Source organism: Sceloporus occidentalis, unplaced genomic scaffold (genome assembly GCF_023333645.1).
Source record: "Sceloporus occidentalis isolate IW3139 unplaced genomic scaffold, rSceOcc1.0.p SCAF_2, whole genome shotgun sequence".
In the NCBI taxonomy this organism is placed as follows: domain Eukaryota; kingdom Metazoa; phylum Chordata; class Lepidosauria; order Squamata; family Phrynosomatidae; genus Sceloporus; species Sceloporus occidentalis.
In genome coordinates this window covers 250606721-250723321 of record NW_028316982.1, presented here as the reverse complement: position 1 = coordinate 250723321, position 116601 = coordinate 250606721, and the positions used below count along the sequence as shown (strand labels likewise).

The 116601-nt window shown below is 41.4% G+C and overlaps 1 protein-coding gene across 3 annotated transcripts; it reads right to left on the bottom strand.

The window, feature by feature from the left end:
- Window positions 1-25154: 25154 nt before the first annotated feature.
- ALKBH8 (alkB homolog 8, tRNA methyltransferase) lies at window positions 25155-115965 on the bottom strand. Of its 3 annotated transcripts, XM_089508236.1 has the most exons (12): window positions 115874-115965; window positions 110780-110959; window positions 108917-109157; window positions 104170-104301; window positions 101271-101366; window positions 99518-99622; window positions 98315-98385; window positions 66230-66336; window positions 59977-60128; window positions 57387-57643; window positions 27930-28079; window positions 25155-25790 (listed from the first exon to the last, which is right to left on the bottom strand). In XM_089508236.1, the coding sequence occupies exons 2-12, from the start codon at window positions 110912-110914 to the stop codon at window positions 25236-25238; spliced, it is 2001 nt and encodes a 666-aa protein (XP_089364362.1). In that variant the 5' UTR covers window positions 110915-110959; window positions 115874-115965; the 3' UTR covers window positions 25155-25235. The 3 variants fall into 3 exon arrangements, with proteins under 3 accessions (XP_089364362.1, XP_089364363.1, XP_089364364.1); XM_089508237.1 differs by lacking the exon at window positions 99518-99622; XM_089508238.1 differs by lacking the exon at window positions 110780-110959.
- Between the last annotated feature and the right edge of the window lie 636 nt (window positions 115966-116601).

The following is a 116601-nucleotide window of genomic DNA, read 5'->3' as shown; positions in this document are numbered from 1 at the left end:
TTCCATCCTATGGAATCCTGGGATCTGTAGTTTTTTACAAGGCCTTTGGCCTTCTCTGGCCAAGAGGGCTGGTTCCTCACCAAAATACAAATCTCTAGAATTTAAAATGGTATCAAACTGCATTATTTCTACAGTGTAGATGCACCTTTAAGCTGAATGTAGTTCCCTATTCAAGGAACAGGGCTTGGCAAAAACGACTCTTCAGCTCCTCCACTTCTTAGGATGGGGTTTTCTGGTAGATGCAGTTCAAGAAAATAAGGCTCCCAAGCTCTTACTGAGATCTTGTAGCACCTTTTGAGGCTAACTGAAAGAAAGAAATTTTGGAAATTTCTGTGGAAATCAAAGAAATGTGATTTGAATCTTTGATTATGGATTGCCACATTATAGGGGTTTCACTGCAAAAGACATTCAAATGGGGTTTAGTATGCCTCTTCCTGAGTAGTCCTAACAAGTGTTAGATATAATAATAATATAATAATAATATGTTTTATTTATAGATTCCACTACCACTGTCTTCCACCAGTGTAACCCCAACCGCCCGCCTTCAGCCTCACATCATAATAAAAATGTTAAAATAATTTTTAAAAATCTAGTTAAAATAGTGTAAAATTAATACAAAAGTTTAAAAAAACATAACTAAAACAGACACACCCCATATCATAAAAAAAACCCACCCTGTCCTGGTTATATGTTTAAAAGCCTGCTTAAATAAAAATGTTTTTGCTTTCCGGAGAAATGCAAGGAGGCAAAATGCTGCCAGGATCATCTTTTCAGCTCACCATCATGATCATATCTATCTAGGGTTGCCATCCCTGGGGACCTCCAAACCGGGAAAAATGTAGGACAAGGTTTAAAAATGTAGGGCCTTTTTTTTTTTAAATTTCCTGGCCAGGAAATTAAAAAAAAAAAAAAGGTCCTACATTTTTAAACCTTGTCCAGGGCCTGGCATGGGAGGACTCCGCAATCGCGGAGCCCATCCAGGGCCTCGCTGGGGGGGGGAATCCCGGTGGAATCCCCCGCCTCCCCTCATGCCTGCACCACCTTCCCCCACCTCCTCTCCCCCTCCCCGTGCGGAGGAGGTGCTGCCTCTGTCCACCTTCGCCTCCTCTGCGCAGCCTGGGGGAGAGGGGGCGGAGGAGGAGGGTGGCGCGGGCGCGCGGGGAGGCGCCGCCTCCAGCTTTGCCTCCTGCGCCCCAGGCAGGCCTCGCTGCCCTCCTCTTCCTCCCCGCCTCCCCAAGGAAGAGGAGGAGGGCAGCGAGGCCTGCCTGGGGCGCAGAAACCCAGGCTGCAACCGGGGGGCTCCCGGTTTTGGGGCTGCACCCGTGCCGGGAGGGGCTCAGGGCCCCCAAAATCGGGAAATTCCCGGTTGCAGCCGGGTTATGGCAAGCCTATATCTATCACCCCTTTGCTGACATCTCTTCATTGGCTCCCTATTCCTTTCAGGTTTCGTTATAAGTTTCTCTTTCTAACTTTCAAAGCCCTACAAGGTTTGACAACACCCCCCCCCCCCTTATTTGTCAGCTCTTGTTTCATTTTATCATTATGTCTATGATTTGTGCTCAGCCTCCAGGGGCTCAGGGCACTTGACCCAGCCAAGGGTCTCTTCTTCCCCGGCTTGGATTCATCCTTTATCCCATGCCACTCCTCATTCCTGGAATCTCCTCCCCAAACATTTGCGGACAATTACTTCCTTAGTCAATTTTAAGTCCGAATTAAAGGCATTTTTGTTTATGGAAACGTTTCAGATTACAGTCTGATATCTCGAACAATTCAGATTAACTCTGTATTGCTTTTCCACGGTTTATAGTTTTAGAGCTACTGTAATGGATAAAGAGGTTATTTTAAAATTTTGTGCTTTGTGATTTTAGATTGTATGCCGTAGGCAGATTTTATCTTGCTTTTGATGATTCTGTAAATCGCTGTGCAAAATTTACAGTGCTATATAAATAAACTTGAATAGTAATAATAATAATAATAAGGGAGGGGGCCAACCTAGCCTCCATCCCAGGCTTTTTCCCTGGAGAAGAAACCTGGGAGGGAGGAGGAGGAGAAGCGTGCACGCGTACCCTTCCCGGCTGCTCCGTCTCAGGTTTCTTCTCCAAGGAAAAAGCCCAGGGCAGTGGAGAAGAAGAAATACACACACACAGTTGTAGACTGATCCATTCTGGGCCTTTTCCCCTGGAGAGGAAGCCCGGAACAGAGCCGCCTGCAATGGCCTGTGAGCGCTCCCCCTCCTCTCCCTCTATATCAGGCATCCTGGAGCAGGCAGGAATGGAAAGGAGGGTCCGACTGGGTGTCACCCCTCTTCTTGGTATTGCCTGGTGTGGTCTGAACCCCTGCACACCCTAGTGATGCCACTGCCCACCATAACTACTTCTGTTGCCCAGTTACTGTTTGGCCCATTTAGTCTGGCTCCTCAGCAAAAGCCTGTCTGACATGGGAGTCCCTACCAGCAACACTACTGTCACCACCATACTTCTTGCCTCACAGGAGCACACAATCCCACCACTGCGGAAAGGGTATTGATAGCTAACCCTGATCTACTTCACACAGTTGTCATACAGCTCCATTAGCAAAAGAAAAAGTAACTTCCCTTGAGCTCCAGTTAGCTTTACACGGGTCAGGTAGAAACTGGCTCTCAAGAGAGATTACTTTTCTGTTGCTAACAGATCCTTCTCCTTTGGATCCATTATGCTTTGTCCCGGATCCCTACATGGCCAAGAAGGAGAGTGACCTTTGCCTGTATTGATATCCCCCAGAAGAACTGGACTACAACAGGAACATCATCTGATACAAAATGTAGTCCTGTGACTCTCCTGAGAGGGACATAAATATGGCTGAACTTATGTTTTTTCTTGCTCTCTGCTTCTATACATGGCTTTGCAAAAGAATCAGTGATTACAGTAGACTCATAGAATGAGCTACAGAGTAAAAGTGCATGGGCTATGATGGCCCCTACCTTTTTTACTGTGTGTGACCAAAGTACACACTCACCCCCTCACCCCTCCTTTCTCTAGAGAGCTCTGAATACAATGTTCTGGCTCTGCTGTGGCCTTGAAGGGAACAGGATCATCCTAGCTAGTATCTCTTTGCATTCCAGACTCCTAGCAAATGTAATAGCAAATGTAGAGCCAATAGGAAAATACGTGACCATTGCGTGGACAGTAAATGCAACCAATTATTTGTTGTTTAGACAATAGCCAATTAACTACCTGTTGTATAATCATGTGTGTACTAAATAGCCAATTAAGCTAATGCTATGTAAACAATGAACTGTGTTTTACTATAAAAACTTTTGGAAATGGCTATTGGGGGCGGCAGCAATTTTATCACCATCTGCTGGTGTGCTGTCGCCTTGGCCAAATAAAGTGCGTATTGCCTATGGACATTTCGGGTTCTCGTGTCGTCACTCAAGGACACTCCTTTCAAATGAACATGTTTGGAATGTTTCCCTAACACTACCATCATCACTTTTCTTTCCTGTAGGCTTTCTTAAACATCTTTTGCTTGATGAAGAAGCCAGTGAAGTTCCAAAAGCTTGCATGATGCATTTTGTGCATTTTAGTATCACCCTTTTTGTGGATTTTTTTTTTTTTTTTTGTATTTTGCTGCACAGCCAACACAGCTACCCCTAAATTTCTACCTGTACTTCTCTTTCTCATTACATCTAGTTGACCATTATATTTACATTGTGACCAACTAAATACTTTGCAGAAGTCCCACAAGTAGAACATAAGGGCAATAGAATGACCCCCATGCTTTTATTCATACAAGTGAGTTTCTTTGCTTTCAACAAACATTAGAAGACAAATGGATTTTCTCCTGTTCCCTTTGGATTCCAGAGGCCAAAAGAGATATCTTGTTCTAATCTCTCACATAAAGGAATGTTCTGGAAGCAGTGGGTTATCATCTCTGAGAATGGCTTTTCCCCTTAATAGATTTTCATTCTGCCCTGCCCATCTGTCATCATAAACACAGGCTGAGATTCTCACTGTTTCTGACTCGGTGGCAACCCAAGGGAACATTAATCCCACTGAAGTATAAGCAAATATTACAGTGGGAGGTTAGTGGCAGTAAACATTGTGAAAACATTCTCTATGTAAAAAAAAAATACATTTGCATTGACATATTCAGCTTTTCCTTTCTCTTTTTGTTGCTCCACTATGCAATCCATCTTTAAAAGATTGCCCATGCAAAAACAAATTCATTATTTTCTCTTGCAGAATGTGCATATATAAAATCTATCTTCCTTGGCATCTCAATTTACCCAGCTGGAAGATGAGATTTGGGAAATTTGCCTTCTCTTATTTAGTACCGATTATTTGCTTTGTGAACAGGTAGTACTTTATATTCTGTATCCTCTTAAAGGCTGGCTTTCAAAAACATTTAAGCAAGATTTCCTTCTTGACATTTTCCTATGGTACCTGTTGTCTCTTCAAATGCCCTCATATGCATAGCATTACAAATTCAAAATGTTGCTTCAGCTAGATACTTTTAAGAGGTAGCCAGGATGAAAACTGGAGAGAGCCCCTGTACCATTAATGGTTGTGTAGATGATGGAATTTCAGAAGGTATTGCTTGTTACTGGTTGATGCGTTTTCCATTAGATCCTTTGTTATATGCCCCTATGTTTTACCCTCAACATATCCACAGGTCATATCAAAATCCATAATTTGGGCCCCAAAACCTGCCCTCGACTTATACGTAAGATTGATTTATAGTCGAGTGTGACTATATATCAAGCAACACCTCACCTACTGAAATCCCCTCTTCTACACAGCCATTAAAAGTACAGGAGCCCTCTCCAGTTTTCCATCTGGCAACTGTCCTTGTACTGGGAGGAAGGCAGGATATAAATAAATAGAAGAATAATAATAACTGTACTTTATAAAAGTGATTTCCCCATAGACACAATAATCTATACAATCGACTATATAACTGAATAGCAAGTGGTGTACCTAGTATATTTGAAACCTGGTGCTGATTTTTTTAAAAAAAAAATATCACCCCCTCCTTTCTTCATCAGTTTTTTCTGGGTCTGGCGGAGCTCTTGGGTGACTGGCAAAGGGAGCCGACTCACTTTCCCACCCAGCCAGCAGAACCAGGAGAGATGGAAGGCCGCTCAGTTCAACCAGTGGCCACTCTGGTGGCCTTGTCCAGCCACCCCACAGCCTGCTGGTGGAGTGGCAAAAGGAGGTGACTCTTACCATAACTGTAAGAGCCAGAGCCAGAAGCTTCCCAGTCCCACCAGCAGCTGGTGGGCTGCTCTTGCCATCTTGCAGCCTTTTCTGGGCCTGGTGGAGCTGCTCAGCAAGCAGGAGGGAAAGGAGGCTCTCATTTCTACCCAGCCTGCAAAGCCACCAGACTTTGAAGGGAACCTCATCCTATCATTGGCTGCTGGTGGGAGTGTGCTGCTCCTGCCACCCCACAGCCTTTTTGGATCTGGAGTAGTGACAAAAAGAAGCAACTCTTTACCACCCAGCCAGCAGAGCTGCCATACCCAGAAGGCTGCCTGGTCCTGCCAGAAGCTGCTGGCGAGGGTGGGCTGCACCTACTGCCCAGCAGCCTTTTCCGTGTCTGATGGAGCTGCTCAGCAAGCGGGAGAGGGTGAAGACTCTGTTTATCTATCACCTGGCCAGCAAAGCCACCAGGCCTGGAAGGCGGCACCTTCCCATCAACACACCAGATACCCAGTGTGGTCTGCACCCCCATGCACCTCCTTAGCGATGCTCCTGGTTAGTTTATATCACTTCATCCACCCATACTCTAAGAGGTCTCCAAGAGCCATGGTTCCAAGTTGGGGTGATAAGAATTGTTGTGGGATCAGGACTTTGGAGAAGAGGGCTTAAAGGAACCAGAAGTGTACTGTTACTAGGTGAAAATCAGGGCAGGGCCCTTGTACATTTAATGATTGTGCATAACAAGCAATACCTGCTGAATTTATTTCAGTTCAGGCAACATCAGTGCTATAACTGCAAAAAAAAAATGTATACTCCACAATTCTCCTCTTGCAAAAGGGACACCGCCTATACAGCAAATTCAGTTATCTAAACGTGGGTTCTTATGTGCCTGAACCAGCACCACTCAATTGCTGAAGCGGAAGGAAACAGCCGACATTCAAAATGTCAAGGTTTGCTTCAGAATAGAGTTACCATACAAGCTCCTTTTCCAGATCATGTCCTCTTTTTCAGAGCTAAAGTTCCTATCCTGCAATTTCCCAGACATCTCTTCCTTTTCAGAGCTCAAATTTCTGTCAGGGCAGATTTTTGTTCAGGTTTTCCTGTAAAGTCCAGAATGGAGGAAGCAGGTGATTAGGTATAGAGCTCAGAGGAAGAGGAGAAGCAAAAGAGAAGAGACTTGCCAGGATAAAGCAGGGTGAGGAAAGATCCCCCAGAGCAACCAGCCTCAGCTTCATGAGGGTTACTTCCAGCTTGGTCAGGGCTACCACCATCAGTATCGGCACCAAAGCCCTATGGGGAGGAAGATGGTGAAAAAGAGAAAGACATCCTGCTACCATTGCCATGATGGTGCCCAGCCACACAGAAGGCCTGTTTTGTCTGTTGGAATGACTCAACTGACAAGCAATGGCTCCTCTTAAAACTGGCTGGAGTTTTTGGATATTTAATGTGACAATGTAGGAACTGGTGGTTTCTTTTTTTGTTCCTAATCCCTGGAACCATCTCTTTACTTTCCTTTTGCTGGCCAGGCAAATACCTTTTTGTTTAATCGGGCTTTCAGTGTATAACCAGGGGACCTTTTTAAAAGTTGTATATCTTTTAAATAGTTTTATATTGTTTTATGTGATGATTTTAATTTGTGTATACAGTGCAGCCGTGCCTTAAGTGGGGATCTGTTCTGGACCACCACCACCACCACTTGCATAAGGCAAATACCATGTAAGCTCGGGCACCAGAGGCATGCACACCATTTTCTGTTCCATCGTGTGGCTTTCAGCATAAGCTGAAAGCTGTGTATAGCACACATGCATCCCATCATTGGCTGCACTGTGTGTGTGTGTGTGTGTGTGTGTGTGTGTGTGTGTGTGTGTGTGTGTATTTTTTTTAAAGTGGCTTTTGCTGGGAGCTGCCTTGAGTCCCACTTTGGGAGAAAGGTGGCATGCAGATGAAATGAAATGAAATATTTTTTTAAAAAAAGATGGTAAACCTACTTCAGAAGTAAAATCCTCCTCTCCCCCCAAAAAGCACAAAAGAGGAAAAACTGAGGACAAACAGCCCAATGAAGACTGAGCATGCTTAGAGACCACAAAATGTTGGCTAACATGCAAAACCAATGTAAAGTCGAAGGCTTTCATGGCCGGCATCCATAGTTTTTTGTGGTTTTTTCAGGCTATGTGGCCATGTTCTAGCAGAGTTTCTTTCTGACGTTTCGCCAGCATCTGTGGCTGGCATCTTCAGATGCTGGCGAAACATCAGAAAGAAACTCTGCTAGAACATGGCCACATAGCCCGAAAAAACCACAAAAAAACTATGCAAAACCAAGTTGGGGGTGAATGAGATGGGATGGAATGGCATATTCTGGAAGAGGTCATGAGAGGCTGTGACTTTGAACAGGAGCCCTCCTCACATCCTCACATTTCACAGCAACAGGGCCAGCTTGCACCTCTAAATAATATCCAATTCTAGTTTAAGAGAAACTGATGAAGGTTTTAGAGAGGCTGAGCCAGACTAATAATAGTGCAAATATTTCTCAAAAACATATTGCATTGATGGCATTCCAAAAGGCCATTGATAGGGGTGAGAAAGTGAATCCTATTTATTTCATTTTAGATGAAAAATGTCCTACGAAGCCTCCCAGAGGTTCTCTCATAACCTTAGACTCAGAGAATGCAAGTTAGAAACAAAAGATGAAGGAAAAGTCAGGGCATACTGTTCCAATTATCTGTTTTTAAAAAATCTTGTCTAAGTTTAGTTTCATGTTTACAAGCTTGTGACGTTTTGCTCACCTTTGTTCCATAATCCTTCCTGCTGGGGGAAAATGGCCATGTTAATAAAAGACAATGGTCTCTGATGAAATTGCTCCCCATAACTGAACTCCAACAGGGAGGCATTAACCTTTGCAGCATGAGTCACTTTTTTCCATTTAGGGGAGACTTTTTTAAAATCATGCTTTCTAATAGGAACATCAGCAGGAACCACTGGCGATTTCCAACATTAACAATTGCACAGGGCTCCCCACTGCCTCCTTCAATGTCAGCAACGAAAAAAATTCACAGTAGACTATCATGCAGGGGAGGCAGAAGCCAGTAAAGGGTAAGAGGAGATATTACTCATAGTTGAGAGGCTGCTAATGTGAGTGTTGGGTGGTGCCTCATCAAAACTAAAATAAAATAAACTAGAGAAAAGCTACTGTTGTTGCAGTTTTGCTTTGGGAGCATAGGACTCGTTTGCCTTCCACAAGCCAGGCCCTTCCAGATGCGTTGTACTAAAACTCCCACCATCCCCAGCCCCAAGACTGGTTTAAGAAAATGGAAGGGCAGGAGTATAGCTACTTGAGAAGCAAATGGGGGTATTGCCCACCCAATAAGAGTTTTCTCTCTCCTGTGAATTTTCCTTCAGTCTTCAAATTTCTAGCATTACGGGAACTTATAGCGTAAGCTGAGTTTTCTGAAATACAGTACAGGCATCTAAAGAATAAGGGCAGATAATGTTTCCAAGGTATAACCCATTGGGATAATAAATATAAGAGTTCTAGGTGAGAAGTATTTTCAATGTTTCACTGCTAGACATTTGGAGAGTGAAGAAAAAAATCATTTGGATGGGTGGAATTCTTCTTTGGCAGGGAAATACTCTCATCCCAAAGTTATATCCCTGTGACAGGGACATCTGGGATCTAATGGCTAAATCTTGATGTATTCAGCCTCAGTCTGAATCTTAGCAGTGTATCCTTTAGAGAATATTCCAAAAACATCATTGTCAAAACTCGTAAGGGAGAAAAAGTGGTGTCTTGGGATGGGGAGACAAACAATAGGAAGTGGCAATCCTGACAGCCCAAATACTTTCAAATCCAGCTCTTATTTATTTCAGTTATGTGTTTTTGTTCATTTTGTTTTGTCTTGTTTTATTAAGAACAAGCCATTTGTCAGCTTGTTATTTTTCTTCCTAGAAATTATTGCTGAAATGTTGATGGAAATATTTCAGAATTTGACTTAAAGAAACAGAGTCAGGCCCATGAGGAAGCTGTGATGCGAACAAACAAAAAGAATAAAGGGTGGCAGGCATTTCTGTGTATCTATGTAAAAGTGCACAGGATCAGTCTATATCAGAGCTAAATAGGCCCAGAAAAAACTACAAAATTTTAGGGAAAACTCCAGAATCCATCACTAGAAGCCAAAAGTCCATTGTGAATGCAGCTGCTGTGAAATTTATAGTCGCCTGATCTTGAGATGCCAGATGGTTAATTGCTCAACATTTACACTTGAGTCGCTGCAAAAGGCAGCAATGCTCCTTTTCCTGCTGACATTCTGCAAACAATGGAAATCTCCCTGGTGCCAATCAAATCAAAGTTCCTCATCTCTCTGCCACTACTGCTTGTATCTGCCACTTCTGTTCAGATTCAGGGAGAGAACTATATTCTGGAGTCAGACATATGTCTCTCCCTGACTTCTATGTGTCAGATTCTTCAAATTCCACAGGGAGAGGAAACAGCAGCTACTTTTCCCAGACAAAAGCTTCTGCTGTTTCCACAAGTATGCAAGTATGCCATGGCCAATTGGGGCTGGGAAAGAACTGCACCTGGGAGATTTTGACTGCCCTTTTGCAACTCAAACAAAGGTGTCATGCAATGAGGTGCTGCCTACTTCCTTGCACAATGCCTAGAAATATATTTATACTGGCAAGGCCAGGATTTATGCCACAGTAAGGCATCAGTGGGATTTTAGCCATTGTTAAAATTAGCCTTTTCATAAGAATCCACGTTAACTTTCAGGACTTACCTTGACACTCTGTAGACATCTAAGCTGAGAAGCCTTCCCTAACTTGACACCCTCTAGTTGTGTTGAACTACAACTCCCAACATATCTAGGCAGCACAGTCAATGACTTGTGTACTCCAAGAATGATAAAATGTTGAGTCCAACACATCTGGAGAATGCCAGGTTGAAGAAGACTCATCTATTGTGTCCAAGGCTGGGGGGAAAGGACATTTGGGTCCTTCTGTTTTCAAAACTTTCAGCACCAGAAATAATCATGAATGCTGATTGGGGAGGGAGGTTATAGATACAAATGGATGTCATGCTTAAAAACCTCAACACATCAGCAACACATCACTTTCTGAGTCATCGATGGTGGGAAGTATATGTGTTTCAGGCAAATCTACACAAGAGTGCGAGATCAAAATCATCACAATCCAGAGGGTAAGACTTCATACGTAAATGCTTTCACCGTAACATTTCAAAAGATGGATTAAAAATTTCACACTCCAGATGGTCTTAGACACAGCCAGCCATTAATAGGGAATAATGGTAACAGCTCTTTGTAAGGGCAGTCGAAGTCTCTACACTAAGATAGACATATTATGGAAAAGAGTCTCCAAAATTAACATCTAATAGCAACAAGACCAAAAATGCTTACGTATGAAAGAAAATTCCCATTTCTTGGCATGATTCTTATTATCTTGTGATCCAAGAGGAATAAATTTTTATGGTTAAAACTTGATACAGCCTTGTCTGGAATTAAGATGCATAGAATTCAATGGAGCTTACTTCTGAACAGATATACATACATAAGATTTCAAAATAATTAACAAAGTTCAGTAGTACTGATTTCATTTCTTATACAGCAATAGCAAGTACATTTCTATGCCACTTATCAGTGCACTTAAGCACTCCCTAAGCGGTTTACAAAGCATAAGCTAATTACCCCCCAAAATCTGGGTACTCATTTTAGTGACCTTGGAAGGATGCAAGCCTGAGTCGAGCTTCAGCCCTTTTGCTAGTATTGAACTCTCAACCTTACGGTTTGTGAGTGAGTGGCTGCAGTACAAGCATTGAACCACTGCGCCACCAGGGCTGTTATAGTCTGGCCCATGAGAATATGGAAAAGTTATGGGAAAGTATACGGTATACTTTTTGATGTGCTTCCAACGAATCAAAATTTACACTGCTAAGGTTTATTTGATGAGCTAGGGTTCTAAAACAGCAATAGGCATATTAAGGAGACTTATCTGTGTAGGACTACCAGACTAAGTTGCTTTCTAAGTGAGTGTTGCTTTCTAATTTATACTGCTGCAACATTAGTGCACCAACACAGCATGCAACCTCACATGATATTTCTGTACACACAGGAATTATCTGGAATTTTAGTTCATGGAGTGTTTAAGACATGCATGTCTCCTGTAAAAACAATGAAGGATGTGCTAAGGTAGTCAGCTGAAGGCCAGGACCATGGAGAGTTCTCTGTGGAAGAATCTCTAGGTCAGATGTGGTTGACAACTGGAACTAGGAGTGTTGTTTCAGCACTTGTCTGGATGTAGCAAGCTGTGTGTGTCTGTGTCTGTGTGTGTGTGTGTGTTTGTGTGCCTTTAATTCACCTGACAGGAAGAGAGAGGACTTGCCCAGATACTTTCATGCAGAAATTGGAGTGGTTATATACCATCTGTCACTTCAACTCTGTGCACATGCCTTCAGGTCAGCTGCCAACTTATGGCAACCCCATGAATTTCATAGTTTTCTTAGGCAAGGAATAGTGAGAGGTAATTTTGCCAGTTAGTCCTCTGAAATATAGTCTACAGCAGCTAAGATTCATTGGCAGTCTCCTATCCAAGTACTAACCATGGCCAACCCAAGAACAGACAGGACCTAGGGTATTTTGGGTCTTTAGGCATAATTATAAGGGGACATATTGTATCTCATGTTGCAGGGAACATATTCCTATCATAACTGGTAGTCTCTGATGGCCCCATCCCTTGTGCATTGAATCACTCTCCATTTAAAGCCACCTAACATGGCAGTCATCACAGTATCTTGCTCTCCAAAAAGAAGCCCTTCTGTTTATCTGCCCTAAACAGGCAGGGGTGACTGGACCTTGAGCCATAACAATATGAGTCTTCACCTGCCACGCATGGCATATGGTGCTCCACACATGCAAGAAACATTTTTTTTTTCTCCTTGTGAAAAGCAGAAGAGCTTTGTTGGCATATGCCCATGATGCAATACATTTAAAAGTTTGTTTATACAGCAAATATGCAGCTGTATTTATGAATATAGGTCCAGAAGCTGCATATTAATAACCTGGCTGATTTGATCATACTTGTAATAAACAGTAATTATTGCTCTTGCTAATAAAGTAGGATTCTTCTTAATGGGAAAATTCTAGACAATTGAATCTGTATGCTAATTAAATTATTGCAATGGTAGACAATATATTCTTCTCAGGGAATGTTATGAAACGGCTGTAAATTCAGGATGTCTCTGCACTGCAGAAATAATCTAAGTTGACATCACTTTAATTGCCATGGGTCAATGCTATGGAATGCTGGGATTTCTAGTTTTGTGAGATATTAAACATTTGCTGTTAGAGAGCTCTGGGGCCACAACAGGTCCAGGATTCCATAGCACTGAGCCATATCAGTTAAAGCAGTATCAAATGCCATTATTTCAATGCCACGATGTGGCCATAGTGGTTAGGAAGTGTTGGGTTTTTTTAAATTTTGTTCAGAAAAGTTTCAGGAAAAGTGTGATCAAATCTAAGGATCATGCCCCTTCCAAAAGCATCCAGATCAAACCACACCTTGTATTGTACCATCTTGAATGCAACCAGCTTCTTCTGACTTCAGAAGTAAGCATGGTCACACCACAGGTCTTTTGAATGTACAAAATCATTGATAAAAATATTCTTCTGAATTGTACAGGATGTTGGTGCAGTGACGAGTGATTAAAGATTTTTAACAAAGATGTTAATTAGATTTTGATTCTTTCTCTCCCATAGCATTAGAAGTCTCCTCTCCCTTTGCTTCTCCATTTTCTGCAGGCAAACTATTCTTTATTTCCTCTTCATTAATATCTTCCGTTTGGTTCCTTCTTGGTCCCCTTTCCCTTTTAGTTTGGGCTTTCTTTTCCTCAGACTTATCCTTTGAAGCTTTTTTGACTTTGCTTCTACTTTGGCAACAGCAGGTTTAACTGACAGGTGTGTTGATCCATCTCTTTGGCTCTTCTTCCTACAAATGCGTTCAGACAAGACGGCTATATCAATGTGGCTACATCAGAACTGCAGAAATAATTCAGTTTGACACCACTTTAACTGCCATGGTTCAATGCTCTGGGATCCTGGGATTTGTAGTTTGTTTTGGCACCAGAGGTATATGACAAAGAAAGCTAAATATCTCACAAAACTACAAACCGTTGAACCATGACAATTAAAGCAGTTAAACTGGTGTCAAACTGCATTATTTCTGCAATGCAGATTTGAGTCTGAAATTTCACTTTAACTACTAACAAAGCATACTATGGAATCTTTGGGTATGTTGTTTAGGTCCAAAACACACTGCAGAAATAATCCACTTCGAGGCCACTTTAACTGCCCTGGCTCAGTGTCTGGGAATCCTGGGAACTGTAGCTTATTGTGGTCCCAGAGCTCTCTGACAAAGAAGACTAAATGTCTCACTAAACTACAGTTCCCAGAATTCTCTAGTAATGAGCCAGGGCAGTTAAAGTGATCTCAAACTGGATTATTTCTGTGGTGTGTTTTGGACCTTAGTGAGGCACTAAAGTCCTTTGGCTGAGAATTCTAAGTGTATGTGTGTGCCTTCAAGTTGCCTCGAACCACAACTTGGCACCTGGTATTCATTGGTGGCTTCCCATCCAAGCCCTAATCAGGCCTGACCTGCTTAGCTTCCAAGATCAGATGGGATATGATGCATTTAGGTTATTTAGGCAATTACATCTGTATGCCAGTGGTTTATTATAATTATGGGCTCGAATTCTGGTTCTAGGCATTTAGCCCATGAACTGATATCAGAATTGTCCAGCTGAAAACAATGGTAAATAAATTAATGTAACCCAACAAGGAGAAGAGAATGGACCATGTCAGAAGCCCTGGAGAAGAATCCAGTGAAAGAGTAAAAAAAAAAAGTCAACCAGAGCACTTAGTCATGTATGAAAACAGACAGACAAAATGTAAGAGTCAGCGATCCCGATTATTTCACCTTTTAAGTCACACAATGATTACTGGCTGAGATAATAGAAACAAAGCAGCATGAGCTCTATAAAAAAGAGAAAGAAGACAACAGAATGGGGCTGGTCTCCTGCTGGACCATGCCAGAAGACATCAGAGGCCCTTTCACGATGCCAGAGTGATTCTGTTGTAATTGCAGTGGCTCCATTCCCTGGAATTTTAGGAGAAGTATTTAGAATTCTCAGCCTTAAAGCTCTACAGCCTCACCAAACTACAGACCTCAAGATTTTATAGGATGCAGTTAAAGTGGAATCATGGTGGCATAATTCTATAGTGTCAAAGGACTCGAGATTGCATGGCTATATGCACTCCCCATAATGGGTGAGATAACTGTCTTTATTATGCCGTGATAAAAATGCTGGGATGACAGATAGAATTCAACTCTCTGTAACAATGGTTATGAGAGCCAGCCTGGTATAGTTGTCTGATCATTGGACTATGGCTGTGGAAAGCAGGTTTCAAATGCCTGTTCAACCATAGAAACCCACTGGGTGACCTTGTGCAAGTCACACTCTTTCAGCCACCCCTCTGAAGAAACATGGCAAGAAAAACCTACAATAGTTTAGTCTGAGGATCACCGTAAGTCGGAAATGAATACACAAAACATCAACAACAAACATAAGTAGGAAATGACTTGAAGGCACACAACAACAAAGATGCTTCTCCCTTACCAGTACAGCGTGCTATGGTTTGACAGATGTTCCTTGCAAAAGATAATATGCATACTTTCCCCAAGACCAACTAAATTCTATCAAACCAAGATTTCTAGAGTTTCAGTCTACAATTGGACACATAGGTTTAAACTGGTAATTTGTATGGGATATGATTGACTGCTACTAATGTCCACTGACTGCCAGTTTCTTTCCGGGCACATGGACTTGTTTCCACTATAATTTGCAGCGAATCATAGATCAGGGTATATGACCCTCATTCCCACTTGAAATCAATGCCGATCCTTATTCGATCGATTTCAGTTGGGATAAAGTTGGGATTTGCTCCGACAAATGCAAAACCCATGGGTTTTCGTAATAGTAGTTTTAAAGTGGTTCTTTTCAGAAGAATCGATTATGAAGCACGTCCAATAAGTGGGCATGCCAGATCAGAATCATAATCCTGAGGGGAGGGACAAACGGCAGAGGGATGTGGGCCATCCTTCCCTAGAGATGTCACACACATATCCAGTGCTGCCTTTTTGGGTTCTTTTTTTAAAAAATAAATAAATAAAATTAATTGAAAAACTGATAGAATGGTTTAGCAACTAACTGCAAAGGCAGGTAGTTGCTAAACCATTCTATTGATTTTTTGATTAAGTTTAGTCTTTTTTAGAAAAAAAAAGGGTTTCCCGTCCTTCATTCTGTCCACCCTGGCCTTGTCTCCATCCTCCCCAGCCTTCACTCTGTCCTCCCTGGCCTTGCTCTCTGAGCCTCACATTCTCTCAGCCTCAGGTCACACTCTCTCACCCTCCAATTCCTCACCCGCCCAAATTTCCAAGCCAAGCTGTCGCTTACATCACAGATGATTGATGGGGGATTTTGAAGCACCACTACCAGTGGGGACGACAAAAGTTCCCCCAAAAAAGCTATTACACTGGGGTAAGGAAAAGACCCCCTTTCATAGTGGGAACAAGGGACCTTTTAGAATCGATTTCTAAAATGGAGCAAAGGTGAATCAGGAAGCAATTCAAACTGCCAGTGGGAATGACCCTATATGACTCAGCTCCAGGCTATTTGGCAGACTGCATCTCCCTGTATGAATCAGCCCAGGGCCTGAGATCATCCAGAGGGGCTCTTCTCTTAGTCTTACTACCATCATAAGTTTGGTCGGTGAGGACATGAAAGAGGGCATTCTCTGTGGCTGCCCCTAGACTCTGGAACCCCCTTCCCAGGGAGGCCAGAACAGCGTTTTATTTTTCTGATTGCATTTTATTCTTTTAATTTGAGGGTAAGATGTTTTAATGCTGTAAACAGTTTAATTCTGCTTTAGTGTTCACTTTTGTACATTTTTAATTGCATTGTTCATTTAAATTGTGAGGTGTTTAGAGTCCCAATTTGGGGAGGGAAGTAGGATACAAATAAATATAACAAGAACAACAATAATGGAAGCATTAAAGCTAGACTAATCACAGTCTATACAATATGAATTATCTTCCCAAGCAATGTAGAAATTTATTTAATTGAATTAATTTATTTTGTATCCCATCTTTCTCTGGATCCTAAGCAGCTTACAAACATATAAAAAACTGAAGACAGTAAAACAGTAGAAACTATCTTTCACCTGTCCTCTGTAGTGTCAAGCAGGCATAAAGCACTCTTCATGAAGAGAACTGAGAAAAGGAAACAATGGCCCCATACAGATAGGCCAAAATAAAGCTGCTTAGGGCCACTTTGGAGGTATGCTGTTTAAATGATGCGTGCATCCTAGGAGTCCGGAAGCTGCACCAAAGCTGTGCTCCAGTCCTTAAGACTGGATCATGGCTTTGCCGTGGCTTCCAGACTCTTACGACACATGCATCATTTAAATAGCATACCTCCTCATCCCATTTTGATTTTCCCATTTTCACCCCAGGAAATAAAAGTCCTTGGCAATATATTTTTTCTTCTGAAATTTTCCAGTTTTCCCCCCAAGCCTTCACATCTCTAACCTTGTAACACATTGTTCTGTTCACTGTTCCTATCAGTTAACGCCACCCTCCTCCATGATGCTCTATTTCATCCCTTTTTTAGCATTCTTTTCACTGCATCAGATTGAGCATGCTCACTCAGTCTTCATTCAGCTGTTTGGGGACTGTGCCTTAGGGTTATTTATATTTCTTCAAACTTTGAAGTTAACTCAACATACCAGTTTTTCCTCCTTGTGAATAGATGGAACTGTTTGGGCTTCACCCATGCCCAAACACAGGAAATAGAAGAAATCAAAATATTCAACTCTATGCCATAAAATTTGTACCTGCTGATTTCTAAAAATCAAGCTGCTGTTTAAAACAAAACTGTTATTATTTTTTTAGTGTCAGATTTTTAACACTGGAAAATGCTGGTCAGTGTCATCTAATGCAGCCCTTCACCCAGAGATACAATTTAATTGCTATTGCTAACTATTGGCTTATTTGACATCATCCACAAGAATGGCCATAGTCAACCCCCCGTTTTTAGATCGATACCAGGTTGTGCATCAAGGTGTGGAAATATTTTCAGAATCAATGCTCAGTGCTACTTCATGGCCTTTGGGTGTGGGTTTTATAGACTTTGCAACTGTGTGCTTCCAACCCACTTGAACAATCGCTTGTTTGCCTCCTGTCATGCAGAGTGATGGCTCTGCTTCTGTGCTATATTTAATATCTACCACGGTTATTTATTTTAATTGCTCCCATTTCGGTTCCCATTCCACTAGGCTGACTCCATTTAATTGGCTGCCATTTGTCTCAGCTTCCCATTGTCATGCTCATTTATCTGGCGCCATTAAACCATTGCTATTACCCATTAACCCATTTCTCTTGTCTTGTGCCCTGGCCAGGCCTTCAAGCTCTTCTGCTGGTTAGTGTGTCACCTCATTACATGTAGGTCCGTTTTTGACTTTAGACCATGCATATCCACTTCAACTTCTTTGCCAACTTTTCTGTTCATAAATCTGCACGCATAGATACAAACATATACACTTATAAGGAACTAGCCCTTGGTTCTAGCTACTAAAATGGCATCGCTCTCCTACCAAAAGAGAAAACCTATTTAAAGGAGGATTTCTATTTACTTACTCAGTTATCATGTTATACTTCATTCCAGTAGTTCAGAACACACAGGGAACCATATATTAATGATTTTATTCTGCCCCTCACCACCAAAAGGCTGTTCTACTTCTATTGCTACCCACACCGATGACTCATTAGTTAGCAGTACTGACCTCACACCTTCAGAGCTGAACCAAGAAGTTAGGAAACCAAAGGTTTTGGGGTTTGACAAAGGACTCATATCAGCAAGATATCCAAGTAAATAATGCTTAGGATCTGAGGGACACATTAATCAAGTGAAAGAAATTGAGGAGATTCAAGAACATCCAGTTCCTGAGCCTGATTTTTTAAAGTATTTCAGAAAAACTGAAAATAATGAAGAGAACAATTCTGATCATCCATGTTAACCCATTTGAGTTATGTCAGAACACAGTGCAAAATAGAATAATGTAAAAATAATGCTTTCAAGTTGCCTTATGGTCACCCCATGAATTCTGTAACCAAACCTGACCCTGCCTAACTTCCACGATCAAACAGGTCCTGGTACCTTCAGGATATTTAGAGCAGATTTTAAACACTTTCTACACATTAGTATGCTTAGTAGGATTTGCAAGATTCTGGTACAGCCTGTTTCATGAAAAGCACTATTTCAGACTCCTACAGAAAATAATTCTAACAAAAACAAAACAAAACACTACAGCACCAGGCATAACAAACAACATTCATCTCAAAGACCTTAAATTAGAAGAGGCATAAAACTGACTTTACCAAATACAACAAGACTGTAATAATACTAAAAAAGAAGAAGAAAAAATCCAGTATTATGTAAAATTGCTCCCTCCAAAGCAACAGCGCCAATTTCACTCTTGGAGACATTTTTTCTAAAATTTTTGAAAGTTGATATTCAAATTGCTTTGTATTTATAAAGTTTTATCTATTTTAATATAATGTCTCTTAACAAATGTAGTTTATATAGCATTTGATACAAAGCATACCCATATATTATTCTGTAATTCTTTGGTCTGTGCCTGGCATATAATTATTATCACATATATACTGCCCACCCCTTCACACTTGAGCCTGCCTGACTTCAGAGATCAAACAGAACCCAGTGGCTGTATTGTACTGTTCAGGCCAAAACACCTTGGGTTTATGTTAGAAATATATACATATATTTACACACCCTGACACTTTGGAGAGTATCACATGGGCAAAAGTTACAGAAAAGTGACATGAGAGAAGCAGGATGCAATAAAGGCATTAAGAGGCAATAAACAGCAACAAATCATTTTCAGAATTTCCCCGCGAATGATTTGTTGCTGCTTATTGCCTCTTTAATAGCAACATCATGTGAAAATCTTAGATGTGATGTCGCATTTTGCACGGGATAATTGGCTGTTTAAACCTCGAATTAGCCCTATTTCCCCCATGTGATAAAGTCCTAAGAGATGACTTTGGTCCCATTGGAATTTCCTGATGATGCCAAACTCTAATGCCAGTCTTGTAACTGCTTATATTTCTGAAAGGTATGAGATGTCTCAGGCAAGACAAGATCCTCATTATGTCCTTTTCAGCTCCAGGCAATGATGATGATGATGATGATGATGATGATGATGATGATGATGATGATGATGGCTGAGAACCTATATGTTCAAGTGCAGGGTAAGAATTTCACATGTGAAACTCTGCTATAGCTCCCCTGTCTCCCTGCACCCCATCTCACCCTAGCACTGTGATAGTGTTCCTGAATGGCCATCCTGTTACTGGCTATGTCTCCATAGCCAGAAGCAAGCCAAGGATATCTTCAGTCTGTCTCTGGTAATGGGACAGAGCCAGATGCTTCTTCAATCCCCTCTGCTCTTCACTACCACACAGCTTTTAATGCTCAAACCAAATTATCACAAATGAGACTTTTCACAACCCAAAAATCCTAATCAATGTGGATCGTTCTGGCTGCAGAGACTGGGATGATGGTATAAACAGGATTAACTGGAGGGAATAAAAAAGACATTTCAGCTTCATCAACAGACAGTTGAGAAACCTATGTCTCCAACTAGAATTCCTATAATACTTTTTTACAATTTTCTATTCATTCTACTTCAATGTGTGGCCTCTCTTAGGAAACAAGAATAAATTAGAACTTCATTGCTAGTAATACATTGCTTGAATTTTAAATATAGTTCCTGAGAAACCTCATCAACCCTATCCTAGTGCCTCAGTAACAGAAAGAACAATCGCATCAAAATGACAGGCAGACATATTTCATACTCTACCAAGCAGAAATTCTAAGAGGACCTATGATAATATGGATTTAGGTCTACTGGGCCCAGTTATAGCAGATTGTCAGATAATGAAAAAGAAATAAGGACATTTGTGTAAAAGAAGCTGTTGTTATATGTACTGTCAAGCAGACACAAGACCTATGGTGGCTTATGGCAATCCTGACAGTCAGTGTGGTATAGTGGTTTGAGTGATGGATTAGGACACTGGAAGTCCAGGTTTCAATTCGCTGCTCAATCATGGAAACCCACTGGGGTTTCCCAGTCTCAGAGGAAGGCAGAGGCAACTCCCCACTGAAGAAATTCTGCCAAGAAGACTCCATGATAGTTTCTTCTTAGGGTTGCCATAAGTCAGAAGTGACTTGAAGGCATGCAACAACAAATGGCAACCCTACCATAAGGTTCTCTTGGCAAGATTTATTCAGAGAAGGTTTGCCATTGCCCTCCTCTGAGGCTGAGAGAGTGTGACTTGCCCATTGTCACCCAATGGGTTTCCATGGCTGAATGGGAACTGGAACCCTGGTCACCTAGAGTCTTAGTCCAACACTCAAACCATACACTGTGCTGAATCATAAAAGAATTATAGCATTTTACTCATTACAGCGATGGGAAATGGAGGCAGGTTATAAACAATAAGAGCCTAGGAAAGCTTACATGAATACCTCAGTGCCTGTTCCACTGACTTCCATGCTACAACAAGAAATTGCTGCATCAGTTGTTTCTGGGCAGGCAGCATCCATTCTTCCACTAAGAGAAAACAAAAAACAAGCTAGCCTGCCATGAATTTCATGCACTTCCTCTCCCAAGTTCTCAAAAAAGTAAAAAATTGCCAGCATAGAAAACACAGGCCAAACAAGATAAACCCCTTCAGCAGAAGCAGTGAAGAAAAGTCCATCTCTCAGAACAAAATATAAATATTCTTTTCTAGGTAAGCCAGTGTGGTGTAGTGGATTGTGTGTTGGAGACCATGGTTCGATTCCCAGCTCAGCCATGAAAAAGCACTGGACAAGTCACATGCTCTCAGCCTCAGGAGAAGGCAATGGCAAACCTCCTCAACAAATCTTGCCAAGAAAACCTCACAATAGGTTCACCGTAAGTCGGAAATGACTTGAAGCACACAACAATTCTTTTCTAGAATGAGGCAATGGGGTGAGATGTTCACAGCAGCCAATACCTGTTTATACGTTATACAAAGTAGGCCAGTCTCCATCTAAATTAAATGTAGAAAGGAAATTCTTTCATAGTTGCAGCCAGTCTAAGATCATGTGAACCATTCGATTTAGCCGCTCACCAGTCTTCTGATACTGAACTCTAATACAGAGCCAAACTTTTATTCTCTGTTGCTCTCCTTGGGGGGAATTTTTCTCCTCCTCCTATACATTGTCAAACGGGGCAACATAATTATCCAACCTTATGAAACTTTCTGTTAACATAAACTTTTTGTTCCGCTTGCTGAAAATAAAACATTCAGGAAGGCACAATAATTCTGTCACCATAATGCCTTAGAAGGGAGGGCAATGTATGCTCTGAACAATTCATTTTCTCCATTCTGAAATTGGGTCTTTATATTGGTCAAGAAAAACTATTATTTTGGTGTGTATGCTCAAAATGTGAAGATTCTGTGTAACTATGAAACTTCAACATTTCACAGATGGAAACTAAAAAAACATGTGGCCAAGTAACACTGGAGTATGGGCAAGATTGACAAAAGCTTTTGGTAAAGAAGAACTAGGAGTTCCTAGGAGTGGTTGCCGCAATCTGCTTTTGCCTGAGCTTACTGGAAAAAGCAAGCATCCTGCTTCTCTTTTCCTCTCCTCCTACTTCCTACTTTTGCATTCTGAACTCAGTTTGCATCAGTGGAGGTAAACTCAGGACTAGTAAGGAAAGTAGAAGAGAAAGAAAGCAGGTGAAAAAATGGGATGATAGGGGATTAATCGGGACTGTTCCTGCCAAATTGAGACAGTTGAAGTGTTTGACAAAGAAATCTTATATTTGAGTTACACTAGTGGAGGAGTAATGAGATTTGCTAAAAGACCCACTAAGCTGATACAATACAAAATATGCTACCATTATGATAGAGGCACCAGTGGATTGTTACAAATATGTTGGCTGAATGCTGTATACTGGGTCTGGGAAACATTTCGGCCCAAATGTTTCAGCCTACCGCTCCCATAAATCCCATTTACCTTGCTTTAAGAGATTGTGGGAGTTTTAATCCCAAATGTCTGACCAAAATTTTCCCACCTCTGCTGTATCCTATTTCCCAGAACATGAATGCACTACTACTGAAAGCACACTTGTACACTGGTCATAGATTTTTGAATTGATGCCCCTACCTCTCCTGGATCAAATGAGTATAGGCTATCCTGGTCATTTTGTTAATGCATTTTATCCTGCCACTACCCACTAGAATATAGGATCAGCCTCCCTGTGTGTTTTATTTTATTGCCTTTGTTAAGTTCTGTATTGTGTCATTCTGACAATGCAGCCTTACTGTGAATTCATTTGCAATAATGAAAGTGAATACAAAGAAAAGGTAATTGGTTATTGATTTATCCTTAGGACTCAGCAGATGGAGCTACAAATATGCAGCCTTAAAAGCTAAAGAATTCATTCCCCTTGGAGTAGAAAATGAGAAGTACCTTTCTCCATCTCCCTGCCTTCCCAAGATATAAGAAAGACAATGAATGGATAATTAGGAATGCATGAGGTACTTTCAGGCACCATACAAACCTAAATCATGTTTGCTAGCATTGGGCATGGCCTATCTATAATACTTACAATGTTCCCTTCACACATAGCTGTCTACTACTTTCTTCCATATTTTTCTTCCCGTGTGCTCAATTACCATCTAGGACATTACTTCAGATCCCCTCATGAAGCTAGAAGGACAACTACCAAGATACAGAGCCTTTTTGGTGGTTGCACTGACGTTGTTTAACACTCATCCAAAACTTATGAGTATGTAGAAACAAATAAAGCAGAGGAGCAAATCCTTTCCCAGCCTATATGCCCTACATCAAGGTGTACTAGGGTTTCCAGGTGTCCCATTTTATATGGGATATCCTATAATTTTATATGGGATATCATAGGGGGAGAGAGGCCTGGCCTGAAGACAAAGAGCCCTCCTTCTGACCACCATCTTGTGGGGGAGAGAGGCCTGGCCTGAAGACTAAGAGTCCTCCTTCTGACCACTATCTCGAGGGGGAGAGAGGCCTGGCCTGAAGACTAAGAGCCCTCCTTCTGACCACCATCTTGAGGGGGAGAGAGGCCTGCCCTGAAGACTAAGAGCCCTCCTTCTGACCACCATCTTGAGGGGGAGAGCGGCCTGTTATGTTTTATTTTGACTTTGGATATTGTATTGTACTTCCTGTTGTACACCGCTTTGATCTAATTTGGAAAAGCGGTATATAAATAAACATTATTATTATTATTATTATTATTAGAGATTTAAAATCTTTTCAGGGTGATGAGGGATGTCCCATGTCCCATATCCCATGTTCAAGAGCAGGATCAGCCACACTGCCACCAGACTGTATTTGAACATTTACTATGTATGTAGCAATCAGACCTTACATAGCAAGTGCTGGGATCCATTTGCTGGGGTCACATCTGGCATTGCACCTCTCCAACCAGCTGGGCGGACATGAGCAGCCAGCAAGCCTGCCATTGTGAGATTTGTTCAGGTTTTTGGGTTCCCATGAATTCTCATGGAACCCAAGAGGCTCTCCGCTCACAAGATCTGAGGTGCCCTTAAATGGGCCTGTATTGATTTCTAGAAAACCTAGCAACTGTAGGGTACAATGTGTGTAAAGCCTTGTTATTTTTGCAAATGAAGCAGCAAATCCTGAAAGCACCTCTCTACATACGTGGCAGTGAAAACAGAATAACTAAGGAAATAGCAAATACTTGCTGGTCTTCCATAACAACCAGGCACAACCATTACGTGACCTCACTCTGCTTCATTGTAAAATATCTCTTGGCTGAAGGTCAGGCACTAAACCAGATGGACAAAAAGCAAAGGGCCCAAAAGCAAGTACAAAGTCAGAGGAAAGCAAAAGGCTGAGTTCCAAGGCAAGAAGAAAAGGCTGAATGGGGTGAAACTAGAGGCAAGTCTGGAGAGAGGCAGTGAGAGATCAACATACAAGGCAACAATCGTGAAAAGGAAGGAGAGTTGTTACACTCAAGCCAAGACTGATGAGATGGCCTCACTGCAAGGACTTAGTAGTACTGGGTGCATCACAACCAAATTGAAAAGTCAGCTCACATTAACTGCAGTGCTAGCTCATTTTCATTATATTAAAAAGGCAGTTGAGACAGCACCCTTTTCTATTAGCCTTTTGGAGCCTGCTGGGGATTTGGGGGTCCAAGGGCCACACGTGACTTTTCTCCAAGGGCCACATGTAGTTCATAGACCACATGATTCCCAGCTGTGCCCTTCAACCTAGTTTGCCTGATCGGGCCTTTCTTGGCTCTATCTGGAGATGCTGTGGATTGAACTTGGGACTTTCTTCAATGCAAAGCATGTACTATGCTACTGAGCTACAGACTTTGCTCCTCCATCCCTCATACATTACGCACTGAACATCCACAGGGCTTTTCTTTCATTTGGTTCAGTTATTACAGGATGTGATTTTTATCTAGAGTATTTTGTCATTTCTATGGGTTGTAAAACTGCATTGAAGACTGCAGTGTGACAAGGCAGCAGACCAGCTAAAATGAAATGCAGTATACCTTCTGTACCATGACACCTGAAACCTATTTTTAAAATGTCATTTTTTTTATTTAACTAGTATCTTGGCATCAAACCTGTAAATTATTGTGGGTGATGAGGCAATGTGCCATTTTCCCATATAATTTTGTAATTCAAGAAAGGAAGTGAGTACCATCTAATCTCAACAACATTGTTAAAATAGTATTTATTTGATAAATGTAAGGGAAGGACTAAAAGTCTAGTGCCATCAAAATACCCTTTTCAGAAACACCACTACAAATAAATGTTTGTGTGGAAAATGTTCTCTATTTCATTTCTATGGCAATTAAGGATTTATTCCTTTTCAAGAACTACACACCAGTTTCCTTGGTCATAGTAACTTTCTTGTACCTTTACATAATCCAGCCTTTTGCACAGCAGTTCCAGTTCTCCTTCACAGAAGACATGGTAAAAACGGTGAAAAACAGGACTACATGTCTGAGAATTATCTAAGCTAGACAGAGGCTGATGTAATTTGGTGTGCCCCGTTTTCTTCTTTGTGCCATCTTTCAGATGCCAAGGGACCAATAAGTCTTGGGAGTCAAAAGAAGTTCTGTTGGTATGAACAGGAAGCTGGGCAGGAATGGTTTGACTCACACTGCAGCATTTGTCCTGCAGTGGACTAAGACCTTCATTGTGATGTGCAGAATCTTGGCATTCACTGCCTACCGTCTCCTTCAGAGCATTGCTAATTGTTTCTTCCACCTTACCATTTCCAGCTCTTTTTCCTTTCAGATATTTAGACTTCTGTTTGTTGTATTCCTGCTCCAGAGCCCAGACATACACAAGGGCTCTTCCACCAGGTCTCAAGAGCCGGACTAACTCACTGAGAGTAGCCAGCCTTCTCTCCTAGTTAAAGAGAAAGCAAATCATGTTAGTCTGAAGGCAACAGCAGGCAATGCCAAACTTCCTCTGAGCAAATGTTGCCAAGAAAATCCTATGATAGGGTTGCCTTAGGGTTGCCATAAGTCAGAAACAACTTGAACACAACAACAACAGCAGCAGCAGCAACAACAAGTGAAAGCTACACCTAGGAATGTTTTTTTTTAAATCCCAAAAAACAGATGTGCCCTGGTGATTCATATAATCAGAAGCAGCAGTATTGCTCCTTTACCTATTCATTCATTGATGTATTTATATTCTGCCATTTGACTCCACAATAAAGGCCCCAAGGCATCTAAAAGACTTAATTAAAACAATAAAAAAACCAGCCAGAAATCATAAAAATGGAAAGCATTATAAAAAGAAAAGGGAAAAAAACAATAAGCAGTAATCATAACAATAAACATAAGCATATTAATGAAAAATGTGCTCAAAGAAGAGAAAGAATTAATTGAGAGAGAGAGAGGAGGGCTCTCTGGATTTTCATAAGAAAGCAATCCAGACTCTTGTATTTGAGCAGTCCTTCCTCCTTGTGCTTACAAATGTACATCCACTGGTGACAGGATATGCCGCTAGACCTCTAAGAACAGAAGGCTAGGATGGCTTCCTCCTTGTTGCATGTTTCTTTTCCAATAGGCTTTTAGGAATCAACTAAAATGGGCTTTTAATGGTGTGCTGTCTTGATGATTTTTACCTTCTAATGAATGTTTCAATGGTCTTAATTGTATAATGGTTTAACTGTACTTTAAAACAACTTTTTAAATAATTATGCTGCTGTGGTGGTGCATCTTCAAGTCATTTCCAATTCTGGGGAACCCTAAGGGTAACCAATCACAAGGCTTTCCTTACATGGTTCGTTTAGAGGAGGTTTTGTCATTGCCTTCATTTGAGGATGAGAGTGTGTGACATGCCCAGGTTCACCCAGCTGGTTTCCACAGCCAAATGGGGATTTGAGACCTTGTCTCTTAGTGTCCTAGTCTACTAGTCAAACCACTACTCCATGCTGGTTGAGTATATTTTTACTGATGTTTTAACATGTATTTTAGTATTTGTAAGCTATCTTTAGTCCCAATATTGAGGAAAAGGCAGGAAATAAATGAATAAAATAAATTAAGAACAACAACTGGAGTGTACAGGCAGGTCTTTAATGGCAGAAGTGACCCTCAGGGTATGCAATTCCACACATTTGGCATCTTGTCTATACACTGAGATAGGCGCGTTACAGACCGCCCCAAATGGGAGGTCTGCTGCCGCCGCCATTTGCAGTGCGGAGGAGCCCCAGCGTACAAATTGCACGGCTCCTCCGCACTGCAAAAAGAAGCCCCAAAATGGCACTTCTCTTTGCGGTGCGGTTATGATGACACAAGGCACCAATGGCGCACTTGCGGCATCATTTGTGCTGCATGACGTGCAGATGCAATGCGTCCGCTACATCAAGATGGCGACCCCCGTGTGGATGGGTGCTGCCATTTTGTATGGACTCGGTCCGTACTAGGGTTGAGGGGCGTCTCAACCCTAATGCGCCCCTTCCTAACCCTAATACGCCCCTTCGGCACATCTGTAATGCACCATAGTTGCCTTGGCCAACTAATGTCTGAGCAATAAAGAATGGGAGTTCTATGTTCTAAACCCATCCAGCATAAGGAAACTGAATTCATCTGCAAGTATTATTAGAGTAAAATCCTGGCCATTAAAAGCCAGATTAGAGAGATAGGTCTGTGTTACCAAATTTTCAAAAGATACCCATTGTACAATAAGCCAGTTCATTTCTAATGTGCCACAATGTTATCTTCTTGATGTATTTTTTTCATTGTGTTTTAATGATGTGGGGAATGAAAGGTATCTCAGTGATAAAGACCATGCTTTATTGGTGAATGTTCTAAAGGTCAGTCACAGCATCTGCCAAGAAAAGGATCAGGGAACAAGTAATGGGAAAGACTTATGCTTCAGACTGCTACAAGTCAGAGTAGTCATTATTGGCATAGATTGACCAAGGGTCTGGCATTTTCCTATTTAAAAATAAGAGCCTGGAAAAATAATTTTGGACCACAACTCCCAGAATCCCCCAGCCTTCCTACAATAAATTGCAGGCAAGAGTCAGCTTACCACTGTTGAAAAATGATGGATGACCGCAATGGAGATACAGGCATCACATGAGTTACTTCGTATTGGGACAGAGAGTGCATCACACATAAAAGCCTGAAATCCTTTCTCCCCACAGATGTCCAGAAGAGTCTTGCTACGATCACAGCCAAACTGCAAGAGAAGACACTGGTGACCATTCGTGAAAAAGGTACAAGCACAATATCACTGTGGATTTTGCAGTAGTAACCTGCAGGCAGGTACTAATTTTCTTGCTAATACATTGTTCAAGTTTTTGAATTTCAATGTATTTCCTGTGTGTGTGTGTGTGTGTGTGTGTGTGTGTGTGAGAGAGAGAGAGAGAGAGAGAGAGAGAGAGAGAGAGAGAGAGAGAGAGAGAGAGTTGCTCCAGTCAGCCAGGACTAGGTTGGCGAGTGTCAGCCAGAGGACTTATTCTTCAGCTGCCCCTACACTGTGGAATAACCTGTCAAAAGAGACTCAACAGCTGGATACACTGTCTGAATTTTAAAAAAGCATTAAAGACTAGTCTCTTCTGGCAAGCTTATCCAGATAATTTTTAAATTGTGAATTTTAAATGACAAATGTTAGATGTGGATTATTTTAATATGAGCACAACTTATTTGTCCTATTAAACTGATGTGCGTTCTAACCAGTGTGTTTTAATTGATGTTGTTGTCTGTTAATTGTTGTTGTCCCAACCTCAATCTATGGGGAGAAGCGGGTAAGAAATAAATATATTATTGTTAAATATATACTCAATGCCTGTAAGTAGTAATCCCTTGGGATTTCTCTAATTTGCATGGTAGCAATTCAGCCTCTTTGACAGTTGCCTTGTCCTCTAAACCACAATGATTCAGTCCTGTGCTTTCTTATTATTTGCATTTTACTGAAGATGAACCAAAGTCAAGAACCTGTAAGAAATGAGTCCCTGCTCCCACACTATCTCTCTCTCTTTTGAGAGAAAGAGGACCAATGGCATATATGCATGTAGGTATAATTAGATATATAATAAAAGCCATTGGTCCTCTTCCTCCCAAAATGTAAAAGTAAAAGCTGGAAGGGAGATATCGGGCCTGTTTGCACATGATAAACCATAATTGCTGCAAAGTCATCCTTATTGTTTACCAACAGCGTGCTGGTAAGAACCCCTTCCTAGGGGACTTCTAGTGCAATACTACTCAGGCTATCTGATGTGGAGGGACCAGCAGTCCCTCCCCATGTTAGTGTGAAAAGGACCTGCACCATATTTGTGACCACAGTTTGTTTCTTTCCTGGAAACCCACCAAGGGCTAGCAGCCAATGGCTCAAGCACTGACACTGACGCAGGGATGGCCACTTTCTAGCATGTACTCCCCTGAACAACGACACTAGAACTCTGTAGCAGAAAGAATTCTAGGCCCTTCCTCAAACAACAAATCCCAGGATTCTGAATAATGGAGCCATGGCTGTTAAGATCATCTCAAACTGTTATAACTGTATAATGTTGATACACCTCTGCTTGTCATTAGTGAACAAAACAGGCTGCAATGAATTTAGGGTTGCCCTGTTCCCCATCATCAGCTTCTGCTGCCATTGAGAGTGTCAAAGCATCATCAACAAATAAAAACCTAGCACAGTATAAAAGCCAAGATAGCTGACTCTCCTAAGAAGCCAAAATCTGAAGCCAGGTTTTGCTGTTAGCTTACGATTCCTGATTTGTTTGGAAGCGGGAAGCCAAGAAGCCTGGTTTGGATATAATGCTAAACTTTTGTTTGCTGATGTCTTCTCACTGGCTCCCATTCCACTGGTAGAGGAAATATTGGCAGGAGAAGCCATGAACATGCTGCACCTGCTGTTGTTGGGTAAACCAGAATTAATAGCAATTCTGACTTATGGTTACTGTATATGTAAACTGGGCTACTGGAAGTTTCAGGCCATGGCAATCTTCCTAAAGCTCACACATTGCTGACTACATATACAATGGATACACACTACATTTTAGGTAATGAGAGACCAATCTCCCAGAGACCTAGAGATACCTCCTTACTCATTCCACCTTGTGGCCTCATGCCATGTCTGCTCTAACCTGCCAAGGAAAGGGGCAGGGAGAAGAAAGGGGAAAGAACACATTTTGGTATGCAAGCTACTCTATTTTGTTCCCTTCTGACCACCAGGAGCATATCCACATTTATACAGTTATAGCAGTTTGACAACACTTTAACTATCATGGCTCCATTCTATGGAATCCTGGGCTTTGTAGCTTGATAAAGGATCTACAATTCTTTCTAAGAGAAAGTTCAGGGTAGTATATTCTCTAGAGCTTCCTACGAGAGAGTCCTTATCTACCCCTCATTGCACTACAAACCCCAAGATTGCACAGGATGGAATCATAATAGTTATAATTGTGCACTGTCTATACCCCATAATTTAAACTCAACCAGAGTGCTGGTAGCAGTCATAGATACCATTCACCTTATTTATTTAAAACACACACACACACACACACACACACACACACTAATGTCTTGAAAGATACCCCAAATGACACAATAAAATAAAAATAGTAACAAAGTGCAGGAATGGGCTTCTTGATCAAGTAAAATGAACAGAAATGCTCACACAGAGAAAGACACAGAACTCCTTGTACATATCAGATCTGGGTCTGTACAGATTTGCAGAACAGAGATCAATGTATCAGTCTTCAGGTATACATTTATGAGCTCCTGAAAGTCCCAATCAAAGCGTCAACTGCTTCACTCACTCAATGAACACATAGAAAGATGGTAGCATGTTTGCTTCTTGCAAAACACTGAATAGATGTTTTCTATCATAACTAAAGTTCCAATCATTGTCCAGGTAATAAGTTGTGACTGGATGAGAATCTAGTGAGCAGGCAGGTGTGGACCATGGTAATAAGCCAAGTAAACCAGGTGACTGTATTAACTAATTAGAAAAGTATAATTGCCTTGTGGATCTACTGGGTCTTGGGAGCATTCATTGAATCCTGCTCTCATGGTAATGTATGCATGCTGCTATATCAGGATTTTGTACTGTGCTATTCATATTGTTTTGCCTCAGTTTTTGAGACTTCTGTTAAGTAAAGTTTTGTTAAATTTCCTCAAACCTCTGCTGTTGTTTTTTCTTTAATACTCACACCCCAGCAATCATAATTGAAGCTTTAGAGAAGGATTAGAATTTTTTCTTTTTTTTTCATAAAAGAAAGGAAAACAAAAAGAAAGTTTGCAATCTGGGCCACCCTCTAGTATGAATGGCCACCGGAGGGTATGTCTAAAATGTGGGTAAAATCCAGGCAATATAGAAACACTACACTTACAGTGAAACCTAATAGCTGATGAGTCCTACGTGACCTAAGATCAAATCATACTCTCTTACTCCATTTCTCAGCTTTTTGTAACATCTTTGCCTGAAGGACAGACTTGGAGGTCTTGAAAGTTTACATCGATGTTAACACCTTTTGGGATGGGTTAATAGAAATATTCCAAAAATGTAACTTGTTCAGACTATGAGGACTCAACAGCAGACCACATTGTAAACCTGTCATCCAGAACAGTGGCGTCACAGATTGGTGTCATCCAGTGCGGTAACTCATGGTGTCACACACACACACACACACACACCTGCATTGACCTCCTCCCATTTCACACTTCACAGAATCCTTAGTAATGCTTTTTTGCATTAACGTTACTCATAAATTGTAACTCCCATATGCCACTGAATGTAATGCTAATAGTTGTGACATAAACAACAAGCAAAATTCAAATTATACCTTCAAATTACAATATCATATGCACCTAAATGTATTTACATATATATAATGAAGATTTGGTTAAATTGTGATGTTTTTAGAGAAAATTTAAAAAGAATTTGAAATTTTAAAAAATTGAAATTTGAAATTTTAATTTTAAAAAATTCTGGGGCCTCTCCTTTCTCTCCTCCTGAGCTTCACCCCACTTCCACCATCTCTTAAAGCTTTTTAAAAGGAAGCAGGTGCATGCCATAGCTCGTTTCTGCCAAAAAGTAGGTGTTTGAGGAGCAGTGGTGTCCCACACACACCCTTAGGGTGTCACCTGGTGTGATCTGCACCCCCCCCCCCCCAAGTGACATCACTAATCCAGAAAGACCCTCTTTTCTTTTGCTACATTGGTGTCCTTGCCTTCAGTAAACTGCATGCAGACTGGCCATGCCCATTCTCTGTAAGCCAAAAACTACTGCTGACCACCTCTCTCCCTCCTTCATAAAAAATAAGACACTATCAAGAATCAAGACCCTTCATAATAGGAGTCCCTTAGCTACTTTGTCTTTGTTCCATCAGTATTCTGACTCCACTTTTCCCAAATTCATTATATTTACATTTGATTATAAAATAATCAGCTCACATCTCAAGTTCAGACACCTGGAAATTTATTACTGGCATCTTGTTTGTGTTTACTGGAGACACAAAGAGCATTAAACCATCACAATAAGTGCAGGGAGAATACCAAACAATTTAATCAGCACTAGGAAAAGACAAGACATTGTGACTGAACTGGAAAAGACTGGCTGTCTTTGCATTCTGTACAAATTAATCAGAGTGCCAACCCTCCCAATAGGATAAAAAGGAATAACTGTCCCACTGACTGAGGGTTCCTTCCAGGAAGGAAGACATACAAATGTTATACTGACTTTCCCCAATGAGGTACCCTGTACAGGTGCTGGACTACAACCCCTATTACCCCAGCCAACATGACAGTCAATGGGCCAAGCTGGCTGCACTGATGGCGGTTGTAGTCCAACACTTCTGCAGGGGAGCAGTTTGGGGAAGACTGTATTTGCAAAGTTGGAAACAATCATTTCTTGGGCTGGAACTCACAAAACCCTCCAGCTACACAGTCACTGGCCTTGCTGGCTGCAGAAGTTGGGAAGATGTCACAGTTACCTCTTGTGTGATAAATATTGGTACTTGTGATATTTATGTGTCTAGAAGAAACAAAAGGGGAAGAAACAGCATGCATAATCTACCATTGGCTTCACAGGCTTTGAAAAGAATGAAAATTACTACTGCTAGAATAGCCACTAAGACAAATTGGTTCAAAGAGCTGAACAGTCTTCCCTCCTGCCAAATCTGGTCTTATCTTACCAAGTAGAAGAAATAAGTGTGTGTGTGTGTGTGCGCGCGTGCACACCTTCAGGTCACCTGTTGACTTGTAGCAATCCCATAACTTTCATAGTGTTTTCTTAGGCAAGGAATATTCAAAAGTGGCTTTTCCAGTCCCTTCCTCTGAAACATAGCCTAGAGCACCTGATATTTGTTGATTGTCTCTCATCCAAGTACTAATCAGGGCTGACTCTGTTTAGCTTCCAGGATCAGGCAAGATCTGGTGTCTACTGGAAAGCAATAGCCACAAGACAGAGGCCTGACCTATGAGAAATATTGGTGTCACTGGAAAGAATACAATGAGATGTTTTCCTTTGTGTGAAAACTAGAAGTTTACACAGATATACAAGACACAGTGGCTTGAAAAAGATAAATCCTATTTTTTGTTGTTAGATACATTACAAACAGTTTAGCACAACCTCACTTTCTTTCTTTTTTTAGTGGTGGTTTAGTGGGCGTAGGTAGTTGACCATTCAACTAGGACTCTGGAAATTTAGATTGCCCACTTGGGCATGGAAACCTACTAGGTGACCTTGGGTAACTCGCACCCTCTCAGCGCAAGAAAATCCTGAGAGAGTGTCACCATAGGGTTGAAGACACCAAACAACAACAACAAAGAGGATTTTAGTGGCAGTCTCAATGGGCATCCAATGGTCATGCCGCATGGGTCATTCTGAGCACTGCAGTCCCCCAAAGTAAGTTTCCTCAATTTACTAACAAAGGTGGAGCCCTCATATACATAACTCTTGTTCACCCCCATTGGTCTTAAAAGAGCCTTAATTCTCTCGCCCTGTATTGTGCTGAGGAGAAATTAATAATCAACTTCTCTAAGACCAAGATTCTCATCTTTGCTCAACATCCCAAACTGCGACAATGGAGTATGGAAAGGCAACACATTGAACAGGTCAAGATCTTTAAATACCTGGGTATTGTTTTCCATGCCTCCGGGAGAAAGAACTGCTCATTTAGAGTTTGTCATCTGTAACACTCAAAGAACTGTAACTGCCATCCTTAATTTCTTCTTTGCTAAAGGTGCCCAATTTATTCCGGCTGCAATCAAGCTATTTACTGCCAAAGTTCGCCCGCAACTCCTATACGGAGCTCAATTAGGGCCATATAGCAATATAAATGCAATTGAACGTGTACAAACTAAGTTCCTGAGGAAAATATTCCAAGTTGCTCACTGTGCCCCAAATGCTGACCTTAGGAGAGAAGCTGGGATTAATAAAATAGAATCTAGTCTATGGATTACTATATTCAATTACTGGTTGAAATTGCAGAAAACATCTGGAGAATTGACACACCTAATCTTATTAGACTCCTATAAATCTTCTTGGGAAACAGCTATAACTAAGAAACTGAATGAGCTAGGCTTTAACAAAGATGCAATCTTAAAACTCGATGTAGATAAAGCCAAATTTACTATTAAACAAAAAGTCCTAGACATAGAAGGTCAAATGGAAACTGCTTCCTTCCCTAAACATATAGTGGTTAGTGATCAGGTCTTGGTTTCCTCTCCAGCTCCATATTTGTTTCATGTCGCCCTACCTAAGTTCAGAAGGGCTTTAACTCTGGCACGTTTTAATATGTTACCCACAGCCATATTAGAAGGAAGATCCAAGAAAACCCCATACGAGCTCCGACTATACCATTGTGACTTAGGCGCCATTGAAACTATCGAGCATGTTCTTCTTTATTGCCAGTTTTATAGGGATGTCCGTAACCAACTGATCTATCCGATCATAAACAAATTCCCAGGTAATACCGATCTATTTTACTTACGCCTCCTTCTGGACAGTCGTGACCCTAGTATGATCCATAAGGTGGCCAAATTCTGCTACATTGTGTGTAAAGTCCGCCCTCAATTGGTAGATGAAAATTTTACTGCTGCATAGATGATTTGACCCGGCATTATTGTTATTGTAACTGTTATTGCTTAAGTACTATTCTTGCCCAGGTATGTACAATCTATATTTTAAATTATACTGATGCTGTTTTTCTTTTCTTTTTATTTCTTATACTGGTCAAAGACCGAATAAACTATATTACATTATTACATTAACTCTTGTTTGTATTTCTCAGAAGCCTTGTTCTGATAAGCATTGGTACTCACAGCAAAAGATCACATATCAAACTGCCAAACCAGAGAGAAGAAAAAAACGCTTCCAAAAGGCTATCACTTGAGATCATATCATGCACAACCAAATGTGCATCTGCATCTATGTCCACCTCTGTCGTCATGCACAAGGACATCTACATGTGCAGTGGCACTGCATACACAACTCTGTTCTGTAGAGATTCCACATGAGACAAAAATGCCAAACTGCTTCTGTAGAAGAATTTACACATGTGTAGGACACCATCATCATAAGGTGGAGGCGTCTTCCACTAACTGCACCCTTCATTTGCAGCTCCATACAGCATTTCCCAAACCTTTCCCAAATACTCCCACAGCACTTAGAAACAAACCATTGGCAGGGGGAGGAGGTAAAGTCCCATGAAGTTAGGGTCCAAATTACACTGGCCCGTTACAAATGGGCGTAATAGTACGGACTGGGTCCGTACTAGGCTTGACGCCCCTAACCATAGTACGGACTCAGTCCGTACAAAATGGTGGCGCCCGTTCCACACGGGGGCCGCCATTACGTCACCACCATGCTGTCTCCAAACAAGGCGGCGCAGTTGTGACGTCGTCGCACCACGCGAGGGCACCTAGAGCGCCCTTTCCGTGGCATGAGAAGGAGCTCCGAAATGGAGCTCCTTCTGCGGTTTGCGTCGCTGGTGCAGCCTTTAGAAAGCTGCGCCAGAGACGCATGGGAGAAAGGGGCCAAGTTGCCCCTTTCTCCTCCTCCCCACCGCCGTCGGGTGTCCTTGGGGCATGAAGCCCCAAGGACACCCTTTTCCAAGCCATGGGAAAGCGGCCTTTTGTCGCTTCTCCGCAGCCTGGAAAGCGGAGGATCGGGGCCTCAGAGGCTGCCGTTGTGGCAGCTGAGGCCCCGATACAGCGGGGAAAGGGCTGGTTACAGGCCACCCCAAACGGGCAGTCTGTAACCCGCCATAGAATAGTAAATAAAGCTATATCTATTCATAACCATCACAGATTCCAGAAATCTATCCAGTGTCTTACACCCAAAACATTTTGTACAAAATGAGAAAATAAACTTTAAATAAGTAATTTATTCAAGTCTGTGTTTAAAGCATTGAAAGGAATGCAAACTTTTACCAGCAACTGCTAGTGATGAATACAATATTGACAAAAGAAACAAATTAATCCATGGATTAGCATCTGAATGACAATAAAAACATGATGCATAACCTCTAAATAGAGGTTGCTTGATGGAGTCATGTACAGCAAACAGAAAGGATGGAAAGTTGGATCTAGAGATAGGAGGCAAAGAGGCCAATAAATGGCTTTCTTCAGGGTTTTTCCAAAAAACTGTGCTGCCTGAGACAGACTAGATACCCCCACTGAACCCAAATTCCATGTACAGAAGCTGACTGCACTAGACTGATAATCCCTTCCTACTTCAGATGACAAAATGGAACAACATTTCCACCACACCAGAAGACATCGGGCTAGGTTAAGTGTCACAGGATAGACTCTGTAGCACGTGCCTCTGGCCAACCACACTACAATACCACTTCTTAGCTTCTGCAGCCTGACATGGTCACTTCACTCTGCCCAAAGTTAGAGCTGGCCCTGGCTACTTTATACAACAGGTATAATTCACTCAAATTGCATCCACACTGTAGAAATAACCCAGTTTAACAGCACTTTAACTGCTGTGGTTCAATGCTATGGAATCCTTAGAAATGTTGCTCTGTGAGACATTTAGCCTTCTCTGTCAGAGAGCTCTGGTTGCACAACACTTCCCAGAATTCCACAGCATTGAGCCATGGAAGTTAGAGTGGTGTCAAACTGGATTGTTTCTACAATGCAGATGCAGTCTCAATCTTTGTTAACACATGTGGAAAATTTTGATCACGGGTATGCATGTGTAATGTACTGGCAAACTCCACTTCAAAACACAAACTGAGCATGTGCCTAACCAATTAAGCATGGCAAGAACATGTCTGAGCCATGATCCTGACAGCACATATACATGTAAAAAGACATATAAGGAAATCCTGTAGCACCTTTGAGAAAAGGAAATTTCTACCTTCATCAGATTACCTCTGATGAAGTGGACTGTAATCCACAAAATCTTATGCTAGAAATTTCTCTATCTCAACCTCAAAGGTGCTACAAGATTCCCTTATATATTAGTATGCTGAAAGAGACTAATAGTTATATCTTTGAATGCTCTGTGTGCGTGTGTGTGCGCGCGTGTGCATGTGAGAGAGTGAGTGCATGTACATCTACAGCAGATACAGATTTATCAGACAGAATAACCAACAGAACTATTTAAATGTTTTTGCAATACATTTAAACTTTTGCCTTCTTTAACTGCTTGAAATAAAAGTGAGCTCTATCCAAGGCGGCAGGTAAAAAGGTAAAAGATGGTGTGGATTATGCTGTTGTGTATTATTCCCCAAGCAGACTCTATGCGGTCTTAAGATATTCGGTCTGCAAATCAGAAATTTCTCTTTTTCTCCAAAGTGTTTGCAATGAACAGCACTTCACTTCCAAACATCAGCATTGTAGATGGCAAGATAAATGTATGTGAAGAGGGGGAGAAGCGTAAGTAGAAAAATATAAGAAGGTATTTGGAAGCGAAAGGAAAGATGCAAAAGGAAAAATGTGAGGGAAGAAGGAAAGAAAGAACGGAGTTAAGAAGGACATTTAGAAGGCTATGGAGAGAAGCAATATGAATGGGAGAATATGGGTATTGTAGACTGAGAAGGTTGAATGCTAATACCGGTATAAAGAATCACTCTAACTGGACATTCGGATAATTATTACTATATATATATATATACACACACACATAATATGTATATACAACACAGATGTAAAAATACAATGAGAAAACATCAGCTAATTGATTTGGGTAAGCTGGTCAGTTTTATTATTGTATATATTATTTGCTCAACTTCATTAATACTACTATATTTATATATTTTTTCTTTTTTGTCTTGTTGTTTATGTACATTTTTATTATGTATGTTGAATAAAATTCAATTAAAATAAAAACTAATGACAAACTGGACATGCCTACAAATTAAAATAACTATCCACTGGTTCTTCCAGCTCCTGGTGAGGATTCTAGACTTGTGAGTCCTGAAATGTCTATGCAGGTCCATCATTGTTCTCCCTACATACTGCAGGTGGCCTCCTGTCTGTTTGCACTGAATTACGCAAATGTGTTTGCAGGACTGGCAGATGATAGTATGTTCGCATAGTAAGTCCTGATAGTCACTCTGCTCTTAAAAGTGACAGTCACTCTGCCTTCTTGAGACATGTTCAGGTAACACAGCACTTGGAATTACAAGGATATGATCTCAGATTGGTGACGATAGTCTATGTTGAAAGCTGGCGGAACAGACCATTTCCTGAGCAGTTTGACAATCTCTCTGCCTTTGCAAGTTGGAGAATAGCAAGAGAAAGCGGCAGCCAGCTCCAAATAGTCTATTCCATAAATGCCTGGCTGGGGATGGGAGGTAAAAGTTTCCTAAAAGCCAAAGCTCTATAGGAAAACATCTATTTTATGTCGCAAGTGTGCCATAACTGCAAAAATTTGTTGCAAAAATCACAGCAACATATTTATGGGGCTGAAGCACAAAGAAGTGACTTTTATGGGAGACCACGAATGGGAGACTAACCAGGTGCTGTAGGCTATATTTCAGAGGAAGGAACTGGCATAACCACCTCTGAGTATTCTTTGCCTAAGAAAACCTGAGGAAATCACCATAGGACTTGAAGACATATGCACACACTTGGCCAGCCCCTGTCTGCAAAACAGAATGCTTCCCAAACACAGGAATTGGCTCTCTCTGACGTATTGCCAAATCTGATGCTTTAAAGAGGGAGTCAATTTATTTATTGAGAGTATGTATTATTCCAATATATTCTAGTCATGTAAGCCATCTTGATTGCTGCAGCAGAAAGGTGGGTTATAAGAATAAAGTTAATTTATTTATTTATTTATTATTACTATTATTAAACAAATTTAGTAGTCCTGCATGTGCACCCTGAGGGTTGCTGGGCAGAACTGGTTTCCAGAGCCAACAAAATTGCCCATCTCTCCTCTAAACAGACAAATTCTCACCAACTGGAGTCAATGTCTCAAGTATGTACAGTATAAATGGACTGGGAAGCAGAAATTGAATCAAAGAGACACTGTCGAAATGACCTTGAAAGGAACAACTTCGTAGACTGATGAAATGTAATGAGCTGCAACTAAGCTAACCAAGAGGAATAATGCATACGATAGCCAGAATATGAAGGCCTAATTTGCATCTAAATTATATCAATTGTGAAGTCAGGCTTACTTGTAATGTCCAACTTATTAAAGTGAATCCACTGCCCAAAACAGAAAGATTAGATCTTGCAATACTAATAGGAATAAAAGAGGACTTTGGAGCACCAGTTAGCTCCACTGAGATACAGAAGAGAAAATGCAAAGGCCACGCTGGTTTCAGATTAAATTAGCCTTTGGCATAAATCTAATGATGGACATTGGATGCATGGGCATAATAACAAGACAGAGATAATTATTGAAGCTACATTTTAATGGTTGCTAAGCAGGTGTAGTGATCTTACTATGCATTTCTGAGGATAGCTTCAAATTGTTTTTATTTATTTATTTTTGTCCCCCCCCCCCCCACTCCCTTTCTCTTTCTTACCTGCCTTTATGTGAATCAAGGTTTAATTTGAGCCACTTTATACTCCACCATGCTCTTTTGGAATATTAACCTTGGAACAGGTGAAAGAAAAATACAGTACCACCACATTCATGAAGACTGCCTTTTCTGTACAACGAGCTTTCTATATTCTGCATGCATGAATTCAGCCATCCATAGCTTGAGAATATATAAACACTTAAATCCAAAAAGCCAACTTTTATTTTTCCATTTTATATATGGCAGTTTTATGTACAGGTAGAGTCTCCCTTATGCAAAATGCTTGAGACCACAAGTGTTTTGGTTTGCGGAGGTTTTTGGACCTTGGAATATTTGCAAATGCATAATGAGATATCTTGGAGATGGGACCCAAGTCTAAACATGAAGTTAACGTATGTTTCATAAACACTTTATTCACACAGCCTGAAGGTAATTTTATAAATATTATTTTAACTAATTTTGTGCATGAAACAAAGTTTGTGTATACTGAACCATGAGAAAGCAAAGGTGTCACCATCTCAGCCATCCATATGGACCCTTTTGGATTTCAGAATATTTCAGATTTCAGAATTCCAGATAAGTTGAACCCATCATACCATTTTTGGCAGGTTTTTTCAGAGGGAGTTTGCCATTGCCATCCTCTGAGGCTGAGAGAGTATAAATTGTCCAATGTCACCCACTGGTATATAATGGAACTTGAGTATCCATAGATTTTGGTATCCACAGGGGGGCCTGGAATCAAATCTCAGCAGATACCATGGGCCCAATGTACAGTGGGACTGTTGCCGGGCCCCGGGTCCCTTCCGGAGGAGGAGGAGGTGGTCCCATGGGTTCCATAATTCAATGGCACAAACAAAAGTATGCTGCAAGTAACTTTAATAACAGAGCAACAAATGAACAGCAAACCGTTGGCTGGTTCTCTCCACCGAGCCTTGCAAACTTGAAACTGAAAGTCCTCCAAACAAACTCAGAGTCCGGGGTAAGCTCACGTGGCTTAAATCTCCTCGGATTCGATGTCCTCGCAACCGGCTCGGGGTTCTTGTCGAGGGCTAGAAGGGGCTCTCCTCCCTACGGGCCAGCACCTCCCTCGAATATCCCACAACAACCGGGGACCAGGGTGTAACACTGGTCGGGCTTGATAGGGCTCGGGGTCATTCCCAGTAGGATGTGTAGGCCACCACCTTTCAGGCGGGAGACGTCCCTCGGACCGCCTTCCTGGGCCAAATCTTGGGCCTCTAAAGTGTAGCCGGTTAATCTCAGCGGCTAAAGCCTCACTCACCCTCACCTCTATTTCTCCCTCGTACCCTGTATCCTCCGGCCGCCACACAAGTCCCGACGCTCCTCTCTCCTCCTCCCCCTTCTCCTCTGCTACCTCCCCTTTTCTATCCTGGGCCTCCGCCCCTCCCTCTGCTCCTGCCCTGGGCGCAGCTGCTTCATCGCCGACCGGTGCTTCTTCCTGGTTCAAGGCTCCCTCTGGGTCCTCCAGAGCGTCTTCGTTCATGGCGGGACCCCAACCCGACTGTTCCCCCTCCTCCACCCTCTGACAGGGACCTTGTTATTCATTGGGGTTTGTTTACAGGATCCCCTGTGGATAACAAAATCTGTGGATGCTTAAATCCCATTAAAAATAATGGCGGAGCAAAATGGTGTCCCTTATATAAAATGGAAAATCAAGGCTTGCTAGTTGAAATTTATACTTTTAAAATATATATATATTCAAGCTATGGATGTTTGAATCCTTGGATAAGCAGGGCCAACTGTACTACTAAATACTCACAGCCATTGATGCTAACAAGCCTTTCTGCTCTTATTATGCTATTTGTATTCAGATCTGCCAGATAGGGAAGGGGAAAGCAGTACAGCTCATGGCCATATGAAAGACCATCTAAGCTGAGGAACAGTAACAAGAAAAGGACAAATCAAGAGAATGATAGGAGGAAAATACTGTGACATGAGCTAGTGCCCTGTACTGGTTACAGGAAGGGTAAGTGTTCTGTCATTTTCATTATGGTAACCCTATGGCGACCCTATCATGCAGTTTTCTTGACAAGATATGGTCAGAGGAGGTTTACTACTGCCTTCCCCTGAGACTGAGAGCATGTGACTTTGCCCAAGGTCAACTGGTGGGTTTCATGACCGAGCAGGGAATCGAACCCTAGTCTCCAGAGGCGTAGGTGAACACTTAAACCACTATACCACACTGGCTCCTGTAGCATTAAATACAGTAATTAACTAGTGCATTTTTGGCCCCAAAATCTAAATTTAAATCTTTTGCAGAAGGTGCCAGATCGCACTCAGGGATCTAGCAAAATGATGATTGTGGTCGTGGTGGTGATGATGTCTTCCACAAATATGAAACATGAAGTTTGCCTCTTTCTGATCCATAACATTAATATGGCAAAGTAGAGTCAAGAGAGGTGATCATGAGTAAAGACAGTTAGTACAGAGGGAAGAATGTGAAATCTGTATAGACTTTGCAGTTGTTGGGATTTTGATTTACAAAATGAGAAAAGTCTGAAGGGATGTATGTAGTGGCTTAGTGGTTAAGATGCCAGTTCTGACGATCAGAAGGTCGGAAGGTTGGCAGTTCAAGGCCCGAGTGCTGCATGATGGGGTGAGCTCCTGGCACTAGTCCCAGCATCTGCCAACCTAGCAGTTCGAAAGCATGCAAATGCAAGCAGATAAATAGGTACCACTTCGGTGGGAAGGTCATGCTGGCCACATGACCACTAGAGACATTCTCGGATAACATTGGCTCTTCTGTTTAGTAACGATGATGAGCACCACCCCCTACAGTTATAACTAGACATTCATGTCAAGGGACTACTTTTACCTTTACCTTTAAACTTTCTGAGTGCAGAAAAAAATAATTAAAGCACTAATACTCATGGACATGCTTGTTGGAGCTGTAGTTCAACATACTGCCCAGGGTTTGTAAAATAGTCAAAAAAAGTAACTTTTTAAGATCTGGTGCTTTCAAATATTATTTTTCCTGTGTGTGACACTGATCTTATTCTTATTCTCATGTCATGGGTAAACTTGAAGCTCAATTATGTACTTTCTATTTTTTTTTTATGCATTGGAATGCACTGGAACCTGTCCAGTGAGTGTGTGGTGGTAAAAGGTGGTTTAAACATTAGATAGATAGATAGATAGATAGATAGATAGATAGATAGATAGATAGATAGATAGATAAGATATTAAAGATTGACTGTTTTCTGCTCTCCTCATGGGATGAAACTGGTTTTTACCGAATCCTGGCAAAAGTTAATTTTCAATTGTTTCCCAGCTACTGAACCTCATTACAAACGGGAGAATTCAATACAGCTACACTACATGAAAGTCATTCTGCTGTAACTTTTTCTTGGTAAACTTAATCATCCAAATGGAAACTAAAAAAACTTCTGATGCAATTCCACAGAAGACAGGTTTGGAAAAGGGAGGCAAGAGATCCAGCCTCTGTTCTTTCTTTGTGTACATACCAGTCTGCATTTTTTTCACATTATAGAGGAGAGAGAAAAGCAAAAAGACCATGATTTTACCCCAGCATGTCGTATTTCTGCAGTAGCCCATTATATGTATATTACCAAGTTATCAATAGAGACAGAAAGATGCAAAAGAAAATAATTATTAGGGAACCCACAATTTATGAGAGAGACTAATGATGGAAGCTTCAGGACCAAGAGATTACTGCGGTCACTTAGCTATACCTCACAATAACTAACTCCACCTGGTGGAATTAGATCATTTAAGTCCATTGAAATCTGATTGATGCAACTTTTCAGAAAGCTGATGGAGAGAGTAATTCTCAAGCCCAGTCACCAAATGAAATTATGTGGCTCCCTAGAGAAACATCTCAGCTATAACTAATAGCATGAGAGTCTTGAAGAAGCAAATTAAATTCTGGCAAATGCATGCAAACACAGCAAGGAAGATGACAGCATGAAGCCAGAGAGCAAGCACACGGCAGAAATTCCCCTGCTTCACTTGTTCTGAGTCAGAACTTTAACATTTCTTTCACGTAGTGTTTTGCTTTCCCTCACAGAGAGTCACACCACCTTGGGGAGAAGGAGGGAGGCGCTGTGTCTAAAACAAGAAGCCCATCTTTTATTGGGAAAAAAGAAGAATACCCAGCAGGCTCCATATTCTCCTATCTTTTGTTGCCTGCTGTTTTGAGCCCTTTATCTCCAAGGTATTTTACTTTTTCAGTTGCTAATAAAACAACATTTTGATTGAGAGACAATTAGAGAGGCTCCTAAGAGCAAGTCCCATCTTTTCTATGGTTGGTGCAAGAACATCCGTCACTAGCATCCATTGCAAGGAACTATAATGTTTTGGTTGATTTCCCATGATCTGCTTTTTAAAAATGTGTGGCTAGACTCAAACCACCCCCAGGCTGTGAAGTTAGGTGTCAAATGTTGCCACAAAACTAGTGTCACGTTGGGATTGTTGGGCCAAGACCCATGATTCAGGAGGGGTCCTGTGGTGTAATGGTTTGATTGTTGGAGTATGACTCTGGAGACCAGGGTTTGAATCCCAGTTCAACTATGTAAACCCCCAAGTGATCTTAGGCAAGTCACACACTCCCAGCTTCAGAAGATGGCAGTGGCAAATCCTCTTCTCTGAAGGAACGTGCAAAGAAAGACCCATGATAGATTCACCTTAGGGTGGCCATAAATCCGAAATGACTTGAAGGCACATGACAACAATAACAACAACCCATTGCTAAGCCATGATAACTCCTAGCCCTGCGGCTTCTTTTCCTCTTTGCTGTTGGTACCCATTCAGCCACCTTTTCTTCAAGTGAATGAACAGTGAGAAGAGATGTTAAGGAACAATAAAGTTTTCACATGTTGTCTCTTTCCCAATTTGTGTAGAACATTATATATCAGAGGTGGACAAGTGCATACAGGGCAGGGGCCATTTTTCTTTCCTGTGCCTATCTGACAACCCACATCAGCATATTTCGGCACATCCAAAGTCATACAATGCCACTTCAAGATGGGATTTTGACAAATTTATGGCTGTTTTTTCTTTGTTTGGTGTGTTTTGGGGAGGTTTTGGGGGGCTTTGGGGAATTAGGGCAAATAACTGCATTTTTAGAGGGTTTAGGGAGATTTGGGTTGATGCAGGGGTAACATTTTTCTCTGAAATTGGTCCCATTTTTATTTTAATGGTCAGATCTGGAGGCTTTGAGAGGCTTCTGGGGGAAGGTCTCAAGAGTCATATGCATCCTATAAGCCACAATTTGCACACCCCACTATGGGTCATAACCAGTATTTTGAAGTAAAATAACAGGTGGCCAGAAGAGCTATCAAAATAAATAGGTTGCATGCTCCTATAACCAATGCCAATCAACATTCTGGCAGCAGTAATTTGGACCACTCTGAAAACCCAGTTCAAAGACAGGAACAAAACCACATGGGATATAACTATAGTATATCTCACTATGGACAGGAAAAAGGTGCAGTTGATGCACACGTGTTAACCATGCAAATACATTCCAAACACCACTCAAAATTTTGGTTTTTGTTTGCCTTCAAGTCCTTTCCAATTTATGATGACACTAAGGTGAGTCTATCATGGGATTTTCTTAGCAGATTTCTCCAGAGAGGGTTTGCCACTGCCATCCTCTGAGGCTGAGAGAGTGTGATTTGCCCAAATCCACCCAGTGGGTTTGCATGGCTGAGCTGTGATTTAAACCCTGGTATCCAAAATCATAGTTCAACACTCAAACCATGGCACTGGCTCTCAAAAACCTAGGCATCCAGATTCACGAATGAATCCAGGAGTACACGCAAATAGATTTTTCAGAAGCAGAGTAACCCCATTTGATACAGGTTCAACTATTCCCTGATCTCCTTTTTGGTCAACTAGGAGCACATCTATCTTTTCTGGAATAAGTTTCATTTGATCTCATCCAGTCTATTACTGACATGAGACAGTGGTTCAGAACTCAAATAACTTCCTTGGAGTTAGATGGAAAGAAGAAAGCATTTCTTCTGCCAAACCTTTGTCTGCCAAAATTCCTTCAGGTACTGCCCCACTAATGTCATTATTTTCAGATCCCTACAAAACCAAGGAATCAGTTTGGCTGTACTCCACAGGTGGGGATGCTGAACAACAATTGTAACCACTGTCCTGGCTGGGTTTCCCTATTTCAGAGGTCTATGAGGATTTACCATTAGCATGAACTCCCATTAATCAGTCTAATCTCTTCTGAAAGCCATCTAGGCCTGTGGACCTCACCATGCTGTGTGTGACAAGAAAGTCTCTAAGATAACTGTATGTTATAGACAGCATTTGATTTTAGCCGAACAGCCAAGAAACAATCTGCCTACAATCTTTGCAGCTGGAACCACATGGCAAATATTATCACACCAGTTACAATTTGATCTACTGTATTTTCGGGTGTATAAGACTACTTTTTAACCCAGGAAAATCTTCTCAAAAGTCAGGGGTCGTCTTATACGCTGGGTGTCATCTTATAGGGCAGGTGCTGAAACCTCTAAGTTGAACTGGAGAATCTGCAGTCACCACATATGGTGGGGGAGAGCTCAAAAACTGCCACGGCCACATCCCCACCATATGTGGCGACCATATGAAAGCAGCAAGGGTGGCGCTGTACAAGTACAGTAGAAGAAAATCCACTCATCAGGATTTGTGGAAAGAAGTGACTTAACGCGATCCCGATGACGAGGTGAGGGGGCGCCTCACCGGGAAGGTGTAAGTGAAGGGCGGAGCAAGCTGCAGGCGTCTGGGACACCCGGGATATGAAAAAAAGAGCCGTGTTTGTGCTACCGCTCTGATAATCTTGGAGACAGGGAGGGCTGGGCAGGCAGGGAGAGCTGACCAATCCAAGCAGGCTTTGTATACAAGAAGTTTTCCTGCTAAGTACCTGCATGTCATAAGCATTTGAATTAAAATTACCATATTGAAATCAAATCTGATGGGTTTTTTTAATTTTTATTTGGTGTACGTTGGAAGAGGGGTAGTCTTATATAGCAAGTATATCCCAAACTCTATTTTTTAACTGGAAAAGTTGGGGGTTGTCTTATACACCCAGTCGTCTTATATGCCGAAAAATATGGTATATGCCCATGCTAAACTGACCCTATGGGGAAATCTCAAATTAAAGATGGGGAAAGGAAAAATTTCTATGGTAGATGTGGGCAGATAATGAGATTTCTACTTTAAGCCAATTATTAGGTGTTGATAATGCATTTCTGTCCTTCTCAAGTTTGCAAGATCAATTTAATTTACCTTCAGCAGCTCAATGACAATACTTATAATTACAATACTTATTACAATCTAGATTTTGCCCTGCAGCTCTCTGTGCATTAGAAACTTCTTTAATTTTAGACATACTTATTGAGTCTGACTGAATACTTAAGCCGACAATCTATATATAAAAAATGTTTATTACCCACAAAAAGATATACAAGATTTACAGTAGGAATTGAATATGGAATTAGTCTGCCCTATTTTGGCCAATCAATGATCAGCAGATTTAACATCTATATCAAGTATGATAGATTTCTCAATATGTCTTGTACTACAGAAACTGCCATTCCAAGCATATTGGTCACAGCATCTTTTAAATAAAGGCTTATCTGAATTAGCTCACTGCTGGAGGTGTAATACTGTTAATGCTTATTTAATCCATAGGTTTTGAAAATGCCTCGTATTTACCTTATTCTGGGGGGAAGTAGTTACACAAATAAATTTGGTACTGGAAATGTCTCTGATATTCTATGACACATATTTCTTTAAACTATTTACCTATGTACTGAAACTTAACACATGGTCAGCAGAAATGGATCTTTTGTCCCCTCTTGACTGCTAAAAGACTGATACACCAATATTGGAAAGATGGCATATCCCCACCTGTGATCAAATGGATAGAAGATTTAACAACACCTGGAGCATCTGAAAGAGCGATGTATCAATGTAATTTAAAAATAGACTTATATTTGGTTTGCTTTTATTGAAATTTATAAGCAATTATTTTTATTCTTTCATCACCTTATTCCTATAATGTTAGAACATCACAATATGTAACTGACAGCCTTGTAATAGAATTTTACTTTGCATAATAAAAATGTTAAAAATAAAAAAAATGCAAAGAAAGACTTTTTTCTGGTCTGCCACAAATCTGCTGTACATCTGTCTAACTGGTTGGCAGTGAGTTCAAGTACTATGTGAGAGAAGAAAATTATGCTCCGTTACTACTTAATAACCTCTTATCATGTTCCCTCTCTGTCATTATTTTCTGCACATGAAAACACCATAATAGTTCCTTGTACAAAAGGTGCTCCAACCACAATAATTTGAGTGTTCTTTGCTTTGTATGGTTTCCTTCTGACACCGAATGTACACAGTACAGTGACTAGATTAAGCTCCACTGGTTTCAGTCAGTTCAGTGAGTATACTCTAAATATGATCAAATCTGGAATCAACCAATTACTTTAATATGCAATGTTTTAAACAGGCTCTAGGATTTTTAGACTGAAACTAGTATAAAGATGTCTTAAATTTATTGTGATTTGTTCTTGGTTTCTATTATATCCATTATAGAAAACTAGAGGATATATGTGGATCCTTTCCATGTATCTAGATTTTTCCACCACAGTACTACCACAAAGTGCAGGTTCTGTAATTTTTATAGTTCAGGACATGGATGTATTCTGTGGTTTCATTATAGTTTTGGAAAGAGTCCTTGCAACATTGTTTTTAGTGGGTCCAGTTATGTTGTTAGCTTTGGAGAGAAGTCAACACTCCTTCAGAAAGCATCCAAACTTTAGTATAGATTATATGGTAGAGAGCAATCCCATATAATCCTGGGATTCCACAGGAATCCTAGTTAAAGCAGTAAATTGTCAGGTCCTTTTGAGTTTCAGTAATGTTTCTGCTTGCTTTTCCAGCACCAGGACATTGCCTGCTTGCACAAAGGAAGAAACATTACTGCAAGACTGCTACTGATTCAATCAGAGCTTGGAAATAATTTGTTGAATATGAATTTCAAGTACAGGTCAACCACCAGCATCTGAGTAACTATTCTTGGTTACTTTAATTCATTACTGACCTGCACTACATGATATTCTTATTTTTGTTTTTTTAATGTTTAGTCCCAACAACACTACAGAACTGCAGTTTTTATCTTCTTAAAATTTCCCATAAATGATAAAATATGATAACAGAATACCTATAAACATATAAATGTCCTTCTCAGACAAGGTGGGACTCACTGATAGGATGTCAGTTTTGTGAGTGACAGACAGGGCATCAGATATTAAAAACTGAGTACCGCTGTATTAGAACATGAGGATGCACGCAGGGACTCTATTTTTTTAAAATCTCTGTAGCTCTTTTGGAGATCATAGGTGCATTTCTTGTTATTGTTATCTGCCTTTGAGTCAATTTTGACTCATGGCAACTCTATGAATGAGACACCTCCAAGAACCCTATCCTCCATTTCTCTGCTTAGTTCCTGCATGCTCATGCCCATATTCTCCTCAATTGACTCAATCCATCTCGCATGTGGTCTTCCTCGCCTTCTTCTACCTTCTACCTTTCCAAGCATTGTTGTCTTTTCCAGTGAGCCATACTTTCTCATTATATGGCCGAAGTACATCAACCTCAATTTGATCGTCTTTGTTTCTAATGAGATCTCTGGCTTGATCTGTTCCAAGACCCATCTAATTGTCTTTTTGGCTGTCCATGGTATCTTCAGCATCACATCTCAAATGAGTTGATTTTTCTTCTGTCTGCTTCCTTCACTGTTCAGCTCTTGGATCCATACATGGTAATGAGAAAAACAATGGCTTGGATAATTCTTATTTTTGTGCTCAGATGTATATCTTTACTCTTCAGTAGGTTTTCAAAGGTGCAGAAATAAAAGCGTGGCTAGTTAGAGGCAGAAGCCATTGGTGAACATCTACTTGCAATATAATGGGATCCAGCAGGAGTGGTCACATTTTGCCCACTGCAGCCATATATGTGCCTCTCAAAACTGGGCTCTGGGGGGCTAAGATTGTGGAGCAGTGGAGGGAGGACTTCAGGAGAAGGAGAAAGTTCTGAAAGCTTGCAAGTGAAGTATTAGATTAACTGCAATATTAATGTGGAGCATGAACCATGTAACCTCCTGCTTGCAATCTGAAAGGGTACAAAAGTGAGTCCCATCACTTCATCTTGCATAACTGTCATGACAACTCCACTCAAAGATGTCTAAAAAGGAGGGATAATTTGGTCAACCATCCTGCCTGCTAGTCTATACCAATTGGTAAACCATTGTTTTGTATTCACTGTCACTGTTCTATTGCTATTCTCCACCGCAGAAAATCAATGGCTTTTCAGTACAAATTGCCCCCACCCCTCCCACTCCCTTCTCCTTTATATAAACAGTCTGCACATTATAAAAATGTTCAACCCTTTGAAAGGTTTATTATTATTATCATAATAATTGGCAGACACATCTATCCCTGTTCTTTCTATTCACTTATAAAATTTACGTTGCTATTAAAAACCCTGTCTGGAATTATAATGCATCTGCTTCTAGCAATTTATTTTAAACTACACAGATTCAGAGGTAGACGTGTTTATGTTTGAATGTTGTAGCTTGAAAATAATTATTAGTTCATTGGAGATGTTAACCCCATTGTTGACTCCAGTGCCTGAATTATAATATGTTGGAGAGAAAAATCTGAAAATCTTAATGTTGTAAAGAGGGACATTTTAAAATAAAATTCCCGGAATTTTCCTTGTTCCTTCCAGAAGCCTTTGCAATCTATGTGAGATTACAACTTTCTTTGTGGTGGTTTAAAAAGGGTTCCAAACTGTCTTTAAGATAACATTTTACTGTTCTTAGGATCAACCAGCTGAGGCTGTGATAGAAACCTGGTGTATTATTATTATTATTATTAAGTTTTATTTATAGAGTTGTAAATTTATACAGTGGTGTACATACAATCAATTAAAATAGATAAAATAAACCTGCGTATGGCGTACATTCAACAAAAATAATTAAATATAATACATATTAGTACATGTTAACATTCAATAAAATAAGGCAAACAAATTAAAATAACATCAGGTAACTAGTACTCTCATCTTGGCACTACTCTGTGTTAGTGTGATTGTATGTATGCTCCTGTGAGGCAAGAGGCTATGCTGATAGTAGCACTGCTATTAGTAGGGTTTCTCATATCAGACAGGTTTGTGCTGAGGAGCAAGAAGGAGCTTACTGCATGAACTTTAAAACTGGCTCCAGCTTCCTGGGCTGGAGCCAGGACACGGGATGGAGGCGGGGATTATCACATACTAAATTGCTGCCTAATCGCTGCCCCCCATCAGCCCGGGTCCAAGCCAGGTCCTACCCCCCACTCCGCCAGCACTTTTTAGAAGTCAGTAGCCTCCATCCCGTGTCCCAGCTCCAGCCCAGAAGGCTGGAGCCCATTTTAAAGTTCATGCGATAAGCTCCTAAAATGGCATCCACATTGGAGAAATAATCCATGTTGACAGCACTTTAACTGCCATGGCTCAATGCTGTGGAATTCTGAGAACTGTAGTTTTGTGAGACATTTAGCTTTCTCTGTCAGAGAGCTCTGGTGCTACAACAAACTACAATTCTCAGAATTTCATAGCACTGAGCCATGGCAGTTAAAGTGATGTCAAACTGGATTATTTCTGCAGTGCGGATGCAGTCTAAAGAGAGATTGTCATACAAATCATAATAGACTCATAGAATCATAGAGTTGGAAGAGACCACAAGGGTCACCAAGTTCAACCCTTCTACCATGCAGAAATACACAATCAAAGCACTCCTGACAGATGGCCATCCAGCCTCTGTTTAAAAATTTCCAAAGAAGGAGACTCTACCACTCTTCAAGGTAATGTGTTCTGATGTTGAACAGCTCTTACCAACACGAAGTTCTTCCTAAGGTTTAGGTGGAATCTTTTTCTGTAGCTTGAATCCATTGTTCCATGTCCTAATCTGTGGAGTAGCAGAAAACAAGGATGCTCCATCCTCAATATGACACCCTTTTAAATATTTAAACATGGCTATCATGTCACCCCTTAACCTCTTTTCAAGGCTAAAGATACCCAATCTCATTAGCTGACCAAAATTTCAGTCCTTGACTCTGATGTGGAAGAACTGTTTGACACACTAGTTCGAGTCATGTTTACACAGTAGAGTATATTCCACTATGAAGTCGAAGGCTTTCATGGTCGGCATCCATAGTTTTTTGTGGGTTTTTTGGGCTGTGTGACCACGTTCTAGAAGAGTTTATTCCTGACATTTCACCAGCAGGTGTGGCTGGCATCTTCTAAGATGCCAGCCACAGATGCTGGCGAAAAGTCAGGAATAAACTCTTCTAGAACATGGTCACATAGCCTGAAAAACCCACAAAAAACTATATTCCACTATGTTTAATGAAGATTATGCCATAAATTGATAGGTGACTCATACAGATACACACACACACAGAGGGAGGGGAAAGCAATCATGAAGAGGGATCCAGCCTAAATTGCCTTGCAGATTCACCAACAATGAGGAAAAACCTCAAACTTAGAAAACTTACTTTTTAAAAAGAAAAAAAATTACATCTCCCAGAATCTCCTAGCCACTAACTAGTGGTTTCAGGGAGTTGTAATCCACAAGGTAAACTTTCCAAGGTCTAAAAGGCTTTATATATTTGATGTCAGTCAAACAAGAAATAGCAACACCAGATGCTATCTTGCAAGACACTCAACCTCAAATTAATAATTCTGAGAAAGCTGAAAATAAATGGACAAAATGAAAATCTATATTCTGACAATGGAATGTGCCTCATTTACCCAGAAAGTCCCTACAAACCACCCACTATCAGCTCCTGTTCCAATCTAGGTTATTCAAGAAATACTTAAATGCCTTAAAGGCATCCAATCATGGACATATGCAGGGTCATCCCTGGTTAGTACTTGGATGGGAGACCACCAACAAATACCAGGTTCTGTAAGATATATAGTTGGTGCTCCATATTTGCAGCTCTGACTTTTACAAACAGCTTCATTTATATACCGCTTCATACTGAACTAACAGTATCTAAGCAGTTTACAACTGTAATCTCTTTTAGAGGTCTGATTATTCACTGATCTGATTATTGATACGTTATCTCTAGGAATCTCTAGGTCCTCCAGTGTGTGACTCCATGGTCAACATCCACCAGAAGTCGCACTGGAGAACCTAGAGAGGACACTTCTCCAGGTATTTGTAGATCCTCCAGCACAATTCTATGGTCACCTCCAGGCAGATGTTGACCATAGACCTGTGCTGGATGACCTACAAATTCCTAGAGAGGTCTTCCCTCAGGTTAAAAAAAAAGGGGGGGGGGAGGTTATTTGTGGTTTTTCCACTTTCACAAGTCCTGTGCCCCGATCCCAGTGAATGTGGAGGGCCCAATGGATTTCGGAGGAAGGAACTAGTAAACACACCTCTGAGTATTTCTTGCCTAAGAAAACCCTATAAAATTCATGGGGTCACCATAAGTCAACAGGTGTCTTGAAGACACATACATAAACAAACCTGGAGAAAACTTTTGCCTGCAAAGAAAAAGACAATAATCTTTAGAATTGCTCTCTTCCTCCTGAGTGCTAGATTACTAAAACTCAGCCAGAGTTCTGTCTTTGATGACTTACAATAGGAAGTCATCTCAGGGCAGTTCCACTCAAATAGTATGAATACCATTAATAAACACTCTTTCCCTGATAAACTTCTGATGAGAGGAGAAGTAGTCTGTTACTGTAAAACTTTTTTTTTATTTGCTCACAATTTGCCAAGGATTTACAGTTTCTAAGAATACCAGAAAAGACCACACAAAGGGAACAAAAGCAAAGTTTGTGAATGGAGAACCTGTGTTTTTATTCTCTTTACGATTTAAGCAGATATGAAAACTGCCAATTCCCACCAGGCTAGCAACATAACAAGGCTTGTTGAGGAACTGCATCAGTGGTTAGGCTGGTAAGGACTGAATGGAACCTCAATCCAACATTATTTGGAAAGCCCATCTTTACCTGCCTCTGGTTTAAAGAAAGGGTGACAAATTCATAGTTCCTTGAGCTACGTATATCTGACTTAAAAGGATTACAGTCATGCTTCATTGTTTCTCTTATTCCACACTGCAGTTTGACCCACAAGAAACAGCCTGGAATGAATTAGAGCCAGGACTAAAGAGTAATCAGAAAACAAAAGCGAACCAAAAAGAAAAAGATAAGATTATAAATCCTTGATTATTACATCATCACACGCAAGGACAAATAATTACTGTAGTATTTCTCACCACTACATGAGAAAATGAATATTTTTGTACAGGATTCTCCCCATATTCAAGCATCCTGAAGTGTAACAGAGAATGTTTTATTCACAGAAAATCATAACCTTTTTTGGCACAAAATCCCCCACATTTCCAGTTCAGAAAACACTGCTTCTTTTAAAGGAAACGTATTTTCTATGTAAAAAATGTGGGTTTCATGGGGGGGGGGGGGATTCTCTGCACAGAAAAATCCTGTGGAACATTCTGGGATGTTTGCATACTGGAAGAAAAGTGCACAAAATTCTTGCTGCTCTATTATTCTTCCAAATGGGGCTTCCAGACCATCTGGAAACCTATTTTCAACTATGAATAATATAGAATATTCTTTCCATCTCTACAAGGGGGAAAAAAAACAGCAACCACATATAGAGTACAAATCCAATGGTAGGAGTGGAGAATGAGGATGTGCCCAGAAGACACATCATATTTAAACCATGGAAACCATCACCAAAAGATGTAGTGATGGGTCCCTATATCTGGGTGACTTCAAAGGAGGAGTAGATGTATTCATAGCAGATAAGGGGATCAATTGCTCCTAACTGTACTGAATATATCTTTCTTCCATTACCAGAAGCAGTATGCTATTTATTATCAGTTGCTGGGGAGCATGAGCAGGAGGCTGTTCCACTCCTGTGTTGTTTGTGGATTCCCATAGGCATCTGGTTAGCCACTGTGAAATCTGAAAGTTGGACTAGGTAGGCCTTTGGTGTCATCCAACCTTTCTTACATTCTTATCCAAAAAAACACTGCCAGAGAACAAGACAGGAATCAGAAGAGATATCAAGATCAAAAATGTAAGACACCCTAGATTTCAAGCAGATCTTGTTCAAACAAGCTCAGATGAAAGGGAAATTCCCAGTCCATAAGGAATTTAAAATTAAATTACTAATCCATCTGAGTGGGCAGGGTCAGTCTGGAAGGCTTTTTACAAAGCAAGTCACCTCCTTACAGCTCATGGTCTGAGCTGGGGGGGTGCAACTCGCTTCAATGTTTTGGGGTGCATTACCCCCACTTTTATCAAACCACAGGCGCTTCATGAATCACAACATGTGAGGTTCACAAAGCTCCAGACATGAAAGCAAGTCTCCTCAACCCCTTGAAATCTACCTAATGTTACCTCTAGTGTGGGATAAACATCTTGCCCAATTTGTACCATCATCAATATTGTTTCTAGAAGTTGGCAGAAAGACAGAGTTATCTCTGTGCCGTTATGTCTAATTCCCTGGCCACGATTTGAACAAACATTTTCCAAAGCAAAACAGCTCTTATTGTTCAGTAGTACTGATTTATTACTATACAGCCCTACCATGCATTAGTTGTTTGAACTGGCAGCAATAAACAATCCTGGCCCTTAGGCCATGGTTTGGAGGACAGAATGGACCCTGGAGATACCAAAATGGGTCACATTTAATGTAGATATTACTCTGCTTCTTCCACTCCAAGCTGGCATTTTAAGCCACAACCATAAAAAGTGTTCCAAAGCGGAAATAGCTGTCCTGGGGTTTTAATCTTCAAGAACAGCCTGAAAAAAAAACATCTCTTTGTGCTTAGTGCTATCATCATTTTCCTCACTTCTCCAAAGATGATTACCTACAGCTTTCTCCAGGCAGATAGCATTATGGGGCAATAAATCTAACATGAATCCCAGCACAGTCAACCAAACTGGCAAGGTTCATAATGGCCAGATTTATTTGGTTAAAATGCAGGGTAGCAATTTTAAGATACACTCAAGAGGGAAAGCTTGAAAGGCATTTGAAATAGGCAAACTGGTGTGGGTTAGCACCCCATGATAGGTGGGAAATCCCTGGCAGGGAACAGTTAGCATACTAGGTTCAAAAAGCAACCATTAATCATAGTTTCCTGATTTAGTGTCAGGATCACTGCGAGTATATTTTGTACAATGGAAACACCTTCCAATGGGGGAGCAGGAGTGGGTAGATTCCGCTCCCATGTTGCTACAAATATTTAATGCACGCTACCCTGAGAAACCTTCACCAGAATAATTCTGAATACTGGACTAATATCCAATATATTGTGTTGGTTTCTGGGAAAATGAAAAAGGGAGGGGAAATTTAGTTGGGGGGGGGGGGGCAGAATACCAGGATCATAGTTGCTCCCATGCTTGGTAATGTACAATCAGCCCTCTTTATCCACGGATTCTTTATCCACCAATTCAACTATCCATGACTTGAATATATTTTTTAAAAATACACATTCCAGAAAGTCAACCTTGATTTTGCCATTTTATATAAGGGGCATCATTTTACTGCCCCATTGTAATTAATGAGACTTGAGCAACTATAGTTAACCAGTACATGTCATTTAGATGTCATAACCAATTATGGCTGGTGCCAAAGTGCTAAGTGAAAATGAAGCTGCAAATGAGAGGGAGGAGGACAAGCATAACCCAACCCAAAACTTCAAATTGGGATGTAGCCACACTACAGAATTAAAGTAGTTTGACACCACGTTAACTGCCTCCTTAAAGACCTTACGCAAGGTGGGAAAAAAGAAGGAAGGAAGGAAGGAAGGAAGGAAGGAAGGAAGGAAGGATAAAAGAAAGCTTTCCATATAGGAAGAATGCCAGGAACAACCTTAACAAGATATTTGTATGTAGAGAGATCTTGTAGCACCTTTGAAACTAACTGAAATAACGAAGTTGGCAGCATGAGTGTTCGTAGACGTAAATCTACTTCCCCAAATGCATCTGAGAAAGCAGACATAAGTCTATGAAAGCTCATGATGCCAACTTCTTTCTTTCAATTAGTCTCAAAGGTACTACAAGATCTTTCTACATACTGGTTATACAGACTAACAGGGCTATATTTTTGAATTCTCTAGCACTTAACAGGATATTGTCCTTCGATTACATACACATCTAGCACCATGGGCAGGTATTACAGGGCACCTACTAAGAGTGCTCACTCACAAGATTGCCTACAGGCAAGATACTCCTGGCCCTAATCTAATCTCCTCTTCAAACGAAATATATTTATTTATAACACTCTTTTCACCAGTAATGTGGAAGAAAATGACAACAGCAGCTGACAACAAAGGTACTGAAAAGGTAGATTTATTAAGGAAGGTGGCTTATTGTGAATGTCTTATGCACAGATTATTAAATACCTGGAGTTGCCACCACAGCCCACAATCTATCCCCTCTTCAAACCAGGAGAAATGCAAATAACTTACCATATACACATCCTGGCTGACTCCTAAATACTTTCCATTCCCACAGCCGACATCTGCCACAACAGCCCCACATGGCAAAGCTCTAAGGAATTCAACTACTCGTGGCCAGGGACTGTGCCTGGTGTTGCTGAAATGTAGCGCGATCTCTTCATACACGTCATGGACATATTTTTTCTCGAGCGTTGAGGCTTCTCTTTCACTGTCAGGGAATGAAGGTGCTGTGACTTTACCCTGACTGTCACATACAGAAGGATAAGCTAGGGAAAGGCAGGGGGGGGGGGGATAAGAAATTAGTTATTTGTTTTAAAGGAATGCTGTACTTCGGACAACAGCAGCCTTTTTTGATTACACATACTTAATGGAGAAGACACTGAAAACTGAATTGCCAGTCTTGTATTTTAATTTAAAATTTAAAATCTAACTGGTTCTATAATGAAAGCACCAACTCCTTTGTAAATTATGAAGGAAGTGGTCTTCCTCTTAAACTGAGATATTTGGTAAATATCTATCAGTTTAAATAGGATAATGTAAGAGTCAGATGAGCAATGTCCCAGAGCTGGGTGGCCACAGTGGATCCCTGCCAGAACCCAATAGTGACTGAAGCACTACCAAGTTTGCCCACATTTCTGAAGTTGCTGCCTTAATTTAACAATATGATCCAGAGTTTCTTCCTGTAACACAAGACAGATGCCAGCATACAGGACAGTGTGTCTCCTCCTCTTCTGAAAGCGACAGGATGTAAAGGGAGGGCAAAACATGCTTCGGTTTGGGCACTGTAAATGGTAATGGCAGCAGCATCTACATCAACCAAGGTGCCATGGGAGCAAATTAAAAGAGGGGAGGGATCCCATGCCTGCATGAGGGCCTTGGACTACATATTTACCGTCCTTGCAACAAGAGAAACAGGATGCTATTGTGGATAGAATACTGTTACTGCACTTGGGTTTATATCCCACTGCTGAAAAATATTTTCACTATTTGTCCAACATTCTTTTATTCATGCAAAGCAGTTTTTAGCTGCACCTACAAACTCTCCAAAGATATGGAGATCTTCTTGAGTGGAATCTCAAGAAATACATTGACTTTTTTCTGCCTTCTTGTTTAGATGCCCTGAATCCTAGTGTATATAATTGTCCTCATTAACTATGGTTTAGAATTGTGCATGCATCAATGTTAATCATGGTTAATACAAAGTAAGTTCCCTCATAATCTTGGTTACAAACTTTCTTCAAACTTTGATTTACGAGAGAACCACAATTAGAATTAACCAACACATGTCTAACATTAGTACACATATCTCTCAAGAGAGGGAAGCACCAATGGGGAGGGAATCTGTGCCTCCATGCTGACTATTTTCAAACTATAGTTAGCAGAGGAGCAGTGATATATCTATAGCAGTCCACTGTGTTGCACACCAGAATGCTTCAACTGCAAATGAATGCAGGTGGAGGAAGAAAACTTCTGAGGGGTGTCAATAATGAGCACAGTTTTATGCACTATATAAGACTCCATGGAGTAATACTAAACCACAAGATGTTAATACCTATTTCAAAGGTCTGTACCACATGAAGCAAATCAGATGTAGGATTTTAACAACTTCATGTTGCAACAATTAATCTCTATAGCAAGATGTAGGCCAGACTGTTTGTGTAGAATGCCTACAATAATCCAGTGCTTTCCCTCCAAAGTCTGACTTTAGCTTAAGTGCTCATTCTTTTGCCAAGATAGGTCCTCTGGCTTTATAAGTGCTCTTTAAAAATCACAACGTGAGAAATTTTGCTAATAAAACATACTCTACTCCATTTAATATATATCTGTATCCATAATCAAGATTGATAGAAGCTTTGTTTTAAAAAGAACACAGCAAAGTAGTGAGATGACCCTATAAGGACTTTATCCGAAAGTCCTATTTCCAAAACAATACAAAACAAGGGTGATGAACCATGACCCTTCAGATGTTGGTGAAATCCAGTTTCATATTGCCTCAGCTAATATACCCAACGATCAGGCATGCAGGGACACACAGTTCAACAACTAAAGGGCCACAAGTTCCTCAGCCCTGGTGTTCAAAACTCCAAAATTCACAGTTCAGCATTATCTGTTAGAATCAACAAAAATATCACAAGATTGTGATGAAACAGGGGATGAGACCTAATGCTGAGGAAAAAAACAAAATAATGAAGTGCTGGGGGAAGAGTAGATGTTAAAGCCAATAGGTTTGCAGATCAAGGTCAAGATTGCAGACTGGTTAAATTAGCCTCTGCTCAATTCTTCTGGTTACACCACAGTTTCTTAGACAAAGAATAGTTGGCCCTGATTTTTTTTAAAAAATATAAAATCTATCTGTTGTTCAGATCTGTCTCTAGTTTGATGGACACAATTTTCAGTATGGAACAAGGAGGCTTATCAAGTCCAGATTCTGCTCTGAATCCTTTGGAAGTTGGGAAGTTATTCTCTCTGATTCAGTTTTCCCATCAGCATAGTGGGTATATTTAATTGTCTTCCTCAACAATAAAATGAGTTCATTAATGACAAGCATAATGCCCCTCCATGTGATCCCCACCAACATATGCATAGATCCAAATCTTACCACACTTGCAAGGGCTTTTCCTCACTTTCCTGAAAGTGAAAGATGTCCTCTTTCCTCTTTTGTTTAAAGTTAAATCACTAATGTCAGCAGTGACAGTTCCAACTTTCTGCTCTTCAGACGCTTGAACAATGTCAAACTTCCTGGGAGTGATGCTTTAAAATAAAACAAAAGCCAAGTACAGTATAAGGCTGATTTTGTTGCCTATATTTTTTTGCTTTAAATGTGTTGATGTTGCATTTTTCAGATATGACACATATATTTGATGAAATGTATCTTGAACAAGCAGAGAAATGCTGGAAAAGTGCCTGAATATCTATGGTAAACAGACACACATATACAGACATGAGTGTCTTATTCTCCACATGCTATCTTTTGAATCTTTCATAAAATTATTCCTGCTAATAGCAAACCCAGCCAGGATTGCTGCCAATAAGGATCACCAGGATTGCTGCCAATACAGAACAAGTGAGAAACATGATACAAGTGTCAGCATGCTCAGTGGAAAGGAATACTAAAAAGTGCCCTCCAATCTACAATTTTTTATGTCAGGCGTCGTCTAACATTGGCATAATTCATTTACTGAAATGACTTTTAGTAACAACCAGGGTGACCAAGATGATCAAAAATCTGGAAACCAAGTTTTATGAAGAATGACTTAGGGAGCTGGATATGTTTAGCTTGGAGAAGAGAGGTTTGAGAAATGACATGGTAGCTATCTTTGACTATTGATGGGATATCATGTAGAAAATGGAGCCAGCTTGTTTTCTGTAGCTCCAGAGACTAAGACACAAACTAATGCGTTCAAATTACAAGAAAAGAGATTCCACCCAAACATTGGGAAGAATGTCTTCATTCTAAGAGCTGTTTGACATTGGAATAGATTGCTTCGAAGTGGTGGGCTCTCCTTATTTGAAGCTCTTTAAACAAAGGTTGGGTGGGCATTTTTCAAGAGTACTTTAATTGTGCATGACAGGGGGCCATGGAAATGCATGTTTTGAAGGGCTTTCCCAGTTTGCTGCTAAATTTTGGCATAAAAGTAGTGGGTTGGGGCTTGGTTTAGACTCTGTGTGTGATGCCCAGAAACATGCTGAGAGCCACACAGGAGGGACCATACAGTACTATGCAACATAAAACATTCAGTAAATAAATTCTTTAATTTAATCACTGTAACATCTCCTTCAGAGAGCAGGGGCAGAAAGGTTGGGAAAGCTCTCTATCTGAAAACCACATGAAGCAGCCCAGCAGCTGAGATTCTCAACAAAGGGCACTCTTTCAGGCAACAGTGGCCAACATCTGATGGAGGGAAGATGCTTCATCTTGCCATTGTGAATCAGGTGAGCTCCTCAAGTCGGACCACAATGGGTGACTCTGGGTACCTTCAAAAAATTAGCTTTCACCAACACTAATAGAAGGGTCTTGCATATAATACAACAGGCTTCATTCTAATACTTCTCTGACTTGGGGCAAATGGAGTGCTATCAGAAAACATTCCAACCAATGGAAGAGTACAACAGGGATGCTTCTAGGCTCCTTCCCCTCTTTTGTTTAAAAAGTTCTCTATCATCAACACTGTAAAAGAACTGTATGGCTTGGAATATTTTCCAGTTTCAGTACTAGGTGTAAAGCTTAAAGTTCTTTTACACGCTTATGATATAGCTATGGTGTCCACTACACAAATTAGATGTAGGGGCTATGGAATACATTCACTATGTTCTGTACAGAGCAGCGTACTGAAATTGAGGATATCTTCCACTATTTATTGACCTGCCCAGTGTATAAATCCCCTCAAAAAAATTTCTTCCCTGCATCCTCTGCCCTTTCACAAACAGATCCTCCATGGAACAGCTATGTAGACTGTTAGGAAGCAGCAATATTTTTATTACTATGCAGGTTGCAAAATTTACTTTGGCTGCTAGAAAATGAAAAGCCAAGCACTCAAAACAAAACAAAATTAAATTACCAGGATAAACAGAACAGTCTCTTCCCTTTTAAAGCTTTAATACTTGTGTTTTTATATACAGGGCTTAGTGTACCAAAAGAGAAAGCTTTATTATAAAACTATCTTCTAGTTGTTTAGTTCTGCTAGGTATAGCTGTTGACGGATAAATATAAATGACATACAGTACTAAGTTAATTTTGTATTTTGCATTTTAAAATGTATTTTGTTTTTAGTACATTTATTGCTATGTACTAAATTGTCATGACCCATGGCCACAAACAAAAAAGTTACTATTACATTTACAATATTGGACACTTTGGGCAAAACAGACAGCCATATAGAGGTGGCTTGACGCCGCCCCTTTGAGCACTGGAAAAAAGGCACCCTTTCTATCGGTGCCACGGCTTTTTGACGCTCCTGCGGTGTGCAGCATCTAAAAGCCACGCTGCTGGATTGCCAAAATGGCTGGGTGGCTTCAGGTGGCTTTCTGCTGGCTTGTGGGCATGTATCATGCGTGCAGAAAGCTGACTTTTTTTGCTGGTCTGTTCCGGAACTTTGTCTTTTTTTGGGAGAAAGGTAGCATACATCTGTTAATACTTTAAAAGCAGAACAGTAAACAAAGCCCAGGAGCCACTACTTGTCTAAGACTGCATCCGCACTACAGAAGTAATGCAGGTTGACACCATTTTAACTGCCATGGCTCAATGCTATGGAATTCTGGGAAACTGAGTTTGTTGTTGCACCAGAGCTCTCTGACAGGGAAGGATAAATGTCTCACAAAACTACAATTCACAGAATTCCATAGCATTGAGTCATGGCAGTTAAAGTGGTGTCAAGTCAACCTAGATTATTTCTGCAATGTAGGTGCAGTTTAAGTAAACAGTAAGATCAGCAGGACTTGTAATGCTGCTGGGGCTCTTTCACACTACACAATTGTAATTTCACTTTTAACTGCCAAGGCAACATCCTATAGAATCCTTGGACTTGCAGTTTGAGGATGAGTATTTGTCATTCTCAGGTAGAGAACTCTACAGCCTCATCCAACTACAAACCCCAGGATTCCACTGAATGAAGCCAGGGCAGTTCAAGTAGAACATAGTGCTAAAATTCTGTAGTGTGAAAGGGTCCCAAGAAAGAGGGACAGATTGGCTTCCACTTTGTTCTATACACTGAGCAGACTCTGAAGAGTATCATTTCTGCTTCCATGGAAATAATATGTAAATTCTGTTAGGCGGCACTACCAACACATATTGGCTGGAATTCTATTGTTCAGTCCCAACTAGTGTAATCCCTTTCAGTCAACTGCTAAATAGTGAATCAACATGTTGCTGTTCCTTGTGGCGGTGGCGGCTGCTGCTGCTGCTGAATATCTTCAAGTCAATTTTGACTTGTGGCAACCATAAGGCAACACTATCATGGGTTTTGTTTTGTTTTGTTTTGCAAGATTAGTTCAGTGGGGGTTTGTCTTTGCCCTCATCTGAGGCTGGGATAATTCAAAGACATGGCTGTGTTAATTTGGAACATCAGTGTGCAAAGGGATCTTGGAGCACCTTTGAGATTAAATGAAAGAAAGAAGCATCTGAGGAAGTAGGTTCAAGTGTATGAAAGATCATGCCATCAGCTTCTTTCTTTCAGTTAGTCTTAAAGGTGCTACAAGATCCCTTTGCATACTGCATACTGGAAGACTGCGCCTTGCCCAAGGCCACCCAGTGGGCTTCATAGCTGAGTGGAGGTTTGAACCCTGGTCTCCTGGGGTCCTAGCATAACACTCAAAATCACAACACCATGATGGCTCTGAATCAACTTGTAGGTAAAGCCAACTGATTCTATAGATCTCTTCTAGTTGGACTAACAATAGGATTTAGGCCAATGTATGCATTTTTTCCACTATCTTCTTCTGTTCTAAAAAATTCTCCCAGGTGTCCTCCACAAAGAGAGGAGCCTGATTGGGGGCTGAGATCATGACTCTCTAGTCTGTCACTCACTGACTTCTCTGGAGTCTTTCTCAAATCAAAATCCAAGTTGTGCAGAATATGCATGGCTTCTTTGGAAGTCTAACAGCACCTCAGGAAGCTAAGTGTGGCATTTTAACCTGTACATATTTTGTGTCCTCAGCATCTGTCTCATTTTGTTTAATGGGCAGATCTATAAAATCACAAGAAGGCAGTAAAAACAAATTAGTGCTAAAGGAAGGATCACTCTTTGGAGAGGTTATTTATTTGAGTGTATAATTTGAAGAATCCTCCAAACAACATGGCTGTAGTTATGCTTTCTGTCATATTTAGGGAACCATAGTACAAAAAGGAACCACCATACTGTTGTGGTTTGAGTATTGGACTAAGACTCTGAAAACCAAGGTTCAAGTCAAACTCTTTCAATTCCTGAGAAAGGCAAAGGAATCCCTCCTCTGAACAAGGAGGGTTTTACCAAGAAAACCACATGATGGGTTTGACTTAGAGTCATGATAAGTCAGAAACAACTTCAAGGCACACAACGAAGTTCAAGTCACATCTCCAAACTCTGAAAAGAAAGCAACAAAATGGTGCTATTTCCACAAATATCCATTTACTGATGGACGGGGCAGAGGACAATAAAGAGTGACTTTGAACTCAGCACTGGTTCAGTCTCCTCTTCTCAGAGAAATCATGTAGAACTCCAGTTTTTTATCTTTGTCTTGAAATTCAGCTACATTAATGCAGAATTTGTCTGTGGGGGGGAAAAGATTGCTCTCCACTGGTCTAGCCTGCACTGAAAGCACCACAGAATTGCTGAGTTCAAAGTCAGCATGCGACTCCCAGCAAGACAAGCATTCAGTCTGTTATTGACTTCTACCATTTACCCCTACAAGAAAGATGGCAAATAATATTTCTCACTAACTTAGAGCACAGAATAGCTTAAAAAAACACCTACAGCTTCACAATCTGTACATTATCTCAAGCATCCAGTGTAATTTCTAAAGCTTATTGGCACTTGAAAGCAGAGATGAACCTTTTTCAGCCTGGGAAGCCATATTCCAACCTGTAAAGCCATGGGTGGGTCTAAGGTCACAGGACAAAAGCAGAGTGGACAAGGCCAGATGTAATTCTTATCAACTTTGCACATTTTTTCAACCAAGCAAGCAAAGGACAATTCAATTCTATGCACATCTAACCAGTGCAACAGCTTCCTAGATTGAAAAGCACAGCTTGGGGCCATGCAACAGCTTCATGGGCTAGAAACCAAAGCTCAGCTCCACAAAACAGCGTTGCAGGTTGCAAACCAGACCTCAGTGGCATGCAACATTTTCTTGGGCTTTTTACATAGTCTCTTCTAGATAACACTAGAAGAAACTTGAAGGTTATATAGAGAATATCCACAATCTGTATCTAATCCCCAGACCAGAAGTTCTCCATCCCTGTCCCAAAGTCTTCGCCACCCTTCAAAACCTCTGATATTACCCATTCTTGCTGTCCACTGAGATTCACTACATTGTGGTGGTTAGAGCATTAGACTAAGATGAAGGAGACTAAAATTTAAATTCCACTCACCCACTAATATCAGATGGTCAACTCATTATTCTTAGTATTACTATCCCTAGGATTGCTGTGAATATAGAATAGTGGGGGAGAACCATGTGTTGGTACCTTAGATCCTTGGAAGAAAGCTGAGATCCGTATGCCATAAGCAAATAAACAGTGTCTGGAACTTCTCAGATCACTCATGTAGTGTCACTGCCCTCCTTCTGTCTTCCTCCAAATCCATCTTTTCCATGAAAATTTTGGCTCAGTGCTTTAGTGTTCCCTTCTAGAGAAATTAAGCCCAGTATGTATGGCTCTTGCCAAATCCTTCCTTTTGCTTCTGTCTTTCTTGGCCTTCTCTCTCTCCAACTGTTGTTGTGTGCCTTCAAGTTGTTTCTAAGACAAGCCTGTCACAGGGTTTTCTTGGCAAGATTTGTTCAGAGTGGGTTTTACCAATGCCTCTCTCTGAGGCAGAGAAAGTGTGACTTGCCTAAGGTCACCCAGTTGGTTTCGATGGCCAAGCAGGGATTCAAAGCCTGGTCCTCAGAATCATTGTCTAATGCTCAACCACTACGCCATGCTGGCTCTACATACACTGTCAAAATTCAGACTGTAAGCTCCTCTAAATAGCAGTATGCCTTTTATATACAAATGATCATGTACACAAATGGCATCTCCCCGTAAACATATCGAAATGGTAAAACGGTTGTGCTTCCTGGTAGCTGATTTTTTTAAAAAAGCAAAGACTGTCATCAACATATCCCACCATTTGTATGTGTTGCTTCAATATAATTAACTTTCGAATCTCAACACCTACCCATGAGTCCAAAGGTATCGAGATTCTCCAGACATCACAAGCAAACTGCGTTGAGGGAGCATAACTGCTGCTGCACATCCATCAGGATGCTTAAAATCCATAACAATCTGCAAAAAGCAGTAAAATTATCCATTATTTCTTGCAAGTAATTATATGCATTTTTCAGGCTGAGTAATTTAGCATTTGGATCCTATGTATTCTTGTACGTGAATTTGTGTGTGTATAAACATAAAAAGCTTCCTTCTTGTGTGGCACTCAAATGCTTAGATGTTTGTCAAGGGGTTCAGACAAATTTGTGGAGTATAAAGCTATCAGTACTTCCAATCATGATGGCATATGTGGTACATCCACATCAAAGGCAATATGTTGCTCAATACTAACTAAAGGGAAATATGGGAAGGGGGCTATGGCAATCAAGTCCTGCTACTGGCATCCTACATGACAAGGTTCTTCTTATGTTCACCTTGAATACCACTGGGTAGGAATGCAGAAATCAATAATGTAGCTTGTCAAGGCTCTCAGTTTCCACCTTTCAGGTTTGTACCACACTGAGAGGTTTCTCACCCCGCTTCCCCCCCACGGCAATGCACACATATTTTCTTACCTATTTTTCAAAAACTGCATATTTTTGTGCATACAGTAGGTCCTTGGTATCCACTGGGATTTGGATCTAGGATCCCCCATGAACATAAAAACCTGTGTCTGTTCAAGTCCCATTATATACAATTGTGTAGTAAAATGTACCTTATAAAAGTGGCAAAATCAAGGTTGGTTGGGGGGGGGGGGGGGAGGTAGAATATTTTCAATTGATGGATGGTGAAATCTATGGATCCAGAATTAGTGGATAAGGAGGGCTGGCTGTATTTGATAATGTGCACGTATTCTCCAATTAATTAAAGTGTTGTTGTTGTGGAATCGAACCCTGGTCTCCAGAGTCTAATGCTCAAACCTCATAGAATCATAGAATCATAGAATAATAGAGTTGGAAGAGACCGCAAGGGCCATCCAGTCCAACCTCCTGTCATGCAGGAATCCAAATCAAATCATCTCCGACAGATGGCCATCTAGCCTCTGTTTAAAGACCTCCAAGGAAGGAGACTCCACTACACTCCGAGGGAGTTTGTTCCACTGTCGGACAACCCTTAGGCAGGAAGTTCCTCCTAATGTTGAGGTGGAATCTCTTTTCTTGTAGCTTGCATCCATTGCTCCGGGTCCTAGTCTCTGGAGCAAGTGAAAACAAGTCAGCTCCCTCCTCAGTATGGCATCCCTTCAAGTATTTAAACAGAGCTATCATATCACCTCTTAACCTTCTCTTCTCCAGGCTAAACATCCCCAGCTCCTTACGTCGTTCCTCACAGGACATGCTTTCTAGACCTTTCACCATTTTACTTGCCCTCCTTTGGACACGTTCCAGTTTTTCAACATCCTTTTTGAATTGTGGCGCCCAGAACTGGACACAATATTCCAGGTGGGGCCTGACCAAAGCAGAATAGAGTGGCACTATTACTTCCCTTGATCTAGATATGATACTCTTACTGATGCAGCCTAAAATTGCATTGGCCTTGTTAGATGCCGCATCACACTGTTCACTCATGTTCAGCTTGTGGTCTACTTGGACTCCCAGATCCCTTTCACATATAGTCTTGTTCAGCCATGTGTCTCCCATCCTATATCTGTGCATTTTATTTTTCCTCCCTAAGTGCAGTACCTTGCATTTCTCCCAGTTGAAGTTCATTTTGTTAACTGTGGCCCAACTTTCTAGTTTATTCAGGTCATCTTGAATGTTGATCCTGTCCTCTGGAGTGTTAGCTACTCCTCCTAATTTGGTGTCATCTGCAAATTTGATAAGAATGCTTCCAATTCTGTCATCCAAGTCGTTGATAAAGATGTTGAATAGCACTGGGCCCAAGACAGAACCCTGTGGGACCCCACTGGTCACTTCTCTCCAGGATGAAAAGGAGCCATTGTTCAGCACCCTTTGCGTTCGGTTCGGTCAGTCAACCAATTACAAATCCATGTAACAGTTGCCTTGTCTATCCCACATTTTATAAGCTTGTTAACAAGAATGTCATGGGAAACTTTGTCAAAAGCCTTACTGAAATCAAGATATACGATATCCACAGCATTCCCTTCATCTACCAAGCTGGTAATTTTATCAAAGAAAGAGATCAGATTTGTCTGGCATGACTTCTTTCTCTGAAACCCGTGTTGACTTTTTGTGATTATGGCATTGCCTTCTAGATGTTCACAGACTCTCTTTTTAATGATCTGCTCTAGAATCTTTCCTGGTATCGATGTCAGACTAACTGGACGATAATTGTTTGGATCCTCTTTTTTCCCCTTTTTGAAGATGGAGACGTTTGCCCTCCTCCAGTCTGCTGGGTCTTCTCCTGTTCTCCAGGAGTTCTCAAAGATCATTGCCAATGGCTCCGATATTACTCCTGCCAGTTCTTTTAATACCCTTGGATGTAGTTCATCTGGTCCTGGAGATTTATATTCGTTTAGATTAACAAGGTATTCTGTACTATCTCCTTACTTATTCTGTACTGAAATTCCCCTATTCTGTCCTCTGCTCCATTATCCTCAGGTTGAGCACCCTTTGCCTTTTCTGAGAAGACTATGCTATGCTATACTATACTATGCTATACTATGCTGTCTCTCAGCTAAAGCATACTTATGCATATGTTCTCAAAAGTGCACATTTTGCAACAGATTTTTTTATCCGTGGACATTTTCCAAACTTTTGCTTCCCTTGGATGAATTGCAAAGGAGGCTTGCAAATTGTGTTTGTCTCTGTATCTGTTTCCAAGTGGGCAAATCTCAACACTAGGAGATAGGAAAATCTATCTATTTCATTTTGTTCTGCACTCAGTGTTTTTTCAACTTCAAGTTGTTTCTGTCCTATCATGAACTTTGTAAATTGGTGAATGAAAATCAAATTCTCCCTCATTTGCACTGACCAAATTCAGTAGGTACATGTATTCATCACACTGAGAAGTATATCTTGCACCTGTCTGCCATATCAGTTTTAAAGATAAAGAGCCTCACAGAAAAAGAGATGGCAAACCTAATTCAGCACTAACATGGCTGAAATGCACAAGGACTAAAACATATTTAATTTTTATTTTTATTTGTTGATTGGATTTATATCCCGCCTTTCTCCCAAAATGGGATTCGAGGTGGCTAGACATATCATTGTTGTTGCATGTGTTGAAATCATTTCCGACTTATGGTGATCCTAAGAAGAACCTATCATCAATTTTCTTAGCAAGATTTGTTCAGAGGAGGCTTGCCATTGCCATCCCAAGGCTGAGAATATGATTTGCCCAAGGTCACCCAGTGGGTTTCATGGTCGAGCCAGGAATCGAACCCTGGTCTCCTAGAATCCTAGTCTAACATTCAAACCACTATGCCACATTGTCTCTCGTGACTTTTGAAAACCTTAAAATAGATTAACCTTAACACAGACTAAGATAGCTTTCTCCCACATTAAAAATATTTATATCTCATGTTATTTCTATCCTAGATATGAAGAAATGTGAGAATGCTTGTAAGTTGTGATAAAAATCAAACTGAAATAAATTCCTACCCATCCCTATTCTTTAAGGAGTCCAGGGAACATAATAGCATAGCATTGCCCCCTTCTGTTTTTTCTCTGAAGTGGTAACACAACTTTAACCACTTTTGGATTCTTGGATGATAGTTCTCACTAATACCATCCATTCCTTTTGGGGAAAACAAAAGTCAGGAGGAAGCTTGAAAGGGGCAGTATAGCTGTCAGTATTATAAATATTATACATGAGATTGCCCAACTGGAGTCTGAAGTAAAACCAGGTTATCAGACATCAAGGGTATCTTAAAGATAATGGAAATCCAGATATACATGTGTTGCAGAAGCATGGGATATAATAACAGAAATTGTTGCAACGCTGCAAGTGAAATGTAAGAATGGGTCTCTCTCTCTCTGTCTGTCTGTGTGTGTGTGTGTGTGTGTGTGTGTGTGTGTGTGTGTGTGTGTGTGTGTTCATGTTCTGACTTGTGGCAACCCTAAAGCCAACCTGTCATGGGGTTTTCTTGGCAGGATTTGTTCAGAGGAGGTTTGCTGAGAGCATGTTACTTGCTCAAGGTCACCCAGTGAGTTTTATAGCTGAGCTGGGAATTAAACCTTGATCTCCATAATCCAATGTTCAAATCACTAAACCATGCTGGCTCGGTCTCTCTCCTTTTGGACTATGCCTTTCAAAATCCCTCACCTAACTGGCTAAGGGGATGCCTAGCATTTAGTCCAAAAATATTTTTTCCACATTCTGGATGCTACAGTAATCTCCTCTTCTTGTTAAGGGGGTCAAAACAGGCCATCTGACACATAATAGTTCTGGCTTCTAAAGTCTCATCTCAGCTTCTCACCATATTGTATTTGCCACTTGAGGCAAATGCCTCACCTAGCCAAATGGCAGGGCCAGTCCTGACTTTTCCTGCTCTTACTTCCCCTAGGCATGAATCCAACTGAGAAGTGGAGATTCAGAAAATCTATCTGAGAACCAACGTTCACCACACACTACCTGTGTCCAAACATGGTAAAATATTTGTTTTCCCCTCCTCTGACAGTATCATAAAGGGAAGTAATTTCTATCATGCTGTCTATCTCACTAATCGTCACTGTCATCAAATCATGCCGTGACTTTGAAGAACTGTCCACTACCAACACTTATGGGTGAAGGTCAATAACACTGTTATGCCTCTCTTATGGTCTTTATTCTAGCAGGTCATGCCAAGTTGCTACTTCTTTGTCTCACTTCCTCCCATGCCCACCAACACAAAAGGAAAGAAAGAAGCACATTAAGTCTTCTGATCTTCCTTTTTAATGCACTAAAGAGCGGTAATCAATAACGCTACTTCTGCCACTGCCAAATCAATCTGTCTCAGGACAGTTTCCTCCATGGGAACTATTTCCAATTACTATTTTCCTTCTTACCCATTTTCTTTATTCTCAGAGGTGGCAAAGTCAATAAAGATCAAATTTCCAGCTTGGCCATGCTACATCAGTGGGGATTGCAATCAATGTTAAATAAATAAAAGTGTAGGGTGGCAGGCTGGGCAGGCTGGATGCTTTGATTTCATGCAATCCTTTACGGTCTTTCTTTAACTGTTAGGGGAAGGGGAGAAATCACACATCTTCACACTCATCTCCTTCCCTTGAAGGGTGAGAGAGAGACGTGTGAAGCTAATAATACCCTTCTATAAAGTAAACATGACGCTGGAGCCAACACTCATGACGAGGGATTATGTGATGGAACTTTCAAAGAAGCCTAGACAACAAAGCAGGCACCTGCATTTAAACACTGCTCCCGTTGCATAAGACACAAGCCAAATAATGTAAAAGAAGGGTGAAGGGGGGGGGGGGGGGATTATAAAAAAACAAAGATAGAAGAAAAGGGCATTTCTTCTAGATAGGAAAGTTCTTCATGGTTGTTTGCTGGGAGGTGAAGTTACCATGATTCAGGTGAATGATTGTCAAAATGCAATATAATGTGATTCATTGTTTAACAGTGTCAATGGTTTCTGTAACAGAATGGCATGAAGGATATAATGTTGATTTTTTTTAAAGGTACAAAAATCTTCCAAAGTGAAGCTTTTAATTGATCAAATTCCAAAAGTGCAGGTGTATACAGACATAAAACGCATCAGAGGCATTATCAGACAGAATTCAAAAGCTAACAAACTACAATAACAGAGATTGTACAAAGGCAAGATATAATTAATCTATTTGACTATCAACTCTTCAAGCACTGGAAAAAACTGCAACTCTACATCAAGGCTGGGTTATTGTGGTCCTGCAGATGGATTTCGTGTACCACTACCACCAACCCTAGCCAACATAGCCAGTGGTGAGGGATGATGAGTTATAGGCCAAAACCTGAGGGCCACAGTTGCCCATACCTGATTATATACATCTGTATATTTCCGTCATTATACACATAGTCTTTGTTTTTTAAAAAATAAAAAGAACTGGTCAGTAAAGGAGAAAATGTTTGGCAACAATTTTTTTAAAAAATTAAATATTTTTATTTTGGAGATAACTTAGAATCATAGAATCGGAAGAGACCACAATGTCCATCCAGTCCAACCTCCTATCATGCAGGAACTCACAATCAAAGCACCCCTGACTTTTCACATGTCTTATCAGAAGAAATTTGTGAATGTTCATTACATCCCTAGAAGTGTGTTCAATTCAGAGCTTGGAAAAATTACTTTAAAAAAATACATCTGCCATAATCCCCCAGTTAGCATGGTTATTGGTCATGGTGGATAGGGATTCTGGGAGATATACTATACTCTTTTTTTTAAAAAAAAAAAAAAGCTTTCAGAATCAGTTATCATCCCAGGTAATCAATTATCATCCCAGTTACCATACACCAGGTAATACACCAATATCCAAATTACTCAACAGGCTGCCAATTAGTTTCCCAGAAAAGTACTAAGTGTTGGCTGTTGCCTTTAAAGCCCTACATGGTGTGGGTCCAGTTATCTAATGAAATCACCTCCTTCCATATAATCCACCCTGTATTCTCGTCCTCTGGGGGGACATTTACTCCAGTTTGCCTGGACTAGGTTGATAACTGTCATCCAGGGGACATTTTCTTCAGCCACCTCTAAACTTTGGAATGACCTGCCAGAAGAGATCTGACAGCTAAATATAATGTCTGAATGTAAAACAGTATTTAAAGACTAGTCTCTTCTGGCAGGCCTATCTAGATGATTTTTAAATTATGAATGTTAAATTATGAACTTTAAAGTAAAGTCTGATTGCTTTAATATGAATTCGTCTCATATGTTCTTATAATCTGATATCATTTGTTTTTAACTGATGTTATGTGTTGTATTTTAATCATTTGCTGTTGCTCAATCCATACAGAGAGGTGGGTAAGAAAATAATAATAATAATAATAATAATAATAATAATAATAATAATCTGTGATACGAAATCTTTGTCTTTTCCAGGCATAATTCCATTGCTTCTCATTGGATTAGAGAGGATCTAATTTAGAAGGATTCTCCAAATGCAGAACTGAGAAACATCACTTATTTTTCAATGTATGACCTGCCATTTTATTACTTGTAGGAAATATCCATAATTCTTCAGGTGATAAACTGCCTCTGCTTCTCTTCTCTGGCTATTTGTTTATTTGGAATTACAATCTATGCCTGCCATAAGCTCCAAAGTATTTGTGACTGCATGCCTGCTGTCAAGAATTTTCGACTTCTGAGGTGGCGAGTTTAATGGTTTTCGTTGCTTCTTGATCTTTCATGCTGACTGGTGTAAGCAAAAACTTAATTCCTCCAGGAAAAGTAATGCAGGGCTCAGGTACCTTTTGTGATTACAAAGCCGGTGATTTAGTCAGGCTTCCCACATTGCCTGTTTTATTAAAACACACCAACTACCCAAGCTCAGCATCTTTAAAAACACTCCCACACTTTGCTCATTCATTCCCTCCCTATGAACAAGAAATATTTACTGCTGCTTAGCCTTTGTTTTGATTATGTCTTTTGGAGGCTCTAGCAATACTGGAACATATCTTGAACTCAATAATTTCAGCTCTGATATGAGCAAACACAGTGGGCCTCTGACTTGACCTGATCCTGCAAACATATCAAAACATAGCAACTGCTTCTTGGATCAGAAAGTGGACCGTCTAATCTGGTATTCTGAATGTCAGCTAGCCAGCTATATCTTGAGGGCATAACATTTATGTCCTCCTCCTGTGGTTTTCTACTATTCAGTAGCAATGTACAGAAAGGGTCTATTTGGCTACAACTGTGCAAAGGCACTTGTAAGCTTCATCTTCCATGGATTCATCAAAACCAGAAGTGGGGAACTTCTGGTTTGGGGGCCAAATCTGATATTCCCCTGATGGCCATGACCCAGTTTACATAACTATGGACTTCCTGCTTTTCTAAGGATTTTTTCTCATAATAAAAAGTTGAAATATTTATCCTAAGGCTAAGTAACAGTTATTAGCGGCAAAGGCTCTATGTTGAAATATGCTAACATTTTTTGATCCTACATGTTTGCCTTTGCCCCCCCCCCCACCAAATGGGGTCCCCAAGATCTTCTATAAACTGAATTTATTCTTCAAGTCAAAAGACATTACCCACCACTGAGGAATACTAAACCATCCTGCTGCAACTAACTGACCTTCATTTCTTATTATCCAACATGGCTACATCTGAAGGGCTACATCTGAACTACATCTATACAAAGCCGCTATGTTGACTTACAGGAGAGAAAAGTCTGATTAAACTCATTGGGGCTTACTTCTGAATTTATTGGTGCTGTTATGTGACTTCAAGTCAACTCCGGATTTTATTGGCAAGATTTATGCAGAGAACATTTACCACTGCCTTCTTTTCAAGCTGAAAGTGCAACTTGCCCAAAGTCAGTTGGTGGATTTCCATGGCCAAGAGGAGATTCAAATCCTGGACTCCCAGAGTTCTAGTTCAATACTCAAAGCATTATACCACCCTGGCTCCCATGCCTACTACTGAATAGACATATATAAGTGACATGTACTGGCTAACCTCTGTTCAGAAAAATAAGCTCCAGCAGTTCAAAAACCATCATTCAGAAAACTAAAGTTGTTCAAAGCATAACGATATTGTCAAAACTGGGGCAATTTCAGTTACAAAGTATACTAAAAGTACATAGCAATTCAAATGTATACCACGCATTCCTATTCCCAAGACAACCCCTCCTTTCTTCTCTGTACCAAGCATTCCCAGCAAATTGACTTGGACAGTTCAAAGGGCATTCTTCCTTCCCTCACATGTGTTTCTTACCCAGCTTTAGGAAAGACAAACCATCTGTCCAGCATCACCATTAGTATAGCATAACCCATCATCCAATATTATACAGCATATATGAGATATATGACTAATAAGAACAGCAGTACCTAATATCCTGAAAATAATATTGCAATATTAATCTTAACTCATAGAGAAGATGACCCAAGCCTTGACCAGACCAATTGCCCTGCTCTAAACCATCTCAGGCCTAGAAAAGGAAAAAAAGGTAGGCATTTTATTTCTCTCCTGTCCCATCCCATGTTATCATTGTGTATACTGGTCTGCTCAGAATTTCCTGTCTTCCTGACAAGAATATATATCAGGAGAACACATCACCAGACTCCTGTAGCTGACAAAAACTAATGAACAATCTCACAGCCCCCTGCTGATGTACTGGAGACTAATTTCACCAAATACTGAAAAATAATGCAGTTCTGCACAACTAGCAGAAGGAAAACAAGGACTCACATTCAACTTTATTCAGTATGCTTTTCCTCTGCAGAATCTCAAAGGGGAGTGGGGTGAGGGGATACAGCATGAAATCCTAACTGCAAAAAGTGACAAAAGAAAAGGAACAAATAACAACCAAACACTATACTAAAACAACAATCAGCCATAAAACACGACTTAAAGAGTGCTATCTCCACGATTAGTACAACAAATCCTGGAGATGGCCACTCTTTGGGTGGTGTTTTATTGGATAACTGTTGTCTTAGTACGGTGTTTTGTTGTACCACTGCTTCCAAATATTGCTATATGAATGCACTCCTCCTTTCTCCTAAAAACACCACGTTTTACCATCCTTGCAGCATTAACCCAGCCAGACATCCTCTCCTCTTGCCCGTGCAAGCTAAGAAATAGTTTAGCAATTGAGCCCATTCTTTACACAGAGGTTGTCCCAAATTCAACAGCCTTCATATTCAGGTATGACACAAAAGTACTCCTGCCCAGTGGTGTAGTAGTGTCCACACACATAGTTCAACTCTTATGTCTGCCATCCCCCTCAAGTTTCCCCATTCCCTCTGAGTTTAGCTACACTTCTCAGACAAGCAACAGTTGGGGAAGACCCCCCCACCACCACCAGCAATATATTGCTGTGTTCTATCGTTGCAGTATTGCACAAAGGCATGACTTGGAATGAGCAAACAGGACACATTAGCAATTGAAGAACACCTGCTCCTGCAAGAGATGAAGACTGCTAGAACTTATTTGTTGATAAGGACCAACATAGCTGCCAACATTTTTGGATTCTCCTTGAGGCCATGGGTGTTATAAAAGAGTGCCTTCACTTCAAAATATACCACTGTATATACCTCCTACCTGAACCCATGGAAATTTTGGACTCTCCTCCAGACTGCATGACCAAAGTCAAGGGTGGATTGTTAGAGTCCAACAACATCTTAGAGGACCAGAGGTTTCTCACTCCAATACAGATCATGCAAAGCTGGGTAACTTTGAATAAGACAGCTTTGTCTTTGGGAGATTTATGTATAAGAATCCCAGAAGGCATTCAGTTCGGCTTCCTCCCAAGTAACTGTATACAGTCAGCCTGCTCCTTATGCAGGGGATCCGTTCCTGGACACACACACACACACACACACGCATAAGGGGAATTGAGTGTATGCTAAAATCCCATTAAGTATAACGAGGCACGCTCCTGCGGTGCACCATGGCACACGTGCCCCATTGTTTCTATTGGGGCTTGCCTTCGGCATAAGCTCAAATCCGTGGAAGGCAAGCATGCAGATAGGGCAGGCCAACTGTACAAGCTTACAGAATTGGCTCTCTGTTGAAGCAGGGGAGATCCACATCTTTTTAAAATATAATATAGATTAAAATACATTATTCATTAGCTCTCACCCAGGAAAGCTTCTCATGGTGCAGAGTCCTAGCCAGCATAGCCAATGGTCAAGGATTTGACAAGATGAAATATCACAACATGTAGAACCTCCTTGGACAAGACTGAGAACCACTGGCTAATATAGGTGGGATACAGACCGCCCACAAAGGGCAGGCTTCCGCCGCCCTGGTTTGCTCCGCGAGGGAGCCACAGCAGACAAACCACGCAGCTCCATCGCAGAACAAAAAGAACCCACAAAAAGCGGGTTCTTCTTGTGGCACTTTTGTGATGCCGCAAGACGCCAATGACACACTTGCACCGTCACAAAGGCGCCGGGATGTGCAAATGCTACACATCCATTGCGTCAAAGTGGTGGCGCCCGTGTATACAGGGCACCGCCATTTTGACGCCCCCATCACGTGCTAGGGGTGAGGCCGGTATGGACACTATGTCTTCGGCCAACCCCTAGCACATGACGGGGCGGCGCAAAGGCCCATTTAAATCGGGCCATATATTAGTTTATACTTTCAGAGGGGAAACCACACCCAAAGATATAACTTCTATGCTCCTTCCTTACTTTCCTTCTTTTCTTTCTTTTCTGATGACAGCCAGAAGAAAGGAAGATACATTTCCAAACAGGAATTTCCAGGGCGCTATGTGTGGTGAGGTAAATCTGCACTAACAGGAGTCCTTGAAATTCATGCTTGGGAATATTACAGAAGAATATATACTTTATAAAATCAAGGCCTAAAATGTACTTGTACGTTTCAAGAAAAGGCATTCTTTAACAAGAGGACTCTTTATAAAGAACAAAAATGGGAATGAAACTCAACACTTTGGTGACCATCATCATAGAGTTTTCATTGGAAATTAAGGCAGACAAATATTATCAATTTCTTTTGAAATTTATTATTTAAAAGCTCATTTGTAGAAATTGTTCTATCTCTACATGCAAACTTCTACACTCTGTTTTACTGCAAGTGGTGTGTTAATGAGAAGTGTTCAGCTTCATTCATTCTATTTATGCACTAATTTGAAAGGCAACATAATAGAAATAAATATTATCTGAAACATGGCCAGTTTTAAGACAGAGTTTGGAGCCATCTCAGGCAACAGATGCTGGTAGAGAAGGCCTTCTGATCATTCCTCGCTGATAGAAAATTGTGTGTTCCAGGGATTATGTTATCATGCCCTGTTTCCAGAACATGGACATGGATTCTGACTCAGAGACAGAAGCAGTGGACACACAGAAACCTGCTGAAGAACCAGAGAAGGAAGAAGTTCCAGAACCACGCATATCAGAGACAGACCAGAGTGCAATACCAGTTCTGGCAGAGAGTTCTACCTATTCAGATACAGAAGACAACTTACCCCTATCTACTTTTGCCAAATGGAGACAACAAAAGGAGGGCTTGAGGAGGTCTCAGAGGATTTATAGGATGCAGTAATTAATTAAGCAGCTGCTGCTTTGAGCTGCTGATCTACAAATTCTCAGCCCTGCCCTTCAGGAGTTGTCAGAGATTATCTGATCTACCTGGCTCCCCATTGTGTCCCTGAGCTCTGTGCTTGACCTGGACTGTGTTTGTTGACTCTGGGTACTGTTTACCTGACTTGGATATTGATGAACTCTATTGCCAGACTGAAACCTTATGAATCAACTTTGTTTTGGACTTAAGGCTTTCATTTTACTGAGAAAACTAAGTGCTGAACTGTAAGCTGCTCTGTGACTTTGCTTGCTTGTTCTCTATCAGCTGCATAGCAATCAGCCTTTAGCTGGTTGCTTGGACTGTGTTTAGGACAGATTATCACCTCTGTTGATGTGAGATCTAACTGCCATTTTGTATGTGGAATGAGGAGTGTGGTGCCATCTTGCCATTTTGCCTCAGATGTCTTGGGACGGTATTGTTAGGACCCTATCCAGAACAGAAATTTGTCCTTGGACAAGGAGGGACCTTGCTGCCTTCCAGACTCGTCAAATCAGCAGAGGGAAAACTGTTAGTCTGGAAAATAAGTTTGCAAAGTGAGCTTGTAGCATCTTTGAGATTAACACAGCAGCCATACTCAGAACTAAAGCTAGAAACAATCATATCATGTGCCTCATAAAGATATTTCTAGAGCCTGAATGAGCCTGAGATGCATACCCCAACAGGCTACAACACTGACAATAAGAGAATACAGAGAAAAGGAGAGGAGTGCTAGGCTACCCAAGCCAAAGACTGACCCCTCTAGGCCTTTCACTTCTCAAGGACTTAACTTAGGCTCAAAGAGGTTATCTAGATCCCAAGGCATCAAAAACTCATAGACTTAAAATGATGCAGACTTTCTTCTTGACTTTACTTCGCAAATGAAAATTCAGGAAGGACTCATCCGTGCTTTCTACAAGTGCATTGATGACGTTGGATGTATCCTTCGAGCCTGTGCAATGGATTTTTCTGGTGGAGCGCAGCATGCACAGAACTGGCCTCACCCTTTAAACCAGAGGTTCAACTGCTGAGGCCTTGACAAGCATGGACAGTGGCAGGGAGGCCTTTGGGTTGTAGGTTTGATTAGAGTTTCCTTCTCTTATGGTTGACCTTACAGGGTTAGATAAGCACCATCTGCTCGGGTTTGGGATTAGTTTTCCTTCTCCTAGGATGGTTGCCATAAGGCTAGAGAGCCCATCCTGCCCTTTGGCACTCTTGGTCAGACTCTTCGGTTGTGACCTGTCTGGCATGGGAGGCCCTACCGGTGGCTATTATACCGCCAGCATAGCTCACAACATCATTAGGGTACTCAAGCCTCTCCCCCTCTCCAGTCAGAGCATAGCTGGAGGGGAATAGGAGGCCGGAAGATGACAGTTAAGGAGGGAGGAGCCTCTTCCTTCAGGCTATCCCCGGTGGAGCTGGGGCTATCTGATCACTCCCTCTCAGGTCGGAAGATGACAGTTAAGGAGGGAGGAGCCTCTTCCTTCAGGCTAGCCCTGGTGGAGCTGGGTCTGCCTGATCACTCCCTCTCAGGCCGGAAGATGACAGTTAAGGAGGGAGGAGCCTCTTCCTTCAGGCTAGCCCTGGTAGAGCTGGGTCTCCCTGATCACTCCCTCTTAGGCCAGAAGATGACAGTTAAGGAGGGAGGAGCCTCTTCCTTCAGGCTAGCCCTGGTGGAGCTGGGTCTCCCTGATCACTCCCTCTCAGGCCCGAAGATGACAGTTAAGGAGGGAGGAGCCTCTTCCTTCAGGCGAGCCCTGATGGAGCTGGGTCTGCCTGATCACTCCCTCTCAGGCCGAAAGATGACAGTTAAGGAGGGAGGAGCCTCTTTCTTCAGGCTATCCCTTGTGGAGCTGGGTCTGCCTGATCACTCCCTCTCAGGCCGAAAGATGACAGTTAAGGAGGGAGGAGCCTCTTTCTTCAGGCTAGCCCTGGTGGAGCTGGGTCTGCCTGATCACTCCCTCTCAGGCCAGAAGATGACAGTTAAGGAGGGAGGAGCGTCTTCCTTCAGGCTAGCTTGTAATTATAGTATTCCATCCTGCCCCCAGAAATGATTATCAAAAATACACACATCAATTTTAAAAGATTTTACATTTAAAATTACATTAAAATATTAGCTTTGTTAATCTGTTCTATCATAAAAACAAAAAACAGGAAAGGAGGCTGGTTTATTTTAAGGAATTCACATGTACACAACTGGTGGCTTGCTAGTTGTACAGTCAATAGGCATATCATTCTAAATCTTCTTTCTGGACTTAAAGGATGCTGTTGTATATAAAACTGTATTATGGCCCAGTAATAGACATATAAAACTCCACAACTATAGTTTCTGCGTTGAGATATTATCCAAGTCAATTTTATCTCCTAAAGAGACAATATCACTAAATTGTAGAAATTGTCAATTTAAGCTTGTTTCACTTCACAGAAGACCAATTGTGCCTCCTTCTGGTTTTACCTACCACAGTTACATCTGTGAGCAGAAAATTTTGCAATGAAATTTGCCACAGCCTTAAAATAGACCCTTACAACAAAAGGAGAATGACGTCACCAGCCAGATGAAATTAAGCCTTCTTTATTGAACCCCTGAACAGAGAGGTATTACCAAAATGCAAAAGCTACTTTGTAATACTCTACAGTTCAAGCTTGGTTGCTGGTAATTTCTCGTAAGTGTCAGTAGGTTCATTTCATGCTACGTGTATCGATCTTCCCAAAATAGCTGGGAAAGTTTTTTTAAAAAATTGGACAAAGCTCTTACAGAAATTATCCCTAACCTTCTTTTAAAAAAAAACCAATGCACTTACAGCAGCAGATCACAAAATGTATAAGTAGGACGCCGATTTAGTTGAATTGTTAGAGTTATTGAAAGAAAGAAGAAACAATAATGCTGACATAATTGTCTATCAGATATCAGAACCCTTTATTATTTAAACTAAGAATACAGCATTGAGAAAAGGCTAAGGCTAAAATGGGTTTGAAGTGTCAACAAAAATTAAACAAAGGGCAAGAGAAGAGGAATAGCAAAAGGTTCAACTGCTCAGTTATGGAAGCAAAGCCACTGACAGATAACTTTATAAGCTGCCAATCATTTCATTTCTTCAGGGATAAAATAGCGTCCTAAAATATCTCTCTGTCAGACAGACACCTAGGATGAAGGGAAGGAGAATTCATATGAGGTTGCTAGGAAAATTCTAATATTCACTTCTACTATAGAAACCACCATGGTTGCCTAGAAACCAACAGCCACATTTTCCTACCTCACAATAGGTCTCCATTAAACAGAACCTGGAGCCCTTGTAATCAGCAGCAAAAGATTGACCGGCGAAAAGAAGATGAGGTGCATAGAATTATCCTAATCCGAGCATCTTTGAGAAGAGAGAGCATCTCTTGTGTGTCTGTGTGTCTGATGGGCCTTGTTCTTAGCACTAGGAACATTATATATAGTAGATGTCATTTAACATGAAGTTATGCCAGTCTTCTCCAATCTCATGCTCTTCAAGTGTTTTGAGGTTCCGTCAACCCAGCCAGGAGAAACAATGGTTAGGAATTCTTGGACAACAGCCAGGAATTCTTCCAAAAGATCAGGAAGGCACTTAAATGGGAGAAGATGACCTGACTACAGTGGTCACTCCACATTCGCTGGGGTTAGGTGTGAAGGACCCCTGTGAATGTGGAAAAACCTCAAATTAAAAATTTTTTTCACCTGGGAGACCATCTCTCTAGGAATCTCCAGATCCTCCAGTGCAACTCTGTGGTCAAGATCTGCCAGAGGCTGATCATACAGTCATGCTGAAGGACCTACAAATGTCTAGAGAAGTGTTTTCTCTAGGAACTTCTAGGTTCTCTGGCACAACTCTATGGTCAACTTCTGGCAGAGTAGGGTTGGAGGACCTAGAGATTCCTAAAGGGAACATATTAATCAAAACTGCAGATAATCAAATCCACAAAAGTCAAAGCCGGAAATGTAAAGACCCAACTTATTAAGATGAACACATGTGATGGCATATTCCCTACTTTTGAGCAATTCAGAAACATGCTATAACTAATGGTGGGATAGTTGAAATAGTTGAAAACAAAAGTGAATGAAGGCTAAGAAATTATTGTTGAAATCACACGAAGCTTGTCATAAACATTTGGCTACTACCTAGTACAGGAGGGAAGAGGGGCACACGCACATAGAAAATTTTTAAGAGGCAAACACATAGAGAATCCCTAGAAAATCAAATCAATGCCCACACAAATTGTCGGCTGTGCCTCCAAGTCTGCCACCTGGCATTTTCAGACAGAGGGAGCGAGTGAAGTCACAAAAGTGTGAACATACCTACAGGCATCACTGCACACACAATGTGCAAGACAAGACAAATGTTTCTCCACTTTATCAGTAACAATGGTTCAGTCACTGTGAAAAAAAAATTAGGCTGCTATATTAACAGATTGAATTTTTTTGAGAGGAAGGCTACTATATTGGATTTGATATCCTTACAGTAGTATTTGTCAGGGTATGCCAGTTTTGATTAAGTTGTGACTGGATGAAAGTGTAGCAAAGTGGCAGGTGAAGTCCATGATGCACTGGTAATCAGTCATGAAATCAGCCGATTAGGTCAGGTGGTTGTGATAGCCAATTAGCAGAGTATAACTGCTTTAGGAATCTCCTTGGTGTTTTGAGAGCCTACTGTTCTCTATGGTGGTCCAGGAGCCTGTTGCTTTTCATGTCTCTGGGAAGTAAGTTTTCTCTCCTTGTTATGGAGTTTTAGTACTGCTAGTATGCAAGGTGTTATGCTATGATGATTTATTCTTTGCATTGTACATATTTGTATCTAGCCACATTGCTTAATTTTTGCTCTGTCCTTTTTGCCTTATACTCTGCTGAGTAAAGCTCTATTTTTGTTGACTCCATGACTCTGTTGTGATGTTTTGCAATACACCCTAACAGTATTGTCCTAAAAGGTGCCTCAGCAATGGGAGGAGAGAGTAACTATATACTCTGGTTATGTAATTTTAAAATATATATTTATTAAGTTTACAAGTCCTTACACTAATTTGAGGAGATACAGACAGCTTAGCCATATAGTGAGCAATAATTGTTGTCTTGTGGAAAATGGAAAACTAAAGTCATTACAAGATAGACAATAGTTATTTCATGAAGATAGCATAGTTATTTCATGAAGATAGCATACAGTCCATAAAACATCTATCACTTTAATGGGGCTCAAGAAGGAGGAGAAATAATTAAATCTCACAGCTTACTTTTGGAACAAGAACATTTGATTTCTGCAAATAAAAGCTAACTCTGGTGGGTTACAAACCACCGCTTTGCGGCGGTCTCCCGGCGCTGCTCTTTGCTGCGCAAGGGAACCGCTGCTTGCAAACCGTGCAACTCCCTCGCGGAGCAAAAAAGGAGCTCCAAAATGGAGCTCCTTCTTGCGGTGCGGCTATGACGCCGTGAAACGCCACTGGCGCACTCGCAGCGTCATAGCCGCCGCAACACGTGAGGAAGCACAGCGTCCGCTACGTAAAAATGGCGGCGGCTGTCTGGAACGGCCGCCGTCATTTTTTACATGCAGAGCGCATATTAGGGTTAGGGAGGTGCGGAAGCACCGCACCTCCCTAACCCTAGTACGCGCTCCACGCGTACTTTAATGGCGGTGTGTAACCCGCCTCTGCATTCCTTTTCCTATTATACAGAAGTTATGTTGCACTTTTTCATACTTTGTATAGTAGTATAAACTACTGAGAATATTGAAGGATGAAATGGGATGAATCCACACTGCAGAAATAAAGCAGTGTGGCTCCACTTTAACAGCCATGGTGCTATCTTACAGAATCCTGGAATTGGAGGGTGAGGCACCAGAGCTCTCTGACAGACCAAGTTGAATACTTCACCAAACTACAGATTCCAGGATTCCACAGGATCAAGCCATGACAGTTAAAATGGTGTCAAATTGCTCTATTTCTGCAGCATATCACAAACGGTTCTGCGGTCTCCCATTGGCTCCATTACCCAGTCAGGCACCATCCGAGTGCTTCAAATCAAATTGCCCCAAGAATGACATTCTCCTAATCACAGTGTCACAAAAGAGTACATCTGAGCATCTGAATGGCTCCTCAGCAGCTTGATGCAGCTTAGTGTCTGTTCAGCTTATCTGAAATAGTTTTTTAAACCTTACAGTCTATCAATACCTATGTGTCTACAAGAGACCTATAAGTCATTTCAAGTCTTCCCATGTGAAAGCATTTTAGCAGCTAGGAGCAAAAATGTAAGCCTTTTGCTACAAAGTTTGGTTCCTTTGGCCTCTTAATTGGTTAAATGACCCATCATGTCCTTCAGGACAAAGGAGAGTTAAAAAGAAACAACTCTGTACATGTTTCCTGCTGCTACATCACTACTCAATCCGCCCTCATTCATGCTGTGTAACTGTAGTTAACCATTTGCACTAAAATATACAAAATCCTATCATATCCTGTGTAGAGGTGAGTGGGTGCATATTCCTTTCCCCTGAAGATCCTGCCTTAGTACTGCTATGTATAGCTAGGCTTGTTGTTGTTGTGCACCTTCATGTCATTTCCAACTTATAGCAATTTCTATGATGGGAATTTCTTGGCAATATTTGTTCAGAGGAAGTTTGCCCATTGCCTTCTCCTGATACTGAGAGCATGCAACTTGACCAAGGTCACCTAGTGGATTTTATGGCCAAGCTGGAAATCGAACATGAGTCTCCAGAGTTGTAGTCCAACACTCAAACCACGACACCGTTCTGGCTACGCTATCTATGCATTATTACTGTATTTTCTGGCTCTCGCAGTGTATTTCTAAAAGGAGGGTTTTGTTTGTAAATATCTCTCTACTTCCTCCCATCTCTTTGTCAATAAAATCCATCTCCTTATTTTGATGTTTGAGAGCTGTCACGGGACCCCTTCACATTACACAGTGTTAATACTCTGATACCATTTGAACTGTCAAGGCTGCATCTGATGGAAACCTGGAATTAGGAGAGGTGCTAGAGATCTTGGGTTAGAAATTCTAAATATCCTCCCCTAAACTACAAACTCCAGGATTCCATAGGATGGAACCAAACAGTTATAGTGGAATCATACTGCTGTAATTGTGTAGTGTGGAGAGGCCTCTTGTACTAAGTCCAACCTTAGCCATTTAGTCCCATACTACTGTTTCCAGTTTTATATCTAAAAACAGACAAACTGCTGTATAAGGATATTTCCCCAAATGATAAGACAACGGCACAAAAAAAAATGGACGGGATATTGAAAGGTTGAGCTCTGCCTATGGTCTAAATAGAATTTACCCCTCTACTTCCAAGTTCAGTTTTTCATATGCTCCTTGAATTTTCTTTCTGTCGCCAGGTTGTGATTAGGATGACTTTGATACATATTGTATGGGGGGGGGGGGGGGATTATCTGTAGAAGTATGCTTTGCCTCCTGCTCTGAAAATTTTCAGTTACCAGTCACAAGCTTTGGAAGCAACCTTTTCTTGAAATCCCTGCAGGCTAAGTTCCACGTGCTTTGTAAGGGTATAGTGTGTGCTGTAATATTTCTTAATGACTGCATTTACATGCCAGTTAATATTAGGCATATATGCACACACAGGGTTTTTTGAATATCTTTATCTATGCCTTTGTTTCTAATTACTGTCCTCCCTCTTGTAATAGTCCCTGAAGAAAGCTATACAAATATTTCTTGGTTGAAATGTACTATATATCTAAGCCTCCAAAACAGCAGATACTACTTTGGCCCTTGCTTTCAAAATCAATTACACAGGATAAATTTAGATTTCTCTAGGTCAAGGAGAGAGGACACACAGGGCAGTCTCTTCTTAACAACCTAGTGGTTGATAGAAACCCCAGTTAGTGGTAGGGACAATCTTGATGTTAGAAAGAAGCCTCAACCACTGGAATTCTTATTCTAGAACTCCCTTGATTTCTGAGATAATTTCACTAAACTGCTCATAGATTTTCTGTATTTGCAATCATAGAAGTAAGATGTTGCCTTTTAAAAAGAAAACATGAAAGCTAGAATTCTTAGGAAAATAGAAACCAGAGTCCTTATTCTGCTTTTTTGTTTTCATACTTATCTTATGCTTTTGATAACATCCTGGGAAAGATGGGTTCTGCAGGTTGTCAGCCCCTTTAGAAATAGGGTGTATATATGTACCTTCAAGACACTTATTGTCTTATGGTGACCCCATAAATTTCACAGGGTTTTCTTACTCAGAAGTGATTTGCCAATGCCTTCCTCTAAAATATAGCCGACATCTGGTACTTCTTGGCAGTTCCTTATCCAAATAGTATCTAGGCCTGACTCTACTTAACTTCCAAGATTAGATGGGATCTGGTTCCTTCAGGATATTTAAAGATGAGGGTACCAAAATACAGTGAAACATTGTAAGGCTTGCTATGTAACAAGATGTGCCAAAATGCAAAACAACCAATCAGTAGGACAACAGGATAATGAGGGGAAACACATATTTTCAAAAATCTATTTTAAAACTAATCAGCTTTACCGTCAGGGGTAAAGCAGGTGGTGGTGCAAGACCATTATTAGAAAAACAATATGAAGGTGATCTTTGTTAAGGCAATTCCACATGAAGTGCTCTGCGTGGTTGGTAGTATCTGCTTGCACAGTTAGATCTGACAGCAAACTGCTGAGTCTTCTGTTACAGAGATCCTTCCCTATGTCATCTTTCTCAGCGGGTGCACACAGTTATAACTTTCATTTAAGAGAGAACCTTGCTTAAAAGCAGCCCTCAACACAGGAGAGAGGAGGCAGGAGTAAGTCTATATGGGAGGAAGATGACCTGAAGCAATATGGATGGCAGGAAAAAACAGGCTAGTCTACAGATCTTTGGATGATTTGCAGGAGATTGGCAAGAGCTCCTGGTTTCTAATAATTCCAACAATAGCAAGTAAAATTACAAATAACATCAAAACATCTTTCTGCTATGGCTGGCCTTATGCTAATTTGCTCATCTATAAGCCTTAAGGTTCTTCCCCTGTAAAATATAGGGTTGCCTCTTTATTTTAAATCTGGGTCTACCAGCCCCTAGCTACTAGTCTACATTGTACTCTCGCTGATGGGTTTTAGGATTCTCATTAAAAAACAAAATAAAATAGAAATAAACAAAAGCTGCTCTCCCCTGGTTGACAACATAGATCCCCAGTTCAAAACATTTCACAAAAGATGGAGCCTTAGCTTTTCAGTAGCACTAGGAAGATTTTGAAAAACAAAATTATAAAAACTTGATCCAGAGGAAGCACCAGCATGATATGAGATTTGCAATATGAGTCTTTTACAGAATGATGGGAATCTTAATAACCAGAGACAAAAGAAATAAACTAGGACAAATGCCAGTTCTTGATACAATAGTTTTCTGATTCTTATTTTTTTGCAGGAGAGATAATAAAGGTGTCCCCTAACTGAGGCCTGATACAGACTGGCATTATGCACCCACCTGGGGCTGATTTTAGGGCTTGGGAGAGCGGAGCGTCCTCACATTCCCGAGCCCTAGCGCACTGTCCGGGCGCCATCATGGCTTGCCCCCATCCACACAGGGGATGCCATGATGACGTACACGTGGCGCAGTATCCAAATGGTGCCGCGCCATATGTACGTTATCGGTGCGCACAAGGGCTCCAATGGTGCCCTGAGTACACCCTAAAATGAACCCACCAGGAGCGAGGTCTTTTAAGGGCTCCCAGAGTCCACACCATTTGGTTGCAGCAGCCTCCGTCAGGGGCAGAAAGGGGTGGTGTCTCGCCGCCCCTTTCTCCCCATCTGTTGAGCCCCTAAGTTAAAATGTGTTCTCATTCTGCTAAAATCCACATTCACTACCCACTGATACCTGCTGCCACAAATCATTCAGAAACAGACTGGTTGGGGCATAGATAGGCAGGTAGACAATTACACAACCATAAATATGGGCAGGTTTCATGTTCAGTTAATTCTGACATAAGCAGCCTATGATCTTCCTGATACTGTTCAACCAGAGTTCCCATCATCCTTCAGCACTGGCTATGCTAACTAGGGCTCACAGAAGTGGCAGTCCACCAACACTTAGAGACATGTGGTTCATCCCTGAGTTAAATGGATCAATTGGAGATGGTTGGAAAGACCTTTCCTGAGATCTTATAGAGGCACTGCCAGCCAGAGTAAACAACTTTAGACTAGAAGGATAAATAGCTTCACCTGACATAACTTCCAATGATCCCAAGCTAGAGGTGATAATCAAGTGGCTCTCCAGATGGTGAAGGACTGTTACTTCCAGTTTCACCATCAGTTAATATTGATGAAGAAAGGTCAGAGATTATGACTGCCAGAATGAAAACTAGAGATGGTTCCTGTAACCTTAGAATGTTGTGTAGAATATAGTGTTACAGCAGGTGGTGGTATTATTATTATCATCATCATCATCATTATTTATATCAGTCTAACTGGGACTCAAGACTGCTTACACATTTAAAAAATTACATTCCAAAACATACAAAAAGTCAATATTAAAACCAAATTAAACTATTAACCATATTAAAATGTATATTCTATAAAGATTTTAAAAGTTAAACAATACAATTTAAAACAATACAGCATTTACAGCCCTTTGTTAAAAGCCTTCAATTCTGAAAGTCCATTGGGTGAAACAACAGCAACTCCCTCCTTAGGGAAGCAATCTAGCCTCCCTAGGGAAGGATTTCCAAAATGTAGGGGCAACCACTCATAAGGCCCTTTCCTGTGTTGATCTGGTTGTGTGACATGCAAAACATGCTGAAATTCTTTCTTGTACACAACCATTAAAGATACAGGGGCCCTTTCCAGCTTTCACTCTGGCAATCCTATTAGAGGTTGACTTTAAAGCCTAAGTAAGATACAGTCATGCTTAATAAAAATTATCCTCAAGAAGGAAAAAATTAGAAGCTCTTAGGAATCTCAAAGAAAAGCAGATTACACATTTCCAGAAAATTTTGACCCTACCACTGACTCATTGGTCCTTTCTGTTAATAACAATAACAGTATGAAATGCAAGGGGCAGATTGAACATGAATAGTTTTCACTTGACACTTGCTCGATCATTTTCCATTATACCTTTAATGATTAGCTAAAATATATCAGATATACTTCCGTGATTTGTTATATGGTTGTTGTATGTTGCTGCTAGCTAGATTTTCCAAAACTGCTATAAATAATAAGGTATATTTTCACTTTGGTATCGATTGTCCTTGGACAGAGAATCGGGATATAAATAAAGATTTTATTTTATTTTATAGAATGCTAGAAATCTCGACCAGAATGTCATTAAATAAGCTGCTGATTTTATTTCATTAGTGCCTTCATTCTTGAACCCAAAGAAGAAAGGCAAAGTGTTTCCCCAACACTATGCTAGTTTGGGCTTCTGGGATATGCCATTCAACAACATCTGAAGGATTACATGATGCTCCTATCTGTCCTAAGCAATCCAATGGAAAGGGGCTTTTGCACACAAGAAGTTTCAAGTTTAGTCCTCAGCATCACCATTTAAAACATACATGGAGAACTATGTGAGACATTTAGCCTGTCAGAGAGCTCTGGTGCCACAACAAATGATTCCTAGAATTCTACAGCACTGAGCCATGACAGTTAAAGCGGTGTCAAACTGGTTTATTTCTGTAGTGTGGATGCATCTTAAGAAAACATCTAATCCATTTAGGTAGTTTGGGGGGGTAGACTCTGCAAAGCCTGGGTTGAAAGGCAAAAAACATCCCAATCATAAAGTGCAAAAGCTAGCATTATCAATTCTACTTCCTGTGCACAGATCGAAGTATAGAATTGCTTTGTTCTTCACAAATCTGAGAGTTTGCGGGCACAAAGTATATGGAATTGCCTAAGACTCCTCATAGGAAGAAACAGATACAATGAGTACAATATAGATAAAATTGTATAACTTAAGGCCCACTGAAAGAATACAGATTTAAAAGGGTTTTCTGTACATCAAGCCCTAGTCTTACACAGTTGCCATTTCCTTTTTTTATTTTTCTTGCAAGACTCTTGTGTTAAGAGGCTCACAACAGACAAAAATGTACCAAGTGAAGCTCCTCCATCCATTACATTTAGTGGGTGGGAAAAGGTAGACTTTTTATCAAACATCCTATTTGCTGCCTGTCAAAATCAAAGATGCCCTGTCTGTAAATAAAGGCAAGACCCATACATCTGTTAAAGAATTGCATACACACAAAGAAATGCACACAATGGCACATCTTTTTCAGCTAGCTTGGATCTATATCACACATGATTATGGGGCTCTTAGCAAGTTACATAATCTCCCTTTTCACTTGCAAGGCAACTCTTGTTCTTTCTGAATTCTTTGCACAAGCTGGAGTTGAGTTAAAGCCATTGTTCTTCCAACAAGGCTGGCAGGCAGTTTATACATCTCTAGAGACACCATATGGAGGCTGTGAATATAACAGCAATACCTAGCCAATCAGTTTAAGAAGCCACTGTTTTCCAGGCCTGTTTTACGCTTGGCATTTTCCAAGTACTGAGATTATGGACCAGCAGGGAACAGCATGCATGTTCATGCAACACATGGACATCTGAATAATGAAATCTGCTCTGGTGCAAAAGGCATACATTTAGAATTAAATAATTATGAGCCCAGATATTTCAGTGTCAAAACCACAGAGAGCCTTCCCACACCAAATCCACACCTGCTTACCCCAAGACATTTTCATTTCAACACTTTAATGAGAGAGGGTGTCATTTCGTTGCTGCTACACAAACTGGGGAAAAGATATCCTAGCTGTTTTTGTTTGTTTGTTTTTTGCAAATCAGCAAGAGTTTAATCCAGGGTGTGCCCAATAACTCTACACAGTTATAGTACTACATTCCATTTTAACCGCCATAGCATAGTACCTCTAAAACGAAAATATGGGGACGAGGAGGTCACAAGTCTCTCGTATGCAGAAAGGGAAAAAATACCATACTGTGATCTAAACTGCATCATCCATTGCCACTGTTTATTTTTTTTTATTTATGTCCCACTTCTCTCCTTCCAAAGGATCCAAGGCAGTACTAGTGACCAAACAATAACATTTATTTATATACAGTAGTTATTTTTTAAGGCAGTTCCATTTGTAAATAAGAGAGACCTGTGTTCTGTGACTGGATACTTCAATCACTTCATAAAACTGGTTTCTCATACATTTCTGATATATGGTCTACATGTTCTTCATTTAAACTGGTGGTTCTCCAACTCATACTTCTCACAACCACTGACTGCAAAAGGTTCCACAATCAGAAGATCAGTAACAGCAGACAAGCTTCCCTGAAAGACTCTTTGGGCTCGCAACACTGTCTCTTTTCAAGAAGAATCCAAAATGGATTTCCATTCCCTTGCCCCACCTGTTTTGTTAAACACAGAGTTCTTAACCTATGGGACATGGACACATGCCACGGACAGGCTTTCAGGAGATCCAAAAACCAGGTATAAGGGGGAAATGGGTTGTTTTCTTCCATCTTGTTCCTATTATTTTGAAATCTCTGGACAGGTGCATTTTTTTCTGGATAAAAGGTACATAGGTTTCTTCATATTCTTAAAGGGGCCCATTACTCTCTTGGAAGAGTCAAAAACCATGGTTTGAGAAAGGCTGGCCAAAGATAGTTTGCCACCTGAATTAAAAGACAAGATGGCATCCCTTTCTTATTCACTGTAGACATGGCAGATTGTGCCAGAGAGCTGCATAAGTTTAGTAAATGCCTGAGTTAACTTTGAATAAGTTAGTATCAGTTGACAGCAGTGCCAAGGCAGGTTTTCAGACCCCTTGGCCTTCTTGCTTGCTGGTGTGCCTGCTCTTTTCTTTTCTTTTTTTCTTTCTCTCTCTCACTCCTTCCTTCTACCATCTCATATCCTCCCTTCCTGATGAAGAAGGCAAAAAGAAAAAAGGGGGTGTTGAAGCATTTCTGCTCAGCCAGCCAGCCTTTGCTTTGGCTCTTGTCAAGTGGCTGCTTCACTACAGCCTTTGCAGATCCCTTCTGAAGACACTGTGATTCTCGGCGGTGTGTGTGTGTGTGTGGGGGGGGGGGGGTATCTGCAGACCACAGGTTAAGTACCTCTGATCTAGACAATCCTTGCTATAATAATCTACCTTCCTACAAGGTTCTTGAGAGGTGTTTAGCCACTCTTTACTTTTCTATCTGTGACAAGAGAATAATAACACTTGTCAGCCTCAATAATGAAACAACAGCAATAAACTTCTGAAGTGTTCATTTGCTTTCATGGCTGAAGGTCATACTGAAAACCTGAATTGCAGACAAGTCAAGTAGGGCTGTTAAAATAAAATCTGAGGGCATTACATACACATTAGGAACCAGGATCCCAAATCCCTGATCTAATGAGGTGATACAATTCAGGAAGAGGTCTACATGCCAAGATAACCTCATAAGGCCCCCTGGACCCAGCTCTCCAAGAGCCCACAAGAGCCAACACTCCCCTAAGAAATCTAACTATTTACCTATTTACATCCTGCCTTTCTCCCAATATAAAAAGGGATACAAGCAAAATCACATACAGTTAAAAACATATGAAAAGCTAAGATTAAAATAATATTAATCTCCTTGTAGAATTAAAACCATATAAAATGTTCCTTTAAGTATAGTTTAAAAACAGTACAGCACTAAAACAGAAAACCCATTATATAATACTATCAGTTCACAAGTGCCAGCTGGAATAGGAAAGTCTGAACTCAGAAAAGGACTCTGACTAAAAGCACTATAATCTGCCTCAGCTCCATTCCACTCTGAGGCTGGTAAAATAGGTTTGGCTCCCTTTAAGAGATTACACCTTTGGTAGTATGGAGGTGAAGCTAAACAGGCTCAAGAAGGTCAACGTAAAACTCAGATCGGTTCTCAGCTCTGTTGGAGCAATTTACAGATATCCTTGACTGGCTGCTGGACCTGCTGCGACAAATCTGAGATATGGACCATTCAATTTTGATTCCCTGTGAACTGGGGTGGGGTGAGGGCTAACCTGACCACTGACAAGTCCTGGACTTGCAGCAGACTTTGCAACCACAAATGCATCAGGTTTCCAGAGCCAAGCTGTGTAATAAGCACTAGGTAGCCCCACAGCCTGTGGCCTGGAATGTTGATCTTTTAGGAAGAGTTCTTTGCTTTGGTTTTCCAGCTTCTATAATGTAATTTTCTACATTATAAATGCAGATACATGAGTCAAGATTATTTTTAAGAACAAGAAATAACATGCAAAATGGAGAAGGCATCTGAGGAAAAATACCTTTTCCAAGATGGGCACATATTTTTAGAGAATGAGCTAGGAAGATTTCTACAGATCTGGCTGTGGTTGACAACTGACAGCATTAGAAAAGGATGTGAATGTCTCAAAGGCACTACTAAATGATGTAACCAGGAAGCTAACTAGGGATCAGCTGAATATAGACATGTCTTTGTTTAAAAACTTCTGAAAATGAAGCCCTTATCTCCAAGGCTTTTTATATCCACACAGTCCTTGCACTCTTTCTCCTTGCTCTCTGCCTAGCTGGAAATTTTTAAGTAGCATTCACACTGGGAGAATGGTGAAGGTGGATTAGAGAAACACAGACTTTGAGTGCTAGGTTGCAGTGTGTATCTACCATGAAAATGGAATAAACAAAACTTGAACAGAAAAAAAAGCCAAATTCTATTCTAGCCAATCCTATTGTAGTCTTGTGTGCCTGCCTATAACAGACAGGGTAAACAGCATGCTCCCTTACTGAGCATGCATGAACAGCAAAACTGAGAGAAAGGGGAGAGCAGATAAATACTGGTTGCTCATCTGCATTGGCTAATAATAATAATAATAATAATAATAATAATAATTTGTATACCGCCCTATGGGAAACCAATTCGGGCGGTTGACAACAGTAAAATATAAAATCATTTACATAGCTTTTTTAATTTGCCAAATTTTTCACCATCACCCTAATAGTCTATGCTAGTTATTTACAATTAGGACACCAATACACAAAACACATTACAAAACAATCAGGAATAAATACATGGCCAGATGCAAAGGCTATCCATGTGCTAACTAACAATTCAGGAGACGGCCCATAAGTAAATAGGGAAATTGTATTCCATTACAAAATTGCAGAAAATAAATTGACTGAATAGGAGTTCAAGAACATTTTTTGATGTGAGTTATATCTCACAGGTACACTAAGTAATGAATAAAAGTGTTGGCCTCATCTGAAGAGTCGTCACATTTATTTTGATTTAACTACCAAACACATGACAAAATCTAAGTGGAATTTATAAGTAGTTAAACAGGAACACATCCCTTCCTCATGTTAAGAGCTACTGACGGGTGAAGGGAGGAACCAACTTCAAAAAGAGTTGTGATTCCTCATGTTGGTCTATGGTAAAAATTCAGGACCCTGGACAGGTAATTTGGAATCTGAATTGAGATCTAGCATGAGCAAGCCTATTACTTTCAGCTTGCAGTGTAGATCCCCAGAACTAACCAGAATCCACAAAGCCACTGTAATACCATATTGAAAGCAAACTGCACCCTAGCTCCCTCTTTCCCAGAATTTTGAGATAATAGCAGTGTGTTAGACAACAGATAGTTGTGAGAAATAATCTGCTTTATCTAATGTTGCAAAAACCTCCTAGTTGGCCAAATTCCCAGAAGCTAGTTTTACAGACCCTCAGTGTTTTAGAATGCAACATTTGTCAATTGCAGATCTGTACTCTTTTTGCTGATCAGAATGCTACTTCTATCCATTTAATTGTCAATAAACTTATTTTCGCTCATGTGTAACTGATCCCAATGAGCTCATACTGATCTAAAGTTATAACTTTGCTACATCCAAGTTATATCAATAAAGAGGTCCGTCTTGTAAATGACAAGCATCTGGTGCATCCATGCTTCTCTTGGGAGGCACCCACCAATCAATGATTCTTTATTCATGGATAAGCATCCATGACTTGAAAATACAGTCAGCACTCAAGGAAGGCCACATGCTAGATGGATGGACTCTATTAAGGCAGTGATAGGTATGGGGTTTCAGGAATTGAGCAGAACAGTGGATGGCAGGGGGTCGTGGAGATGTCTCATCTATAGGGTCACCATGAGTCGAGATCGACTCAAGGGCAGTTAACAACAGCAACAAATAAATTCCACATAGCAAAACTCAGTTTTGCCATTTTATGTAAGGGACACCATTTACTACTCCATTGTATTTAATGGGACTTGAGAACCCATGGATATTGATATTCACTGTGGGTTCTGGAACTAAACCCCAGCAGATATAAAGGGCCCATTGTACTGAGTTGTGAGTATGTATCTTCCTTGGCTGGTTCAGGGCTCACCCGTTCTACTACATCCAGAAGGAACCTGGTAGGCTTCTGGTATTCCAGAATCTGCCCAGCACCATCTTGAGTGAACTTGAGTGATGAGTCACAAGTCATCACTCTATTTTTTCTAAATAAATTAGAATCTAATTGCTCAATTTAGAATTGAATTCTATTCTCTGAGTTCAAAGCTTTTTATTCACTGAGTAAAAAAAATAAAGTTCAATTTGTTCACCGACCATATTGTATGTGGTTCAATTTGTGGTTCAAAAATTAGAAATTAGACATCTTCATCTTCAAATGTGGTATTATTTTTATAGGGGGTGTGAACATTACTCAAACATTTCTTAGTGGTGGGGCACATACATGGTTGGGAACCACCGTCCTATACCTTCTTCTAAGCCTCATTCCTATACTATACTGAAAGTAATCCCTGCTATCTCCAGTGAGTGAATGGAGATAGGCAGGATTCACTTCTTGGCTTTCCTCCATGTTGAGAAGAAGCAAACCAAGAATCCAGACCAGAATTGGGTGGGTGGGGTGTGGCTTGACAGATCCAATCACAGCCCAAGAAGCATGACGTTAGGCCATTTTTTATCTTTTTCAGAGTGGGAGAGAAAATAAATATGGGGCGGGCATATATGACCCACCCTGTGTGTGCTTCGGCCACCCCTACTTTATATTACATCTCAAACCTGTCAAAGTTGCCCACTCCTGTACTGAAGCCACAAAATTCAGTGCTGGCTTCACCCATCACAAGCCTTTCTCAGTCAGGACACAATGGTGCGTTACAGAGCGCCCAAAACGGGCACTCTGCCGCCGGCGCCGGTTGCTGTGTCCGGGAACCACAGCGGTCAAACCGCGCGGTTCCCAGATGCGACAAAAAGCAGCTTCTTTTTGCGCCCCGCAAGTGGCACCGCAAGTGGCCAATGGCGCACTCACGACGTCACTTCTGTCACGGGACATGCAGACGCTAGGCGTCCGCAACGTCAAAATGGCGGTGCCCATGAAGAATGGGTGCCGCCATTTTGTACATCCCCAGGATGTACTAGGGTTAGGGGCGTGCGTAAAGGACGCCCTTTCCTAACCCTAGTACGTCCTGGTGACGTACTTTACGCCTGTGCGGAACAGGCCTATGTGGCAAGATTCAACACTCCTCCAAGCAGGAGCCTCCTTCTTTGGAGGTTTTTAAACAAAGGCTGGATGGCCATCTGTTGGGGGTGCTTTGACTGCGAATTCCTGCATGGCAGGTGGTTGTGCTGGGGACTGGATGGCCCTTGAAGTCTCTTCCAACTCTATGATTCTATTATTTTAAGCACTTTTACCTCCAATATTTAAAAAAATGAGATTATTCAGTAGAGTGAACAGGATTAGAGAGGGTATACCCACAACCCAGATTTAGCCCACAGGGTCAAAGGATCTCAGCTTTAAAAAGAAAGGCACAGGCCTCCTGTCCATCTCTACCCTTCTCTCCGAATAACCAGTGTCAACCTTCGTAACAGTTAGTGATAGAATATAAGAAAAGCACTTTTAGATAACAAGATTTCTAGCCCAGGACCCATGGAGAAGCAGGGAGCGGGGGGGAAAACTTCAATGCCAGTACATTTTAAAAAGAAAGCAACTGAATAAAACAACTGCTTTATTATTTATAAAGCCTTCGTAAGCATAGCTCCCTGCAGAAATTCAACTGGTAATAGAGTTACTTTTTAGAAATTCTCAGATTGAATTAAAAATGCAACAGGTGGGACTGGGATGGCTCCAGGGCAAAGAAAAGGCAAAGGCTTTCTTCCTCCTTTTATAAACTTACTTTAAGACCTGTGCTGTTTTTTTATTTTCTGAGCTGTCAGTGAATTTTTGAAATTATAAATGATCAGAGTGCTCAAACAGCATCACATACAGATTCTGCTGTTCTGAAGCACCAGGAGAAGGCCTAGTTCACCATCTCAAAGTAACCAGGAAATAAACTAGTGTACTACGAACAGGTTTAGCCCAGTTAAGCATTAACTTATAGGGCAGGAGTGGGCAAAGTGTGGTTCATGAACCCCACTTTTTTTGGCCTGTGAAGTTCCCATCAGTCCCAAAAGTGCCCCATTTTTTATTTTCGGTGAATTTTGGGGAAATTTATTTATTTATGTGAATCCACCCCCACATGCAAATATGAAAAGGCCCCCCAGAACCCCCAAAGATCAGGTGTTCCTATGAACCAGCAAAAGCACTACATTCCTAGAATCCCACAGCATAAGCTATGTGCCTCTCATCAACGTCTGTTAATCATTTCTTCTTTGACCTATCCCCTCCTGCTGCCCTAAATATCTTCTCAATGTTGGCTCCCTCATCTTCTTAACTATCCTTGCCTTGACTCAACAGCCCTTCTTGAGTACTTTTAGTAAGTGCTTCTGCTTCCAAAAAGAGAGAAATGTAAACATCAAGTTAAAAGCCTTTAGCTAGCCTAACATTTCGACTAAGATGTCCTTCCATCATTAGGCCTTGCAGTTACCAGCTGCAGGAATAATGTGCATCCAAGTTTCCTTGAGACCCCACAGTTTATCTGGACTCTAAACAAATGAGGAAGAAAAAGTGGCAAATAAAATTAGCAAGGGAAAAATAAACATTACCCCAGCTCCTAGACTTAGAGAGATTATTTCATCCTCAAAAGCAGAATGTGTATCAATGTGAGGTGGGATTCCTGTAACATAAAGAAAAAGATGCTTAAGTAAAGAACAGCAAATGAAATGTGTTTTCAAACTTCAGTTCACAATCAGTTCTATGCTTGTATATTCACAGACATAGATACTCCTGCCATTCCCTTCAGCTCTTCAAGCCAAAACTTTATTCAAAAACCAAGTTGTGAGAAACTGCTAACATCTGAACAAAACTTACAAGGGTTAGGATGGGAAATGCACAGCCATCCAGCTGGACTGTAACTCTCATAATCCCCTACTGTTGGACATGACTAATGGGAGCTGCAGCCCAGCAGCATCTGGATACTTACATTTTCTACACCCTTGGTTTCAGATGTGATTTATATCTTACAGTGGGCATCCTTTTTCACCCCAAAAACAGTCCTTCCTATTTCTCCATAATGTCTAATAATGCATGTTTCCTCTCCCTCTTCACTACTGACTACATAAGAGATGGGGAGCATACAGTTATGTTTTTAACTTTTATATGTTTATCGAATCTTATACAGTTTTTAGTTAGTTGGTTCTAATTGGTTTTTTTTTAATTATTGTAAAATGTTTAAATGTTTTTATTTGTGAGCCGCCTTGGGGCCCTTCCTGGGAGAAATGAAATACGTAAATATGCAGTCCTCCAGATGTTGCTTCAGCTCCCAACATTCCTCACCATTGGGTATGATAGCTGGGGCTGATGAGAGATGCAGTCCAACAACACCTGGAGGGTCACATGTTTCCACCCCTGGACTAAACCTTACAGAGGGTAAGGAAGAAAAAACTGTAACTCAGTAACAGAACACATATTTTATACACAGAATACTTTGCATCTCCAGTAAGGGCTAGAAAAGATATTAGGTTCTGCAAACCATTTCCTGTCAGTGTAAACAATACTCATCAAGATGGATTCCATGGTCTAAGTGGTTATAAGGCAGTTTCCTGTTCTCCTAACAAGATGTAAGACTGCAGTTTTCAGAGTCAGATGGATGGATATCTGCTAGAGACATGGGCTTACTGAATACAGGTAAGTAACTGTCACTTCCCTAAATCCTATTACACCTCTACTTAATCAAGACTCTTTTTTTAGGCTGACTTCACATCCTGGATCGGTCATGTTAAGGTTCTCGATCAGACACAGGTACATACCCTGTCCAGGTTCATACTGATTTACAGTCAATTGATCAGGAATCTCTTTAATGTATCCCATCTTCAGGCATTTCGCAAGAAGCGTGTTACAGATATCTGGGAGACCTGGCATTTCAAGCAAAAAATGTGAGACATTTTTCTAGTACTCTCTCCCCCTCCCAGTGTGTTGTGGTGAAATTTGGAAAACAGAAATTGAACATCAATATCTTAATATTAATTAATATACCACAAACAATAACCATTACAGAGCACAACCTAAATCCAACTAGAGTAGACCTATTGAGTCAATGGGATTTACATAAATGCTTGCTTATCATTCAGCAATTGATTCACTGAGCCTACTCTGAACAGAAACAGCAGTTGGATTTAGACAAGTATCATTCACCTTTATATACATGTTTTTCACCAGTGTGGTACAGTGGTTATAGTGTTGGAGTAGGACAAAGTAAACCTAAACTAAACTCCCAACTCAGCCATGAAGTTCACTGGGTCATCTTGGACTTGACATTCTCTCATTGGACTAACTGATGCCAAAAGGGTGTGTTGAAAATTAAAATGTAGGAAGTGAGAAAGAAAAATATGCCACCATGAGCTTCCTGAAGGAAAATCCTGATATATACTGAATAAATAAAGAATTTTTAAATAAATTAAAATTGCATGATGGCTAACTAGACAACTTATTTTATAGCAATCTCCTATATATAAATTATAAATAAGTATGTTTCCATATCTCAAGCATACTAACAACTTTTCACAATTTTGCATATTTCTCTCATATAATTAAACACATTGCACTTCACAGACTTCTATACTGTAGAAGCCAGCATATCAGAATGTTCATTTAACTTTTCCAGTTGTCTTTTTCACGTAACTTGGGAACATGAGTGCAAATTTCATTTATATATAAAGGATACTTAAAAACACAGAGAGACAGTCCCAACTAGTCCAGCATCCTGTTTTCCATCTACTATAACCTTTGCTGGTTTCTCGAAGCCAACAAATGGGACATGAGTGCAGTAGGACCCTCTTGTTCATGGCTCCCAGGAACCGGCATACAGAGATGACAGCATTTCTAATATCAGAAGTTCTGTGACTAGAAACCATTGATACCACTATCCTCCACTAAGCACCTTTTAAAGCCATCTACTTTGGTGGCTGTCACTATAACTTATGGTAGTCAGTTCCATAATTTAACAATAAATTGTGTGCAGAAATACTTCATTTTAACAATCCTGAAACTCCTATCAATTGGCGTCATTGGATGATCCCAAATTCTGGGATTAAAAGAGAAAGTAAAACTTTTCCCTATCCACTTTTCTCATATCATGTACAATTTTATACAGTTGTATCATGTCCCACATTTAACTTTCTTTTTTTTCTAAAATAAAAAAGATCAAATCTTGTAATCTCTCTTCAAAAAGAGTTGTGTCAGACCCTTGACCACAGCTTGTCTGCACTCCTATACCTCCTACTTACATGGAATTAAATTCCCTTGAAATCGATGGGATTCAGTACTGAGTCAATATTTTTATTTATTTATTTTAGAGGTATATTATTTTTCATTGTTTTTTTTAAACCTTGCACTCTTACAGTCAATGAGGCCATATTGTATAACTGCATTTTCATAGTTAGGCCAAAAAAAAAGTTCCACTGATTTCAATGGGACTCCTGAATAAGCATGCAAAGGACTACAGCCTGTTACCAAACTGGTGCAGATATTACAAATGACACAAAGGACATTTTGAATACTCACCTCCAGGTAATGGACTATCTCGATCAACATTGTTGTTATCATATCGAAATTCATATCCAAAATGTTTTACCCTCCTGTGTTTTAAAGACTTCTGAGCTGTAAAATCGAAAGGAAGCGGGAACAGAACAATGTTTTTTCAAAGATTTATGAAGAAATAAACTCAGTGTATATTGTAGGCTGGTGCAGTGTAATGGTTAAGATTCTAAGCTCCATATCAATAAGGCCCTGGCTTGAATCTTACCTCTGCCTTGGAGAAATCATACACTCTCAACCTCAGAGGAAGCCAATAATCTTGCCAAGAAAATCATGTGATATGTTTGCCTTAGGGTCCCTATAAATCAGAAATGACTCAAAGGGACACAGCAACAAAGAGCAAATTAAGCTTGAACTGTTCCTAGAAGCCAAGATAACTACTCTGAGACTGTCACATTTTGGATATATCATGAGAAGACATGACTTTCTAGAAAAGACAATAATGCCTGCTAGAAGGTAGTTGAAAAAGAATAGGTGGATAGACTCAATTATGACTCTCAACCTTCAAGAACTGAGCAGGACTGTTGATAATAAGGTGGCATGGAGGTCTCTCATATATAGGGTCACCATAAGTCAAAGTGGATTTGATGACAATTAACAATAATTATAATATATGTATCAATATATTACTAGCATTACTAATAATATATTAGCAGTATGGATATATTTTAGTATACATTAACCATTATTAGTAAGCTGTTGCTGCTGCTGCTGCTGCCGCCATCACCACCACCACTATTATTGTTGTTGTTGTTGTGTGCCTTGAAGTCATTTCCGATTTATGGTGAACTTAAAGCAAACTTATCATGGGGTTTTCTTGGCAGGTTTCTTCAGAGGAGGTTTGCCACTGCCATCCTCTGAGGATGAGAGAGTGTACCTTGCCCCAGGTCACCCAGTGGATTTCCATGTCCAAGCCTGGATTTGAACCCTAGTCTCCCAGTGTCCTAATCCAATGCTCAAACCACTACACCATCCTGGCTCTCATTAGTAAGCTACACTTTGTTGAAGCTGTAAATCTAGGGAATTCTGCAGGCTTAATGCAGCATGCTTGGAGTAAAATTCTCTCCCTTCTCCTCTACAGGACCTTTCACACTACAGAATTATAGCACTATGATTCCACTGTAACTACCATAGATGCATCTTATGGAATTTTCAAAGCTTGTGGTTTAATGAGGCCCTAAAGCTCTGCGGCAGGCAGTTGAAGTGGAATTGTAGCGCTAAGACTATGTAGTGTCACAGGGCCCCAAAGTGATCCTTTAAGTGACGGAACCCTAATCTCTCAGGGTTTTCTGGAGTTGAGAGTGTGTAGACTGGCCAAGGTCACCAGTGGGTCTCCATGTCCAAGCGGGTGATCAAACCCTGGTCTCCAAAGTCATAGTCCAGCGATCAGAACATTACACCACGCTGGCTCTCACATACTGTTCCAAGAAAAGGACTCTCCTGGACCTAAAATGGCCCAGAGAGAGCCAAAGACATGGTGAACATAGTTTTCATGCCCTCTAGAAAGCAACTGGGCATGTGGCTGCATAAAATATTTTACCTCTGTGAAGCCATATGTAGCCCATGAAATGTACTGCAGGGTTGCCAGAATGAAAAGCAGAGATGACAATGGTTTAGGAGAGGGAATTTCAGCAAGTGTTGTTTTTTACCTGGTTGCAAGGCAAGTAACACCTAGTGAAATTCCCTCTTCTACATAGCCATTAAAGGTACAGGCATTATCTCCAGTTTCCATTCTGGCAACCCTAACTTTAAACACTTTCCACCACAAGAAGAGTGAGAAACTGGACTCTGAGGCTCACACAAACATGGCCCCGTTACAAATGGGCCTAAAAGTGTGCGCTCTGCACGTGCTAGGGTTAGAAAGGGGCATCCTTTCCGGACGCCCCCAACCCTAGCACGCGCGGAGCACACACAAAATGGCGGCGGCCGTTCCACACGGCTGCCGCCATTACGACGTCACGACTGCGCCGCCTCTATACGGGGCAGCGCGGACATGACATCATCACGCCGTGCCAGGGCGCATAGTGCACCCCTTCCCCAGCCACAAAAGGAACTCCGAAACGGAGCTCCTTTTGCCATTTGCGTCGCTGGGCACAGCCTTCAGACGGCTGCGCCCAGTGACACAGAGGAGAAATGGGCCAAGCGGCCCCTTTCTCCTCCTCCCCGCCACCGCAGGGTGTCCTTGGGGCTTGAAGCCCCAAGGACACCCCTTTCCAGGCTGCGGGGAAAGGGCCTTTTGCCACTTCCCTGCAGCCTGGAAAGCGGCAGATCAGGGCCTCAGCGGCTGCTGCTCTAGCCACTGAGGCCCTGATCCGGCTGAGAAAGGGGTGGATGCAGACCACCGCTTTTCGGCGGTCTGTAACTCGCCTAAGTGATGGCTATACTCCTGATGTCTGCTACTTTTTCAGAGTGAAGCAACAACCTACTCTCTCAGTCAAAATGCCACTAATCCCTGTGAACATTTCACAGGTTTTACTTTCTCACTGTGGTAACAACATAACTCATTTGTTTGCCAAAAAAAAGCAGCTGACATAAATAATATTCTCAAGACATTGTTAGGATGTGTCATTTGCCACACAAACAAATGAAAAATTCACTCATTCTTCAGGGGTGAAAATAGTCTAGTCCGATTCATGAAATTTCAAACATAAGGACCTTACCTGAAATACCAGCAACTTTAACTTTCTTTTATTTGTGATTTCAACTATGTGGCAGGGATGGGGAACGTGCAGCCCGCCATATGTTGAACTGTAACTCCTAGCAGCCTTAGACAGCACATTAAATAGCATAATAAGGGGAGGATAGCCTGTAGTCAATAACATCTGGATGGCAAACATTGCCCAGCAGTGTAGTATCTATCACTTACCATTTGAAATAACTTCATCTTCTTCCCAGTCAATGTTTTCCAAAAGTTGTCCTTCCTCCTCAGGTGAAACTAACTCTTCAATAACCCTCAGGCCAGGAGGCAAGGTTGCAGATGTCATGTCCTCCCAAGGAACTATGAATTCAAAAACATGAATAATTCCTGATGAAAATGAGACACAAACATTCCTTCTAGCAATAAAGAGCTAATTAGATTCACACTACTCAAACTGTTTTTATTGCCCAATCTTCAAATCTTCTCTTGGAACGTAGAACAATTAAAACTGGGTGTGGAAAGTGTAACCTATTCCACCCATTTTTGCATCCTTCCCAAGACCTTCAGAACATCCCAAACCCTGGGGGGTGGGGTGGGGGGTGTTTAAGTGAAAAATTGTCTCAAATTATGAAAAAGAATTCAGAAAATTGCCCCCAAACATGACAGTTTTCCTAGTTAGGCCCTCCAGAGCATCCCCAAAATGGTTAAAAATAGACTCAGAGTGAAAGCTGAAGCGACACCACAATGCTTCCAGGATGCCAAAAACACCCCTGTATGGTGGCCTCTACTCCCAGTGAACTTGCCCACCAATGCACTAAAACTATAACACATTTGAATATAGGCAGGTTCAATTAATTGAACTATGATTAATGGAAACAAGTTTATAGTTTATAAAGTCAGCTTCTTGTCATCAACCATAGTTAAACTAAACCATGGTTACCAGAGTCTGAGTGATACACTGAGCCACAGTTTGTTTAAAACCAAGATGGAAGCTCCAATCTCCTCCTGGGAGCAATGGCAAAAAAAAATTAAAAAAAATGGGCAGCCTACAAGTATGGTAGGAGGCAAGACTCATTCTACCAATGTTAAACCAGTAAGCAACTACACCTACCATCTTCCCCCACATTTCACTGTGCTAGGAAGAATTGATGGGTACTGCAACCTAACAACATCTGGAGGATCATAACCATGTACCTTATGCTGTAGCTTTATGTCCAAATAAGAGCTACTGAAGACAATTAGAATAAAAGGACCATAAAAAGGAACCACCGGCTCTTCTTGGAGCACTGAGAGCTCTCCTAAAAAGAAAGATCTTGCAAAATGCCTGATAAATACATTAGTGAATTAAGTGATGAAGTCAAAAAGCAACCCATGACTGAGACAATAATGATCTCTGGTCATACATCACAGGATTTTTTGCCACACACTGTGCTACACAAAACCTTTTCAGTTCCAGACCTGAGACTCTCACTGCTTTTCAGATTCACATGCCTGACTGCTCCATCAAAGCAAAGGTCACAGTTTTTCCCAGTTGTTTCAGGTGAGATGTCATCCATATTGTCTCTTTCCAAGACTCCTTAGATATGGCAGTTGTTTGACATGGATATAGCAGAGAAATCCTTGTCTGAATACTATGTCCAGGTTCCAAAGAACTGTGAGGAACAAGTTTCATAAAGGCAATAGGGTTTTTAAACTTATTTAAGTCAGGACCAGCTTGTCTATCAGGTAGAGTGAGACAGCTGTCTCAGGCAGCAAATTCTGGCTGTCATGAAAGGACAGCAAATTGTTAGTTGCTTTATTACAGTTGTATTTTTACAGTCAGGAAGAAAGGGGGTGTAGCTGTGAGATTTTCTTAGATGCCAGATAAAACTAACTTGACTGGCCTAAAGTACTATGCACCATGACCTGCAGAGTGTGTATAGAACAGCCAATTGCTGTTCTGCCTCAGTCAGCATAATGTCTTTAGACTGCCCTGATTTTCATTCAGATAGCTGCTCCTTTCTGAGGTGAGACAAATTTCAAATACAGTTTAGTATTGAGGTAGGTGTTCAGATTCAAAGTTTTTGGTGGACAGCACAAGAACTGCTTCATGAACCCAAGTATTAGATACATTAGATACTGAGACAATGGCTCCAAAACTCTTTAGGAACTAAATTCATACAGTTCCATTTTCCCTTGTAAAGAAACCATGAAAATGAGTTCATAGAAGGTACTGGTCCATAAGATTTATTTATTTATTTACCTAACATCAAGCCTGACAATGACTATATGTATGTTAGGCGCTGTATTTCCTAACACGATGACCTGAAAGTTAAAAAAAAAATCAAATAGTAATATCAGTGATTTTCCATTTTGCTAAAGGATACCTAAACTTAGTTTCCTCAGGGTGTTTTTCTTCATCACAGGAAAAGAAACAAGGGCGGGTTACAGACGGGCAAAAAGGGGTGTGTTCATGACGTCATGAAGGTATAGCCTTCAGACGGCCCTTACCTGAATGCCGCCATGAACACGCCCCCCGCACGCCCCAAGCGGGAAGAAGCGGCATTAAAAAGGTGCTGCTTTTCCCCGCTTCTTTTCTATATACTGCGCAGCTGCGCATCTCCGTCTGTAAGCTGCTGCACCGGTACGCCAGAATTGTTACGCCGCTAATTTAAGTTGCCCATTTAAAAGCTCCGTGTCTGCTGCGTCGCATAATGAGTCGGGGTCCTGGAACATGCGCAGTTTGCACCAAGGCTCTAATTAGAGCGTCAGATGCCATGCAGATGTGGAAGCTGCAGCACAGCTGCACTCTATTTTAATGCTCGTAACCCTAACCCTAACCCTAGAGCAACATGTACGCATGCGCTGCTAGAATTGGGGAAAGTTTGGAATTTAAAGTGAACCCCTACACACATTTCTGTGCCATTTTCACCTAACAATAAAAAACCCCTAAAACTTTAAATATTTACATATGTACAAGGGAGGTGATGGGGGATGGCAGGGGGACAGCGGTGGCAGCGGCGACAGCTGTGGCTGTGCATTGCAGATTCAGCAAGAGCGTGGGGACCAAAGGAGAGGAGGCATCCATGATGCTGGTGACACTACCAACGTGCAAACGGACAAGGATGCCAACACCAGCTGATCACCAGCTGGCAGGAGACCACCATTGTTCTTGGGCAGGGCGAGGGAAAAAGTTTAAAGGGGCCTGGGTGCTTTAAATGTGCACATACTGCCGGTGCTGAGCGCCGCAGCTGCGCAGTGGCGCATCCGCCAGCCGGCAAAAGGGGAAAAAAAGCCCCGTTTTTGGCCGCCCGTGCAGAAGCTGCCTCTCTCTTTGCAGCATCCTCCGAGGCGGTGGTATGGAAACTGCGGGTCAGAAACGGCCCCAGGTGAGGCGTCTTCACTGCCCCCCATGTGGAAGCCCCATACACCTGAGCCATGCCCCCGGGGCAGGCGGTCTGGAGGCTCCGTATTCAGCAGAATACACCTCCAAGACGTCTTCCCCTGCCCGTCTGTACCCCGCCAAGTATCCAATTACAAGTCTGATTAATGGTGTCACATCTGTGTGTTGTTAGATGGTTAACCAAGCAGAATGAAAACTGGAGATGGTTCCAATACCTTCAGTGGTTGTGTAGAAGGAATTTCAGCAGATCCCCTTCTACATAATCACTGAAGGTACATCCCTTCAAATATTTAAACAGGGCTATCATTAAAGACCTATCTTTTCCAGCAGGCCTACCCAGTCGATTTTAAACTATGAATTTTAAAATTATAATATTTTAATTTATGATAGATTATTTTAATCTGTCCTATGTTCATGTGTTTTTACAGTAAAATAAAATGATTTTGTGTTTTAATCTATGGTGTACCCTGCCTTAAGCCTTGGAGAGGGGCGGGTAAGAAAATACAATTTTATTATTATTATTATTATTATTATTACTACTACTACTACTACTATTATTACTATTATACAACGAGCACTTGGTATCCACTGAGATTTGGTTCCAAACCCCCATCTGCAGATACCAAAATCCGTGGATGCTCAATTCCCATTATATACAATGGAAGAGAAAAATGGTGTCCTTATATAAAATGGCAACATCAAGGTTTGCCTATTGGAATTTTTATATATATTAAGTATTTTCAAGCAGCGGATGCTTGAATCCATGGATAAAAAAATCCACGGATATGGAAGGCTGACTGTATAAACCTCCATCTTCCACTGGCTTCATCCAGCGTGGGGCTACACCCCAGCCCATGGAATCAACCAAGATAATCTGGAGCATCAACCCAGGGATAGTATGGGCTTCTTAGGGGGCCATTTCTACTACCTGCTTGTGAGAAGATGCTGGATTCCAACAGCTAAAGGATTGTGCTGTTTCTTTGGCGTAGACCATCTGCTGCACCATTTATCACCAATAAATCTCATCTCATAGCAGCAGTGTGTATGAGTTTTCACTACCAAAGGAAGTCTGTAGGAGACCTGGAACATATTCCTTCCCAACTGTTGATTTCTGCTGGAGACTGGAGCAGCATGTGCCATAAAAATTGTCCTGAATCCCACAAAACTCTTCTGTTGACTCAGGTGTGGTCATTTAGAGAAATATCTCATCATCTGTATTCTATACTCCAACTAGCAAAGGGGGTGTCATCTTGTCATTTGCCTCAGGCATTAAAATGTCTTGGGCAGTCCCAGGTGGAAAAGGTGATACAGGAAGGCAGGATAACTATTAGCTTAGTTATAATAGCAAGAGCATTTACATTTCTATACTGCTTATCAGGGAACTCAGCACTCTCTAAGCAGTTTACTATCTATAAAAGCCAATTCCCCCCTACAAGCTGGGTATTTATTTTACTGACCTATGAAAAGATGGAAGGCTGAGTCAACCTTGGAGCCCTGGGATTGAACTCACAACGCTGTGGCTGCAGTTCTGGCATTTGAGCACTGTGCCCCAGGGCTATAGCAATGTTTTAAAGAACAGTACAACAGGAATACCTTTTTCCACAAAGCTGAAATACAGAACAACGTTTTGACTGGGGTCTTCTGACACAATCTCCTTTCCGTTGAGGGAGTCGTAGGCTCGCTTGGAATCTTCTAGCGTTCCATACTTCACAAATGAATAGGGTTTATTTGGTGACATTAAGAGAGCTTCCACCAGCCCGCATTCCTCCACCAGCCTGAGCACTTGGCACCTACTGACGCCATTACCCAGACCGCCATTGACAATGACCAGATTCTAATTAGGGAGAGAGGGAGAAGGAGGGAAAGGAATAGAGGCACAGACATGGACAATCAACATTAATTTGTTAATCTGAAAACTGCCATTAAAACAGCAGAGAAATAAGGAGACAATGAGGCTGAACATTAGTGTAGCCAATTCTATTTGGAGTTTTGAATGAAAACGTTTAACTATCAAACAGCCTGGAGTGGTATAATGAAAGAGACAGACAGAGCTAACTTTCATCTGAACAGCCCTAGGACATTTATGGGACTTCCACTCAAGCACAATAAGGACAGAATCATAGAGTTGTGGAAGTCACCTAGCCCAACCCCAGCTTTGTACTCACTCCTATAAGGATTCAACTATAGTATCCTTGGCAGGTGGTCATCCAATCTCTGCTTAAGCAACTGATGCAAAAGATAACCCTTTATTTCTTCATGCAGTGCCATTATCCCTGAACCGAAATCTGCTGCTCTGAAATTTCTTTGTTGTTATGTGCCTTCAAGTCGATTCTGACCCTAAGGTGAACCTATAATGGGGTTTTCTTGGCAAGATTCATTCAGAGAAGGTTTGCCATTGCCTTCCTCTGAGGCTGAGAGCATATGACTTGCCCAAGGTCACCCACTAGGTTTTATGGCTTCAAGTCACATTCTCTCAGCCTCAGAGAATGGCAATGCCAAACCTCCTCTGAAGAAACATATCAAGAAAACCCCATGATAGATCACCTTAGGGTCAACATATGTCGGAAATGACTTGGAGGCACACAACACACACACACAAAGGAGAAATCTGGGAATGGGGGGGGGGGTGGAATATCCTGGAAAAGGTTACATTATCTCCCTGAACAACAGCACCATGCACTGCAACATTCTGTTGTAGTTGTTTTGCATAAACACTCATCAGAAAGTAACATAAACACTCATCAGAAAGCTGCAATCATAGGCGAGTTACAGACCACCCGTTTGGGGCGGCCTGTAACTGGCCCTTTCCCCGCCGGATTGGGGCCTCAGCTGCCACAGCAGCAGCCTCTGAGGCCCCGATCCACCGCTTTCCAGGCCGCGGGGAAGCAGCAAAAGGCCGCTTCCCCGTGGCCTGGAAAGGGGTGTCCTTGGGGCTTCATGCCCCAAGGACACCCAATGGCAGCAGGGACGCGGAGAAAGGGGCCACTCGGCCCCTTTCTCATTTGCGTCGCTGGCACAGCCGTGTAGAGGCTGCGCCAGCGATGCAAATCATGGAAGGAGCTCCAAAAAGGAGCTCCTTCCGGGGCTGCAGAAAGGGCACCCCAGGCGCCCTTGCGCAGCCCCACTACGTCACTTCCGTACCGCCCCATTTGGAGGCAGTGTGGTCATGTCGTAGTCATGGCGGCGCCCATGTGTATAGGGCACCGCCATTTTCTATGCACTCCACACGTATTAGGGTTAGAGGCGTCAGGAAGTGATGCCCCCTCCTAACCCTAATATGCGCTCTGCACGTACTTTGTGCGCGTATGTAACACGCCATAGTTCCACTTACCTGGGAATAAGCCCCATTGAACTCAACAGAATGTACACTTAATTCAGTGGGACCTGCCTCGTAGTACAGCTGCTTAAGATCATTATGCACAGTATACTGTTAAAATAGTAACAACCACAACTCACTTTGGTAGGGTAGGATACACATTCGATCCCCTCATGCCTTAACAGTGTATGTCTGGCCTTCATCTGTTTTTGCCTCAACTTCTTCTCTGCTTTACTGAGTTTCTGGCTCTGTTGAATGATGCCACCTGTTTCCATGTTGAAACTGGGAAAGTGAGAAGTGTGTGGCTCACACTCACTACTCTTTAGGAAAACAAAGCATACAAAAAGAAACTACATGAAAACTATTATTTATTTTATTCCACACCCAATTATTGTGAAACATTATTAACTTGAGCAGGAAAGAAGGGAAGACCCTCTCCTTTGCAAATACGCAAGATGATCCAGCGTGGTGCAGTGATTTGAGCATTAGACTATGACTCTGGCGAAAAGGGTTCAACTCTTGGTTCAACCATCAAAACCCATTTGGTGATCTTGGGCACATCACACACTCTTAGCCTCAGAGGATGGCAATGGCCTCTGAAGAAACTTGCTGAGAAAACTCTTAGGGTAGGGTTGCCATATCCCGCCCCCCGGCGGGACAATCCCGGTTTGGGCGGTGCCATCCCGGTCCCGGTCCGGTTTGGCGCCCAAACCGGGACGGCCCCGCCCACCGCGGCCACCTCCGCCGCCACGACGGCTCCAATGCCTTTCTGAGGCCTGGGAGGGCTCTCCGCGGTTGGAGCTCCAGCCGCGGAGACGCTCCCTCCCGGGCCCCAGTGAGGCCAGGGAGGAGGAGGAGGAGGCGGCCGCTTCCCACCGCGGCGATCACCGCGATGAGGGGCGGCCTCCGCCTCCTTCCCGGCCTGGGAGCCGGCCGAGGCTTGCTCCCAGACCGAGAGGAGGAGGAGGCCGCTTCCCACCGCGGCAATCACCGCGATGAGGGGCGGCCTCCGCCTGCTTCCCGGCCTGGGAGCAGGCCGAGGCTTCCTCCCAGGCCAGGAAGGAGGGGGAGGCCGTTTGCCACCGCGGCGATCGCCGCGATGACAGGCGGCCCTGGCCCTCCTTCCCGGCCTCTATGGAGGCTTGAGCCTCCACAGAGGCCGGGAAAGGGAGTGGGGGCCGCCCGCGATCGCGGCGATCGCGGCGATCGCGGGCGCTCTCCTCCCTCCTTCCCGGCCTCTATAGAGGCCCAAGCCTCCACAGAGGCCGGGAAAGGGAGTGGGGGCCGCCCGCGATCGCGGCGATCGTGCCGATCGCCGGCGCTCTCCTCCCTCCTTCCCGGCCCCTATGGAGGCCCAAGCCTCCACAGAGGCCGGGAAAGGGAGTGGGGGCCGCCCGCGATCGCCGCGATCGCGGGCGCTCTCCTCCCTCCTTCCCGGCCCCTATGGAGGCCCAAGCCTCCACAGAGGCCGGGAAAGGGAGTGGGGGCCGCCCGCGATCGCCGCGATCGCGGGCGCTCTCCTCCCTCCTTCCCGGCCTCTATGGAGGCCCAAGCCTCCACAGAGGCCGGGAAAGGGAGTGGGGGCCGCCCGTGATCGCGGCGATCGCGGCGATCGCGGGCGCTCTCCTCCCTCCTTCCCGGCCCCTATGGAGGCCCAAGCCTCCACAGAGGCCGGGAAAGGGAGTGGGGGCCGCCCGCGATCGCTGCGATCGCGGGCGCTCTCCTCCCTCCTTCCCGGCCTCTATGGAGGCCCAAGCCTTCACAGAGGCCGGGAAAGGGAGTGGGGGCCGGGAGGAGGCTGCTTCCCACCGCGGCGATCGCCGCAATGAGGAGCAGCCCTTGCATCCTTCCCGGCCTGAGAGGAGGCCGAGGCTTCCTCCCAAGCCAGGAAGGAGGAGGAGGACAAGGTTTTAAAATGTAGGACCTTTAAAAAAAATGGTCCTACATTTTTAAGCCTTGTCCTACATTTGTCCCGGTTCGGAGCGCCTCATTTATGGCAACCCTATCTTAGGGTCACCATAAGTTGGAAATGACTCGGAAGAACATAACAACAACAAAATATCTCTGCTAAAGACAGTACAGAAGAATCTGTAGAGAAAATGTTAAAACATAGATGGGGAATCTTTGGCCCTCCAGATGTTTTGGACTACAACTCACACATTCTGTTATTATTGGCCATGCTGGCTGCAGCTAATAAAAGCTTCCCAAGCTAGCTGGGGATTCTATCAAATTGTCATGGATTAAAGCTCTTAGCCAACTATCCCCAAAATTGAATGCAGTGGAATATAGGAAGCAATGTTCAATGCAATTCTTTTCTAATCCTATAACCCAGTCTCTTCCCTGGGAGCACCTTTTCCATGATCTCTCCAAAACAGAGCCTCTTGAACTAAACAGATCAGTCACACATACAAATATTTTCTTATAAACAAAATAATTTCTTATAAATACAAAATACACAAAAGGAATAAAAACACACTTCTCCACAGCTACATTTTCCCCTGCAGCCAAACGTAAACTTTGAAATTTAAATCCAATTTAAATCCAAATTCTAAATTAATTTTACTTCAAAGTAAAATTCAAATTCATACTTAAACTGAAAAATGAGTCCAAACCCAAAACCAAATTTAAATTCAAACCCAATTTGCTAATACCTCACATTCATGGATTCTGAGAATTGCAGTCGCCAAATGCAACTTTCCCAAATTCCGTATTTTGCTGTACTGAGAAAACATTAAATATATCCTGTCCACCAGTAGATGGTGCACTATGTCAATTTATAAAGTTGACTACCTTGTTTTATTTCTGTTTATTTCTAATTTCCAGAATCCCAAATCATGGCTTTGGTATAATCTTTACATCCATTTGGGGGTGTAGTGTGGAGTCAAAACTTTCTAAAATGTCAGCACTAGCTAGCTAATGAAGACAGATAGACCTTCCCAACCTGTAGCCTTCTCAGCATCTTTGAACTGCTATACATATTCATGTATAAGTCTAGAGGTTTAGGTTGAAAAATTGACCCCAAAAACCTGAGTGGACTTATCCATGGGCCAAGGTTAAGTACTGTATCTTAACTCTTATTTAAAAGAAAGATCCATCCCATGATGAAAAGCAAGACAATATATAGGGCAGTGGATGACCCTGGATCAGTCATACTCTCTCAATGATTTTCAGGGCTGTTGTGAGGATAAGGTAGGGAGGAAGAGATCTAAATATGGCACCTTAATGTCTGCTGTTTTTGTTGGTTTTTTCAAGCTATGTGGCCATGTTCCAGAAGAGTTTCTTCCTGACGTTTCGCCAGCATCTGTGGCTGGCATCTTGAAGATGCCAGCCACAGATGCTGGCGAAACGTCAGGAAGAAACTCTTCTAGAACATGGCCACATAGCCCGAAAAACCCACAAAAAACTATGGATGCCAGCCATGAAAGCCTTTGACTTCACATTAATGTCTGCTAGTTGGAGGAACGACAGGATAACAAATAAATGTAACAAATAAATACTAGAAGCATGCTCTGTTTAGTTCTCCCTCAGCCAGTACAGTGTAATGGTTTGAGAGTTGGTGATCAGGGTTCAAATCTCTGCTTGAGCATAAAAACCCACCGCTTAGTGATATTGGGTTCTTGTTCTTTTTATGCTGATCTTAAATTATTCTGTTATTCTCTACAAAAGCCATTCTCTGAGACCTGTTAAAATTATTAAACAATAAGAAACTCTTGCAGGTCTTTTCCCCAACAATAATACAACGCAGTGTTGTGTAGTGGTTTGAACATTGGGCCATCATCCTGGAGAGCAGGGTTCAGTTCCCAGCTCAGCCATAAAACCCACTCTCTCAGCCTCAGCGGATGGCAATGGCAAACCCACTCTTGTCAAGAAACCTGCCAAGAAAAACTCTATGGTAGGTTCACCATAAGTCCCCCAAAATAACTTTTTTATTTATTATTATTAACATTTATTTATAGAGCACTGTAAAGTTTGCACAGTACTTTACATAGCAAGGGTAAAATAAAATAAGGGGGGGGGGAGAATAAAAACTTGCCAAGCGGTGTACAATCTAAAAGAACAACAACATTACATGTTTAAAATATCTCTAAAATAATACTAGCTGATATACAATAAAAACAAAGTAAGCAGCAGATTAACAACCAGTACTTGGAGGCACACAACAACAACAGTAACAGTCTTTGTTAACCTTCCAGGCTCCTATCCAGGGGCCACATAGCAAACCTTTGCCTGCTGAAGAAATCAGTGGAGCTTCGAAAGCTTGCAGCATATATTTTATGCATTTGGTTGTCCCCATAAAAGTATGTGTGTGTATAGACACACAGACACACACACACACACACACACACATATATATTATTACTAAAACATATCTATACATAAATAAACATGTTAACTGCATTAAAAAAACATCTCTCATTGGTACACCTCTTCCACAACTAAAACAATAAACATAAAACACTCAATACTAGCTCCTACATTTTATTTCATCTGGTTTCATAAAAAACTTGTTTGTCTCCAAATTTTTGACTTCTGATCATCATAATTTCAGTCTCAAAAAGTCTTACACACTCATTAAGCTCACGGGGTTCCCAAACTTTGGTTCTCCAGAATTTTTGGACTTCAACTCCCAGAATTCCTGACTGTTGGCTAGCTGGATCTCCTGGGAGATGTAGTCCAAAAGACCTGGGAGACCAAGGCTTGGGAAAAATCAATCACTGCTCTAAAGTATCACTCTTTTTGTGGATTTGGGATGCTTCTGTGCTTCCAGGCTCATGCCTGCAAAAACCTCATGTCAAGACATGTGGCTAAAAGAGGTATGGCTCCTAACTGCTAGCAAGGAGTCTGGTCTCTTTTTTAAAAAGACATGATCTTTGCAAACAAGGAACTGTGATCTGCCAAATGTCCTAAACCCCAGAGGAGAGAACTGGAGACATGAGCAACAAGCAAAAATCCTCAAAATACTTTATTCCAGTTTTCAGGGGGAAAGAGCAAAGCCACTGCAATACTCCTGGAATGTTTTTGTTTGCCTTGAAATCATTTCCAGCTTATGGTGACCCTAAGGCACATATTGCCAACCTCTGAGGCTGAGAGAGCGTGACTTGCCCTAGGTCACTCAGTGGATTTCTGTGGCCAAGCCAGAATTCGAACCCTGGTCCCCCAGTCCAAAGCCCCAAAACCATTAAACCACCCTGGCTCTTGCTCCTGCAATTAAGAAAAAAGAAATCTTTGCTTACTCCTTGGATGAAACTGTTGCAATTCTGCAGCTGCTGCTGCTGCTTCACATAGCATACAGTCTAGATAGAGAAAGTAAAAGAGCCTGTCTTGCAGGAAGCAGCCAGCCTTGCTAAAGTGGGGAGGAGGAGGAAAGGGCTTCAAACTACAGTTCCCATGAAGCTCCTTGCTAAAACTCCCATCATGCCTACAAAATTTTAACCTCTTAAAGAACTGTCAGTGCAATCTGCTTTTGGGTGCTCTGTTGCACCAGTGAAACTCTTTATTATTGGGCAGTTTTAGGCTTACTTTTGTTCAGAATTGTTGTCAATGATGCTGTTTTCTTTTCCAGAGTGGAGTGGAAGGATAGGAGGATATAGTTTTTGGAAAAGAAAAGAAAAAATCTGTGCTCTTGTGTTTCAGGTTTGCTGGTTTGTTTTACAATTGTGGGGCTTTGTAATTTTGCAAAAAGTTTGCAAAATGTAATTTTCGCACAGTGATTTACCCTTTCAGAGACGTAGCTTCAATCCCTGCATACTTACTCTAAAGTAAATCGCTCTGGATTCAATGGCTCTTTCTCCCAGGTAAATCATATGGAAGGCATGAATTGCAGCCTCAGGCCAGTTTATTGTGGCTTAGCAAACAGCCATTATCCACACTTTCTTTCTGTTGGCCTTGGGGGTAGCTCTGTGGCTAAACTATCCAGTGAAATGGGAGGTGAATTTTGCTTGTTTTTGTTTTTAGCATATTG

What these genes read in the sequence shown, in the direction of transcription:
- ALKBH8 (XM_089508236.1), bottom strand. Translation starts at nt 110,914, where the DNA reads ATGGAAACAGGTGGCATCATTCAACAGAGCCAGAAACTCAGTAAAGCA. An exon ending in AGATGAAGTTATTTCAAATG is followed by an intron (nt 101,367 to 104,169) that starts GTAAGTGATAGA and finishes TCGATTTTACAG; the next exon opens with CTCAGAAGTCTTTAAAACAC. An exon ending in CGATACCTTTGGACTCATGG is followed by an intron (nt 60,129 to 66,229) that starts GTAGGTGTTGAG and finishes TTTATTTTAAAG; the next exon opens with CATCACTCCCAGGAAGTTTG.